General features: G+C 41.4%; 1 long non-coding RNA gene across 1 annotated transcript; it reads right to left on the bottom strand.

The window, feature by feature from the left end:
* Positions 1-35,551: 35,551 nt before the first annotated feature.
* Positions 35,552-88,815, bottom strand: LOC146007914 (uncharacterized). Its single transcript, XR_014444417.1, has 6 exons — positions 88,267-88,815; positions 87,512-87,555; positions 57,953-58,005; positions 54,306-54,400; positions 53,412-53,977; positions 35,552-48,677 (listed from the first exon to the last, which is right to left on the bottom strand). It is a non-coding gene; the product is annotated as an uncharacterized LOC146007914 (long non-coding RNA).
* Positions 88,816-144,179: the final 55,364 nt, after the last annotated feature.

The raw sequence follows: 144,179 nt of genomic DNA, 5'->3' as shown, positions 1-144,179 counted from the left end.
TGCATTGCAGGGGGGCAGATGTAAAATGTGCAGAGAGAGTTAGATTTGGGTGAGTTATTTTTTTTCTGTGCAGGGTAAATACTGACTGCTTTATTTTTACACTGCAATATAGATCTCACTTTGAAGTAAAACCCCAACCAAATCGAATTCTCTCTGCACAAGTAACATCTGCCCTGCAATGCACATGGTTTTGTCCATCTAGGAAATATTTTGTCAGAAAGAGTGAACTAGAATAAGGCCCTTAGTGCCTAAACCTAACACCCTTTTTAGTGCACAACCCTCCCTCCTTACAGCCAAACGGTAACTCTGCCAAATCCTAACCCTCTCCCCCAGTGCTTAAACCAAAACACCCCCATTTAGTCTCCCATCAAAGGTGGTAGAGGCTAAGACAGTAGAGCAATTTAAACATGCATGCAATATCATTGTAAATAAATAAGGATCAATTAAGGTTTGAATAACAATATGGTTAAAAAAGGTAGAAACTTTTTCATATTTGTCGTCAAATTCTGTGTTTCTATGCTCATACCCTGCAATCTTACGCTAACAGTCCTGGGCTTACTTATAATCAGGATGCCAGCTTTCGAGAGTTTTACTGCTTTTATTCCGACCATGACACTGTTTTTGAGCCGACATGTGCCGACAGGTGGTATTTCATGCCCTACCACCCACTAGGGCGTGGTAGGATAATAAAATAGTGTGGTGAGCATAGCAAGGCACCATGCCCGAAGCATGGTGAGCGCAGCGAGCCATGCAAGGGGACGTGGTGTTACATTTCAGTGTCCATGTTGATTGTGTCGACATTCAGTTAAAAAAAACTGTGAAAAACCGCTGTCAACCTTCTGACTATTGACCTTGTCCACGTTGACCTAATGCTTGTGTCGACATACACCCATGTTGACCTAGACCCATGTCAACTTTTCTGATCGTCAACCTAATGGTGTCGACCCAATCCATGTCGAACTAACTGCTGGAGACCTAATGATCCGTACCCATTGTAACTTATGTTCCATACTGTTGTACTCTTCAAGGAAATGCTGACATGATTATAGTAAAAAAAAACAGTAAGGCTGTGTACACACGGGGGAGATATATTGCTCAGTGTCTCCTTTTCATCAGCGACCAGAGATGGCCGCTGATGAAAAAGAACCTCTGCCGGGGGAGCCGCAGAGGTAATCAGCTGGTCGCAAGAGCAAGCTCCTGCGACCAGCGATTAGAATGGGGCTGAAAACGGGAGCGCGCACCCGGCGATTTATCACCGGGGCACACTCCCATCACTGGCAATATGGTCGCCAGCGACCATATTCCCAGCGATTATAGCCCATATTGCTGCGTTTGTACACGGCTTATCAATTGACTGTGTATAAAGAAGTTGTAGTCCTATGTTTAGTTAAAATGCCAATTCTTCATACCATAGGAAAAATGTATGCCTGGTAGTAGGGCAAGTAGATTCTCAATTATAATTATAGTCACAATTTGCAGTGTGAACATATCAAAACCATTCAGCAAATTGCAGCCCATAATGTATGTAACCAACTAATGCCACGTAAAACCCAATCGTTCCAAAGGCTAAAAAACAAATATTGATTCGTACAATGTATGAAATATAAGAACTAGATGTAATCATGAGATGAGATATAGATTAATATACAAACCAAGACACAATTAAAAATCAAATTCAAAGTAAGAAAAAAATGTAGAGTAACATTAAAAAAGTAACTAAATTGAATTGCTTGTGATCTATATACAGTACATGTGCACAGTATATAGCTTCTGTCAAATAAAGAGGTGTAAACTTAAAGTATTTCTAAAATCACATGAATAAAAGTGAAATGTTTGCTTTCATCCCATATTATTGGTGTTTACCTGTGCATATTAATGTCTCTTATGTCAGAAAAATCAATACAGAGTGGGGACACCCAGCTTTATAAATGCAACAATTATCCAACTGATACATTCCCAAGTTACCACATGCAAACAACACGCATATAATGACCTTTCAATGTCACTCAACTGGGAATTAACAAGCCAATATAATTAGTGATTAGTTGCACGTTTTGTGTATTCCAACATGAGCCACTTCATAAGGGAGATATTTATTTGGCTTGGGATTTCTCATCTTGTTTCTTACTGACTGAGGCTGGGCCCAGTTATTCAGTTTTTAATCAGTTGATAAAATGCTTGTTTGTTCCATCAATCGATCAACTAAAATTAATTTGGTAAACATAGTACGAATGGCTTACAGCCTTAGTGGCTTGACATGAAAGAAAAGTAATAGATCAATTTTGATGATCATTTGTCACTTTGGGCCTTATTCTGATCGGTGCGGATATTCCCGCATGCGGACGGACCGCCGATGTTGATCGTCTGCGCATGTGCAGAGGTCACTCTGCGCATGTGCAGGCGATTTCGCCGCACGGATTCTTTACACGCCGCACAGGGGGCGTAGAGGGGCGTGAGGGGCTACTTAGCCTCATTACCCTATGCATACGCCCCGCGTTTCACGGGCGTTCCCATGCAAACGCGGGGCGTATGCATGGTAATGAGGCCGTGACGCGTGGGTACGGGGCGGGCATCTGACATCTCCGGATGTCAGCCGCCCGCCCCCATACATGATTTCACACGGACAAGTGTCCGTGTGGTCTTGTGTTGCGGGACCTGGTGGAGCGTGCGGCCCTGCATTCGATGTTCGGCGACCATCGAATGCAGGGGCTGCTCCCAAGACGGAGGAGGCGTATCCCCGTCCAATTTCATGCGGATCGCCACATATCCGCGTACGGACGGCAGGTGGCGATCCGTATGGAAGGCGGGGATTCGCCTGCACGGTTGCGGCCGCATATTCTGATCGGGCCGCACCGATCAGAATAAGGCCATTTATATAGAGCTAACCTTGTTAGTGCTATGGAAGCATATCCGCAAAGTATAGCTGTGTTTATATTCTTGTGGCCATAAGGTGCGTACACACTGGGGCGATTTTGTATAATATCGCGGGAAAGCGACCATTTTGCCCACGATGGGAGTGTGCACCGGCGATATATCGCCGGGTGCGCGCTCCCGTTTTTACCCCTGTAGTGATCGCTGGTCGCAGGAACATGCTCCAGCTGATTACCACTGCCGGACTCCCCCGGCAGTTTCTTTGGTACTCTTTACCTAGAACGGCGCCCATCGCGACCATCGCGACCATCGTATGCACTAAAAAACGGGTGCGATGCGATGCCCACGATGGCCGCGATTTCCCATAGGGATCAATGTTAAAAGTCAGATTGGACGCGATTTTAGTGTTCAATGCCTCAATGCCCGCGATTTTTCCATAGGAAACAATGTTAAATGGGCCACAGAGCCCAAATAGTCACCCTAAAGTCTGAAATGGCCCCCACAATTGTTAACGCCACCCCACGATCAACGTCAATCCGAAGCGTGGCGAGCGCAGCGAGCCCGCGAGGGGCGGCGGTACGCGTCCTCCGACCTTTTCATACCCCCACTATCCACGTCGGCGTGGAGTTGAGAATAGAATAGTGTGGCGAGCGCAGCGAGCCACCGAGCCCGAAGCGTGGCGAGCGCAGCGAGCCCCGCGAGGGGACGCGGATACCTTCACAGGTAAACGTGTCCCTTTGCGGGCTTCACAGGTATCCGCGTCCCCTCGCTGCGCTTGCCACGCTTCGGGCTCGGTGGCTCGCTGCGCTCGCCACACTATTCTATTCTCAACTCCACGACGACGTGGATAGTGGGGGTATGAAAAGGTCGGAGGACGCGTACCGCCGCCCCTCGCGGGCTCGCTGCGCTCGCCACGCTTCGGGTTCACGTCGATCGTGGGGTGGCGTTAAAAATTGTGGGGGCCATTTAAGACTTCAGGGGGACTGTTAGGGCTCTGTGGCCCATTTAACATTGTTTCCTATGTAAAAATCGCGGCCATTGAGGCATTGAACACTAAAATCGCGTCCAATCTGACTTTTAACATTTGATCCCTATGGGAAAATCGCGGGCATCGCGTCGCACCCGTTTTTTTATGTGCATACGATGACCGCGATGCCCGCGATGCCCGCGATTTTTTACCCCCGACGCCAGCGATTTCAATCGCGGGCGCCGTTCTAGGTAAAGAGTACCGTTTCTTTTTTCATCAGCGACCATCTCTGGTCGCTGATGAAAAGGAGAAACTGAGCAATATATGGCTGAGCAATATATGGCTGAGCAATATATCTCCCCCGTGTGTACGGGGCTTTACTCTGTGTACTGTGAAAAGTTAATAGGATACATTTTTTGTAGCAGTTGCATTTCAGTGGACCAAGGTGTATTATTTAAAAAAAAAGTTTATTGATGAGACATTACAGTTTATGGAAAGAAATGATTTAAATGAACATATAGTAAAATTGGCTTTATGTTTTTTATCACAATTTATTTGCATATTTCTAGCGCAATTACTGAGTTTTTATGGGCCTACTTTTTACTAAATGTAGGATTGCAGAAGCCACATCTAGGCCCTTATTCTGATCGGTGCGGTCGGAGCCGATTCTGCGGCCAGGACCGTGCGTGCGAAACCCCGCCTTCCATACGGATCGCCAACTCCGTCCGTATGCGGTAAGAAGCTGTCCGAACGGACCGCACGTGTATTTTTCACGGAATACGCCTCCTCCATCTAAGGGAACCTCCCCCATCATTCGATGGTCGCAGACCATCGAATGCAGGACCGAGTGCTCCACCAGCACCCGCAACCTCAGACCACACGGACATTTTTCCGTGCAAAAGCAGAGATCTGGGCGGGCAGCTGACATCCGGCGATGTCATATGTCCGCCCCCTACACGTACGTCACGGCCGCATTACCATACGTACGCCCAGCGTTTTCATGGGAACTCCCATGAAACGCGGGGCGTATGCATATGGTAATGAGCCCAAATAGCCCTTCACGCCCCTCTCCACCCCCTGTTCGGAGTGTTCACATATCATGCGGAATTTCGCCGTACGCCCCGCTCGCACATGCGCAGAGACGCCTCTGCACATGCGCAGACACAAAACATCGGCGGGCCGAACGCACGCGGATATATCCGCACCGATCAGAATAAGGGCCCTAATTATGCAAGGTTAATCCGCTTTGTTCATCCACATTCAAATGGCTGTTCTGATTTCAATGTGTCACACTGTCCTGCTTTAATATTGTAGCAGAGCACCTTTGGCAGATGAGTCAGTGGGGCGAATCTCTCATCTCTGGGATTTTGGCCCTTATTCTGGTTCACTCGAAAAGGTAATTTCCTTCTCAAATTTACAAAACCATATGCACTGCAGGTGGGGCACAGAAACAAAATAACCCACCCAAATCAAATTCTCTCTGCACATGTCACATCTGCCCCACCTGTAGGTTGTGCCTGTGATTCTGGGGTATCTACAGTTGACAAAGCATGATCCACTGAACACAACTCAATACCTAAGTATTGCTGCCTGTCCTACCTCACCCATCACAGAATATTGCACTTACCACCATACTAAAGAGAGTGTATTACTGTGTCCACCATAAAATGCAGAGAGTCTTACAGTGACCATCATTTAACACAGATAGCACAGCAGTGACCACCATATAACACAGAGAGCATAGCAGTGACCACCATATAACATAGAGAATATTGCAGTGACTGTCATATAACACAGAGGGGGGTATTCAATGCTGCAGCGAGTGGCCGGCGAGGGGGTTAAACAGCGAGGATTGCAGAAAAGCAGCGATCCTCGCTGTTTAACCCCCGTGCCGGCCGCTCGCTCTATTCAATGTTCTGGGGAAATCCTCGCCGTCACAGGACGGCGAGAATTCCCCAAAACAGCGAGACCCGCGGCTACTGCAGAAAACTCGCAGTTTTTAGCCGCGGGTCTCGCTGCTTCTGGAGCCGCATCCGCCAATTCCCCCTCGCTCAAAAAACGGAGCGAGGGGGAATTGGCGGATGCGGAGGCTGTGTTGAATGCTGTCAGGGTGAGTGGTGACAGCGAGCAGGAAGACCTGCTCGCTGTCACCACTCGCAAACAGCATTGAATACCTGCCAGAGCGTTGCATTGACTGCCAAATAATGCAAACAACATTTCAGGAACCACCATAAAATACAGAGAACATTGTTGTAACTGACATATAATACAGAGAGCACCACAAGAAAATAGTTTTTGGAAATACATACTCAATGGCTTTTGTCCAGGGAGTTTAAAACTTTCCACAATTTAAGAGATTCATGAACATTCCAAATGACACCCACTGACCACACCAACATCTATTAGAATGCAAACACATTGGGCAGTATTCAATGAGCCTGATTCGCCATGTTTTTATGGCGAATTTGTGCTGTTTGGCGAATTTCTGACTAAAACGGTGAATCACCCTATTCAATGACCACATGGCGAATACATTTCAAGGTTTTTTTCGCCATGATTCACCGAGTAGCAATCGCTATCTTTTTATGGTGAAGTGGAATGTGAACTTTTAAAATAAAGTGTTTTGTTTTTTACATTTGGTGTAAAAAAATCAGGAATTTTATTCTGAGGAGGGGCATGCTATTTTTATTCATGTGCTGTAAGCACATGAATATATATTTAATTTAAATTTTTTTTTTATTTTTTTTTTACATAGCAGCCAGCAGGGGGCGCCGGAGCCGAGCCGCTCATTACATATTCATATATTCACTGCACCCGATCGTTACGATCGTGTGTAGTGAATATACGCTCCCCTGCTGGCATCCCCGGGGGGCAGCCTGTGCTGCCTGGCACCCGGGGAGCCCATCTACCCCCCACAAAGTTCTGGGGCAGGCAGAGAGACTACCATCTCTCTGCCTGGCACCGTCCTCAGGCTCCCTGCGGCAATCGCCGCAGGAGCTCATATTCGCCAGTCAGGGGCAGCGAGCCCCTGACACGTTGAATACCGGAGCCCGCCGGCTCCGGAACGTGGCGAATGTGCAGCGAATCCTAAAAAGGATTCGCTGCACCTCGCAGGTATTCTCATTGAATACCGCCCAATGCCCCACCAATAAAAATACTTCCATTTGTATCAGGGAACTATCATAGTGACTGTAAACTTACAATCAAAATCTGATTGTTCCAATGTCTTGAGAGTTCTTTCCATTGCTGACTTGTAGTGGAATCTAACTTGTGCTTTAGATTACCAGAAGGTATGGGTGAGTATGGGTGTGTGAATGGGAAATACCTTGAGTTGCAGATTAATGTGCTGGACTTCAAAATGCTGTTGGTAGCTACAGGAAAATCAACAATATCTGCACTACTCCACCCACCCCCATTATTAATCTTGCCCTATTATTTTTAGTTTAATATGATCAAAAATAAATAAGTAAAGGCCTGTTGCTCAGTGAACATACTGTACATTTTACGCTAACAAAGGTCATAACAAAGCTGCACAGAAAAATGACCTTCTCCATGGAAAGTATGAGTTATCAACTCCCTCATCAATATACCACAATAAGCCTGGCCCAGTGTTCTGAAAAGAGAATGCACCATACATATATTGGGCAGAGCAATAGCCACTGGACTGGTGTTCTTTAATGTCATGTTTTGAGACCGCCCTCAAGGCGCTGAGTCTGTTACCATACCCTGAAACCAAACCATCCAATACACTCAAGACACAACAAAAAACCTTCACAGTCAGGTGAACTTCATCCTATCTAAATAAATAAAACTACAAGACCACCTAAACCTATATTCATTCTGTAGATTAAATCATTTACTTTACTTTGAGACTTATCAATAATCACACCACACTACAGTACATTCTCATATACTGTAGATATCTCTATTATTGGCCGATTCTGGTTCACACATAGTGAACGGAATTCGGCCCCTGCCTGATAGTCGGGGTTTGTGCATATGCATTTCTGTGCATGTGCAAACCTTAACTACATATGGCTTTGGGATTTACACTGTCACCAGGCCGTTCGCAGCGGGAGGAACGGGGGCGGTGCTGGGACATGGGAACGCCCAGCATTTCAAGGGCGTCCCCATGAAAATGCTAGTCAATCCCATGGCTACAGAGGCAGGCCAATGCCTGCCAGGGTGGGTGGCTGACGTCAGATGACATAAACCGCCCACCCCGTCTTCATCCCTTCGGCCACAAATATAAGTCATTTGAGACTGAATTATAATTGCAAAGGCAGGAGAAATCATTTGATGGTCAGTGACCATCGAATGATTTCTCCTGCTGTGGGTGCATGCAACGGGATGTGTCTCCATCAAACATCACCTTGCATGGATGGGAGGGAAAACGGCAGTGGGGGAGTGGGTATTTGCGGGTCTGAGTCATATATACTTGGTAAGCTGCAAGCTTTGCAGCTTATCAAGTCAATTAGAATGCCTGGCTTGAGTGAGCATCCAGGTTCTGTGCAGCTCTCAGTAGCGCACGCAGGGGGGGTTTCTGAGTACCCAGAAACCCCCCTAGAAGTCTAAGGACCCTAGGCTGAAAGCTGAGGGTCCCCTCTTTCCATGGGTAGAAGAATTTTAAAAATCGGCCCTTGGGAACCGGAGATATCTGACTTCAAAGCAGCATTCCCCATCCAAGCCTGTTAATTGCTCTTCCCAGTCAGATATTTCAGGTTCTCTCTGACATAGAGTTTTTCTGAGAGTATATTCCAAAAGCTGGGACTCTCCCCCTTTAAAAAACACTAGGAGCTTGTATCTACTGTTCCCAGAACCAGAGATATCAGCCTTCCAGCAGCTGGTTACTGCTCCAGCTCCACACACCTGGTATGTCGTTTTATATTCTCGTTGGAAGATTGCTCTGCCTCCTGAACTTTTGGTAGGTGGGATTCTCTAGTTTTTAATTCCATTAAAATCTAAGAAATCTATTTCCGGGAACTGGAGATATCTGCAGTCCAGCAAGCTGTCCTCCCACCAGAAAATTATAATTACAAGCGCACTCCACTATACACCCCTCCTCTGCATATTAAACATCCTCTTCCACCCTGGAAGTTATGTATCAGGGCCCCTTCATTCAGCCCAATTCCCCTTCTCCCACCATCTGTACAGTAAAGGGGTAATTAGTGGAAATGACTGATCCAGGCCCTACATGCTGAGCGGTATATATAGTACCGCCTACCACCTGAGGGACATCAAAGCTTCCCCCATCCCTACCGCTGGAGGATCGGTAGGGGCCCCAATACATTGCGATGCCCAGGGCTCTACACTGCTGTTGAAGCCACTGTATGTAATATATATATATATATATATAGTAACGCAAGGACAGGTGTCACTCCGGGACTTTATGCAAAGCAAAGTGATATTTTATTGGAGCGTTATGTCAACGCGTTTCGAGTATAACTCGTCATCAGGACATTAATACATACAATAAAAACAGTGCATTAAATACATACCAGCGTGTGGGTGTTCCCCTCCGTCGGCGGTCCTCCGTTCCGGTCATCGCTCTGGCTTCCGGGTTGTAGCCCGGAAGTGACGCTACTCCGGCGGTGGAACGCAAACCGGCAGCCAGGGGGACACTGTGTGAATAGAAAAAACTTTATTAATACATGACAGCATCATACAACGCCTAACTGAAGATAGTCATAGATACTGTCATCCTAGGTGTATATTTTCTAAAAAGCTATACGTTAAATAAAACAGGTACAGAAACGTGTGATAATATATATCAAGTGGATAAGGGTGATCAGTTCATTTTGACCTCGTGGTTATGCAATGATATTAAAAAGAAAAGGGATAGTGGATTAAGAGGGCTTGTGTCCCCCTATATTTATTCCCACAATTTCAAAAAAAAGAACTGAGACCCAGATTAAACATGGGAATAGGTCTCCCCCATAGTGAATATATCTCTATTAACTAAAGTGAAAAAATGCATATTTAAATTTTTTTGGTTGCCATGTAGGGCACCAGATGGTCGTGGTACCCACTGGTTACATAAGAAATTAAGACGGGGCTACATCCATTTAACCTCAGCAAACTGGGGAAGGGAAAAGCTCCGCTGTGCAATATAATTATATAAGTGATACTCAACAACACATACATGTGTGCTGGTATCTAGCTAAAAAACATTTTTCTGGAGAGTTTTTACAAAACTATAAAAAAGAAAGAAGCCTATTGGCAAAAGGACATGAAAAAACAGTGTGAAAAAATTGAAAATGCAGATATCATGGCAACTAGCCGCCTATGCTAGAAATGGACCTAATCTCTCAATCATAAAAAGCAACTATAATTGATGGCTTCATTTAAACCCATCGGATTGATGGTTTGCAGCTTAAAAATCCATTCACATTCGCGTCTCAACAGTAATTTATCCCTATCCCCCCCTCTCACTAGAGGTGGGATATGGTCTATCATGTGGTATTTGAGACCAGCCAAGCTATGGCGTGCCTGGACAAACAACCACCAAAAACCATTATCACCACTCCAGCTATGTTACCTGAGAAAATAAAATCTACTAGTACTTTCGATCCACAAACGTTTAATTCATCCATTAAATCATTCTCTCGGATGATGGACAATCCGTGCACTAAGACCGATAGAAGGATTCATTCCAACCTTACCCATTCGGAAAGGTTGGCGTTGAAACAATTGGGGGCCAGAGATGACATCACAATTAGAGGAGCAGACAAAGGGGGATCTATTGTTGTCCAGGACATTACGGACTATCGTTCTGAATGTGACAGACAACTATTGGACACTAACACCTACCAGTCTCTCCCAAGAGATCCCACGTCGCAATACCTGGAAGAATTAAATATCATCCTGAAGAACGCTGTGGATACCCAAGTCATCACTAAAGAAATGAAGAATCGCCTATTGAAGACGACCCCCCAAGTTCCATTATTTTATACATTGCCAAAAATGCACAAGGACGCACAGAGACCTCCTGGTCGGCCTATCATCTCAGCCAGGGGGTCTCTGTGTGAGCCTTTGGCAGTCATGATAGACTTCCATTTACAGGCATGTATACAGAACACTGAGACATACCTTAAGGACACAACCAGCCTGTTGCAAAAACTTGAATCTTTTTCACAGGTAAAAGAGGGCCTCATCATGGCATGTATTGATGTTAACCGCTTATATACATGCATCCCGCATCAAGCAGGGCTGGAGGCGGTTACATGCTTGATCAGTGACAATGTTCACTATCAGGGTCCGGATATCAATTTTTTTATTGAGATCCTTAAATACACGTTGACCCATAATTACTTTATGCATGATAAAAAATTCTATAACCAAAGTAAAGGTTGTGCCATGGGTTCTGCGGCAGCTCCGGTCTATGCCAACTCTTTTATGTATAAAGTGGAGAAACAACTATTTTTTAGTGATCCAGAGATCCATCGATGTATTGATCTATACCTTCGATACATCGATGACATACTAATATTCTGGTCTGGCACTAAGGAGACTCTTACTGAGCTACTGGATGCACACAATGCATCACCTAGCCCAGTCAAGTTGACCTACACGCTGGACACTGAGGTGATCCACTTTCTTGATGTCCAAATACGGATCGAACAAAACAGAATCCTTACCCAGTTGTATTCCAAACCAACTGATAGGAATAATGTACTACATTACCAAAGTTTTCATCCCATCCATACTAAAGCAGGGCTCCCCTACTCTCAGTTCCTACGGGTCTGCCGAATTAATAACAACACCGACATTCGGGACAAACAACTAGAGGAGATGACCCGAAAATTTGAACAGAGAGGGTACCCGAAAAAAGATCTAGAACTAGCGAGGGCCAAGGCGTGTAGCAAGCCCCGGCAAGAACTATTAAAAACCAAAGTGCCTGATCCCAAAAAGAGTAAAACCGCCACATGGGTCACCCAATACTCCACCCAAACCCCTGAATTGGTTAACAAGGTTAAATCCCTATGGCCAATTGTTAACACTGACCCCGAATTGAAAAGCTTACATCTTTCTAGACTCATGCCTAGTTATAAGAGGGGTCCTAATATCCGGGATCTTGTGGTGAAGATGGATATAAGTGGGAAACCGAAGCAACAAACTGAGCACTTTTTAACCAGAAAGCCGGGGTGCTACCGGTGCACTGGATGTGCCACCTGCGGATATCTGATCCCAGGGGACCAATTTATCCACCCGCATAATGGCACCATTTTTAAAATTAAATTCCCGCTCACATGCAGCTCACGCTATGTTGTCTACCTGTTATCTTGCCCATGTGGGTTAAAGTACGTGGGCAAGACGGCTAGACAATTTAAAGAGAGGATGGCCCAACACAGGACGGCCATAAAAGCCGCTCTTGTGTCAGGTAACAGTGAACAGGCGGTGGCCAGGCATTTTGCCCAGGCACGCCATAGCTTGGCTGGTCTCAAATACCACATGATAGACCATATCCCACCTCTAGTGAGAGGGGGGGATAGGGATAAATTACTGTTGAGACGCGAATGTGAATGGATTTTTAAGCTGCAAACCATCAATCCGATGGGTTTAAATGAAGCCATCAATTATAGTTGCTTTTTATGATTGAGAGATTAGGTCCATTTCTAGCATAGGCGGCTAGTTGCCATGATATCTGCATTTTCAATTTTTTCACACTGTTTTTTCATGTCCTTTTGCCAATAGGCTTCTTTCTTTTTTATAGTTTTGTAAAAACTCTCCAGAAAAATGTTTTTTAGCTAGATACCAGCACACATGTATGTGTTGTTGAGTATCACTTATATAATTATATTGCACAGCGGAGCTTTTCCCTTCCCCAGTTTGCTGAGGTTAAATGGATGTAGCCCCGTCTTAATTTCTTATGTAACCAGTGGGTACCACGACCATCTGGTGCCCTACATGGCAACCAAAAAAATTTAAATATGCATTTTTTCACTTTAGTTAATAGAGATATATTCACTATGGGGGAGACCTATTCCCATGTTTAATCTGGGTCTCAGTTCTTTTTTTTGAAATTGTGGGAATAAATATAGGGGGACACAAGCCCTCTTAATCCACTATCCCTTTTCTTTTTAATATCATTGCATAACCACGAGGTCAAAATGAACTGATCACCCTTATCCACTTGATATATATTATCACACGTTTCTGTACCTGTTTTATTTAACGTATAGCTTTTTAGAAAATATACACCTAGGATGACAGTATCTATGACTATCTTCAGTTAGGCGTTGTATGATGCTGTCATGTATTAATAAAGTTTTTTCTATTCACACAGTGTCCCCCTGGCTGCCGGTTTGCGTTCCACCGCCGGAGTAGCGTCACTTCCGGGCTACAACCCGGAAGCCAGAGCGATGACCGGAACGGAGGACCGCCGACGGAGGGGAACACCCACACGCTGGTATGTATTTAATGCACTGTTTTTATTGTATGTATTAATGTCCTGATGACGAGTTATACTCGAAACGCGTTGACATAACGCTCCAATAAAATATCACTTTGCTTTGCATAAAGTCCCGGAGTGACACCCGTCCTTGCGTTACTATATTTGTGAGCCCCTCGGCTCTCTGAGTGGGCACCCGGGCAGGAACAATCAAGCCATTATCCCTGGTGGCAGAGGAGTGCCGGGCTGCGACACAGCTATATATATATATATATATATATATATATACAGTATATATATATATATATATATATATATATATAGTATATATATTATTTTTTATTATTATTTTATTATTTATATACATTTGGTCTATCTATAATACTTTAACTGACCCGGCATATACTGGGTCACCTAAGTGTCCATCTCCGTGCTTTGCTCCGCCCCTCTGGAAACCCCCTTCTGAAAATCCTGCATTTGCCCCTGGCTCTGCAAATGTTGGACTTTTTTTTTTTTTTGCAGAAAATGTATCTTGTATCTCTAGAGCAGGCATTCCCAATCACGGTCCTCAAGGAACACCAACAGTGCAGGTTTTAGTGATATCCAGGCTTCAGCACAGATAGTTTAATCAGAATCCCTCAGATACTAATTAAGTCCCCTGTGCTCAAGCCTGGATATCTACAAAACCTGCACTGTTGTGTGTCTTGAGGACCGTGGTTGGGAATGCCTGCTCTAGAGGACCAGTTAAATAAAAAGTTTAGATATCATGATCTTTTCCATGACTTAATACTCTTTATTACATTTGTAAAACAATATTACAAAGAAATCATTTTTTTTCTTTACACAAGAATTTAAAATATATTGATATAGAGGCTAGACTCTCTAAAGTGTTATATTAAGCATTAAGCCATATGGTTGGAATCCTTGTTGATTTTTGTTTCCCTTTTGACAATTGCAATAATTTGCAAATACTTCTCAAAGGAAGATTTCAGAACAAAATGGCCACCTCCATAATCCATTTGTTGGTGTGATCTTGTAGTTTAAAATGTATTGCAAAATAAAACAAACAAACAGAATCTTAAGTTAAATGTTCAAGAGTATGTTATAAACATTAAGAGCAAACCACTATCTCATTCTATTTCTAAACACTTCCTACTTCATCACAATAGCAATCCAAGCATTTTAACATGCAAAGCTATTAACATGTAACCTTAGGGTATACAGAAGATAATTTAGGCAATAAGCTTTCTAGAAACAGGAATTGTTAGTTATTTGCATATATTAACACTACAGAGCCTCAATTACTTTGGTTAAAATTGTTCTTTATATTTGATTACTAACATTTTCAGAAATATTTTATTTACAAGTTTATTCATTCCGATTGCAAGTATTTGATGACCTTGTATTTTATATGATATAATGTTAATTATACTATATGAATTATGGGGTCTTTAGTTTGGCTATAATTCTCTAAAACCGTCCTGGTCTATATATTTGACTAATCTCTAACCCAGATCTAAACCTTGTTTATATGATATTTGCTTCTGTCACAACTCTCACTGTGATGACATGGATGCTGGTCATACCTGTAAGATTAGTGAATAGAGGTTTAGTATCCCTTATCCAAAATGCTCAGGACCAGAATCATTTTGGATAATGGATTATTCCATATTTTGGAATATTTTTATATTTGAATGAGGTATCTTGAGGTATCTTGCATGTATGGTGTATAAACACATCAAACACATGAAATACACTCTTAATGGGGCAGGAGATAGAGTGAGGGGAGAGAGAGAGTGCTGGCCAGTGGCACTGCTACTGCTGGCACTGGTCTAATGGTGCTGCTGCTCACAATAGAGCACTGTAGCTGGGGGACACCATACTGTAGCTGCCAGCAGTTCCATGCTGCAAAAGGTGGGGGGCTTGGTGCTGCTACTGCTAGAGCACAACACGCTTGCCGGCCCCATGGTGGTGATAAAAAAATCTAATTAAAAACCATGGTACAGGCATTTTTCTTTGCTGTGCCCACAGGCTCCAAAAATGGTTGGGCCCCTTTATAAGCGCAACCCCTTCACCCTTTAATGTTATACCACTGCAGTTAAAACAGTGACAGCTTCAATTAGGTGATTCCCTTCTTTGGACTAATGGAAACGCAGCTAAAAAAAACTAAAGAAGGAGATGAAATTAATGTATTCCACTATATATGTTGTAATTGTAGACCAAGTTCGTTATTTGCTTCACCAAGGCCAAAAGGTTGTCAACATCTTTAATTCGAATCATTACATTTTAGCGATAAAATAAAACCTAGGTTTAAGTCATACAGTACATGATGTCTTTCTTTCCAACTGACACAGATATTAAAAGGTGCAGACATGAGTGACACAACATTTTAACATCTGGTCGGGTCTCAAAGAATTGTCCAACATTAGTGATACCTTACCTACCGTGACTCAATCTGATACAGTATCCATCTAAAACTGGTGCAGGATTATTTGAATGATATCATACAAAGACGCATGTCAGACTAACTCTTGGAGCAACTTGTACAAACTTGCTATGTTCTACTTAAGCAGTCCACTCTGCAGTGTATACTCAGAAATAGTTTTCAGCACAGCCATGAAGTTCGTGTGTTAAAATATGGAAAATTTCATTAAAATGATCTACAAATTTCACAACAAAGTCATTTCCCACCAATTACATCAAAGTACAAAGACTTCTGTCATTGTATATTCCAGCATGGTTTAGTTAGCATTGTGTTATGATTGAAGTTAATGCTGATGAGAGTGAGGATGAGAATGCTAATTGTGCTTTAAAGCAGAGATCATTAGCAAAACAATACTGTTAAATGCCATATTCACATTGGTAGCTTATGTTTCCCTGACCTTAATACTCTATAGAAGATTGGCTCCCTCAGTTAGGTTAAAAAGCCAAGTAGCAGAGTATTGCAGTGTAAAGTGGAGCGGAGGAGAGGAGTGTGTTGTCAGCGCCGGTTGAACTGGAGGTGATTTTTGGTGCTATCACCCGGGATGTCTGTCTGCAGTAGCCACCTTGAGGGGAAGAGGGGCCTAGTGCCTGGTGGGTAAGAAGGGGTCTGTGGTTGGGCCCCACAAAATCCGAATTCCCTGTGTGGCATTGCAGGTTCAGCAGATGCCGCCCCTTCCGCACTCGCTGTCTGTGCCACTCACAAGTACTGGAGCAGCAGGGAGGGACCAAAGGCACCAGGCCAGACCCAGCACATCAGCTAACAATAACAAACCGCCAGCTAGCACTATACAGAGTCCACACCAAATGCTGCAAGCCAGGTAAGCTATTGGTTTTTAGCAGGGGGTGTAATAATTACGGGTGTTAGAATGCCTGCTGCAATTGAAAAGTTACAAGTGTGTGCACACAATTTTAAGTGCCTTGTCTCCGGATCCTTCGCTGCTAGCCTGTTTCCAGTAGAGACACCTCCGTGACCAGCCCGTATCATTGTCACTCCCATACTCTTTTTGGCATCTGACCTCATCACCTTCCTGCTCATCTTCCAGCTATTATCCAGATCCAAGTCTCCAACCTCCTTCATGTTTCTGGACTCACTCGCTGCAAAGACGTATTTGCATGCGCAGTAAAGCTTTGTTTTGCAAAGACGTATTTGCAAAGTCAGCTGGACTCTTTGTTTTTTTCGCAAAGACGTATTTGCGAGTTAATCAGACTTTCAGCTTAATTGCATCAAGTCCTTTTTTGTGCAAGCATTATTGTTTCATGCAGAGGTCCTTCATTAAACCTGCCCGTTTCAAACCACCAATTTCCGAGTCTGCAACAGTTCCTGATCAGCACACGAGATCATCAAATCCCACACCTGTGACAGTTTGCACTGACCCGATGGACTTGGGTGCAACTCTGGGACTGTCGGCTGAGCTCCTACAGGGAATCCTGGGGCATCTGGAGCAGCTGGAGACTTTGCAACGACAGATGGGACAATGTCTCCAAGAATTAGTGCAACGTCAAACACCACCTGCAACTCCACCCGCAACCTCGGTTATGGCCTCAGGAAGCTCTTCTAACGATAATGTGGTATCTCCACCTCCACCAGTCAACCCGTATCATCTTCATCTACCAGCACCGATCAAATTTAACGGTTCACCCAAGGCTTGCAGAGGGTTCTTAAATCAGTGTGAGGTCCATTTCACCCTGCAGCCACACAATTTCCCGATCGCCAAGACCCGCACAGCATATATTGTCTCACTCCTTACTGGAGCAGCTTTAGATTGGGTCTCCCCTCTTGGGAATGCTCAGATCCGTTACTGTCCGATTTTCCGGCTTTTGTTGCTACCTTTCGTAGAATATTCGACGAGCCTGGCAGAGTATCTTCTGCCGCCACAGAGATTCTCATACTGTGGTAGGGCAATCGACCGGTGAGCCAATATGTTATCCAATTTCAAACATTGGCCTCTGAACTGAGTTGGAATAATGAGGCATTGATTTCTGCTTTTTGGAACGTTCTATCTGGTCGGTTGAAAGATGATTTAACTGTTCGGGATCTGCCCACCACTCTAGATGAGCTCATCTCTTTATGCAACAAGATGGATCTTTGGCACCAGGAACGACAACTAGAATGAAGCCAAAGTGACTGATCCAGATTTCTTACCTTTTCCAGTTCAACCCCAAGCCCTCCTCCTTCACCGTCATCTGAAGAGCCTATGCAGATCAATCATTTTCATCTTTCTCCAGAGGAACGCTCTCTACGATGAAAGAAAAATCTTTGTATGTATTGCAGAGCCTCCTCCCATATGATTTCAGCATGTCCCCAAAGGCCGGGAAATGCAAGCTCCTGATCGGCAAGGGGGAGGCCCGATTGTGAGTTTTGTCTACATCTCCTGCTCCTCCTGAGTCCACTCTTCTTTTTACCCTCATTACACCTCAAGGACATTTCCAACTCAGGGCTTTATTAGATTCAGGGGTAGCTGGGAATTTAATCTCAAAGGAGACCGCGGATCAACTTTCTCTACCTCTCATCCTGTTATAGCAGCCTTTATTCCTGATGGCTGTGGATGGCAGTAGAATTTGTGGTAGCCAAGTTCTGAGTAGGGATGGCCATCGTTGCCATTGCCATCGATGGTTGCCATCGATGGCAATTCTGCAACTGGCCATCGATAGTGCTTAACTATGCAATGGATGACCATAGATATTTTTACATATCAATGGTCATCCATTGTGTTTGATTGATTGGCCTTTGGGCCAATAAAAACACAGGGCGGGTCTTCGTGGGTGTCGGGGGATGGAGCTATGCTCCGTGTCCCGGCACTTTGAAGAAAAAAAAAAGCCAAACATCGTTTTGCTTTTCCATCGATGGAGGGAAATCATCTGGTTCCCCCCCATCAATGGCAAAAGTATTCAACATCGGCAATGATCCATCAATGATTTCGAATCATTGATGTCGATGGCCATCCCTAGTTCTGAGTCAAGCTCAAGGCCTCGATCTACAGGTGGGAGTCCTCCATCGAGAGACTATTAATTTCCTTGTAATTCCCAAGTCCTCACATGAGGTTGTCTTGGGCCTACCTTGGTTATCATGCCATAACCCCCAGATCAACTGGCCGACTATGGACATTAAATCCTGGGGTGCGGACTGCTTCACAACCTGTCTTCCTCAAATTACCCCTCTTCGACAAACCCTACCTTTTTTGCCTCAGTCCATTCCGTCCCCCTATAATGACTTTTCGGATGTCTTCAGTAAAGGTGGAGCTGATAAATTACCACCACATCGAGAGTGGGATTGCCCTATCGAGTTAATACCTGGGAAATTACGACCTAAAGGATGGACTTATCCCTTATCCATACCAGAGACGGAGGCATCGTTGTTCACGTCTACAAATTCTTGTAGAATGGACAGGCTATAGCCCTGAAGAAAATTCTTGGGTTGACTCTCTGCCAGTTCTTCTGAAGGAATCCAAGGAAGCTTCGAGTGTGCCCGGAGGTCACCCAGAAAGGGGAGGGTACCATCACAGCCTGCCGCCGCAGGGTGCGGCAGCTTCACTACTCACCCGGCGGCAACCTGAGGCAGCTCTCGTTGGGTCATCTGAGCCGGTGGGTAGGCTGGAGTCGAGCGGCCGCAGGTCTGTGAAGCAGGCACCGGGTCCAGGAGCAGCGATGACCGCTGGAGCAGGCGCAGTGCCGGGAGGCCGGCGGCACCATCTTGAAAAAGGGCAAAGTTAAAACTTTGCCAGGTTCTGCCCTTTCCAGGTTTCTGGCACCAGGGACCAATGGCAGTCGCCCTCCTGCTATAAGGGGGATCTGCCTTGGTTCACCTGTGTCAGTGCAAAAAGTCCTTTGACCAGTACACATTCTGGTGCTCTGCAGTCTCACAGCCTTCAGCGATCCTTACTACAGCACCTTGTATCCGGATCCTTCGCTTCTAGCCCGTTTCCAGCTGAAACACCTCCTCGAACAGCCCTTTTCGTTGTCACTCTCATACCCGTTTTGGCATCTGACCTCATCACCTTCCCGCTCATCTTCCAGCTGTTATCCGGATCCAAGTCTCCAACCTCCTTCGTGTTTCTGGACTCACTCGCCGCAAAGACGTATTTGCGTGCACAGTAAAGCTTTGTTTTGCAAAGACGTATTTGCAAAGTCAGCTGGACTTTTTTGTTTTTTTTCTGCAAAGATGTATTTGCGAGTTCATTAGACTTTCAGTTTAATTGCATCAAGTCACGAAAAGTGCAAGAATTATTGTTTCATGCAGAGGTCCTTGATTAAACCTATCCCAGCTGAGGAAGCCGCCGATAGGATAGGAGGTGGAGAAACACGTTCTTGGAGCCCCGTACAGCCCGGTAACACCAGCCACCGACACAGTTTTTCCAGATCGTAGTTTGCAAGTATGAACACTACCACCTGGAGCCCCTTCCCGTATATACCCTACAATGGAGAGGACCATTTCAATTGTGCTCTAAGAGGAGATTGTGCCCCTAATAACAACTACAAAGGAGATCCAAAAACGATTGTATGGGACTGGTAAATATTGCTTATTAATAGCCTCAGCAAAGTGTTATCTGCCTCTAGATTTGCATGTGCAGCCAAACAAGCCTCAATTGAGAAACATTGCTTCAGTGTTTATATGTTATATGTGTGTGTCTTGTATGTTTTATTGAAGTGCGCTAAGGAATTTTATGAACTATATATTTTTTATTGTGTTTAACATGCTTTTTATATTAAAAAATAAATTATTCTTTCCCTTTTTTAAATGGTTCAGAATATTTCTTGAAACCCATTTTCTGAGTGAAGCAGCACCATCTAGTGGTAATAGATTATATCTACCACCTCAACACATTTCTGCTTTTTCCAATTAGAGGTACACATTCCCTCTAAATAGGTGGCAGCAGCTTCCCCAGAAATAAAAAAAAAAACAAATTCTTTAAACCACCAGATAGACCAGCGCTCCTGTGTGACTAGGTCACTCCCTTTTGTGCTTCATTAACATACCTCCCAACTGTCACGCTATCCGCGGGAACGTCCCGATATTCGGGGACGTTCCCGCGTCCCGCCCGGGGCCGCCATTGTCCCGCGGTGGGGGGGACAGTTGGGAGCCCCCCCAGCTTGCCGAGAATAGACGCTGTGCGCATGCGCACAGCATCTACTCAGCGCCGACGAGCGGCGAAAACGGGGCGTGGCCGGAGTTCGCGTCACCCCGTGAGGCCACGCCCCCTTTTCCTTGAGGCCACGCCCCCTTTTCGGCACGAACGTCCCAACTTCAAAAGTTGGGAGGTATGCATTAAACCTGCCCGTTTCAAACTGCCCGAGTCTGCATCAGTTCCTGATGACCACACAACATCATCAAATCCCACACCTGTGACATTAGCAAGTGGATAAATGCTGCCCACCGCCCCGCCGAAAGCCCCCCACCAGCTGCCAGCTCCACCAGCATCCACTTGGTAACATGCAAGGGGATGTGTCTGAGAACAGATCCCCTCGCATGTGGCCAAAGGGAAGAGAAATCATTCGATGGACACCAACCATCGAATGATTTATCTTCCCTTCTCTCCCCTTCGGAAATAAAAGTCAGTCAAAACTGACTTTTATTTCTGCCACTGTTCGCCGAAACGCGGGAGGGTGCTGACATCATGTGACTTCAGCCGCTTAGGGCAGGCATCAGCCTGCCTGCGTTCCCAGGGGAATAGCCAGCGTTTTCAAGGGGATGCCAATAAAATGCTGGGCTCTACCCTGCACTGGCCCAGTGTCTGCCCCCCCCCCCCCCCCCCACATTTAGAGCAAACGGTGAGTGTGAAACTTGCCAAAAGAATTTGCTGTTTGGGTCTGCACAATGCATGTACAGTATGTGCAGACCACCCACCAGTGGAACAGGGACAAATTCATTACACACCTAAATATATGAACACTATTTATGAATTACTGTAAATATCTTTTTAAAGGTAGATTCAAAACATTTGTATAATGGAAAAATGTGATTACATCGTGTTTATGATTTTGTCCACATGGTGTCACTCTCAACTCACCTATAAGATCTATATATATTTTTTGGGTATGGATCATTAGATAGACAGCAAGTAGGTCGACAAGCATTAGGTCAACACCACTAGGTCGACATGCAGGACAGTTGACATGACAGAAAGTCGACATGCAGGAAGGTCAACTGGGTCATTAGGTTGACACAAGCATTCGATCAACATGGGAAAGGTCAACAGTCAAAAGGTTGACATGGGGTTTTTCATTTTTTTTACCCGAATGTCGACCCAGTCGACATGGATACTGAAACGTAGCAACGTGTTAACCTCGCATGGCACGCTGCGCACGCCATGCTTCGGGCATTTTGCTCTCCCACTATGCCCTAGTGGATGGTAGGGAATGAAATACCGCTTGTCGGCACATGCCTGCTCAAAAAAACAGTAAAAAAACCCATGTCGACCTTTTGACTGTCGACCTTTCCCATGTCAACCTAATGCTTCTGTCAACCTAATGACCCCGTTGACCTAACCCATGTTGACCTTCAGTCATGTTGACCTTCCTGCATGTCGACCTAGTGGTGTTGAACTAATGCTTGCCGACCTAATACCTGTCGACTTAGTGACCGTATCCTTATTTTTTGGCAACTTTTCTGGTCATGTTACATTGCCCAAGTTGTACAGTATGTGTGCAATGTCAAAACATCGGGATGCGATTTTTGACATTGTGAGATTTGGGAGTGCAGAAAATATGCAACTTTGCATGTTTCAGCACCTTGTTACATAGTTTGAGTTTGTAAAATGTGCAAATTTAGAGCCAAATTGACACATACTGTATGTACAATCTTGCATTCCATTACATCTAGCCAGTGGTTGGAGTTGCTAGCACTGTATGGTAATGCAGCAGGAGGCATCTATTATAAGTAGATGCCTCCTGCTGGAGGGGCGTTTTAAGAGAGGAAAAGGACTGTGTGCAGGCTCCTCCAGCCGGCCCCCTCCTCTCTGCCGGGAGCAGCGCTGTGTAGTAGGGTCTGTGCACTAGAGTACTCAGACCCTACTGCGCATGTGGGAATCTCCAGGAAAAATGGTGCAGCGACCATATTTTGGTGATTTTCATATCGCTATTGCTGCCGGTGAGGAGTCTAAGCACTAGAGTGCTCAGTCTGCACTGTGCTTGTGCAGATTGCCATAAAAAATGGCCACTGTGCCTTTTTTCCAGTGAGCACACTGCAACCTTTATAAATACGCCATTGCGCAAAGGCCAACACATCTCTGGGTACTTATGTAGTATCTGGGCTGCCGATTTTCTGATTGTATGCCTTACCTTTCAAGGTCCTGTTCATTTCCCCACTATCCAAGTCGGCATAGAGTTGATATTATAAAGCGTGGCGAGCACAGCGAGGCACCGAGCCCGAATCGTGGCGAGCGCAGCAAGGGGACGCGGAAAACATTTTACGTAATCCGCGGCCCCTCGCAGGGCGCGCTGCGCTCGCCACGCTTCGGGCTCGGTAGCTCGCTGCGCTCGCCGCTCTTTATAAAATCAACTCTATGCCCACTGGGATAGTGGGTAAATGAACAGGACTATGTTAACATTGAATCCTATGGAAAATCGCATCAGATCGCATGCGATATCGCATGCGATTCGATGCGATTTTTCCGACCCGATTTTAAAATCGGGGGCCCAGATACTACATAAGTACCCTTCTCTGTCCTACAAAGGATATTCCTCCCAAAATGGAGAGGAGTCTTGCTGAAAAGGAAGTAAAGTCTCATGGCACACCCGATGCCATCACCATGGTGGCATTCTGTAATTCTCTTTGACTGCACGATGTATAGATACCGAGGGCATCGCAAAGCATTGATTATGCTGCTGCTAGTGGTAAGAGGGCTTCCTTCCCAACTTTGAACTCCCCGTGGGACACTGTGGCCTGCAAAAGGAACACTGTGGCCTGCAAAAGGGACAGCAAGACAGTCCTATAAAAGCAGGACAGCTGGGGGGTATCCAACTGTGCAGCAGTCAATATAATATTAAATATACACTTTAACCAAATGCATTGCTTCTCTAGAATGTAATTTTACATATAGCTCTAATTACTATTAACAGGATATAATACAATGATTAACTACTTTTAATAAACAATTGTTTTAATCTAATTAGCATTACTTTATGTTCTATTCTATTTCTAGCATAGCCTACTATTAAACTGTATTCTATAAAATGATGAAGATATATCAGGTAGAGAAAATTCAATTCAACACTACCACCTAATGGCTTTCCGATATAATGCAGTCTTAGACACTAACTTGGCTCAAACAGCATTAAGGTTTCCATTAAAACAAAAATGTTTTTAACATGGAAACAAATTAACCACTTAATTGCCCACCCTAAAAAATGTTCTGTTGTTGTCACTAAGGCCCTTATTCTGGTTGGTGCGGTAATGTCCGCGTGCGGTCGGTCCGCCGATGTTTTGTGTCTGCGCATGTGCAGAGGCGTCTCCGCGCATGTGCGAACGGGACGCACGTCCAAATTCCGCATGAAATGTGTACACTACGAACAGGGGGTGGAGAGGGGCGTGAAGGGCTGTTTGGGCTCATTACCATATGTTTACACCCCGCGTTTCATGGGCGTTCCCATGAAAACGCTGGGCGTACGTATGGTAATGCGGTCGTGATGCATGTGTAGGGGGCGGACATATGACATTGCCGGATGTCAGCTGCCCGCCCAGATCCCTGCTTTTGCACGGAGAAATGCCCGTGTGGTCTGAGGTTGCGGGAGCTGCCTGACCACTCGGTCCTACATTCGATGGTCTGCGACCATCGAATGATGGGGGAGGTTCCCTGAGATGGAGGAGGTGTATTCATGAGAAATACACTTGCGGTCCGTTCGGACAGCTTCTTACCGCATTCGGACGGAGTGAGCGATCCGTACGAAAGGCGGGGTTTAGGACGCACGGTCCTGGCCGCATATTCGGCTCTGTCCGCACCGACCAGAATAAGGCCCTAAGTTATTATGAATAAATTAATAAGGTCAGCTATGAATTCTAACGGAATAAAAAAGGTTATTGAGGACATCATACTGTACATTGTCCTTTTTTAGCAGAAATTGCATCTGAACCCATAAGACTTTGGTGCAGCGCATAAATGATCACAAATATCATGTTTGCTCTATACATGGAATTGAGTCAGCATAGTATATAAAACATTATCATTATATAACTGGTAATATAATACACTGGCATACTTGCCTACTTTTGAAAACTAGTGTCAGGGAGATTATAGTTGGTAACAGAATTTTGCACAGCGCCCCACTGAGGGGGCTTGTCATGCTCCACCCAAAGGGCGTGTCTAGTTCCATATATGGAGAGATTGTGAAAAAAGTTTGTGAACGTGGCACCCAGAAGTGTAGGTGTGTACTGCTACATCTGAGAGGAATCTTGTATATGACTTATATCCAAATTTAGATGAGCCCCAAAGCAGTTAGTAAGAGCTACTATACTTGGTAAAGTGCTGGGAAATGGTACTGATGATTCAATGTAAATGTATCTATCTCTCATTCCTTTTTTCCCCAAAAATTTACCTATATACCATAATGTGGGCTAGGCGATATGAGGGAGATTGCTAGACTAATGAGGGAGAGAGGGAGATTGCTGTTATTTCAGGGAGTCTCCTGCAGAATGCAGTAGGGAAGGCAACTGTGTATACCGGTAGGCTAAATGGCTGACAAAAACGTGTGTGTGTGTGTCTGTGTGTGTTTGTGTACATGCTGTCAAACTTTATGTTTCTTTTCTCTTTATCTGAACCTATGTGAATTCTAGATTTATTTTAAGTAACATTATAACAGCTTTCTTTAAACAGCTATTTGTTTTTACAACTACCATATGGTCACTGTTGATCATTTTTATTTGGCTTATGTTTGTGGATTGAATTGTAAAAGTTATATAGCTTAGAACAACACTTTTCATAGCATTATAAAATAACTGCAACAAAGAATGACATTGCACTGTAGGTTATAACACATTTTAAATTCCATGACCTTATTCTAGTGAACAAGTACTGTATGTTTATTAAGGTCACAGGCTAAACAATTATATTAAAACAAATTGAAATGGATTGCTCAAAATGGTGAAAATTTTTAAGTATTGCATTTATTCTGTAATAAATATAAAACAGTATATCCATTTACTCATTAAAATTAAACCTTTGATGGCTCAGTCCCTTCTTAAAGAATATTGAGGTCATAGCCAAAAATACTATAGAGAGATTTATCAAAGGTTGGAGAGATAAAGGGGACATAGGTAAAGTAATGTCATTTTACAGGCTTTTTAAATTAATTCGCAAGCTGCTCACCATCAAATGATGTTTTCCAGTGTGTGCAGTCTGGCCCTTATTCTGTTTCACTTTCAAAGGAAAATTGGTACTTATGTATTATCTGGGCTCCCATGTTAAATGCACCCCATTTTTTTCATACCCCTACTGTCCAACTACGCATGGAGTTGATTTTATATAGTGTGGCGAGCGCAGCGAGACACCCTGCCCGAAGCGTGGCGAGCGCAGCGAGCCCCACGAGGGGACGCGGTCTCATTAGAAAAACGGGAGCCCAGATATTACATAAGTACCGGAAAATTCCTTCTCAAATGGGCAAAACCATATGCACTGCACAGGAGGCAGATGTAACATGTGCAGAGAGAATTAGATTTGGGTGGGGTTTTATTTCAAAGTGAGGTCTATATTGCAGTGTAAAAATAAAGCAGTCAGTATTTTCCCTGCACAGAAACAAAATAACTCACCCAAATCTAATTATCTCTGCACAAGTTACATCTGCCCCACCGGCAGTGCACATGGTTTTGTCCATTTGAGAAGGAATTTGCCTTTGCGAGTGACCCAGAATAATGGCCTCTGGGTGTAGCCCAGGACTTATTTGGTGGCTGTGATAGAAATAGGCTGATTGCGGCCGTAGCTGAGGTCACACGTCTTCCCCCCGGCACTCTTTCATTGTAGAGTTTAGGATTCCTCATACTGTATGTTTGTTTATTTTGTCTTCTAGTCATTCCTCTAGCATAGTTAATGTAATAACCCATATTCAACACCATAGTTTGTCATTGACTCACGACTACTGTACAGAAGCTCATTACAGATTATTTCCTTTTGTATCTACAGTAGTTTATTCTTTTTTGTTATCCTTAATCCAGCACACTCAATTTGACTAGACTCTGATCCTTACTTCATGGCTATGGTTACTTCATGATGTGCATTCACTGAGCTACACTAGCCAAGGACTGGTGACAAATAGCTGTCCAGTTTATTTATCTTCCTGCTTTCCAATTTATCTCAAGTATTTGACATGCCTTTGTTAAAAATGTGGTAAAAATTCTGCATCCATTTGTTTATTTAAAAAAAAACACACTCTACAGCTATTTGATGAAACTGACTCTACTACCTAAGCTCTTTCTTCTATTCCTGAGATGGAACCAGTGATTAAACTAGTTCTAGACAATCGTTTCAATGACATTAAGTTTAAATTCAAATTGTAATGGTAGTGGTGAATTTTATTCTGACTTCACTTCACAGGAATCTTGCAAAGACCCTTGGAAATCTAAAACAAATTAATTTTACTATTCTCATTGGGTGATGAGGTCTCTTGAGGTCCCATTTAAAAAAAATGAGAGATAAGCAAGAGTCCCATGAGAACAGTATTCAATTACAAAAGAAGCCACTGGAGAATGATCACCAGTGGCATTTGTTGACTACAACAGTGGTCTGCAACAGCATTATAATTTTGACTGACTACATGCTGATTTTTGGAAAGAAGCACATTCCTTATCCACTGCTTTAGAGTGGTTTGCAGAATATTGGCATGTGAGATGATCCTGGAAGATTAGGAGAGCTGTGGTTTTCCTGTGTCCACCATCACTGAGGACAACATTGCTGCCATGTAGGTCATGGTTGAGGCGGCCCCAGATTGACCATGGACCATTTAGAGAAGGAGAGAGACTTCTCATTAGGATCAATCTACTTGAAACTGCAAAAAAAGCTTGGCCTGAGAAAGTTTTCTTTATGTTGAGTGCCCTATCAGCTGAATCAAGATCATGCTGAAACATGTTGGCAAGGTTTTCACTAAAACTCTGCCTGGGGCATCAGTAGAAGGCAATCCTGATCAACAGTTTCAACCCTGAGACCAAACAACAATTGGCCAGTGGACCCCAGTTGAAGGTGTGCTGAAACCGTAGTTCCAATTTGAGTGCAATATGGGCAAGCAGATGTTGACTCTTTTTTTGTAGCCAAGACTGATCATGTAGATACCATACCACTCATGCAGCAGTGCACCATCACTGTGGAATATCATGCCAATTAATTCCTGCTGCAAGTGCCAGACACATTTCAAGGTGCCATTTAAGATCACGCTTGTGGTATCATTTATCATCATGAAAATGCAGTGGCCACAAGTCCAGGAAAGTATTGGATTTTTGAGCCCATGAATGCATCCAAAAGGTTGGTCAGCCACCATATAGTCCATACCTCCCCCTGCAATTCCTTTGTGTTCCCATAAAACAAGTGCAAGATTTGTGGGATTCAATTAATCACTGGATGCTGCTGTGTATACCTTTATCCAGCATGAAAATAATCTACAATTGTCCAGCTGCCTTATCAAGTGGTTTGTAACTTAGCATAGACCCCACTGGCAAATACTTAAGGATGGCTCCATTACACTGTAAAAAGAACAATCATACTGAGTATCCTCACAGATCCTTCACCTAATCCCACCATTGGCACCTCCCCAAAACTGCCAAGTCTTAGGGCTGTATTCAATGAGAAATATTCTCCGTGCATGGCGAGAGAGTTTTTCTCTCGCCATGCACTCGCCCTGTTCCGGAGGGCTCGCTGCCACTCCTGCTCCCACTATTCAATGTGATTAAGACTCACCGCCACTCGCGGCGAGTCTTAACCCCTGCCGCGGACGAGCGTCCGCGGCAGGGAGCAGGCAGGGAGCTGGCAGGGAGCCGGGGACGGTGGCAGCCAGGGAGATTAAAGTCTCCCTGGCTGTCCCAGAACATATGTGGAGGGGAGGAGGGCTCCCCGGGACCCAGGTAGCACAAGCTGCCCCCCCCCCTATAGCCAGCGGGGGACCCAGTATTCACTGCACCCGATCGTGCATATGTAATGATCGGGTGCAGTGAATATATGAATATATGAATATCTAATGAGCGGCTCGAGAGCTCCGGCCCCTTGCTGGCTGCTCTGTGTAAAAAAAAAAAAAATAATTAAAAATATAAGCACATGAATAAAAATAACATGGCCCTTCACAGAAAAAAATTCCTGATATTTTGACACCAAAATTAAAAAAAAAAACCTTTTAGTTTAAAAGTTCACATTCCAGTTCTCCATGAAAAGAATTGCTACACGGAGAGACACGGCAAAAATCACTTAGAAAGACGGCGAAAATATCACATTGAATAGGGTGGTTCACTTTTGGAGAGCAAAATGCTCCTTCCAAGGCAAAAATAGCACAAACTCGCCATAAAACACGGCAATTTTTTCTCATTGAATACTGCCTTTAAACTGCAACTGCTGAATGATCCAAAGAAACCATCCTGATCCTAATGATCTTTCTCTGTGAAAGCCAAAACAATATTACAGGTATTTCAATTTGTATTGTTTTTGTGCCACAGTATAGAATGTAACTTAATTCTGTAGTTACTTTTTGTGCCTCTATTTTGTCGTTTTACTCCTTCTCTATTTTTCACTCTCTGACTTTGTTTCCTTCACTAGTCCCATAGATAATTATTTACCATCTAGTTTTTTTCCCCAAGTCCTCACAAGCTCAGTATGCTTTGGCTTTCGGCACTGATACCCACCAAGCACCCTATAATTCCTCTGGAAATACTCCACTATTTGTGTTAATAATGTAGCTTATCAAGGTTCCCTATGGGTTTTTTGTCTCATCAGGCTTTCCTCTCCCCACCCCCTTTACTAGTAACATGTTCTTCCCTTTCCCTCCTACTACCCATCCCCTGGGCCCACACAAGAGGCGTTTTCTTTTATTTACTTTAATTCTGCCAAAGATCTTTGGTTTACATTTTATATATTGCAGGAATGGCCTGGAAAGTCTTATCCCTTAATATAAATGGACTTAGATCAACTGACCTCCTCACTGAACACTGGTGTTGGTAAATAGCAGGAGGTAGAGAGAAAATATAGAGTTTCTTCAGTAGACTCATTATATTGGAATGTTCAAAAAGGGAAAAAAAAGGATTTCCGTGTGGAACCAAAAAAACTCTTCATTGAAAATATACAGAAAAATTATACTGGAAACCACTCTCAGTTTGGTAAGCTATTTTCTCAAACCTTTTTGATTCAATAGACTGCAAAAAAGTGTGGCTATACGATTATGTGTCCACACAAAGGTTCCCTTTACTCCTTAAACAGCTGTTCAAGAAATGTAAAATTAATTACCTTATGGTAATTGGCACCCTTCACTTTGAAATGCTTACTTTGGCTATATTATATGCGCATAATCAAGGACGGGGACCATTTTTCAAGTTATTCAGCCACATTGGGTGAGTGATGCAGGGTCATCATATTCTATGGGGCAACCTTAATTCTAATATCCAAACATAGCTAAAATGACATATTCCCTCCCCTGAGATTTCGTTGTACTGTATGATTTTCTCAAGCAACTGGCATTGTGTGACTCTCGGAGTATACAACACTCCGATGCAATGAACTATACCCAATTATCCAGACCTTATCAGTTATACTCTAGAATAGACACTGTATGTTTTTTAAAAATAAATTTCACATACAATCAATTTCATTCATTCACTTTATCTTGGATGAGTGACGCAAGGGCTATGAATACCTTTGATTTTTTTTAAGATTGCTCCTCTCTGGCAAAGCTGCAGGCTAAATTACTCAATTATCGTATTTCATCCATTTTTAATGAGATCAAGAAACATTCATTAATAATTTTGAGCTTAATTAAAAATGTGCCCTTTCATCTGGTTCTGGAATGCTCATGAAAATGTACTGTATGCTTATCAGTAAGGCCTCACCCCTCAATTTTTTGGGGGGAAGAATATATATTATGCTGAAAATGGGACATGGGACAGATTGTAGAGGTCAACAAAATATTATCGTTGAGGCAATTTTAAACTGGAAGTGTATACATGCAAAATATAATTGAGGGAGCCACAGATCCATTCAATGGCAAAATGGAGAAGACAAGACAGGTTGTTTTATTTAATATCAGGTAAATTCACCTCACCCCCTCCCCTTTGCACATACTGTACTGCGACAACTTGTGTGGACTAATGTTGGGTTATCCCATGTAAATGTGGAAATATAGCTATTAAGCTGTGATTAGTCCAACCATATGAGTAGGAGAGTGTTTATGTAGAACACATAGAGAAGTTTAGGAAAGTCATCCATTTTAATCGGGTTGCAATACTCAAGTAGATTAAAGGTACTTTTTTTATCCATAGATTGAGCTCTTATTGAATATTTTGCATAACAAGGTATATATAGATATTAAAATATGATGGGTTAGACTGAACCATGATTCCACAATAGTTCATATGAGAATATGTCCACTGAAAAGGAAAGGATCCATTCCAGCCTGATCTAACCCTCCCAAATACTAACAAGGCATCAGACTTGTCAAAATGAATTGAAAATTGACAATAACCTGTTAAAGTGGATTCTGTATGAAAATATAATTAGCAAAACTTATTTTAAAAATTACCTCCTAGTAAATTAACTGGGTCAGAGTACATTTGGATAGTAAAAAAATGGTATGTTTTATTTTTCCAGCAGGGGTCCTAAATAGCTGGTACACAGAGGTGTCAAATTCTTATATACAATAAAAATAAAAATAGAATTAAAAATTAAAATGAAAAAAAATATTTTTATTTTTATTTTTATTTCTATTTGTATTTTTATCATTATTTTTATCTTTATTTTTATTTTAATTTTATTTTATTTTTACCTCTGTTCTTATTTCTTATTCTTATATGGTTTATTTTATTTTATTTTACTTTCATTCTATTCAATTCATTATTGTACGATATTGCATTGTATATTGATTATTGGTTAATATGGAATATTAACTAGACCTGCTCTCCCAGTGTTCACTATATTATCTCTCTATTACTATATAAATCTACATAAATCTATCTGAATAGTAGGGATTAAAATAGGATTGAAGATAAAGATAGAAATAAAAATATAAATGGAAATAAAAATAAAAACAACAATTATCCTGTGGTTTGGTCGACACGAGTAGAGATATCAACACCAAACAGTGTTGTCTACTGATGTGATGTCGACAGAGCGCAAGAGACGCATATCCCTTTAAGTTTGAACTTGTGCTCATGTGGCTATATGAGCCAATGTTGAAATCATGTGGTGAAATAGAATAAATCTAATTAAACCAAACTGAGTGACAGTCTGTCAGTGTAATGATTATATAGTTTTAAGGTTGTGTATTTGCTATATATCTTGAGACACACTGCATTAGATCAAATATAGCTGTCTTTAAATTTTTAAGAAAGGCAGGAACTGTAGCCATGAAATTGCCATAAAATGACCTGCAACGGTGGAACACACCTGTGTTCAATCAACCGATGGGTATAAGACCATCCCACAAACCCAACTCCCCTTTCCTAAAATTGACAAATCCGCCTGAGCGCGGCAAAACGCGTCTTTCTGTGAGGAGTACATTGAGGATTGACAGCTGAGGACCTGCGGGGCACACTACGGCACTTGACCAATACTCTCTGCCTGCCGCCTGACTGAATCATACTCCCGGCATTCCGGTCCTCACTGCACACACGTGTAGCCAGCTGTGAGCAAAACCCAGCCGCCGCTGCCTGTCAAAAAAGGTCTGCGCTGCATACGGCAACACATCCAAGTGTTGGGCTGTTCCTGGCTTATCAGAGCACTGTTTATCCCAGCCCAAAGTAGGGCAGCTGGCCAGGATAGAGTCTGGAGAAGTGCTTAAACAGCACAAGGGAGCCTATACACCAGGCAATCTTGTGCATGTCCGCATGAGTGAAGGAGACAGCGCCAATCACCAATAAGGAATTTACACCTTTACCATACCTACCGCTGTATATTTGTCCTGGAATACCTGATTCCATCTGGAAGGATTTACAAATAAATTTTGCCCACATTACTATTGTGCGAGACTGAAACATCTGTCCACACCCAGGGACCAACCCATCCAACCAGGAACTGGTAACTATTAGTTACATCACAAAGCAAATGCAGTGAAATGGCTTTTTTTATCTTTTATTGAGGTATTGCAAGCATGCAAATTATTGTTTTATGTTTAATATATTTTTCTTTTTGTGTGTTATTTGTGTAATAAATTGTTTTAGTGTACAGAAGGTGCCCACTGGTTTTTTCCTTTATGTTATGCCTTGCTTAGCTAGTATGTTTTCATTTACATTAATTAAAATAATGCATTATCATAATAAAGTGCAGATTTTATTATAAGAACCTACTTCCAAGCTTTTTGCTGATTTGTATAGGTAAATCAATGTCAAAACAAGAAACACAAAATATATATTTAATGGTGGGTAAAACAAAATCTAAACACTTTCATATAGATATATACAATGGTATACTCAGCACTCCATCCTAAATATGATAAAACTGCTTGGAGCTGACGTTACTGACAATGGTTGTAATTAACCAAAACATACAAATGTTTATCAGTTTGCTGATGTCTTCCCTTAAGTCTGTGAGTGCTGCTACCTCCTTCTACTATATAATATATATATGGAAAGAGAGATGGAGCACCTCTCAGCCAGCCCAGGGAATCGCCAGTCGGAACAGGGCACGTGAGCGTCTCAAGCACGCGCCCACTTCCGTCAGCTGGCGGCAGATAGCAGGCAGATGGAGATTCTATGGCCAGGAGCAGCTGTGACAGGAGTTGCTCCATCTGTATAGAATTTATTTGCTGTGCAAGGAGTTATAAATAAATCAAAGGTATTTTTTGAAATGGCAATTAAATCATGACATCAGTTAAATGATCATTAAATAACTGTTAACAATAAATAATAACATTGGTGTGATGTTGGAATGTAACTTGCCTGAAATGTGACAAAGTAGATATGTTAGCCAGATCTATCAATCAGCTATTATCTTCTAGAAGGTGTTTGATCAATGATACTTCAAATCTGATTGGTTGCTCTATACAACATATCCACTTCTATAAATCTGCACTTCAGTAGATATACCAACTGTCGCAAAGGGGATCAAAATAAATTGTTGTTATGTGCACAATTAAACAAAAATTGTAAATTCTGTGCAATGCCTATGGGCTGCAGTGTAAATATTTAAACTTGTTTCCTTTACTGCGTTGCTTCTCCTTTTTCTAAAAACGTCTTCATGTTACTTGTCATATGCTGCCCACTGTTTGAAAACTGATTATTGCCCAACTATCTGATGCATTCAGAATTTGTACCCAAAAGCAGCATGCCATATTTTATGATAATAGAAGATCAGGACAGATCAATAGCGTAAAAATATCTGCTCCGAGCTCATTTATATGCCTGTGAAGGTAGAGTATGCTTATCGCATATGGCCCTTTCACAAGGAAAAATGTTATTCGGAACGTAGAATTTATCTCTGCAATCATTGCTTTTTTTCTGCTGTGTTCTGTAATGTTCTTTTGAAAATATCTAAATAGCAACATGATACAGCTATAAAAGATCTGATAAGCTAAAGTAATACAGCTCTGGAAAGTTTTTACATATTTTTTGTTTTTATTTTTAAAGTGACTTCAGCTGCTGTGTTTGGATGGGGTTCTTTTCGGAAAACACAACGAAAAACAATTGAAGCATTGTCTAGCATTCAGATTCAATTAAATGTAAGTGGTTTTCCATTCTGTTTATAACTTTGTACGTAACATAATAATATAATGTATAAATGTCATTAAACTATAAATGAACTCTTGTTAATGTTATCCTTATATCCTTAGGAAGGGAATAATAATCTACAGTACAATGTCAGTTATAATATCTTTTGCTTGAGAATACAGAAATGATTATGTCAAATGTAATTATGGTTTTCCATTACAGTAATTGTCTATTTTCAGGCATCATGTTGACCCAGACAAATTTATAATACCTTTCACTATTCAATAGCCCCTGATCAAGACAATAATGTATATTTCATATTTTTTTTGCACTAAATATATATGATATACTTCATAAATGTGTTATTAGATGTATAAACATTGTAAATTGTGATACAAATAAAAACTAAAGACAGTGAATTTTAAACACACATTTTATTATATTTTAGTTGTAACCATTCAAAATAAAATCATATTTCATCAAATAGAAAAAACATATTTAAACGTATATAAGGTAGTATAGCATTGTTTATTTCACACAATTGTACAGAATACATATTTCATTTAATATACAAAAAAGTTAATAAAAATGTATATGGACTGTACATAAGTATATACTAGTATATATATGAGAAATGCCGATATTAATATAGCAGCTTTCTTAATGACAAATATCACATTTCCAGTTCTTAGGGGGTCTTACCATTCTTAGGGGGTCGTCTATTGTATAGGGTACTGCATGGTCAAAACTGGCCTTTTAGCCTGATTGTACCACTCAGACTATTCAATTACAGCCTGTTTTTACAGTGCATAACCCATTTTTGGGTGATAGCTCAGGGAATCCGGGATAACTTCCTAGACCCATGAGTTATTGGGGATTCTGCTTTACAGAGCTAATCGGATAGCCATACCAGAATCTATTAGCTGCTAATAGTATGGTACCAATTGTTTTTTTTTCATTACTAGACAATGAAAACAGTGTTGATCCCTTCAGAACCATACAACAAAGCAACACATCATTTTCCATATATATATATGAATGATTTTATTGAATAAGAAGCAGAAATACAGATTATGGTAATTTTACACATTTTATTTTGCACCTGCTATTTTTTACAATTCTTTATGTTCTCCCTAGAGCCAGTCCCATGAATTTCCATCAAGAATTAAATTTCACCAACATACACATACAAAACACATTAATGACATCATACGCTATTGATAAAAAAACATATATATTTATTTAAAACAATATTAAACATATAAAGTGTTCATTCATTATTTAAATACAACTAATATTTGCGAATCTGGTAACAGTTGTGACAAATAACAGCTACAATTCTCTTCCAGATGAAAAACATAACATATGCATACATGACATAAGAAATTATTTAATTTTAATACATTTATAGAAGGGTTGACAATGTCCATTCTTATTAACTATAATAGAAAGTGTTACTTTTTTCAGATTGCATCTGAGCCCCCATTCCACTTTCTGCTGACTATTAGGGAATCAGCAAAAAAAATCCAGCATGTAAAAAATCTGACTTGCCTATCCGGATAATGTTTTATGGGCACTTTTATTCCTATTATTTCAACAGTAAAAAAAAAAATAGATACAATTTAAATTAAAAGCAGACATCTTTCAATTGTATTTTTTTAATGTCTTTGTTAAGTTCTAAGTGCTGCACAATCAGCAGACTAATAGTAATCTAAATCTACATTATTGCTAAAGACAAGATGACATATTAGTGAACCTACATTTCTTATATAATTTTCATAAAAAAATAAACCTATCTTAATAATATGTATTTATGTACGCAATTGGGTAAATAATAATTGTAATTGCTATACACTAAGAAGTATTTAGATATTTGTTGTTACCAAGACAGCTTTTTCCAGGGTGCTGAGAGACATGCGAATCCCAGGTTACTTGTTAGTATGTTAGTGATTTCCCATGCTCTGAAACACAAATTCTGAAGACAATCATAGCTCATTGCCTGCACCTTTCTGCAGACCAGCACAGCAGTATAAGCACTCATTTCAGATATTCCACAAGAACCCAACTATTTCCACCAATAAGGATGAAAATGGTTTATAGTCTTAGAAACAACATTAAACAGCGGGGAAGACAGGTATATTGTCAACAAGGGGTTATCCAATGCTGATTTTGCAGTAATCCAGGATAAGAAGGGCCAGCATGCAATGTACTTGGCCTTCTGCTAGGGAAAGCATCATATTCCCAAAGTGTTAGTAAAACTTGTTAGACCAGAGGTTAGCAACATGTGACTCTCCAGCTGCTGTTAGCCACAACTCCAAGAACTATCTCCCAAAAGTCAGCATACTGGGAGCTGTACAAGTCTGAGAGTTCATGCTGGGAATTGTGGCTTAAAAACAGCTGTTTAGTTACAGAGGATGCCAAGTCCTGACATGAGACTGCACAATCCTGTGCAAAGTATTTTGTTAGTTGAGGGAAAAGAAGACAAATTAAGTTCAGTTATGTCACTTCATTTTGCTTTGTGTTTTTTACCATGTGTGTGAATGTGTGTGTAATAGGCAAGTCAATCAAAAGAGTGATAGATTTTTAATACTAATATAAAATATATGTGATGGTACAAAATCAGACCGTGAATCAGCATTTTAGTAAATACTCAAAACAATATTTTGCGTTTAAACACCAGATAACCAAAAATAAAGAGCTACAGTACAGTTCCCCACAATGTGGACTTTTCTTATAGAATTATATGGTCTATAGAATATAAATAATTCAGTCTTAATAACATAGCTGGTGATAACTAATACATTCAGCCAGTACTTTCCATAGTAGGGGAATTTAATCCTTATATCCATACTTTTGTAGTGTCCACATCTTGAAACACAATTAGTTATGTGTTGAATGATAAAAGTCTGAGTTTGTTGAGATAAATAGAATTAATTCCTATATTTCTAACTCTCTGACTGCTACATTTTCTTTTTGAAAATAGGATATATATAATTATAGGATGGTTGTCCAACACAACCCATTTACATTTGTGTAAACCTAATGTAAAGTCTAAACAATGCATATGTACTGCACCTCTAAGGATCATGGTACATTACAAAGCAAACTAGTCATTTTAAATACATGCCCACTGCAACACAAAGGAATAATGATATGCATATTGCCTTCTTTCCCCCCATCTTTGATTTAGTAAGGTTAAAGGCAAAGTAAACCTTGAATACAAGGACTTTTATATGAAGAGGCCAATAGTTAACATCACTTTATATTTAATCATTCTATAACCTAATGGTAAGGAATATGATAAACTGTAACACTTACACTGGGGATATCATATAATATCATATAATATAATGTAACACTTATACCGAGTGATTGGATTTTTCTATTAACAGCAGGCTTCATGTGGAAACACTTTTGCAGTAAACTGCACTGGGGCCTCTTAACGTTTAAGATAATGGCTTGGGCCCTATTCTTCTAGTGCTCATCTTAGGCTTACGTACTGTTTATACTTTTGAATTCTACAATATTATTTAACATGAAATAATCTTGTATTTAAGGTTTAGTAGGCCTTTAACATTTAAACGATTTCAGTATTTGAGCTTGCTGAACAGGAGATGATCACATGTCATTGGAGCAACCAATAGGTGAGCAATTCAACATAGTAAATAAATTGAGGGTAGCAGATAAATATGTTTTTTTAATTGTGGCCATTGAAGAGTCACTGGTGTATAATTTATGTGTGGAAAAGAAATGGTGTATTTTATTTTCACTTTTAGAAAACTAATCTGACTGCATTTCAGAAATTTTAGAGGTAGGAACATCATGTCATCATTAAGTAAGCAAAGAAGCAAATATCCACATGGAACACTTAGTTACACTTATTCTGCACATGTTTAGTCTTTTTAAGCAGCTGAGCTTTATCTTAAACACATATCAAGAAGGTCCTATAAATTATGATAAAGAGGACCCTAACCCCTTAACATGTTTGACATGTTTTTTGGGATACTGAAATGTACTTTTCCTAAACCTTCAGAAGTTGCTCACTTTAAGCTGCCATATACTTTTGTAAATAAATCTCTTATGTAATAATGAACAAATTACTTTCAATGTGGGTTGTTCATTTACTTAATCCAATATTTTAATATTCAGGAAATCAACTGATAAATCACTGAAATTGATTTGTAAAGATATTGTATAAAAGTCCAGTAAATTGTCATTTTAATATTTAATCATGCAATTCAGCCATGATTACTTAATGCCAATATGAGACTAATTTTTGTATTTTGATTCTTAAGCCAGTGTGTGACAAATCTCGAAACATACTAAATGAATAAAAAATAAATATACTGCCTCCCATTTTCATAAGAACAGAGGTATACAATATCTATTAATCAAGTTCATGTATATGAATAGATGCTGCTTACAGAGAGTAATATACCTATTCATTGTTTGGGTTTAGTTCCACTTTAAAAGTTGCATTTTGCTTAATTCTAGATCCTGATGGAGCAGAGATCCTTAAGATAAGTCTCTATCTCCATTGTTCCAAAAAGAGAGACAATGAGTGGGTGGCATATATGCAGTATGGCATTAAGAAATTTACTGGATTATGGTGCATGTCTATAATATATTGAACCATCTATAAGATGCAGTTTCTGTCTATTGATTCCAGATCAGATAACAATCTAACTGATATTTCAATATGTAACCTAAACCTCTTTCGTCACCTTTGTCACCTCACTGTATCTCACTGGTTGCACCAATGACAGAGCAGACTGGACTAGCACACTGTTAGTAAGTTAATAAAAAATGTTAGATTTTTAGAGAGTTAATAAAGATTTGTTAGATTTTAGTTACATTAGTTCTTTATTGGTCAGCAATATTAATAAGATACATTCATAACTGTGTTAGGACAGTACATAGTTTGAGTTGTTAGTCATGCTTACAGACACAATTCTGTCATGGAATCTGGAGTCGAATAAGCCAATTCCCATTGGCAAAAGAAAAACCTATAGCAAAACAAATATGTAAGAACATTGGTAGACTCCCAGCTCTGATTGTTATATAAATATGTATATATATTGTGCTGCATGCTCTACCAACCAGGCTGGAATAACAAATCCATATGTACATAAGCATTTATGATACAGAAACTTGTTTCTTACCTTAAAATAGTGACTTCCATGACAGAGATGCATCTTAAAACCATACCAATAACCGTAAAGTTATCAGCCAATAGTTACCAACATGTTAGTATGAGAGCATATCAGTAGTTAAAACATACATATTAGTTTTCTCATATTAGTAAACACATGTCCAAGATTTGAAAATAAGCTTGTTTCAGATCGAGTCATTTTAATTAGTCCTCTGATAACTACAAGCACATAATGTGTAAAATAATAATAATAAAAAACAAAGAAAAAAAATCGGTAGAACAATACGATGTCTATCAATGTCTTAGCTGTTTTATAAAGCACCTGCTCCTGCATATTGGATCCAATGTACAAACTATGGAAAAACTTATCCCAACAAATACCCTGTATGGTAAGTAAACTAACAGAAATTCTATCTGTACCATATGTCTTAAGGCTACCACATCCTATGAGCATGCAGGGATTAACTGGATCTAAAAGAGCACATATATATACACACTACAAGCAATACTTGTGCGTAGACAGGGAGCAGATGTTATGGAGATCTTATAGTTTGCTGGAGTACCTATGGTATTATGAATTTAACTGGAGATTTCTTTCAAGCCCTACTGTATGTTGATATCTGGGATATTAGATGGCAACATCTTGATCACCTTGAACATCTTGATTACTTAAAAAATCATAAACTGCAGGTGTCCTAATTCAATCTTCAAAAAGAACTGTACTATCAGCTATTAGTGATTAGTAATATGCTGCATCCCACTTACTGCCTTCTATTGCTTAGTGCAGCCATACTGTATGTACATATCATTTTTGTAACACGGAAAATTGGGTTCTGTTTACCTGCTGCTTGTTTACCGTACTTAGACAGATAAAAATAGAGCTTGGCATGATCACGCAGTCTATAGTGCTTTGCATGTTTTTGAGTGTAACATCTGTTGAACTCTTTTTACCTTTACCTAAATACAGCTCAGTTCTTATGCTATAATGTGTGTAAGCTGAGTGCCAGACTTACAGAGTAATATCATGTAACCATGGTCGGATTTGAATTCAGCTCCTAATGTTATCTTTTATAGCCATGCAACATTAGTGATTTCTTTAATGCTGCAGTGCTAATGACTATTTTTGTTTCATACATTTGCAAAAGTTCTATTGTGATTTAGGAAATGCATCCATTACATTGGTGGTAGTTGTATATTAACAAGATACAAAGGTGAAAAGCTACAGTAACCCAGAGCAAACATTTAGCACCAATGTTTCATCAGTCTACAGTAATATGCACTGTAGACTGATCAAAGCAGATGTCTAATTAGTTATTTAGAATTTCTGCACTTGCACACATATCTACAGTATGTTAACAGATAACGAGAAATCATATCAACAAAGCTGAATTTTGTATTACCCCCAGAAGGGTTCATGACCTGGAACTAGAGCATGGTCAAGGATGCTGGGACGCATGATGATTGGGCACCCTGGGCCGATGTTCTACCACAGCAACCCCCTCCCCCCCTCACCTCTTAGTGCCATTGGTCACATGGCCAGATGTATCAAGCTTCAAAAAGTGATAAAGTGGAGAGTGAGAAACAACCAGCCAATCAGCTCCTACCTGTCATTTTTCAAACCCAGCCTGTAACATGACAGGTAGGAGCTGATTGGCTAGCTGTTTATCACTCTCCATATTATCACTTTTTAAGCTTGATACATCTGGCCCTGAGTGAGCAAGTTCTTTCAGGGTGATTGGTATCAGCAAAAATTGTGAGGTGATGCAAAATAAGTAAAATAATATTTCTACTTTAAAGATTCATTAATTCTCAATATAATCATCATTGTTAAATACAAACTAGTACTACAGCAACTGAATAAAATATTATTTTCCATTAAATACATGACACTGGTTTACAATAGAACAGGTATTTGATAACTGTAACAGTTGTAGCGAAACGCTTACAAGTTAGAAAAGTTGTGTTTAGTATGAATAGAGTGCATTAACTTGGATTGCTTATTTTTCTAGAAAGTATACTTTTCCCACACAGTTAGTGGCATAGTTAATGAGAACAGGATCTTATTTTGCAAGATAGCATGTATGCTATGTCCTGTGTCAGAAATATAGTCGCTGTGAATAGGACTTAAAATAAAAAATATATATATTTATTATAAGTAATAGCGTTATTAGAAGAATTAACAGTTATTAATATAAAAGTTTGGCTTTTCTAGAAAAATAATCCATGCTAGCAAATACGGTTTTCACTTTACAAAGATCACAACTGCTATTAATTAATTAATACGAAAAGGTTAATGGAAAAAGTGCTGAACCTAACACCTCTTTAGGTGTTGTAACTAGTGTACAAATAAAGGCTTTACTTGTAGCAGTTACACAAAGTACTGCTGAGACTAAAAGCTGTCCCAATTACAGGCTAATAAAGCTAATCTAAGATTTCTGAGCCGTGCACGCTTCCATCGTGTACTACAATATTACTGTATACTTAAGTTATTAACATGCTTTCCATTAATCTTTGCAGATGCATTGTAGTTTATAGACAATGCCTTTTATCCAGATACTGCACCACATGACAGGATTATGTCTGCTATATATAATGTTCATGCATTTTGAAGGAATTACTTTATAATGTGGGTCAGTTAAGATACGTTAAATAGGTATGCAAAAAAGTCAAATGTTTATTAGGAAAGACTTCTATTAAAATAGTTCAGTCACATAATTGGTTTACTATGCTGCTTCGAAACAGAGAGCAACTTGAAAAAACTACCGGAGAAAAGTAATTAAGAGATCCAACGACTTTTATGCGGCACCACCTCTGCTACCCTAATGGGAACACTATGGATATAAGAAGCTCGAAGGCTACAGTAACTACTGGTGCAAGTTCTATGGGTGCTTAGGGTGTTTGAGAACCCTCAATATTTGTGTTGCTACTACTTAATATGTCATATGTAGGGAGGGGATACTGGAAACATCTCCAATCATGTAATAAAGTTACTTACTATGGCAACAAGAACAGATGCTCACGTTTTCTACAAATCACCTACATCAGAAGCAGTGCAGCATAGAGAGCAATGGATCTCTTTGTTATTATTTTCCACTTCTCCCGGTAAGTCCTAACTATATATCTATTGATTACAAAGAAAGGTCAAGCTGGAGATAGTATGATAACGGATTCTTGGATTAACATATTAAAGGCATCATTAGAAATGTCCTTTATATTAACAAATATAAATGACATAACTTATAATTTACTATTCCACTGTTACTAAGAGGTAAATTGTGTATTATTGAAAGTATGAATATTTGTGTCTGATTGTAGTTTTATATTAGGGCTAATGAATTAATTTCAACATTATACTGCAACACTAAAATTACATATCCTGTCATGCCTGGAAATATCTGATACTTTCCTTACAGGTAGCAAATAACAGATTGGTCCGTTGAGTAATATCAAACTATATATATACTTTCTTTGTTTATAAAACCAAAAACTATACAAGAAAATGAATGCCAATGTATGCAGAAGCATGCACAATATATTGCATTGTACATATATCCTGCATGATGTGTTAGGGGGTATTTAAAGTTTATATGGCTCTGCCGCAGATATTTCCAAGGGATCTAAAACCATACATAACCTTAAATAGCAAGGGTTTGATACACAATTATTGATTATTAACAAGAGAGAGACCAAATAATCTCTTGCAAAGATGTTTTTAAGAAAAAAAAACAATTCCAAGTGATCTTGAGATTTGAGCAGTCAATCACATTGAAAAAGACAACCTGTTATTCCAGCATAAGATTTTACACTGATCATTAGCAAAGCAATTTATGGTTAGAGTCAGACAGGGTAATACACTGATGGTATATCAAGTGTGTCATGCTTTAGATTAGTATAAGATCAATTGATAGGTTAATTGCACAGATGCTCTATGCAGAGCCTTCAGCATGCATCAGGAGTTAGTAAGGATTAGTTAATTTCTGTACGAGAATTTAAAGCATTGCCTTTTACATTATGAAGCGTTATGCGTGCATTTTGCATTAGTATTATTGTCACAAAGAGTTGGTACTTTTTATTAGCATAAAATATTGGCGTTTACATGCATAGATATTTTATCTAAAAAAAAAAAAACATGCAATGCTTATATTGGGAAGAAAATAAACTTTGTTCCACAAAGAATTAAAAGCACAACTTGAAATTTAGCTTCTTAAATGCACTAAAGCAAAATACTTTTTCACAAGACAGTTAAACATCATAGCAACTTAGTCTAATCATTAAACATTTGTTTTTCTTAATTATATTTTTTACAGTCAGAGGAAAGACTTGATATCTGGGAATTCATTTAAATTAGCTGGACACAAATATTTGTGGTTTCAACAAAATGCAGGTGAAAAATTGTATTGGTATATTGAATAGTTCACCATATAGAATTTTCAATAAGATATATTTCATTGTTCTGCCAAATATTTTTAAGGGTAGTTGCACATAAGCACTTTGAGCAGCCATCTTTTTTAGCCCTAGAAGATTACAATTCTATTTTCCAAAATAATGTAGGACGTTTAAGCACCAAGTACCTATCATGTTGATAGATTCTATGAGCACTGCCTACAGGGCTAAATAAGTGGAAGAATAAAGCACCGTATGTCAATACCCTATGGTAGATAGCAAGTTAGGGGCTATGTATGAAGACGAGCATGTAAGTGTTCTACTGAACAGCTTTAATTCTCCTCAAATAGTGAATATTTTGGGGTTACTGTACAAAAATATTAATGAAATATAGATCGTAGAAATGGTCCACGCATAACATAGGGAAAATATAAAAGTGTTTATATGACTATAAAAATAGACATATTTATAGTGAATATTAATTTGTATACATACAAAAAAATGTTCCTTTTAACAGTGTAAATTCATATAAACCAGTACTGTACTAATATGTACATCCAAATATTTTTCAATATAGGCTAAGTATTGATTGGGACACCTAACTTGCTTTCCAACAGTAAGTACACTAAGGGGTAAATTTACAAAAGGTCAGTTTTTATTTAAAATTATCGCTTTCAAATTAATATTGACTTTCCAAGGCTAAACACACACATTTAATAACTTTTAAAAATGAATATCTGTTAGCAAATGTGTGTTATAGCTCAGGAAAGACAATTGCTTGATAATGATTTTCATCGATTTAAAATCGATAAAGATCAATAAAAAATTGACCTTTAGTAAATACAACTCTCTTATTATATATGGACAGCAAAACAGTATGAGGTTCTATGTAACAATGTAATAAGACTAACTTTTATTTTGTACCTAATTACTGAATTGATATTAGTGGTATCCCATTATGTTATGATAAAATACTGTACCTAAATATAGATGTACAATATTAAATAAAAGTATAACAATTCCACACAAGACAACTAACGGTCATTGAGCCACAAAAAAAAAAGCCATAATTCATACATAGCCCCAAACTCATAGTAAACATATCCTTATTGTCTAAAAGATTAGGATGGTGGTAGTTTACCACTGGGAAAAGCTGAATCCATGTTAATTTGTCATTGTGAATAGCATTGGGTTATTTAGTTACTATACATTAGTATGTTTAATATTGTTAGTACAGTTAGTAGTATAAATGTTAGTAAACCAGCATTGCAGACTCTAGATCGTTTCCTCTGAGTTTTCACACTCCGTAGAATCACACCACCAGACAATTGAGAAGACAGGACAGGCAGTTAATGTTAGTGATTTTTTTTTTACAAGTTAGTAGTAAGAAGAAAAAAGACAGGCAGAGTCAGTAACTTGAACAGTTTGCTGTGTCTCTGCATGGTTAGTAGAAAGTGAGGTTAGTACAGCATGCTTTAGTTCCTGGTTAGTTTGGTTAGTTATTTGTAAGTGATGTTAGTCAATTTTATTAAAGGCTGTAGACTCAGTGATTTTCATTTACTGTGTGTCTGCAGTTGTTAGTATGTTAATAAACATGCAGTTGCTCACCAATAATACAACTGGGATGCACACATAGACTGGTTAGAAAAGTCAGTTGATTGACATTTGATTTTTACTGACATTATGTCAATAAAACTTGCAACTTTTTCATTTACAGTACATAACATTGAAATCGTAACATTAGTCTTCCAATAATTTACAAAATCGGCCTGCCTTTCCCCAGATATCATAAATGCTTAAACAAGAAAGATGATCTCTTAGTATTTCATATTCACATGTCAATAAAAACAAAATAACCACTGCAATAGAAAACAGTGTAATACTACAATCAACATAAATCATTTTCAGCTAATTCATATTTTAAAGATGGTGATGCATCTTAAATCAGCTTTGTCAGTCTTAATTTAAACAACACTATGCATTATAGTTGAACGTTATGAGAATTGTTGCACAAATGTGTGTTGCATTGGCCTTGTTATATATTTTTGCATAAGGACTGAACAGTACTTAGATGGATTAAGGTAAAAAGAGTTCCTGGCACGGAGGAAGAAACATGCGAGCATTGTCAGCCTATTAATGCACACATAGTACTTTTATTCTCCATATCATTACTATTAACTCCGGTAAATGCAGTGTAAAATGGATAGGAGTTGTTAATCTTGGTAATATTTCATGCTGCATATGTATAGTCTTACAATATCTAATTTTCTATCCATGTTATAATCACTGCATTGCTTCTGATCATTGTACTGTGTATAATATGCATTAATGCCTCCTCAGTATATTCCCACACCCATTTCATTATGATTCTTGTTTTTCAAAAACTACATTATTATAAAAAAAATCTTAAAATTCTAATGACTAAGACAAGAAATCTTGAAGGAATGAATAGCAATTCTCAATAGATTAGTAGAGTCATAAGTGACAATTATTTCTAAAAAATGTACAGTAATTCAGACTGCTTTTACTTCCAGAAGTGATTATAGCGTTGAGAAATGTGTATATCTCCTAATGATATTCTTATACAGTATAATGAAGGGTCTAAGTGCTGAAGAGCAAACCCTTTGGTAATGATTTCTCTTTATTACTGGATTTTAATTGTCATCTTATAGCACGTAATCGCAGATGAGGTAAAGAGTTGAAAGTGTAAAATAATATTGCCCTGAGAAGACTCATACGCACAACCTGACCTGTAATTGCTATACTCACACCATAACCATTGACACTTTTTTGTATTACTTCTGGGTGACAGGAAGTAATTAATAGCAGCAGAAGCAGAACGATGGTTATATCATATGAAAGGAAACCTATAATGGATGTATTGTATCTTATATTCCATTTAATGACCTAACCACCTGATCCGACATGAACTCTAATAAAGCTGTCATCACAAACTGTATGCACTACAATGGTTTTTCAGAATGAACATGCTCCACAGTCATGGCCTCAAAATCCATATAGCTGGGAACAGATCAAGCGGGGAAAAAACCCAGGACAATAATGTTAAGATATATTTCCCTCTATAACAAGGGTCACAAAGGTCATAGATATGTTTCTATCTTCCTGAGTACATTAGATCATTGTCTGTGTCTTTCTCCCTTTACTTGTACAGCCGACTTCCCACCTAATGAATGTATACAGTCTCCTGCTATTAAATACTATTAAGATACAAGTATTAAAAATAAGATTTGACCACATACTGTATAAACGAAACATAAACCATAGCTATGGATCAAGAAGATTGTTTGTCCAGGTCAAACTGGCTCTTTAACAAATTGATATGAGTCAGTGTACAACAACATCATAGGGAATTCAAACAATAACAAACCTAATGAACCCTATTTGCAGTTCTCTCACTCTCGCTACACTGTATAAAATAGCTCGATATAAAAGGGACATTAAAAGCTAGATTATAATCAGCTCATCAAATTTGCCTGAAACTTCCATTAGATGTTGCTTGATATATTTTCTAAGCGCTTTAGCGTTAAATATACATTGGCCAAGGACCTTCATGTAATCATCACTATGAATAAACCCTCCATAGCAAGCTAAGGTTAGCTAACTGCTTTATTGTAGGCAGCAGATGAGTAATCTACTAATTCAAACATAATAAAAAAATAAACAATCAAATAAGAGCAGATGACATTGGAGAGGTAATTAGCTTAATTGTCTTTAAGCATCAGAGGAGTGTGAAAGCTTATTTCAGAATGGGATATGCATTCCGACTTCTAGTCGCTAATTATTCCCACAAAGAACACTGCATTTTCCAAGATAATCTGCTCAAACAAAACATCTGCAGATCATTTGGAAACACACAAAGGTTCTGAAACACACAAAGCACCTTGCAGAATAAAGGAAAAATATGTATGAAGGAAAAATACTTCTCTTTTATATTGTGTTACAAGATAGAATGAAATACTAAAGCAAGTTTTGTGAAGATTAAGTGTTACACTGTTAGTGCTTTATACCTTATTTAGAAGACTCTTTTAGGAAGGAAAGCTATTAAAATGATAAAAATACCCTGATTTTAATAGATCTAAGACACTCTCGTTCTACTTGCTGGGAAAATATTTTTAAATAAAATTATAAAGCACCTACATTTACTATATATATATATATATATATATATATATATATATATATATATATATATATATATATATATATATATATATATATATATGCTCAACCTTAAATTTGTTTTTGCTGTTTTGTAGCTAAAGTTATTTATTTTATTTGCAAACTCCATGTCTGATGCTTATTTTCAGTTCTAGCTGTGCACCATTTTAGTATTACTACTGTCCTTTTTTCCTGTTTTGCTTGTTTATGGTTCTCTATATTCTAATGTGATGAATCACTTGTTTTTTGTTTTGCTCTTTAGAGTTGAAACTAATATATACATTTTTAAACATGTACAAGGAACCATCTGTTAAAGTAAAATATAGCTCTGGAGATCACACTGGCGAGGTGTAGTGATGAGTAATGGATCGTAGCGTCTTCCTCACATGCAGCAACGCATTGATTTCTGGAAATAGTACTCCACAGACAAAGCACTTATCTGAAAAGAATTGAAATAAATACACCATCAAATACCATTCAGTGGTGCCTGTAATGTTGTGTATCAGTAATTCAATTCTAATGCCTCCTAATTACATCTGTCCCCAACATTCTTTTTATATTCATGCTGATTGGCAAAGTAGGTGGCAGATTATTGTCAAAAATTGTATACACTTGGGTCTTTAAGACCTAAAGGATGGTATTGATTAGCGCTTGTTGACATTCAGACAGAAGGAAAAAAAATAATTGGTTCACCGGATTATCGTACCTTTGATTCCTTTCCTTGACACGAAGAACGTGTGACTTATGATGGCAGGTTTAAATTTAGCTTTTCTTCATAATGAACTGACACTTTCTAACTTATCATTAACACATGCTATCTCCTGCCATTTAAAAAACTGACAAGCAAATGATTGTTAGCTGATTAGTGAAATGAAGACACTGGGCTAAAGCTGTCCCACTTACCATCATAAATTATAGCTGCATATTTTGTTATGATTTCTATGTGTCATCACAATTTACCAGCCATTTACTGTATCTGCATGTTGCATTTTTAATTACAGCTTGACCATCCGCACACTTCCTGTCTGGTAGCATTTGGTCATCTTAGTTATTAGACACAGACAGAGGAGCTTATTCTGATTGACTCGATAGGCTGCGAATTTCGCAGCCTTTCAAGACCATCAGACGGCGCCCTCCGCCCGCAGTGCTGCCCCCTTTCACGCAGTACCCCCTGCACAGCTGCGAATGGATGATTTACATAATCATCCATTCGCAGGTGGTGAGAAATCATTCGAAGGTTGGTGACCATCGAATGATTTCTACCGCGCACGCAGTTCAGAAAAACCTATATAGTCACTCTAAACTGCGGGCGCCCTGTGCTTGGACAGGGCGGGCAGCTGACATCCAGTGATGTCAGCTGCCCGCCCCCCACAAGTCCATCATGGCCTCATTAGAACATTCTCATGGGAACGCCCATGAAACTATGGGCGTTCCCATATGCTGATGGAGCTGCCTGGCAGCCCCACCCTTCTTCTCCTCCTGCTCAGCACGTAGGGTGCATGGACCCTGCATCTGCACATGCGCAGAAATGCGCAGATGCTCAACATCGGTCCTCTGTGCGAACGTATGGAGGACCGAATGGATCTGAATAAGGTCCAGAGTGTCTGTGTGTGAAGGTCCAAAATGATGTGTGACCAAACAGTACACAGACCTTTGATTCATCAGCACTAAGCAATCAGATTGGCCATATATATAGGCAGCTTTAGCAAGCCTTCCCTAACACTAATTAATAAAACAAAATATAAGTGAGCTCAATTTTCTTACTCTGTTACACATCTAAAGATTTTAGTATTGTGCAGTAAATAACATATTACAACAGAGATTTCAGGCCAACAGCAAAAGCTTCGTAACCATTTTTATATCTGTCTCTGAATTATTTAACAGGTTTTTACCATACTCAATTAGTGTTTCCTTACTCATCTCTTATTTGCTATGAGATTTATATATAGTAGCATGCAAGTCCTAAATCTAAATTATGAATTAAAATGTTATGAATAAAAGTACCTTCCGGATGAGCAGTTCTATTGTTTTCATTATGTAAGCTGTTCATCAGAATCCTTAGATGTGGGGGGAGGTTATCAGTATTCTAGATCATACTTATCAAATTTGCTGCCCCTCCTCTAGGATGGGGCAGGCCTGTCAGCACATAGGGGACAAGGCAAGCACAAAGGTGGGTTGTAAGAGGGCTTGGAGGCATGCTCGTGTCATCTTGGCTATTCCTCCCACCATTGCTAAAACCACAGGCACTCTAGTTGGGGCAGGACTACAATGACACAATTCAACACAAATCGTGTGTCATTGGGTGGCCTCGGTCTACCCACTTTTGCTCTATTGTGGGTGCTGAGGGAGAGAGAAAGTAGGTATTGAGGGGGATGTGGGAGACTTGCCAGGTAGGCAGGAGTGCTTCCCACTTTATCTGGAGCCTCCCGGCCATGGCCCTTATTCTGATCTGTGCGGATATTCCCGCATTCTTACGGAGCGGTCCGCACGCCACGGTGTTTTGCCGCATGCGGCCATCGTCCGTAGAAACGCCCACGTGTCCTCCGCATTCGGACGGACTCACTCTTTAAGAACAGGGCGTGTTTACGGACGACATACAAACCATGCGTGTGCGGGAGAAACACTCCGATTCGGCACGGTATTACAGAGTATTACAGAGTATGCTCGGGAATACCGCATCCGAACGGGAGCCAAGCGGTGCTACCGCACGTAAGCGGAGGATTTACGCCAAACAACCCACTATGAAGTATCTTCTGCAAGACATCACATGACCCACTTATTCAATTACCTATCCTCATAAAAAACTGCTTATTTGGAATTGGAATCAATTAGATTCCAATATATCCTTACAAGCATGCCTAACACATGCATAGCACACATTAACCCTTACAGCAATTGAAGTGCAATGGTTTCAATTAAAGCACTGACAAGCGTCCTATTAGTGAGTAATGAGTAAAGGAGTAGATTGTTATTGGGTTCAGGTGTTAATGGTTGTAGTCATTAGGCGTACGTTCGCCTACCGCATGAACGAGTGGTGTCCGCAAAGCAATAGTACACTTGTGGACACCGCACATTTCAGCCCTTTTTGCTCGCGTGCATTCGGAGTGGTTTCCGAATGTACGCCCCCCAACATAAGTGTACTCCCCCGTGTCCGCCCATGTTTCTGCCCCGTTTTGCCCACTTTGAAACTACGCCCATGTGTCATTCCGCATGACGCCCATAATACGCCCCTATTTCCCGACTGATTGCGGTGACCAGTTTTGGACGGGCTTTGTCCGAACTGGTACCGAGTCAAGGCGTGGCACATGCGCGTAGCGTTCTCCACGCATGCGCAGACGCCGTAAAGACGCGATCCGTAAGAACGCGGTAAAGTCCGCATCAATCAGAATAAGGGCCCATCCCGGGAGGTGTAAGCAAGTATGGGTGTTGTGGGTTTTTGGATAAGTTAAATAATAAATATACAATGTAGTGTTTTTTTTTTTTTAAACAAGGCTGATAACTTGAAATGTTTGTCACATCTCCAGGAAATAGCATGTACTGTAACGATTGGCTTTAATGTTGTTATTGGATTATTAGGTTACATTTTACAATATTTGCTGCAGTAAATTTCCAGCTGGTGACCTTCTCAGGAATTGGAACCAGTTGTAAAGAACTGAAGCTTGTTTGTTAAACATTGTTACATATAATTGAAAAAAGGTAGTTTTTTAGAAAAAAAGAAAAAAAAAACACTTTAGATGTCAAACACAAAGATTTCTATAACAATTTTGCAGAGTGCGTCAGCATTGTTTAGTCTGAAACAAACTACACTAGTTCTACTGCTGGTTATGTTTTTGGGGATTATCTACATTTTCCTCCCATTAATTTACATACCATAATTACTTATGTGAAGACAGACATTTATGTTGATTTAACAACTGACTCTTTATTACACCTGGTGAAATCTTTGTTAAAAAAAAATGGAGAAAAAAAATTGTAGTGCCAGGACATTGGGGTACTGTGAGCCCTCAGCCATTGGCAAATCCAGGGGGTGTGATCAATGCAACCGTTCCCCTCAGACCTGCACAGGCAGAAATTGCTGCAACTGCTCATCAGCAGCAGCCTCTCCAGCCTCACTACAGCCCAACACACAGCATCTGGGCTTAAAAAAGATGCTGCTATGGCTATCAGGTTAGAGGAAGGTGTGTGTGTGTGTGTGTGTGTGTGAAGGGGGGGGGGGGGGTCGATTTGGTTCTCTACTAGGTAACTCTAACCAGCCATTTTGGGGTAATTAGGGGTAATTAGTACCCACTCCCTCCTCCCTCAGGCAGCCTTGCTGAAGGGGCCTACACACAGAAATATTTACTAGATCATTCAGAGTGCTCAACAAGTTCGCTCAGCACACAGCGATGTGTCAGCGCTGTGTGCTGAGCAATCTGTCAGGGCCAGTGTTCTCCGAAGAGAACACTGGCCCCTGACTGGCGATATGACCAGATTTATCCAGCATGCTGGATATTAATCGCCAGGCGATGGCAACACTCAGGGCCACGCATCACTATCGCTATGCACATACACCGGGAGCGATGTAGGGGCATTTTCAAAGCGATCTAGTTAGATTGTTTAAAAAATGCCCCAAAATCACTACATGTGTAGAGGACTCGGTCATTAGGTCTACAACAACTAGGTCGACAAGCATTGGGTCGACACCACTAGGTCGACATGCAGCAAGGTTGACATGGGTTAAGGTCGACATGGGTCAAGGTCGACATGGGTCAATGTCGACATGTATCTAGGTCGACATGTGTCTAGGTCGACATGACATTAGGTCGACACAATCATTAGGTCGACATGGGCTAGGTCAACGGTCAAAAGGTTGACATGGGGTTTTTCACTGTTATTTAAGCCAACATGTGCCAACAGGCAGTATTTCATGCCTTACCATCCACTAAGGCATGGTGGGAGAAAAAAATAGTGTGCCGAGCAGTGTTGTGCAGTGAGTAAGTAAGTGTAGTGTCACTTTAAGGGGAGTTGAGGTCTCAGATAATTTTTTTAGAAGCAGTGAGGGGTAGGTGGGAATCACAAACCCCCACCCCCCCCCCCGCAGGACACTGTCCGACACAAGAGGGATGTGGGGAAGTCCCAATAAAAACGATACTGTCATGTAAAAATCGGGACAGTTGGGAGATGTATTGCTTACCTTGCAATAAGAAGTGATGACGATATTAATTCTCCATGGAGTTCATTGATGTGTAACAGCAGAAAGAGCAACAACCTCAGGTCACCATTCACTGGATACTGGAAGAGAAAGAGAAAAAGCAACCAACGCAGCAAAAAGAAACGGCATCGAGAAATTCAAATAAAAAAAAGTGTAAACAGTATAGATGTCTGCCCATATGGATGATCAATGTATGAAGAGGATACTCTAATTTGCCTCAGATATTGTAGTCATAATCCACTTTAATGAAGGAATATGAACTTAAAATATGTGAAAACCAGCTACAGTATTGACTTTCATTTTCTGTACTGCTATTACTTGGCTCTCAAACTAAAGCAGCATTTAGTCTTAATGCCAGTAGTAGTTGTAATTAAATATATTTAGGACAATTATGACATTTTAACAATCAAATAAAACCAAAAACCAGGCTCCAAAAAAGACCACTGACATCATGAGAATAAATCTGTATGTCCTAATAGCAGTCAGTTTATAAATGCATATGTAACCTGGAATGATGAGTGTAGGCCCGCGCTCCTTTATGCTGCTTCCTGTAAAATTGATTCAAATATTGACGGTTATTTATTAACATAGATAACAGGAGTAAAGCTAAACACTAAGGAGTTGGAAGCCAAGTAAAAAAAAAAGTTGCACAAAAATATATTGTAATGCAAGGTATGCAAATACATTAATTAATTAATTAATTAATTAATTAATTAGAGTTCAGCTCGAAAACCCTTGTTAGAACTGTGAATCTGCCCTAACTTTAGTGCAACATGGAAATAACAAAAGGTAAATGTTCTCCTTATTTTTACTTTGCTCCTAACTCTTAATAATACATTCATCTAAATATGGAAACTGAAAATATTAGCTTCATACCTTCTGGATTGTTTCTTTCAATAAAATGAAATTGTCCATCAGCCGTTCTGTGTCTCAGCCATTTTGGAGACAGCTAAAACTGTCCTCTTCCTATTCTGTCAAATAGTAGACAGAGAAAAAAAGAGAGAGAATGGCTGCTGTCGCTTTTGTCTTTTATAATGTCCATATTTGTTCTAGGCACCTTGGAATATTTATTACAATCCTCAAAGAGTGATAGTTTATAAATAAGTTGTTAGAAATTCATACATGTAATATATACATTTGAAAAGCACATGGTAAATATGCTGTACATGAAGTACCACCAACTAAAGACATTGGGTCAGATGCACTAAGCTTCAAAAGTGATAAAATGGAGAGTGATAAACAACCAACCAATCAGCTCCTGCCTGCCATTTTTTAAACACTGTCTGTGACATGGCAGGTTGGAGCTGATTGGCCGGTTGCTAATCACTCTCCATTTTATCGTTTTTGAAGCTTAGTGCATCTGGCGCATTGACAATCTACTGTCAGTAACTCATCATGGTGTTTGGCCAATTTGTGTGCTCAGTATTGGCATTATTCTAGTTCACTCTTAGAGGCAAATTCCTTCTCAAATGGACAAAATCATGTGCACTACAGGTGGGGCAGATGTAACATGTGCAGATAGAAATAGATTTAGGTGCGGTTTTTCTTCAAAGTGAGATCTATATTGCATTGTAGAAATAAAGCAGTCAGTATCCCTTTACAGAAACAAAATAACTCACCCAAATCTAATTCTATCTGCGCCTGTTACATCTGCCCCCCTGCAGTGCACATGGTTTTGTCCTTCTGAGAAGGATTTTGCCTCTAAGAGTGAGCTAGAATAAGGCCCTATGTTTCCAATAGGAAGACACTCAACTGGTTGATGGTGCTGTCCAAGGCATCATTCCAAAAATACCATCATTGTTTGCTTGTTTGCATATAAAGTGATTGAGGTAAAAAGTTATGATAAAATAACTGAAAACCTTCTCAAGTGAACAAATAGAGACATCCAATCAGATTATAGCTGTGATTTATTAAGTATATTCCATAAAATGATAGCAAGAAACCTGTGCTCTTTAGAACCTTTGACAAACCTTCCACTAAGTAATCCTTCATGGTCACCGCCGCCGGTCCCCTGCACAGGGCCAGCGCATGCCCAGTAACTTTATACATGCTGTACATGCGCTGGCCCAAGCCTCCATGGGCTGCCTTTACTGCAGCCCCCCCCCCCCCCCCCCCCCCCAGAGGCTTAATAAAGTTCCCGGGTCTGGCACATGCGCAGTATCGTCCAGCACATGCGCATTTGTGCACAGAGAGGCATCCCCGAGGGAGGGAACACCTCCCAATGGGAATGCTTTGAGTGACTGGCAGGTCGGACTTCCAATAGGAAGTCACTGCTAGTCACATTGAAGCCAGAGCAGTCTCACAGACTGCATCTGGCTTCACTTTAGGCAGAGACAGTGGCAGATTTTACCAGGGGGGCTGCAGCCCTGCAGCCCTGCAGCCCATAGGTAAAAACTGCCACTGACTACTGGACATCTGTGAGATCTTGCAAGCCTCAAGAGATCTCACATGCAGCTTGGCAGCTTCCATAGACAGGGCCGAGCCTGTCCCTGCTGTGATGATGGAACAATGTCAGCTGCAGCTATCAAAGTAGCTACAGATGTCAGAACAGTTAAAGCCACTGACCATGCATTCATTGCCCAGCACACCAGTGCACCATTGTGTAGATGGCAGTACCGATAGTGACAGAAATGCATAACGTCCCTGTTATTTGCCTTGGCATTCATATATAAGGGAGAAGCTTTATCAGCACACATTATGGCCCTGATTCTGGTTGGTTTTCAGAATAAAACTCCTTCTTTAATGGAAAAAAAACATGTGCATTGCAAGTGGGACAGATGTAACATGTGCGGAGAGAGTTAGATGTTTGTGTTATTTTGTTTCCATGCAGAGTAAATACTGGCTGCTATATTTTTACACTGCACTATAGATATCAGTTTGAACACATCCCACCCAAATATATCTCTCTCTCTGCACATGGGACATCTGCCCCACCTGCAGTGCACATGATTTTATCCATTAAAAAAGGAGTTTGCTTTTGTAAGCCAATCAGAATCGGGCCTATATTCGCTAGTACCACTTCCACTTTCATGTTGTCATGCTTTTATAAATTGATCACAATGAATCAATTCATCATCCGTCGTTCTCTGTTAACAACATTTGCAATATTCCATTGTACTTGCTTCCAGGCTTCAGTGGGTTAAGACTAATAGAGTTGTGGTGATTGCAATCTGCAAACCACTTCATGCAGCTACGCCATTCCATATCAGTTCCTTAGTCTCCAGATACAGAGAATGGCACACTCCGATCTACCAATGACATATGACTGTCACTCTCCCTTATAATGACTTTCCACTACAATCTTTACAATTTCTGTACTTCTGTAGTCTTATCCTAGAATTGCATCACCCCATGCTGTTTGTGTAACCTATCCTGCAATCATTTAAACATTGCTGTAACACACTGATCAAATCATATCATCACCTTATATCATTAGGGATTAAAGATTTGAAAATTGAACACATAAAGAGAAAATACACTACAAATAATTAGTGAATATATAATTTACTCATAAATATATATATATATATATATATATATATTTCATTAAATAGTTTCTGTAAAACCTCTGACATTGAAATGACCTTCATCATAAAATGGTTTATAATACCAACATTAAGCTGACTATGAAAAGTTTATTTCTGTGTTTGGAAATGGAGCACGATTTCCAGATTGGTTGTTAATAATTCATATTCTTAATTCTTAGTATTATATGACCTGAATCAGCGAAACCAGGTTTTTTAGAGTTTTTCCATAAACAAATTCGTCACTAAAATCATTTGCATTATGGCCCTTATTCTGATAGAGTCGGGTGGCTGCGTGTTCGGTCGGACGGCCAATGTTTTATGTTTGCGCATGTGCAGAGGCGTTTCTGCGCATGTGCGAATGCTGTGCACGTCCACATACGGCGTGAATTCCGTACAGAGAACGATCGGTCGGAACAATCCGAACAGGGGGTGGAGAGGGGCGTGAAGGGCTATTTGGGCTCATTACCATATGCGAAAGCCCTGTATTTCATGGGTGTTCCCATGAAAACACTGTGCTTACGTATGGTAATCCGGCCGTAACGCACGTGTGGGGGGCGGACAGCTGACATAGCCGGATGCTAGATGCCCGCCCATATCCCTGCTTTCGCACGGAGAAATGTCCGAGTGGTCTGGAGCACTCAGAGCTGTCTAACCGCTCGGTCCATCATTCGATGTTCGGTGACCATCGGAGGATGAGGGAGGTTTCCACAGATGGGGGAGTTGTTTACATGAAACATCCACTCGCGGCCTATTCGCTCGGTGTCTTACCGCATTCGGAAGCGATCCATACGGAAGGTGGAGCTAAGAGCACTCGGTGGCCGTCCGAAAATACGCATCCGACCGATTCAACTAGAATAAGGGCCTACTGTATATCAGAATACATTTTATTAAATTGTTTGTATATAGCATTTTCTAAAACTGCTCCATCATATTGCTTACTGGCTTTGAAAATATACATAAAAAAATCTGAAATCGTTTTAGTTTCATTCTTCTTACCATGTCGCCCAAGGCATCTACACCTTTTAATGTCTTCATTTTTTATATAGTTCCTGTTAATGAGAGGAGGAATATTTAGAATTTATATTGACTAAATAATCTTTAAGCAAGCTGTAATAATAAATCAATTCCAACACATAAATTTCATAAAAGCTGTGCCTTACTGTATACGTGGGTAAAAAAACCTAGAGGTACGTATGAACACTGCAGTCATAGCATACATAAATATGGCTATGGTTTAACTGAAAGCAACAAAACATAGACAATTTCATAGTCAAGGTCATAAAGCAAATTTTATATTTGTTTCCTAAAAAGCGCTTTGTAATCTATTAGATTATTGAAATTATAGAGTTTTAACAGTTTAACTTCCATTCTAAAAACCTCACTATAAGGATACAGTGTGACCTGAGTTATTCTGAAGCTGGGTACGCACTAGACAACTTATTGTTAACGATATGCATGATAACAATATTTATTTATTTATTTATTTGCAGTTTCTTATATAGCGCAGCAGATTCCGTTGCGCTTTACAATTAATGCATATAATCTAGTGTGTATGCACTATGGCCCTTATTCAGGTCTGTTCGCATGGCCGCGTGCGTTTGCATGGTTTCTCTTTGCGCCTTTTTGCGCATGTGCATGCGCTGGGTGTGTGCGGCCACGGGGTACAAACTGTTGAGGCCGGTGGGCGGGGGAAGCAGCAAGGTGGCTATGGGCGTTCCCATGAGACCACTGGATTTTCTCATACTAATGGGCCTATGTGTCAGCTGCCCACCCACTTCCCTCAGAGTGCACATGCACATCTAAGGTTGACTATCGCTGACCATTGCCGACCATCGAATGATGTAGGTGTTCCCCCGCAGGCTGCGAATGAATGTTTATGTAAAATATCTATTTGCATGCTGTATGAACATACACGCCGTGTGAATGGTGGGCCGGTATACCACCATTCACAAGGCGGGATCTGGTTGACTCGCAAATTCACACTCCTGCAGGTCGTTAATGTTTTCCTAGGTCATCTGTACATGCAGCTACCTGCTGAATATATTGTCAACAACCGCATGCTCTGAGCGTGGGCTGGGTGGTGTCACTGCATGATTTAGTCAATGATATCATTCAGTGTGTACACACTATATTTTTTTCCAGGGAGTATACCGGAATGCGTTAATGGTATAGCTTGTGGAGCGTATCATCTCGTGTGTACCCAGCATTAATTCGTGGCATTTTCCCACCTGCCTAAAATGCTGGCTCAGCACTGTATATATATGACCCCAATAGCCTACGACATATTGTGCACCAGTATAGGTAATACCATAGACAGATAATACACCAGGGAAGAGGCACGCTGGGATAGAAAAAAAAATAAACCTCAGGAACAAATTTAAATGATTTCCCATTTTTATCAAGACAAAAATATCCAGATTAAAATGTAAAAACAGATAGATAGATAGATAGATAGATGGTAATCTCTAATGGAATGCCACTCCTAATGGAGACATTCTATACTAGATAGTGCACCACCTGCTGAGAAATGCTTTTTACGGATATTAGAATATCAGCTTTGCTTTCCATGACCATATGAAAAAAGTTGTCATGTCAAATGCTTTAATCCAGATGTGATCTTTAAATTGACATTGAATTTCAGTATATTTTAAAACTATATGTGCTTTATGCCTTATAATACATACATTCAATAAGCATTTTTATTGTAGTTTCATTACTTCACATAATGATAGCAACTTTCACATCACTAGTCACAAATAATAATGATAGATGTCACAGTTGTTTATACAAGAATTCACATCACTCATATAAAGAATAATAGAGGATAGTTTTGCTTGTCTCTACTAACATTTCAACAAAACATCTCTTCAATAGCTGATTTATGTCATTTGCATTTGCCTGATGTGCTTTAGACAGATCAAGTTTAGCATCTGAATGATTGTTGTAGCTGCATCAAATGTGTGCTATTTGGTATCTATCAGTATCCAGAAAACTATTGTTTCCACCAGGCAGACTAGCAATAGAAAATCTGTATTTTCCAAAGTAAAACAGATATGGCCCTTCTCCATGCCAAACTAATGCATCAAAAATGGTTCCCTCTACCTCTGTAGGTAAAATGGGAGATTCCTTGACTTTCACAATATCCCCTAAAAAGCCTGACATCACTACATTGCTGATTATTACCATCACCAATACATAATAAGCAGTTTCACCCATTCCTCTTTGCAGCACCTCTCAAGCTCCAGGTTGGGTGGAAAGCATCAGTGCACAGCCATTTTCAGATCTCTCCAAAGATGTTCAATCAAATTGAAGTCTGGGCTCTGTCTGGGCCACTCAAAGACATTCAAAGAGATGTCCTGACGCCTTTTTTTTATATCTTGTCTGTGTGCTTAAGGTCCTTGTCCTGCTGAAAGGTGATCCGCCACCCCGGTCTGAGGTCAAGAGTGCTCTGGAACAGATTTTCATCCAGGGCGTCTATGTACATTGCTGAATTCATATTTCCATCTATCCTGACTAGTCTCCCAGTTCCTGTCACTGCCACCACCATGCCTCACTGTAGGGATGGTATTGGCCTGGTTTCCTCCAAACTTGACGCCTGGCATTCATGCCAAATACTGTAGTTCATTCTTTGTCTCATCAGACCAGAGAATTTTGTTTCTCATGATCTGAGAGTTCTTCTGGTGCATTTTGGCAAACTCCAGGTGGACTACATGTGCTTTTTTACTACGGAGCTAAGGAGTGGCTTCTATCTGGCTATTCTACCATACAGACCTGATTGGTGTATTGCTATAGAGAAGGTATTCCTTTTGGAAGGTTCTCCTAGCTCCACAGAGGAATGATGTAGCTCTGGCAGAGTGACCATCAGGTTCTTGGTCAACTCCCTGACTAGGGCCCTTTTCCCCGATCGCTCAGTTTAGATGGCCGGACAGCTCTAGGTAGAGTCCTGGTGGTTCTGAGCCTCTTCCATTTACAGATGATGGAGGCCCCTGTGCTCATTGGGACCTGCAAAGCAGCAGATATTTTCTGTACCCTTCCTGTGAGTACATGATCTGCTGACTGCCGGCTTTTTGCTAGTATTCTGCCGTATTTCACCACCTGTTAAAAGGTTTAATTAAATTGACAAAATAACAACTTAGTTGTGCGTACAATATTTAAAAGTCATAAAAGCTTATCTGGTGGATGCTCCAAGTTGCATATCTGAGCACAATCACCGGTCGGCCGACCAGTGATTGTGCTCAGATATGCAACTTGGAGCATCCACCAGATAAGCTTTTATGACTTTTAAATATTGTACGCACAACTAAGTTGTTATTTTGTCAATTTAATTAAACCTTTTAACAGTATTCAACTATTCTCTGCTTCCTGTATATTCTTGTCTTACATGGGTATAACAAATGAGACATAAGGAATAAGGATCTTGTGGATGACTCCCACCAGCAGGAGGACTAACACTTCAGGCTATAAATACAGTGGTTGGATAACACTGTCTATGATACTCCTTAAATTTTGGGGGTGCTATCTATCTTTCAGGTGGAGGGTTACTTCACAAAATTATATATACATACTGCACTAGGAGGCGCCCTTCTCACTCTCTTTTTCAGAGATATATATACATATATATATATATATATATAAATATATATAAAAGAGCTTTGTATCAATCAGCGGCACTCCACGGATTTAGTGAAAAAGTATTTATTAAAGGTGTCCTTTTAATAAATACTTTTTCACTAAATCCGTGGAGTGCCGCTGATTGATACAAAGCTCTTCTATACACACATACCGGAAGGCACCCATGGTGGATGCAAAGGTCTGCAGGAGTGACACCTTGACAAAGGGAGACCACCCCCGAAACGTTGCTCGTTTGCTTTGAATACAGCACGTTTTTCAAGACCGAGAGAGCCAGCCTTTTTTTTTTTGTTCTCTCTCTATCTATCTATATATATATATATATATATATATATATATATATATATATATATACATATATATATATATATATATATATATATATATATATATAAAATTGATTCTTATTACCGGTGTACGTGTTGTTCCTTTAAGACCGTATGAGCTGCCTTAACAAAAAAAAAAAATATATATATATATATATATATATATATATATGCAAATAGTCAAATATATATATATATATATATATATATATATATATATATATATATATATATATATATGACCTGCCAATTTGCGTCTCTGTAACTAGATTAATACTATTTTAGACAGATCCATGCAATATCTAATTGTTGTGACTTCAGGTTATTGATGCCCTTGCAATCTGCATACCATGGTTATTTTGCAATTTTAAATCATTCTATTTATTTGTAGCACTCTGTACCATTGCCTGGTCCAGCCAATCATTAGTAATGTGTCACCAATATTTGTTTCACCTCCAGTCAATACCTTTTCCGGTTTATATAACATTCTTATTTTTTAATCAATCATTTGTATAGAAGTACTGCATTAAGGTGAGACGAGGACACATTACAGAGTTTCCTAGTTTAGATAACTTCACTTTAATCCCCCAAGAACACCCCTATACCCATTACTGTACCTTAATAATTTATGTGTAGTACAGAGTACTTAGCTTAAAAGCAGGAACCTCTCACTGCTTTGTCTGTCTGCTATTACCTAGATTTGCTTTATTACTGTTTTGTTCTCATCTATATAAGTAATTGTAAATAAATAAATCCAATTTATTTAACTGATTCAGTGGCCATGCACTTTGTGCTTTCCACTGTATTGTGCTTCTCACAGCCTTTGATTAGCTACATGTGACCAGTTCCACACCTCCTAACATTAAGAACTGGTGGATCAGGATGCTTGCATGCCAGAATAAAGGCAACCTATGCCAAAGGGTGTTACAGGCCACGCCCCATTTTCCATCAATACGGGGGCATGGCCAGTACTGTGTAATCTGCTGGCCATGCCCCCAGCCCCTCTGCCCAGCAGTAGTAGACCCCCCAGTGGCAGGCAGGGGAGACTCCAAACTGCCCCCCTGCTGCAGCACACTACCAGACCCAGGCAGGACACGGTACAGTCCCAAAACTGTGCTGTGCTGTGAAAGGCAGACAGTTGGGATGTACAGTATGCAGTTTTAAAATGTGTCCAAATGTGTATAATCACTTTAAAAGTATGCAGGCTGGATACTGAGACATACCATTGTGAGTTACTGAATTACTGAAACATGGTTCGAAAAGCAATATTGGCAGTTATCTTCACAAGTTCAAATTAATGGGCAATGTATTGCAAATTGTGGTTTAAAGTAAGTTTTCCTACTGTATCTGCAAAAACCACAAAGTGCTGCAGAATAAATAGCCAAGTGTACTGTATATAATTACTGAGATATAATGCCATACACGAGAAATAGTAAATTACAGTTTGCTGCTTTTTTATATTATACTTGACCCATAATGACTTTAAGCTATTTTAATTTTATGTTGTCTTGGTTAACAAATTTCATTTGGAGACGCTTTGATTCCAAAAAGTAATTACAAATTGTGCCAACATCAGATGATTTTGCTCATCATCTTTTCTTGTTTTATCCTTGGTGATGACCTGGTTAGAAAGTACATATAAGAGATCAGCAAGACTCATATAAAATGTATTGGATATTTGACACTAGTGCAAACTGACAAGGGGAAATGCCACAATTTAAAAGGTCATTTTGAAACCTTTACTTTGTTCTACATCAGTATTATAATGACTTTCCGTGACCCTGCTACCTATGACACATTATTATTGCAGCTCTATATCTGACTCTCCATCTTGTTACCCACTGGAGATGTAAGTAATGTGGGGGGCGGTGTATGTAATGTGGAGGGCTGTGGCGTCGGTGTAAGTTATGTGCGGGGGTGGTGCTGGTGTATGTGATGCATGGGCTCACCTGCTATTTGCTGCTTTCTGTTGGCAGATGCTGGGTGGAGGGGGAAAGGGAGCTGGGAGACCGCTTCAAGGCCCATGGGAGGTGCTGTGTGCTGTCGAGCATGCACAGCAGCCCTCCGACGGCCATCTTGAATTTGGGCAAAGTGCTGCAGTCACTACCCGCGGCCCAGGCAGCCCAGGGGGAGCACGGCTGGCCCGTTTTTAGTGAGTTTATTGGCCCGGTTTCCCGGCGAACCAATCCGCCCCTGCTGAGAGGGGTAGCCATACCACCTCCTTTGAGACCATGCCCCTTCACTACAGGCCCAGCAAAGCCTTATCCTTGTTCCACAAATCCACACCCACCCCATGAAACCACACCACCTTTATAGCGGCTGCCGCCCTGGGTGTCCAAGCAGTAAGTGACTCCACTGAGCTTAAAACTGATATTATTATCATGTTTGCAACAAGCCTCACAAATTACTTTCACATGTTTATTTTAGAAACACATCAGATATAACTCATTAGACCCATTTAACATCACTGCCATGGGTTCATTTTGCTCAGCAGATTTGATAGAAGCCTCTGGAAATGAAACTAACGAGGAGATTTTTGCTGGCAAATAACTGACTTGTGTTTGACTGAATCAAGTCATCTTAGAAAATAAATACTTTTCCATTGTGCAATCATAAAAAAGTATACACATTAAATAGATGTGATAGAACCAAATGAAAGCCCTGAGTGTAGAACTCAAACATTATATTTCTTTAGCGAGGCATTTTAGTTTCACTTTGCAAAAACAGTTGAGCTATTCCACATTCATATACTGAGAAGCTTGGTAAAAGCACAGTGGAATTATGTAAAATGAGGTGGCTTTGAAAATCAGCTCTATTTGCATACTTCATTTGTCTGCATTTATGGAAAAGATATGAGATCATTTTCACTGGGTTTATAACACACAAAAACCAGATCAATCGTGTTCTCCATTCATTCCCAGTGAACAAAAACTACAAATGTAAGAATTTGGACAGAGGAAATTATAATACAAATAGCACCTGACGTTCATAACAGAAATTAAACATGTCGTTTAAGTGAAAAATGTACTCAAATATGTAGGTGCCTATTTATCCTTAATAGAGATATCGGCTAAAAACAGAGGAGGAGGGGCTACCTGAAAATGTTTAGTACAGTATCACTCAGATGTACAATGAAGGCATAAAGGGCAGATATATTTAATCTCTGCTGCAGTCCATCCATGACAACAGCTGCATTCCCCTGTCATATGCTCAGCATTCCGGAGCATGGCAACGATAGGATAACGCCATCTCCAAATGGCATACTCTTAAAGGTTGCCTTTGAACTCCTCATTTGAAAATATTCACATCACCCCACAATGGTGCATGCGCTGGATGACGGATGGCATGGGAAGTGTGCCCTGGGGACCTAAACCAGGAATCAGTGTGATGTTATTATACTGTAACAATGCATGAAGCTCTTTCCCATACATTTTTTGAAGAAAGTGGGAAAATAAACGTTGATTACCACCAGTATAAAAACAAGAACCGGTTCATTTTTATTCAAGGAATACCTTTTTAGTTCAGTACTTGGACCCAGTGGATCAGATGCCTAGTTGATAGCATACTGGATGTATATTAACTCAAATAAAATAAAATAAAAGAAGCGCAGTCTAGTTTGGAACATATGAAAAGTCATAAACAATTTGAGATCTAATAAAAGTCTTAATGGCTAATGACAGTTTCTTTTTCAAATAGATAATGAATAAACATTAGACTTAAACATTATATAAAAATGTTATATATATTATTAAAATAAAATAATATGGTGGCCGAGGCAGCTAATCAGTGAAATATCCTGACTTAACACAAGCGATTTTCAACCAACATCTGCATTAGCCAATTGCAGTAACAACATTGCCAGAGAGGTAAGAGGTCTCAGACTCCATGCTAATAACACAATGCTAACCAAGTAGGAGCAAATCAATCAATCAACCCACCCAATATACAGAATGGGAGATAAACTAACCAGTGCAGCAATATAGTTACTGGACAGCCATTCTTATCTACCACGCATCATTCTCAGCTAAGAACGGAGTCTCACCATGCATAACCTAAAGCAAACTCCCCTAAACACAAACACTCCGAGCACAGAGAAACACACCACCAAGCTCCAAAACTACAATCTTTCCAAGCACAGTTTTTCTGAAGGGAAGAACAGTTAGCTATTATATGAGTTCTTGCCTTTTGAAAAGTTAGCTACAATGACTTGCTAAAGGACAACTTTTCCTTTCTTAATGGCCTACCCAGTGTATTTGATCATACAGTAGATGATCATTACAATACTATGTTTTCCAATATTCCAACTAAATCATATGAAGGAAGCATAAGTGTGGATAACTGCTGCAGAAACTGACTCGGTGGGACCAAGGTAGAAAAAGGAGGGCCAATCAGGTAATAAAAATGATCACTCAACAATGGCTTGCTACTGACAATGATAAGTGGTGCCCTGTTCCCAATAGGATAAAATCAGCTAACCTGTGCATTGAGGCTCAAAAAAAAACCCAGCAACTTAACCACTGGACTCCTGTTCCTTTAATACTCCAACGTGACTTGAGGATGGCCAAAATATCGGAAAAACAAGTGCAACAAAATACCTCCACAAGGACTGAGGGACCAACTGCCCAAATAATAATAGCAAAAAAGTGATATGTTTTCTATTCCTAAATAGGGCAGTTGACCCAAAATTGCAGCAGAAACCGCAGATCTGATGTAATAAAGAGGTACCACCTTGGTAATAGGCATCAACATGGACCCATTAAAATGGCACCTACACCTAAGAAACCAATAATTTGTTAACTAAATAGCAGAATGCATAAATGGAAGCCGCCTACATGATACTTATGTAAGAGCCCTTCATCCCAAAAAATAATTTTGTACCTCCTGTTAAACTCCAAACAAGAGGCCAAAAAAAATAGCAAATATATGTACAAACAATCCAAACATTGCCAGTGGAAATACTAAACTAGGCTAAACTAATTAAGCTAATTCCATAAAAAATGAATTATGACTTAGGAAAGTGTGTTCCATGCTGCAAAACTCCTAAAGCCAGAAAGCAGACCAAACTGAAATAGTGGTAAATTTACTGATATGGAAGTTCGATTGAAGATGGATTGTTGCCCATATCAACCAATCAGATTCTACTTCTTATTTATTTAGCACCTTTTAGGAGATAATATATAAAATCTGATTGGTTGCCATGAGCAACATCTCAATAGAATTCCCATTTTAGTAAATAAACCATATACTCTCAGCACATCCCTGAATCAAAAATAACACTCTATAATAATAATAATAATAATAATAACAACCATAGAGGACAAGCCGAAGGGTAAAGCTGGCCATACATCAGAAAGATCGATCTTAAGATCGTTCGCGCTAATGCTTGTGTACAATTTCCCTTTGGCAGTCCTTGGTGGTTTTTGGACACACAATCTACTCACAATCCATCATACAGTCAGTCATATAAATCCATCTGCTGCATGATTGTATGATTGTGTACACAAGATGTGCACACAATCTGCATACAATCCATCTTACAATCAATTGAGATTGTATGATTGGGTACAATATCTTTCTGATGTATGGCCACCTTAACATACTGTATAGTGCTTAACAGATACAAATATATATATATAAAAAAATTTGGTACTTATAAGTTAGTTGGGCGCCCACTATAGTTAGTACGCTCATACCACTATCCATGTCAGCATGGAGATGACTTTATATAGTGTGGCGAGCGCAGCGAGCCTCCATGCCCGAAGCCTGGCGAGCGTAGCGAGCCCCGCGAGGGGACGTGGAAAACTAAGCAAATAGCTTAGTGGGCACCCAACTAACATATATGTACCGAAAATTCTACTACATAAACATAGCCTGAATCATATAATACATTTAAATGTAAACTTGTGATAAATAGACAAATAATAAACTTGCAATAAGAGGTCTTCCAATGAAAATATCACAGACTCATAGATCCCAAACAAAGTCCGTTACATCCCTGCTTACACAGACAATGGGTGACATTTATTAGAGATCGATGTTGGGTTTTTGGCGATTTATATCGCAAAAACGGCCGTTTTTTTTTTCCCCCAAATCGACTACTTAATGGGTGCCGATTTGCGGCATAAATCGCACTTTTTGACGCGAAATCGCGCTTTTTGCTGCGAAATCGCACTTTCTGAAAGTGCGATTTTTTTTAACTCCGGAATTCGCATCCAGATGTTTTCCCCATTGAAAAAGATTAAATTCGCATTTTTAATGAGATGCGAATTTGGAAATCGCCCAAAAAAATGGTCTAAAGTTCCAAAAAAAATAGACCTGATCCTGACTGGCGATTTTGTCAGAAACATGGCGATTTTGTCAGAACCATGCACAGATCATTGTGATCTGTGTATGGTTCTTTGGTTAAATATGTGTAAAAGTATTTTAAAAAAATGGCGTGAGGTCCCCCCTCCTGTACATAACCAGCCCCGGGCTCATTGAGCCGGACCTGGTTCCAAAAATACGGGGGACAAAAAGCGTAGGGGTCCCCCGTATTTCTGAAACCAGCCCCGGACTCTTGGACCGGTCCTGGTTCCAAAAATACAGGGAACAAAAAATCTGGGGGTCCCCCGTATTTTGAAACCAGCACCGGGCTCCAACAGCCCCCAGTGTCATGCCACAGCCGGGGGACACTTTTTACACAAGGTCCCCCGGCCGCAACATGAGCACCGTGGCTGGTCAGCCTTGGACGGGGTACCTGGAGGAGTGGGGACCCCCCCAATAAAGGGCTTCACCCGTCCAGGGCTGAAGCCCGGGGCTGTCACCGGCGTCCCTGGCCATTGGACGCCGGCCTGATATGGTTAAATTCACATTCCTAACATTGCTTAATACAGGAGAACTGCAAGTGCCAGCAGACCTCCCCCGCAGGCTGGGACTTGGAGAACCACAAGTCCCAGCATGCGGGGCATTAATGGGCCCGCTGGGACTAGTAGTCCACCTGTAAAAAGAATGTTAAAAGAAAACACACACACAGAAAAGTAAAACTTTATTACACACACACACACACACACCTGCCTCACTTTTACACCGCTATACATACCGATCCAGGATCCAGCGCTGGTCTCTCTGCAGCAGAGCCGGACAGCCCGCACTGACAGCGGGCTGAACCGGCTTCCTCCGATGCAGCTAACAGCTTCTGTCACGCTGTCCCAGCGCAACAGAGGCTGAGAGCGTCTCCGGCTTATGTGTCTCCATGGAGACGCATAGCTCAGCCAATCAGGGCTGAGCTATGCGTCTCCATGGAGAAGCATCGCCCAATCACGCTCTCAGCCTGTGTCGTGCTGGGACAGCGTGACAGAAGCTGTTAGCTGCATCGGAGGAAGCCGGTTCAGCCCGCTGTCAGTGCGGGCTGTCCGGCTCTGCTGCAGAGAGACCAGCGCTGGATCCTGGATCGGTATGTATAGCGGTGTAAAAGTGAGGTGTGTGTGTGTGTAATAAAGTTTTACTTTTCTGTGTGTGTGTTTTCTTTTAACATTCTTTTTACAGGTGGACTACTAGTCCCAGCGAGCCCATTAATGCCCCTCATGCTGGGACTTGTGGTTCTCCAAGTCCCAGCCTGCGGGGGAGGTCTGCTGGCACTTGCAGTTCTCCTGTATTAAGCAATGTTAGGAATGTGAATTTAACCATATGAGGCCGGCGTCCAATGGCCAGGGACGCCGGTGACAGCCCCGGGCTTCAGCCCTGGACAGATTTTTTGTCCCCCGTATTTTTGGAACCAGGACCGGTCCAAGAGCCCGGTGCTGGTTTCAGAAATACGGGGGACCCCTACGCTTTTTGTCCCCCGTATTTTTGGAACCAGGTCCGGCTCAATGAGCCCGGGGCTGGTTATGTACAGGAGGGGGGACCTCACGCCAATTTTTTTTTTTTTTTTTTATCACAAAATCGCACATTTTAACAAAATCGCACCTTTTCATGACTAAAAAAATCGCACTTTTCATCCCAAAAATCGCCCTACATCGCACTTTCTCGCATTTTTCATGCCGGAATACACACCTCATTAAAAATGCGAATTCTGGAAAAAAATGCGATTTTAAAAAACGGCGATATATGGCGATTTGAGTTTAAATCGCATTTTCGGAAAAACGGTCACCACAATAAATCTCGCCCACTATGTTTGGAAATATATCTCAAATGAGAGCTGATCAAGTAAATAACCTCAGCAGTGTGTGGGAGTAATATTAACAATGATATCACTAGTCCACCACTAGAACGGAAGCGTGAAGAGGGGGGGAGGGTGTCGGGGGTTCTCTGTTATGCAGATCCTAATAAGTTTAGAGAGCAGACCAAACAGGAATGACATACTTGTATACTCAGCATGACATTGCAACAATTATTTCTGCTATATAAGTAAGTAACATTAATAGCATGTGCCAGAGGCAAATGTACTGTTAAGTGCTGTTAAATTTAACTACACAAAAAAATAACGCAAAGCTTATTTGAAAGGTGACTTTGTATAGTATAGAATAAGTCTAAAATGATGACATACCAATGCTCTCCAGCTACAGTATTTCCAGAAAAAAACTAAAAAGCCCAAAGCAAATGAAAATAGAGTATTAATAACAGGTGGCAATTAGCAAAAAAGAGGGGCTGAACAGGGCCGCAGGAGGCTAAAAATGAAAAGGGACCTTCTATGAGAAGTGGAGGAGCTGACCCCTGTGCTGTATGGGTGTGGCCAGTGGTAGGTTGGTGTTTACCAACTAGACTATCAGCCCCAATGTAAAAGTAGAAAAACTGCAGAGGAAGATAGAAATACAATAGTTATGGTTTATGGATGACTATGTAGGAATGATGATGGGCCTATTTATACGTGGAGGCCTGGGTCTGTAGTCCCATATTTCTTATTGGTAATCTGGCCCTTTATCAGACTCCCAAACAAAGGACGTGTAATAAAAAAAAATTATCTTTTCTCGGTTAACATAATCTATAATAGTTTTAAATACAACCCAGCTTAACGTTCACTTTTATAATAATGTTTTTCCTACAGTATATAATAGAAGGCTAACGACAAAACTCACCCTATTGGGGAATTCAAGTATTTTGCATGCCCGCGGACACTACATGGCGCTCTACAGAGCAAGTCAAGTTTTATTTTGTTTGGGCATGGACAGCCGCCAGCTCTGACATTATTGTTATGTTGTTCCATATAATATAATTAGTTAATTTGGAATAAGAAATGAACTCCTTTCCCATAGGTAGGCTGTAAATGCACAGTCACTTGTGCACAGGTAATACACATCAGTATATAGAAAAAGCAGTTGTGCCAAATACACAAAATACATAAAAGGAGAAGTAATAAGCTCTGGAGAGAGAGAGATAATGTTATGTCTCTCCTTGATACATATCCCCCATAAACCATTGTAAATATCAACCTTTGTTAAAATGACAAAAATACCAGAGGTACTTTCTGCCTACAGAATACTCCAGTCACCATATATTAAACCGGAGACTAGTGCTCACAATTCACTTGTCACTGCAGGTTAAGTTTAAAGACACAATATAATTCACAGACATACAATAACTGATCTTTAGTTTGGATTTTAAAGAAGCAGTAGAGAACCATGATTCGTGGTGCCTGTTCTGTGTCAGCTTCTATATATCTAGAATAGCATCAGGACAATTACATTAACTTTATATTCTAAGACAATAAATGGAGATGGCAGTGTATGGGTAAAATTTAATAGGATGAGAGATTCAGAAAGCGAGAGATTTGGTAAGAAATCTCCAGTTTTTTTAAAACGGCAATCATTTACACTGCAAAATCAAACTGGTTTTTGCAGTGTATATGATTGCCACTTTAAAAAAAAACTGGAGATTTCATACCATACAGTATCTCTCACTTTCTGAATCTCTTGTCCTATTAAATTTCCCCCTATACAGTATGTTAATCATTTTAAGTTCAAGTAATAAAACATGCTCTTAACTGAAAAAAATAGGAATTAAAGAAGAAAAAGAAACATACAGTAGCAAGGATGGAGGGCAAAAAACAAGAATTATTAGGCGAACAACAGGTGACAATGATGACATCATGCTCAAGGCCCCTGATAATCATGTATCCAAATTCCCGCGAATTGCAGCAAACAAAACTTAATTACCAGAGCAATTCAGCTTTACTCAAGTGTAGGGATATATGCTCCGAAAAGCAGCTATGACCCTGATCAGTAAGACTGCTGCTTCATTAACAGCAATACTTTCCACCCATGTGACAGCGTTTTGTGCCTTCTGCACATGTGTAACCTGAACTAATGCATACCTCCCAACTATTGGAACTCCTTAGGTGCGACGTTCGTGTGCGCTGAAGGCGCGCGTCCGTAATTTGGGTGAGTGGCCTGGCGACAAGAGGGTGTGGCTTACAAATTCAATAATTCTCACGAGGCCATGCCTCATTTTGCCGCCATGTGGGGGATGACCAGCAGCTCTGTGAGCTACTGGACATGCCCCTGTCCCTCTGCCTGTGGAAATAGATGCTGGCAGACTCCAAACAGTCTCCAAACTGCCGTCCCCCCAACGCAGGACACTGCTGGCCCCCAGGCCGGACACTGGAACATCCCCAAAAAACAGGATGTTCCCGGAGAAAGCGGGACAGTTGGGAGGTATGTAATGGAGATGATGGATAGGCCCCTTAAACTTACACCAGTGTCCAATCCACTCAATCCACTCAGGATACTAGAGCCAGCATACTCCAACATCCACAGTAATAGTAATGTAGACAACATTTCTAAGCAAAATTCTGCGAATCATATTTACAGTATTAGAGATTCCCTTGTACCTACTAACCTTATGGCCCATACACTCTAGGCAGTTTGAGCTGAAAGTAGCTCTCTTTTGGTGTTTTGAGCTACTTTCAGCTCAAAATCTCCCAGTGTGTATGGTCGGACGATGAGTGGTGAGCGCTGATGGGCTCTCCCGCATCATCACCGTCCACTATCATGCATTGGGCTGGTTTACCAGCTGAGTGAACCCCTTTCCACAGTCTCCTACTGAGGAAAGTGGTTGGACACCCCCGCTACTGTGTGGGCCCTGAGCGATTTTCGGCTAGCGATTTTCAAGTAATCTCTCTTCATACACACATGTGTATGCACCTTAAGTGACATAACCATAACACGCTTGGGCAACAGAAGTGACAACTGACAGAAAATGTAACAGAATACATTCCTGTTACACTATAATAATAACTATAGAGGGAAAGAAAAATAGCTCAGGCTACAATTAATACATGTGTCTGCCATACTAACATGTGCTTTATGGTAATCCCTCCAGAGTAAAACATGCTTTCAAGCAATAAGACTTTGTTATGTGACAAATGAAGGTAAATTGAGTTTGAATTAAGGGAATATTTTCAAGCATCTGATTATGTTTTATTCTAAAGATTAAAAAAAAAAGCTATGGACAATTTTTTTTTTTGTAATATAAAATAATGAGACATTTAAGAACCCTTTCAAATGTTAATGGGAACTACTTTCAGTTTTTGATAAATAGGCCAATAAAAGATGAAGAAACGTCCATATACTGTGTATTTCAAATAATATGTGTTCATCCAGAATGTGCATTAGAAAAGGGGATGTGATAATACTTGTGTTCCACACAGTTACCTCTAATTATGCCACAATGCTGAGTCAAACCCCTAAGGTTCCATTGAACTGAAAAAGCATTTAAAGCAGTGTGCATTTGTGCATTAATAATATTTTCTGTAGTTATCATGATACCATGAATTGCACGTCAGCATTTTACCGGACTGTGTGTTCTCACCAAAAATACTAACATTCTATTGTTTGTGCTTTTAGGAGATATTGCTCACACAGAGTTTAGATGGGCATCGCACGAGGCTGTAATTGTTGTTGGCTAAGCTGCAATTAAAATCTTGATAGCAAACCATTCTTGGGATCATTTCCAATCTTGCTTATAATATTTGGAAGCAAGATAGGTTTATGGGATGGATAATTCTTTCTGTGTCAAGTCAGTGTGAAAATCTCATCACTAAGACACTAACATCAATAAATACTGTATTGAGGGGTATATTTACTAAGGTGGGAGTTCTACTGAATATGGGATGTTGCCCATAGTAACCAATAAGATGCTATCATTTATCTTCTAGAAGGTGCTAAATAAATAAGTAAAATCTGATTGGTTGCTATCTTAGTAAATGTATCCATGAGTGGCAGAGATACAATGGCAATTCACATCAGCACCCTCTTTACCCTTGATGGTTACTGAGTGGTGGTGCTTGTTGATGTAATGCCCTATCTACTTAAAGGCCCCCATACACCACACGATTTGGCCCCGATTTCACCTGATTCTAGAGGATTGGGTCAAGAAATCGGGTGAAATTGGCCAAATTGCGTAGGGTATGACATCTGATCTGATCCGATGCATGGTCCCGTGCGCATCGGATCAGATCCGGATGTCGGACGGTCTGCACATAAGATAAATCATGTGCAGCCATCTGGGGGGGCGGCAGGAGCAGGCTGGGAGTGGAGACCGGTCCGGGGGAGCGGCACGAGATGTAGCAGCATGCAGGGAGCGGGGACCGTGGCGCAGATGCAGAGCAGAGACCGGGTGGGCGCCTTTAGAAAAGGTTAAAGTGCTTCATAAGAATTCACTGCTTTCTCACTAATCCGGGAAATCTCCTTCTACTTCAGGTACTGTCATGGATATACATTTATGGCCAGGGGCGGATTTAGGGAGGAGGGCGCCCCTAGGCACAACAATAATGTTTACTAAGTAGGACAGTTTATAGGGGCAGTATCTGCATGTCCTATCCATTTACACTCTATTTAAGATGGAATATAGTACAGTACAGTGGATATTTTGCAGTTATTGGTACATTTTGGGCTGAAAGTACTATCACAGGCATCCAAGTGCCGCCCCCAAACATGTGCCGCCCCTAGGCCGGTGCCTCACGTGCCTAATGGGAAATTCGGCTCTGTTTATGGCTTCAAGCTACAGTATGTAAAACATTTTCTGACTGTAGACTTGTTTTAGTTCTAAGAAAAATGAATGCATGCATATCGGCAAAATGTTCAGTAACATCACACTGAATTGATATTTGAGACTACATGTTGAGTATCCCGTATCTGGAGATCTATTTTTCAAATTTTTCCAAAGACCGTGGTTTATTGGAATAATTAAATTTTTTTAGTTTTTTGTGCCCTCCCCCCTTCCCCCGATGCCGAGGGACCATCGGGGCACCACCAGGGGGGCAGTTAAGTATGTTTAAAAAATGTATTCCAAAAACTGGAAAAATCCCTTATCCAAAATGCTCGTGGTCCTGAGCATTTTGGATAAGGGACACTCAACCTGTATATGTACTATAAATCATGACAACCATCAGGGGGGGGGGCTGCAAGGACTCCAATTACTGGGCCCAGGACTGGAGATTATAAAATATAATTTGTCAAAAACAAAGTTCCCCTTTCCCTTGAAGCAATGTAGAGGTTGAGTAGTGAGGCCAGTGTTGCAGACCAGGCATTCCAGGTGTTCCAGAAAGAGAAGGGGGGCCCTGCCTATTTTGTCAGTCCTAGGCCCCACAATTTCTGATGGCAGCTCTGCTGTAAATTGTTGATAGACTGTCAACAACACATGACAAGCTAAAAATTCACCCTATTTTTAACTTTAAAAACTCCACATTTAAATTAGGATGAAATTGGTAGTCATATCCTATATAATAAAAGGTGTTCCTCACCTCTATGGGGGGGGGGGGGGGGCAGTTCAAGTGTGCTGATTGCCAGTGGCAACTATATGGCTCCTGACAGGGCAATTCAAGTGTTGCTCCGTTCAAAGGCGTTGACGTTACTGTTATTTGTTCTGTCATTTTGGCAGGCTGGTAACTAGATAAATTATACTTCTCTTACAGAAGGAGTCATACTATTAAAACATATGATTAATTATAAATGAACATTGATTTTGTAAACACCTTTGACTTGTGAATATTCACAGGTACTGTAAAGTAACAGTAAGCTCAGTAGCTTACCTTTCACAGTCTGATAGCAATTCCTGGGGTCTTGTGTTAGAAACTATAGTTCTGGTCGGCATAGGCATGATTATAAATGCGAAGCTATATGTAAATGAGCATAAGTAAAATGGATCTTAAATAAAACCAAACTAAATACTTTCATCAGACCATTAATAGGGAACAAAATTATAGATAAAGCTTTAAAATACCTTACTGCATAAGACATTTACCTTAATCTGGAATCCTAAAACTAAAATGGGAGTTCTATTGAAGATGGGATATTCCCGATAGCAACCAATCAGATTCTTCTTATTATTTGTTTAGCACCTTCAAAGGATATAATCTGATAGGTTGCTATGGGAAACACCTCATATTCAATAGAACTCCCATCTCAGTAAACTCACACCAATTAGAGGACCAACCCATAATTTGTATACATTTCAGTGGCGTAACAATATCTTTACTATATCTTGACTACAAGGGCGGCGGCAAGCAGCACCAGCGGGACAAGGCAGGGTTGGGGGAGGGTGGGCTTTATTTTACCAGGGGGGGGGGGGGGGGGCTGTTTTTATAATTACCACACCGATATATCTGTGGTAGAAAAATGGCTGGTTCTTTACTGTATTATATGACATATTTCAATAGCTGTCAATGTATTTTTACTACAAAGGTGATAGATTACAATCTCTGGAGCAGGATGTTGAGTGTGATAGAATATACAAATTGGGAAAAGTCACGTCGATACAACGATACGGTTTAAAAGAGAAGCCGTTGATGTGTTTGAACCCATTAAATTCCTGACTGGCCTCTATTTCAGCTTTTTAAGTCTTTCCAATCTGCCACTAATAGACCAAACCACCGATCGCATCATCTGAAGACGGTTAGACAGTTCAGTAATGTGAAAGGACACTTTCCGAATTACAGTACAGCATTTTCACTAGAGAGGAACAATTGTCAAAGGTCAACGGGGCCTTTATAGTCATTCTACAAGGTGGAATAAAAAGAAAGGCTATCTTATTTTTATTACACAGAAATGTATGCTCTCCCACATTAGAAATAGTCAAAGAGTAACACACAAGACTTAAATAAACGTGTTTGTGTATAATGATAGCAGCACTTGGCATACAAATTCACATTGTTCAAACTTACTATACATAGTGAAAACAACATCGGCTTAAAATGGACATTAGCCAAAGCTATTCAATGAAGTTGATGCTTTAGGGGGGTATTTATCAAAGCTTGGAGTGAGAAAATTGTGAGAGGTGAAGCACCAGTCAATCATATTACAGGCTAAGTTTAAAAAATTACAGTAGCTGATTGGTTAGTACTTTATCCCTCACAATTTTATCTCACACTCGGGCTGCAGCTGGGAGATTTTGACAAAGCGATTTTGCCGTCGGCCATCCCCAGCAGCAGCCTGTGCGTACAGCTGAATAGACACTGCAGAGTCTAGCAAGAATATTCTTGCCTGCGGTGTCTATTCGGCTTGGCGAAAGGGATGCTGCGGTGCCGCCGTGCATCGCTATCACCCGCTGTGTACACACATGGAAATTCAGGGACACATTCTAAGACATTTTGATGATGTAGTCAAAACCGTTTCGATGAATCGCCCTGTGTGTACACGGCTTAAATTTTAGGTATCTCTTGGACTTTTTTACTGTTTAAAAGCAAAATACATGTAGGAAGGCTTCAGGTCTGACATGATTTCCATTTTAAGTAAGTTATCAATAAAGTGGCTATGAACAATGTAACGTTATATTGTTTGTGACTGAACATCTACTAATGAAAGACAAATTGTTCTAATTGCATGTCTGAAATACTTAGAATGGAGCCCTCAGTCTAAACGCAGCACTAAAGAAGCCTCATTTGTAGACACATTAATATGAAATTGAAGTTACCACAATGTATTCAAATATAATAAACTAGTAAGCCCACTCGAAGCAAATGCTTTGAAAGCTAGTCTGCTACCTTGTGATTGCCTCTGTGTTTGGGCATGTGTGAGAGAAAAAGATATGTAATTTCTCTCACCAACAGATGACAGTGTTGCGGATAAACAAAAATGGACACTAGACATATATATGAGACTAGTAAGCCCGCTCATACTAAAAACAAAAAAATGCCCCCCCCCCACACACACACACACATGATACTGTAATTATTTGTATTAATTTACATCTGGCCTTTATTATAATTGTGCTTATTTGTAATGGGGTTAAAGCACATTGAAAAAAAATATTTATATTGTCTGTGTCAGTGTATCCATTTCTCTATCATTGTTATGCTACATTTATTAGGTCTAAGTTTGCGATAAAGGTATAATGTATGCACCTAGGTATGCAATACTAACATTTCAATATCAACATTTAATAGGGCCTAGAACAAAATCCAGTCCATTTAAGTGTTTGAAAGTCTATGTAAACTATTGTATAAAATGGGCACTTTGCATAGCCACCTTTAATTTGTGAAATACAATTAACATAAAATTTGGCATTTCAGTTTTAAACTTTGCACTGTGTCAGTTGCTCCCATGTACCTATGCCATACTTGCCTAATTTTGAAAAAACATTTCAGGGACTCTGTAAAGGCGACACCTAGAAAAGCTACATCAGAGAGATGCATCATAAAATGACTTACATCTACTGTACTTGTTGAAGCAAAGACAGTGATACGTGTCAGGGTTTGTGCGTGTATTGTGTTTTAAAAATGGTTTCATATAAGTAATATCAACAGGAAACTCTGAACCAGTGGCTTCCCTTTTGGCACGGTGTATGTGATATAGTGCCATCACCATTGATAAAATGGAAAAGAGACGCTAAGGAACACAGGTGGCGATCTGCTGAAGTGAAAAATACAAGGATGTGTATAAGCGAGACTACTGTCGGCATTATGTGTATATGGGGCACTACTACTGTGGACATTATTTGTATAAGGGGCACTATTATTGTGGGAATTTTATGTAAGATGTACTATTGCTTTAGGCATTATGTGTTTAAGCAAAATTAGTACTGTGGCCATTATACATATGGAGTACTACTACTAAGGGACACTTTATTGTGTTATAACAGGTATAAGCGGAACTAGTGTGAAGCAAAAGTGAATAAAGGGCACTGCTAAGTGACATAACATGAATAAGGTGTACTACTGAGTGATGAATAAGGGGAATAACATGAATAAGGGACAATACTGTGTGTGTGTGTCATAATGTGAATAAGGGGCACTACTATGTGGTGTAATCTGAAACAGGGGCATTACATACAGTGTAAAGTGAATAAGATTGTGTTGAATAAGATTGTGTTTCTGTGTGGTGTCATTTGAATTTGGGTTACTATTATGCAACCGCACCCTTTACTTCTGAGACCAGTGTTGGAAAGTAGGGCACAAATGTATAGTTTGTAGGAGGGTGCCATAAACCCTAGCCCTGTCCATGGCTCCACCTAATGGAGGAAGGGGGTGAGTTTCACCACCTCTCCTCACTTTATGCCCTGACTACAACATTATAAAACTCTATTTTACAGTATATTCTGTTTGTCTATATCTCATATAGTAAAGCCATATATTAAGATGCATTTTATGTGGTTGGGAAATAGCCAAACAATTCCTCTTTCTGTCCTAAACTTGTCATGCTAATGATATTGCCCATTACCATTAATATCTGAACCAGGTAATGTGACTAATCATTAACTTTGAAAATTTATTATGGATGAATTTAATAGGATTACCATTTTGTAAGCTAATTATTGCCTTATATGTGAAAGTAACAGATACTGTATGTTGCTAAGCTCAGCTGTTTCATCTCTTATCTGGTAGTGTTCATTGCTCATCTTATTTAATGAAGTTACCGTAGTTTAAATTTAAAGTAGTATGAGTTTAATGTGATGAATATACCTTTGATCACTTCATCTTCTGGCTCCCACAAATAAGCCCAATTTGTACTTGCACACTCTGAATCACACTAATTTCTCTTGATGGGTGCAAACAATGAGTTGGTTACAACGTGTGCACAATTGGTTACAACTGGGCGGGATCTCTCTTTCTCCAAAACACAGTACTGTGTTTTGTGGTGTGCACTGAACAGTGGCAACACAACTGCACAGAACCACCCTTACTTTGATAGTGTCATCATGAGAGTATTACGAATGTGTGAATGTCATCTCACAGGGTGGGATGCCCTGGGGCAGGGTCTTCACTTAACCCTATGACACCTGGTAAGGCACTCAGAGAGCCACAGAATTGAAATTAGGGTGTGGTGTTGCAGGAATGGCATTGTTTCACAGAGGGGGCACTTAGCCACTGAGCAGGAGCTGTCACTTTAGTATCGCCCTTTGGTTGACACCCATGTGTGGCCCTCACCCTGTTGTGATGCCACTGTGCTTGGGGTGGTACGAGCCATACTTAGCCTCCACTGTGGCCCATGCCCTTCTCGTATGCTGGACTTAGGAGTCAGGTGCAGTGGTGCCCTGTTACAGGGCTATGTGTTACTGATGGGTCTCTTGCACTAATCATGGGTCTTGCACACATACTCACACTCAGCACTGTAAGGAGAGGTGTGCAGAAATTGTGGCTGAACTAGACAGGGGAGCCTGTGGATGGTATCATCAATGCCTGCCCTCAGCTGTATGCCACCCATTCTTCTTGCTCATGGCTCTCGTTAATAAACGAGGTGAAATCATTCATATATGCAAATATTAACCGTTTGTATTAATAAATTTTACATCAGGACTCAACTCAATTTTTTTTCCTATGCTGGCAAATGTTCTTTTACATTCAGATTACTCATTACTTGTCTTTAAAAAAAAAAAAAAAAACTGTGTAAAACAAAAATGACAGCAGCCATTTTGATTTGCAGACATTCATTGTTAAAGCATGCCAACAGGCAATATTCACCAGCACCTCCTTACAGTACAGACCAGACTCCAAACATAGATTTACATATTCCATGCATGTAGGCACTGATTGCATAAATGTACCTCACATAACATGGCACGCTCACACCATTTTGTGTTACTCAGGAGTAGATGTATGAAGCAATGATTATGGAAGAGAAGTAGTGATAAAATGCCTTGTACTTTATCACCGGCAATCAGCTCCTAACTGTCCCTTTTTAAACCCAGTCTGTAAATTAACAGGAGTTGATTGGCCAGTGATAAAGTACCAGGCACTTTATTACTTCTCCTCCGTTATCACTACTTCATAAATCTATTTATTTATTAACAGTTTCTTATATAGCGCACACAAATTACGCAGTGCTTTACAGAGAATATTTGAACATTCACATCAGTGGAGCTTACAATCTATTTTCCCTACCACATGTACACGCACACACAGACATTCTACTAGGGTTAATTTTTGATGGAAGCCTGTATATTTTTGGATTGTGGGAGTAAACCGGAGTACCCGGAGTAAACCCACGCAAGCACGGGGAGAATATACAAACTCTGCACAGTTAGGGCCATGTTGGGAATCGAAACCATGACCTCAGCGCTGTGAGGCAGTAATGCTAACCATTACTCCATCCGTGCTGCCCCAAAAGTTGAGTCTTGATGTAAATCTATCCCTCTACACCAACATTTAATTAGGACACTGTAGATAAAAAATATACACAAAATAATAACTTGCAGGTGCCCACAGTGCATAAAGCAAATATCTACTCAGTAAAACATATGTAGGGGGGGGAAACAGAAAATTGTATTATTAAGATAACGATTAAAGATTATGGCAGCATATGCACGTATATATAACAAAATCTTCCTTCAGGGTGGATTTCTGAGTATAAAAGAGGAAGAATGGGAGGCACACACACACACACACACACAAGGCTGCTTATACTGACCCCTAGGCTGCACCATGGTAACAATATACGGTACTTGTGTAGTTTCACAAACAATACTACAAGTCACTAGAACCCTAGGGAGAGGTGCTATATAATAAATAGAATACAGGATATACAGTAAAGTATAGTAACAGAAGTCTGAAAATACCAAGGAATTAAATAAAAAGGCTAATAACCAAATAAATTAAATCAAAGTAACCATGAATGCATAACAATGGGCAGATTCATACTTGATCATATGGCTGCAAATACACACACATGCCGATTATCGATAGAATGCACATACATATGGGCTGCAATGTGTATGCGCGATGCGTTCTGGCGGCCACAAATTCACATGCCAGCCGATTATCGTTAGACTGCGCATACATACATATGGGCTGCAATGTATGTGCGCAATGACTTCCAGCAATGAAACCCTGCTACTTTTTCTATTTGTAAGCCATTCACAAGGAGATTGACAGGAAGTTGGCGCCTGTGGGTGGTACCGGAAGTTTCATGGGAGTGACAAGAAAAATGCTAATTTCATTCCATAAAAAATGCTGGGAGTGACAGGGAAAATGAAGACGTGCCCACACGATTAAGGGGAGGCTGTGTGATGTCAGCATCAGGCCGGATAAGCCTGTTTTCATCACAGCCGCCAAGTATGTCTCTGGCTACTCTGAGCCTGGGGTGACGGATGCCCAGTGGAAAAATCATTCAATGGTGAGCCTAAAACGATGGGTTTTGAACATATTCACTCAGCTGCAATGTGTTCACAAAGCGCACACATCCATTCACATCTGCGGCCGTGTGATCAGGTCTGAATTACCCCCATTGAAAGAAGCAGAAAACTAGAAAACATAATATTGTTAAGACAATATGCAAGAGGCATAGACATACTGTATATTAAGAAATCACAAACAGTTGAATAAATTGAAACCCTCCATAAAATCAATAGGGGCAAAGATATCAAAGATATCTACTTGACTACAAGTTTAAATAATAGTCTGGCCTAGTTAATGCCTGTTTTCAAAGTGGCACCTGATCAATGGGTATAGATCCAGTGTGTGTCACCAAATGATGCTCCTAAAAATGTCTAGAAGCCCGAGATATAGAAGCATCAGCGCAGTCACTACTGTAGATACTTTGGTTTCTTCATTTGCATTTGGGGCTTGTTTTCAATTAAATTGCCCACTAATTTTATCAGATACTCTCTACTGTATGTTTTTTATTTCTTATCTAATATCTACCTCCATGTGTTCCAGTCACATAAACCTAGCCTGGTTGCTACTTGCTGCTAAAGAAAAATTGAGACTCGGCCGTATGCAAGATGATTGACAGAAAAACTGTGTTTGGAAGTGGTAACCAGCCATTTTCTGGGTGTACCAAGGCATTAGGAGGGAGGGTATGTGACGTCAGCTCCGGCCCTGATCCGACTGCTTCTATCACAGCCACCGAGTAAGTCCTGGGCTACGCACAGACTGCACACACTGGAAATCATTCAATGGTAAGGGGCTTGGATTTGCCACTAATCCCCAATCCAGATAATTTTCCCAAGCCGTACTAAGAAAATTTGCAGACTTGCACGGTGCGAGATTTCATTCTGGCTGGGTGGCGCATACCTGATCACAGTGCTCTGCAATTTAGAAGCTATACAATCAGGTCTAAATAACGCCCATGTTTATACCTCTTTAGTACAAACCGATTTTCTTATTTTATGTTTTGAATTTAATAATAATGTTTCACTTTTTTCTTATTTCTACATGATTGCTGTTTAATGCTTGTATTATAAAAATTTTTACCCACATTGCCCTACACATGATTGCTGAGTAGAGTTTTGCAAAATGCAACTATTACGCTTATTTTTGTGTATTCAAATTTATAATAATCATTTTTGGGAACGGTTTTCCTCAATGACCCCCATGGGACCGAATCCAAAGGCAACTTCTATTGTCTTATACATCTTGATCTAATGGTGGCAATTGTTGGGTCACTTCTCTGCCTTTTGGCTAAGAACAAATGCAGGTGTCTATGTACTCTTTGGGGCTCCCAGTAGGAGATAGGCTGTCACCTGGTCCTCTGGCCAAGAGGCATGCTGTCTGTATATTTTCTTTGCCCAATCCTTCTGGCAAAGATTATTTTTCTATATCCGTGCCTAAATATCTGGGGACTATTCATTTATATTGCACATTTTGCACCATTTGTTAGCGCCTTATCCTGATAATACCCATATCTATATCTCTCCCATGCTGGCTTCTATCTGTTAGATACATTTAAAAAATTAATTAAACTAAATATTTAAAAACTGGTGTCATCATACTTCCTCCCTTATAATTCCATCTTCAATGTCTTGGTGTCATCCATCACTCTGCCTTTACTTTCAACCTCCATGAGCAGTCCCTTTCCTGCCATGTCCACCTCCAAAAGCCCTTATCAACTTAAAAAGCTACTTAAAATTCTCATTCATGCCCTCATCTTTTCCCACCACAAATACTGTCATCTGTCCATCTCCGGTATTCCCAACTACTATTTCACCCCTCCCCAATCTACTTTAGTTCTGCTGCTTACTTAATTTTCCTCTCTCATTGTTCATATGCTGTTGTCCTTTCTGTCATTCACACTCCTGGTGTCCTATAACACTCAAAATTAATTTCAAAATCCTCTGTTGTCCCCTACAAAGCTCTGAACCTCAATGATCCTCCCTACATATCTAGCCTTATTTTCTCACATACTGCCTCCTGCCCTCTTTGCTTTGCTAATGACTGATTCCTCACCTGCTTCATCATCATCATATTCTGGATTTCTCTTGGGCAATCTCTAACTAAAACGCCTCTTCATTCTCGACTGATGCCTCACAGCCTTCAAACATGACTTTAAAATGAATTTATTCATTTTAAGTTACCAACCTTCCTCTTTATTGAAGTCTTCTTTCCACAGTGTATAACTATATCCCCTATAGGCTGTAAACTCCTATGAACAGGGGTTCTCTCTTAATCTTCTCTACGTATTCCTGAAACTTCACACTTTAATTATGTGTGAAATTGTATTTATATACCGTATATAGTCTCTACTTTTCCTTTTGCCAATTTTATTATATTGTTTGGTACTACAGAACCCTTCCAGTGTTTTATAAATAAGATATAATAATAACAACAAATTTATGACCAGCCAGATTCATTCATACGACCTCATGTCAAGAGTCTTAGAACTTCCATCATTCATGGTAAACATTTATATCATTTTTCTTTCACGGTAGAGACTGTAAAATTCATTTGTGCTCATATTTAAACAAGGCAACAGTCAAGAATCACTTTTAAGCATAGACCACAATGCTTGTATATATTACATATGTGTCAGGAATCATATCTAGCTTTACTTAAAAATATTTATTACCTAATTTGACTGAAACTAACTCATTATATTTGTAATATGCAATGAAAAAAAAACATTACAGTATTACGTTAAATTTACACTTTCAAAAATGCTAAGTTTATTATTAACATTACAATTATTTAATAGTTTCTTAGAAAAGTATTATGGATCTACAGTATTTATGTATTTTTAATTGAAAATGGTTATTTTCAACTAGATTTGCATCATAATACAAACTTATCCAATAGACTAGAAAATAAAAATTTTTGATTGGCACTTTGGCTGGAATTCTGCAATTTAATAAGATGAGCAAGTGTTGGATGCAATAGCTATACATCAGTAAATGGATAAATTATATTTCATTGAAATATCACCAGATCAGAGCTTTGAAAAACACTTGTAAAATCTCACAAAGGTAAAATATAATCTAATAGGGTGTCTACACTTGTAATCTTTCTGATATGTATGCAAATTCTATAACACAGAACCTTCAAAAATACTATATGAAGTATGATGAAAGGAAAAAAAAAGAACTTATGGCTTGCAAAAATTACCCAATACTCTAGCAACATTTTTTTTACACAATATGCTATATACTTTTTAAATAACATATAATATTGTGGTTCTTATATTTAATATAATAGTTTAGAATACATGCAGTGCTAGAGCATAGTTTTAACATTCGCATACATTATTATATGTTGTTTGAATGTGTTTATAGACTATTGCTAGTATATCACAAATTTCATCAAATAGCTATTTTACCACACCCAACATCTGGTAGTAAATATAGACAATTATAATTTTTTCATCGACATGATAGTGGTTTTTTTACATAATGACTCAAAAAATAAAACACAAATATTTGTCAAGTTAATTGTAATGGCTGGAGATATCTGTCAATGATAAATTTTCAATTTAGCAAACACTTTTTTAATTTGTTCTACGGTCAGTCTGTTTTGAACACCAATCTTTATCTTGGTGATAAATCATAATATAATTTGCTTATAAAACTATATATTGCCTTTTTTAGTCAACATTAAAGCATTTGAACCTATGTTGACGCAACATCTCTAGTTTTATGGAGTACCGTGTAATTGCTTTGTGTGGCTATTACAATCTGTTCAAACAGAGAAATAAAATGCTGTATAGCACTGGCTCCATACAGCAGCTGTCGAATATCCAGAGCAGATAGCTCTGCAAATCTTGTACTCCCAAGAGATTGTGGGACAATTAAATTCACATTTCTGCCAAATCAAAATGGGGACAGATGAATAAGCTAAAGCAGGAAATGTAATAAAATATGAGAAGTGCAAAATACAAACCTAATTATTTGCACACATAAAAATTAAACCTTTCCTTGATGGACTGAGAACTCATTAACCATTAAACTACCTCGAAAGTCAGTAACAAACACAGTAGCCTCCAATGGAGGACTTAATGAAAGGGTTTACAAATTGTATTTCCATTGTCACCATCTCATATTAAACTATCAAAAAGGCTTATTTTTGCATGTCTTTCAATACCAAAGGGCTGTTTATGTTGAGTAACATTTAATTATAGGTAGTTACCAACCCCCAATATCCTTCTGCAGAATTGGACAAATGTATAGTCAGAAACGCCTCCAAGCTAGAAGGATAAATGGCAGAAAAAAAAACCTTTCATTTTAAAATCCCCTCTCAGAGACGGTGCTAATTGCACAGATGTGGCTGCATTAAGAGGACATCACTGGTATAATGGTCATTATAAACAACCATAAAATGGCAAGAAATATAAGAACAGCCAACCGTAGCCTGCACATTGTAATTAGTTTGGCTCTGAGAAATAATTGTGTTATTATTATCAGATGTGTTAATTTACATATAGATTTCTTGGCGTATATACAGTAAGTGTATGTATATATATATGTGTGTTTGTGTCTATTGATCTGATACTAGCTACATTCTTATTGTAAAGCTCTACCGTATTAATATACATCAATCTATTAATAAAATATACATTATAGCACATTACTTATATATTAATATAAACATTACTCATATGCAGAAACATGCTACAAATGTATTAAGTATTATACCAATACTTTTGTCATAAATGACTTCTATGCTAAAAATAGACAGATATGTGAATATCTTTTTACATTTCTCTTTGTCTGCTAATTCAAACAAACAGACACACACACAGACACAGACACACACATACATATATATAAAACAAATATGTGACTTGGTTCTAGATCATTCTATGCAATGCAATCTGATCTGTGTAGATTTCGTATGCTACTCACTGCACTGCCCTTAGCAATTGCTTTCTCCCCAATTGTAAGAGAAAATGGTGGTATACCTTTACACAAAGCTACTTGGAGACAATTGGGCTGAAATAACTTTAATGTCTCATCTATTACTCTGCTTAAGTTATTAGATATTTACCTGGCCATCAACAGAATCTTCATTTAGTGAGTACAGTGGAGTTTCTGAAATGGAAAATAAAAAAAGAAAATGTTTTACTATTGAAAGATGCTAGTAAAAGCACAAGATACAACAAAACATGTATATATGTATTTAGCATCAATGTTTATGTCACCATATACAGGGCATGCCTTTTAAGGATGTATATATAGTAAATATACTATTTAATCTGAAATCAAAAGTTAAAGCAAAAAAAAAAAAAAACAGAGCATACTGTATAACTCCAATAAAATACCAAAAATGTATGAATATGAATGTAAGTATATTATAAATAGCTATGCACAAATGTCTAGCTAAGATAAGTTGCTGACAGTCATTAAAAATAATAATTATATGGCCATTTTAAGCTCTATTTGTTTTTATGTAGTCCTTCATCGAACACTGCGGAGATACCTACAGTACTTGCAAACATATTCCTGTTCCCTATTGTGAACTAATGATTTTGTAATGCAGGGTGACTGAACCCAGTGTAATATATTTAAAACATACACAAAATGCATTTCTTAGCAGCTTATATGTAAAGAGAAGTAATAACAATTGATTCTGTAACCATGAAATAACACCAAACCACTAAAGATAAAACCTGCAGATTCTCCCACAAATGTATGAGAAATAAATGTGATAACATCTAATGCCAGTCTGCAATGATTTCCATCAGTTACAGTGAATTACAGAGGTAGAGAGGGAGAGAGAGAGAGAGATTCTGCGGTGTGTACCTGATCTTGGCAGATCTCCCCATACTGACAGGTTGTACAGCGGCAGCCAAGCGTGCGATGTCTGCGGGAATACACGGAGCTCTCCTTTGTGCTGAAGCTTAGCTCTTAAGGAAAGGAAATACAGGGGAGATTTTGTCTGTCAATCTCCTCCCCCTTTTCAGTAAACGGATCTCCTTATAAGCACAGCCCATAGAGAAAGCGGAGGAAGGGTGGGGGGAAAGAAATCTGCTGCAGATACTATTAAATTTTAATTCCAAAATATATCCAAGTCACCTTCGCCAGGGCCCGATCTATAAAATCGTTTGTACTTAGCTTGCCTGTTTTGCCCAAGCAGCTAGAAGCAGTTCTTCTGCGGCGTGTGTCGAATACAGTGGGCTGTTTTTCCTCGGCGTGAATGCAGGTCATTGCATGACAATCCAAAGTAATTAGTGTCTACGTGAATAAAGGGGGACCACTGAAAAGCTTCGAATAATCAACCCATCTGTACTTTGTTGAATGGGCTGTGTCGAAAACCAGCTGCTTGCTTATTCAACAAAGAATGCATGTCTATTATTCACCTTCTGCTGGAGCCTAGAGTTAAGTACCATCTGTGCTACCATAGCAACATGGCGTTTACATCGAGGGGATAGTAGAGATGTATTTTTAAAGGAGGGGGGAGCCTTACAGATATGACTCTGTTTTAGTCTTTTTACACTGTTCTCCTAAACCATTTGTTTTATCTGTCTATTAAAATCTATTGTAGATGCCTTATAAAGTTAACCACCTTTATTAGTAATGCAAATAAGTCCTGTTTAACTTCCAAGCATTACAGCCACAGTTGTGTTTTTTCCCCACATTGTACCTAAACAATGCAGCAAATATTGCACAATTTTACTCAGTTATCACCCAAAAATGGGAGGATGAAGTTTACATATGTATGTATATATATATATATATATATATATATATATATATATATATATATATATATATATATATATATATATATATATATATATATGTATATATATATGTATATATATATATATATATGTATGTATATATATATATATATATATATATATATATATATATATATATATATATATATATATATATATATAGTGAACACAGTGCAAAATTGCTGGTGAATTTTCTGGTGATTTGCAAACTGTTCCTGGTTCCTGTACTGAGGATGGAAGAAAGGGATAAAGGAATATGAATGGATAAACATTTGTTTATTTTAAATGTAATTATGCAAATTTTTTATTTACTGTTACTACTGTAAATGTGTATTTAGCTTACATCAACAGCAATACCAATAATTGTATACATTATTAATGCTAGTCATTAGAACAGTCACTTAGACTTAACACTTTAATGCAGTTTTGCAATAAGGAAAATACATATATGATATCTGTTTGTTCACATTATTACAATACATTAATACTGCACATTATACATTAAACGTATAATTCTTACTATAAAGTAGCATATATCCTCGCAAGGGCTACATTGTTCTGTATCAAAATATGTGAAAATTTAGCTATACCCTATAAAGATCTATAATAGACCCAAAATAATAAGCACTGGATTGCCTTATTGATACTGTATGTGTATAATAGGAATATATGTGAGTGTTATGTACATATTTTTTCATGATTTGTTATACTAACCACAGAAAGGCCCCTAAGGCCCCTTTCACGCTCTTCAGCTCATCCCGGGCGGCGAAAACCCCGCACGGCCAAAAGCCGTGCCGCACACAGTAGTTAATAATGGACACGATTGTGTCCATTCACACGGGACAGCCACGGCCCGACCGCCCGGTTGCAGCCGGATCCCACCACTGCAAAGGACGGCTGCCAGGATGTGGCCATCCCCATCATTGTAAACTTCTCAGTGCGGCATGGCTTCTTGCCCGTGCGGGGTTTCGCCAGTAGGCAGGAGCTGGAGCGTGTGAAAGGGGCATTAAGCAATCCATATCAAACAAAATATTTAATATATACTTAAAAAAAAAATACATTGAGACATCCCAGTCTAACACTTTGGCCCAAAGGTACCCCTCTCAATAATTCAGTAGGAGAGTGTACAGCAGCTGCTGCCTACAATCAGATAATGCCAGAGTCTCACTTCTGTGTCTATAGAAAAAGCTAATACAGTGTGCTGGGAATTGTTCAACCACAATTCTCCCAAATATATAAAAAGCCCTGAAAAGAGGAGAAGCTTTGGGGGTTTGGTTGGTCGACAAGTTTTGGGTCGACAGTCATTAGGTTGACCACTATCGGTCGACAGGAAGTAGGTCCTCATATGAAAAAAGTTGACAAGCATAAAGTCAATGTGTCCAAAATGTTGAGACAAGCAAAAGGTCGACATGCAAAAGGTCAACATGAAAAAAGGTCAATGTCGACGTAGGTTGACATGGACACCATATTAGTGTACTGCGTCCTCTCACATTGCAAGCTGCGTTTGAGCGCAGACCAATATTATATTCCTACCCCACGCCCACTGGGATGGTAAAGTATAAACAAGTCCCTTTTTTTTTTAAAAGTCATATCAACCGTTTTTGTGTCTACCATTTGCTTGTCTACCTTTTTGACCATGTCGACATAATGCATGTCAACCTTTTTCATGTGTCAACCTAGACACTCTGGCTCTAACAACGCATACCAAACTTTGGTAATTGATTCTTTGAAAATCTAGTAAGGTTTGTTCCTGCCATGTTGATGGAGCCCACCATTGTTCTCATTGCTAAACATTGGTAGCTGACCTCAACCAAATTTAGCCAGCACACGTACAACTGGCAGCCGCACCAGAAACATGCATGCATTTACAAACATGGGCAGCTACTAAGAGTGGTGATGGTACAGTGTCACAGTGGTTGATATTGCTGTGACATCAAACTGGGGCTATCAGCTCTATTCTGACTAGGGCCCTGTTTGCCTTGTGGTTATGTGGGCATGCTCCAATTCCCTCCCACAATCCAATCACAAACTGTAAGCTCCATTGCGCACTGATGCTAATTAATAAACATTCTCTTTAAACAGCTATACAGTATTGTGGCACTACATAAATTAGCATACTTTAATAATGATTAGTGAATTTGGTGTATAATGTAAATTGATACTGTACATGTGATATCACATCCATTATGCATTATCCCCAGGTTATCCTAGCCTTTCATCATGCTGGCTGAGTACAATGTAAAGGGATAGAGTTTCCGGAGACTGAGAGGCCCATTTATTGACATTATTTTTAGTAAAGTAATGTGAAAAGATGTTTTCACACCTTTTCCCATTAGTTTAGTTTCACCTGAATGTATGTAGGTTTTTTGATGAAAAACTGCTTCAAAACTTTAATTCGCATTTTTTTAGTAAGCCGATTGCATTTTCCACACTTATAATGGGAAGTGCGATCTAGCCGAATATACTAATAAAAATAAAATGTGGAAAAACAATCGCATTGAGCCCTGTGATAAGAACACCAGCTCCAGCTAGTATAAAATAACAAGGCTCAGATAAAAGTTGGGGCTTTTACACAGGTTTTTTTTGCCCCTAGGCAGAGAAAGCTGTAAAGGGACCTGGACAGTGTGATTACAGTAGTTGTGTGTGTCCGATGGACACACAAGCTGATCACAGTGTAAATTTTATTTTTAAAAAATCACACTCACCTCCCGAGGATCTGTGGTTCGGTGGTTCGATGAGTGCTGCCAGTCTCCGTGGCTTCCCGTTGTGCTGTGTCCCTGGAGCAGTAAAGAGACAGAGAGAGGCAGAGGGTGACAGGGAGAGGGAGGGGGAGGCAGATTGTGACAAGGAAAAACAGTGGGTGACAAGAAGAGGGTGAAAGGGCCAATAGTCTTTCCACCCCCGTGAGCCCTTCATGCCCCAGTCTAACGGGTTGGGATTGTTTGGACTACAGCATGTTGGTCGACAAGCATTAGGTCGACACCATTAGGTCAACATGGGGAAAGGTCGACATGGTTCTAGGTCAACGTGGGACAATGTCGACATGGGTCTAGTTCGACATGGGTTTAGGTCCACGGGTCAATAGGTCGACACAAGCATTTGGTCGACAGTGTCTAGGTCAACAGTCAAAAGGTCGACATGGGGTTTTTTACCCGAATGTCGACACAGTCACCGTCAAAGTACACCGCATCCCCTCGCATTGCTCAATTCACTCACAATGCTTAGGGCATGGTGCCTTGCTGTGCCCTGCACACAATTTATACTCCCACCATGCCCTAGTGGATAGTAGGGCATGAAATACCGCCTGTTGGCACATGTCAGCTCCAAAACCAGTGAAAAACCCCATGTTGACCTTTTGACTGTCAGCCTAGACACTGTTGACCTAATGCTTGTGTCAACCTAATGACTTGTCGACCTAAACCCATGTTGACCTAGACACATGTCGACCTTGACCCATGTCGACCTAGAACCATGTCAACCTATCCCCATATCGAGCTAACGGTGTCGACCCAATGCTTGTCGACCAACATGCTGTAGACCCAATGACCATATCCCCATCTAACACTCAGTGGTGTAGCTAGGTGCCACGGCGCCCGGAGCAAAGGCATGTTTCGCGCCCCCCCTCCCCCCCAATTTGTAGTAGGTGAGGCTCCTGCACAGTGAAAAGTGGGCAGGGACCAACATTATACCACACACCGTAATGCCCATTGGACATTTTAGTGAACTCTGTAATTCCAATTACACATAAGCCCACACATGATGCCTATTGCATACTATATAACACTCCACAATGCCCATGACATACTATATAACACTCCACAATGCCCATGACATACTATATAACACTCCACAATGCCCATGACATACTATATAACACTCCGCAATGTCCATGACATACTATATAACACCGTAATCCCCATAACATACTATATAACACACTGTAATGCCCATTACATACTATATAACACTCCGCAATGCCCATTACATACTATATAACACACCGTAATGCCCATGACATACTATATAACACTCCGCAATGCCCATGACATACTATATAACACACCATAATCCCCATTACATACTATATAACACACCATAATGCCCATGACATACTATATAACACTCCGCAATGCCCATGACATACTATATAACACTCCGCAATGCCCATTACATACAACACACCATAATGCCGATTACACATTTGACACATAAGTGCCACTTACCTCAATGCCAGGGGCTTCATGCTCAATGCCAAGGGGCTTCATGCTCGATGCCAAGGGGCTTCATGCTCGATGCCAAGGGTGCAGTAGGGTGCAGCAGGGTGGGCGGGTGCAATAGGATGCAGCAGGGTGGGTGGGTGAGTGCAGTAGGATGCAACAGGGTGGGTGGCTGCAGTAGGATGCAGCAGGGTGGGTGGCTGCAGTAGGATGCAGTAGGATGCAGCAGGGTGGGTGGCTGCAGTAGGGTGGGTTTGTGGGTGCAGCAGGGTGGGTGGGTGGCTGCAGTAGGATGCAGCAGGGTGGGTGGCTGCAGTAGGGTGGGTTTGTGGGTGCAGCAGGGTGGGTGGGTTATGTGGTTAGGAGGGTGAGTGCAGCAGGGTGGGTGGGAGTACACCATAGTTACAGCCAGGCGCGCCCCCCCCCCCCTGCCTGTGCTGACAGAGACAATGTGTGTGTGCACCCCTCCCCTCTCCTCCCCCCTGCCAGTGTGCACACCGCCGCCCGCTCACGGCTCTATGCGCTGTGTCCAGGGGAGAGATGCGGCTACGTAAAATTCATATCTCCCGCTGGACCGCTAGCCAATAGGCGCTCGCGGTCCAGCAGCCATCAGTTGATTGGCTGCTGGACCGCAAGCGCCCATTGGCTAGCGGTCCAGCGGGACCGGTGAATTTTATAGCAGCAGCGCGCATGGAGTGGGGAAGCTAGCGGGCGGGCGGGGGAGCTAGCTGGCGAGCGAGCTGGCGGTGCCACAGCACAGCTCCGGCGCCATGCAATCATCCTGCGCCCGGAGCGTGTGCTCCGCCGGCACCGCCCTCGCTACGCCTCTGCTAACACTACACATAAACCATAACCTATACTTAGCCACATTCAGGCCACCCTTACAGGAGATCTGGGAGTTGGTGTACAGTATAGCTGGGTACACATTAGACGAAGTGCAAATGACGCAATGGTTGTCCCGATTTCCCTAGAACACCTGGACAAACTACATAATGTGGACAGACTCTGGGGGTTATTCTAGTTCACTCCTTCTGGCAAATTCATTCTTAGATGGACAAAACCATGTGCACTGCAGGTGGGGTAGATGTTACTTGTGCAGAGAGAGTTAGATTTGGGTGGTGTTTTGCATAAAAGTGAGATCTATATTGCAGTGTAAAAATAAAGCAGCCAGTATTTTCCCTGCAGAGAAACAAAATAACTCACCCAAATCTAATTCTCTCTGCACATTTTACATCTGCTCCCCTGCAGTGCACATGGTTTTGTCCATCTAAGAAGGAATTTGCCAGAAGGAGTAAACCAGAATAACCCCCTCTATTGCAAACAACCTAACAATATACATTATTAGGTTGATTGTTCAATAAATATATGTGTGTGTGAGTGTGTGTAAATATATAAGGTAGTGCATACACATCATTAATGATCCTCAGATTGACCAGCATGCATTACCATCTGGTGATGCAACAACATACCCTCCAACTGTACCGATTTAGCCTGTACAGTACCATTTTTTTACAGTCTGTACCGGCTAAATAAAAGTGTACCAAATGTAACGTTTTATTTTTTATTTTTAGGCAGCTCCTCAGTGCTCCTTCTCGGCACTGTGATGCGTGGTCCCGGGGGGTACTTGGAATCTATTATCCGGCCCAATGATGTCTTCTGCACCCCTTCCCAGAGGTGCATTGCTAGCCGGGACCAGCATGCGTTGCGTCAGGACGCCTCCTTGTGACCTGACGTATGTGCACTCTGTATTTATGCCGCTGGCGCCGTGACTGTCTCTGGCAGGAGTTGGACTGTCTCTGACAGGAGTTGGACCTGTTGATGCTGTGTGTCCCCCCCCGCAGCTCCTTCTGCCTCCTGAGGGGTTAGTGTGCGGGCAGCTGTGCCTGTGTTCTGGCCATCGGGGGTCACCAGGGTTTACCTCCTCTGGGTGCCCGGCTCCCTCCTCTGCCTCCTCTACCATTTGGTGGTTACTCTGCTTTGAGCACTGGGGGAGACTGTTTGAGTCTGGAGCTGTAGCTAGCTGGGGCTCAGCCTTTGTAGTTATCTGCCTCCCTCCCACCCTTGTATATACCTGCCAAATACATAATACAGTATATATTATTAGTACTTACTGTTCATTTTATTTTAAATGCCCAGTACAACATTAGAAAATGGTGACCATGACCCCTTTTACCCGTGACCACACACCCTTTACATATGGCCACACCCCCTTTCTGGATGCGTACCGATTTCTGCCCTTCAAATGTTGGAGGGTATGCAACAAATGACAGTAGTGGGCATTAATGTGCACGCACTTGATGATATGTTTTTGTTGTTCCTATTCGTTGAAAATCATCCAATCATATAAAAAAATCATGTGGTGCAGATGCACACTCCATATTATTAAGTAAATTCAATCAATAATAGAGGTTCTTGGTATATTCATTGGCCAAGAAATATTTGCCCACCAACCAGCTTCACGGTAACCTCATTTCTGGTGGGTCCCTAATACTAAGAATCTGGGGCGCGGAACCCCAAAAAGGCCAGCATAAGCCAGTCACCCCAGGGCAGCACACAAGTGAAAAACTAAGCTATAAATGTGTGTTAATAAGAAAGAAGCAGGAGCTAGAGGTTAAAAAGTGTAGTTCTAGGAAGTATAATATTAGTGAAAATAAATAGTGCTAAATAAATGTTAGGGTGTGCCACCCCGAAAGCAACCCGGTTACACCAACCCAAGGGGAGCCGCGCCCCAAATCCATCTCCAAGACTAGCAATTAGTGTAAATTTTTAGGTCTTACCTTCATTGTGCCCTCAGTTTGCAGTCTGTGGCTACCAGGGACCAAACTGGTGAACTAATGTTCAGATCAGGTGGGCGGGGTGCTACTCTAAGTTGAAGGAGTCCCAACCTTCAGGTGTACAGGTGTACACAATGTTAGCTTAGGGGGGGGGGGGGGGATCTTAGAATGCACACCCGATTTACATAAGGTGCTATCATGCTGGGACTTGTAGTTCTGCAAAGAAAGACATGTGGTGCAAATTCCTCAAATTCAATCAATAATAGAGGTTCTTGGTATATTCATTGACCAAGAAATATTTGCTCACCAACCAGCTTCACGGTAACCTCATTTCTGGTGGGTCCCTAATACTAAGAATCTGGGGCGCGGAACCCCAAAAAGGCCAGCATAAGCCAGTCACCCCAGGGCAGCACACAAGTGAAAAACCAAGCTATAAATGTGTGTTAATAAGAAAGAAGCAGGAGCTAGAGGTTAAAAAGTGTAGTGCTAGGAAGTATAATATTAGTGAAAATAAATAGTGCTAAATAAATGTTAGGGTGTGCCACCCCGAAAGCAACTCGGTTACACCAACCCAAGGGGAGCCGCGCCCCAAATCCATCTCCAAGACTAGCAATTAGTGTAAATTTTTAGGTCTTACCTTCATTGTGCCCTCAGTTTGCAGTCTGTGGCTACCAGGGACCAAACTGGTGAACTAATGTTCAGATCAGGTGGGCGGGGTGCTACTCTAAGTTGAAGGAGTCCCAACCTTCAGGTGTACAGGTGTACACAATGTTAGCTTAGGGGGGGGGATCTTAGAATGCACACCCGATTTACATGAGGTGCTATCATGCTGGGACTTGTAGTTCTGCAAAGAAAGACATGTGGTGCAGATGCACACTCCATATTATTAATCAAATTCAATCAATAACAGAGGTTCTTGGTATATTCATTGGCCAAGAAATATTTGCCCACCAATCAGCTTCACGGTAACCTCATTTCTGGTGGGTCCCTAATACTAAGAATCTGGGGCGCGGAACCCCAAAAAGGCCAGCATAAGCCAGTCACCCCAGGGCAGCACACAAGTGAAAAACTAAGCTATAAATGTGTGTTAATAAGAAAGAAGCAGGAGCTAGAGGTTAAAAAATGTAGAGCTAGGAAGTATAATATTAGTGAAAATAAATAGTGCTAAATAAATGTTAGGGTGTGCCACCCCGAAAGCAACTCGGTTACACCAACCCAAGGGGAGCCGCGCCCCAAATCCATCTGCTCCCCTGCAGTGCACATGTTTTTGTCCATCTAAGAAGGAATTTGCCAGCAGGAGTAAACCAGAATAACCCCCTCTATTGCAAACAACCTAACAATATACATCATTAGGTTGATTGCTCAATAAATATGTGTGTGTGAGTGTGTGTAAATATATAAGGTAGTGCATACACATCATTAATGATCCTCAGATGCATTACCATCTGGTGATGCAACAACATACCCTCCAACTGTACCGATTTAGCCTGTAAATTACCATTTTTTAACAGTCTGTACCGGCTAAATAAAAGTGTACCAAATGTAACGTTTTATTTTTTATTTTTTTATTTTTAGGCAGCTCCTCAGTGCTCCTTCTCGGCACTGTGATGCGTGGTCCCGGCGGGTACTTGGAATCTATTATCCGGCCCAATGATGTCTTCTGCACCCCTTCCCAGAGGTGCATTGCTAGCCGGGACCAGCATGCATTGCGTCAGGACGCCTCCTTGTGACCTGACGTATGCGCACTCTGTATTTATGCCGCCGGGGCCGTGATTGTCTCTGGCAGGAGTTGGACCTGTTGATGCTGTGTGTCCCCCCCGCAGCTCCTTCTGCCTCCTGAGGGGTGAGTGTGCGGGCAGCTGTGCCTGTGTTCCGGCCATCGGGGGTCACCAGGGTTTACCTCCTCTGGGTGCCCGGCTCCCTCCTCTGCCTCCTCTACCATTTGGTGGTTACTCTGCTTTGAGCACTGGGGGAGACTGTTTGAGTCTGGAGCTGTAGCTAGCTGGGGCTCAGCCTTTGTAGTTATCTGCCTCCCTCCCACCCTTGTATATACCTGCCAAATACATAATACAGTATATATTATTAGTACTTACTGTTCATTTTATTTTAAATGCCCAGTACAACATTAGAAAATGGTGACCATGACCCCTTTTACCCGTGACCACACACCCTTTACATATGGCCACACCCCCTTTCTGGATGCGTACCGATTTCTGCCCTTCAAATGTTGGAGGGTATGCAACAAATGACAGTAGTGGGCATTAATGTGCACGCACTTGATGATATGTTTTTGTTGTTCCTATTCGTTGAAAATCATCCAATCATATAAAAAAATCATCTAGTGTGTACTTAGCTCAAGTGTTATGTGCAGGTACCAGAGTGGTAACACAATTTGTGTCATTATGGGGCCACTCCATACATGGTAATGCTACAGTATGATCAATGACCTCATGCAGTGGACGCCCACCTTAGCTGGGAGTCTGGGAGAACTTCTTCAAATCCAGAAGTCTTGTAAATTGCAGGATTCTAGAGTAGGCATGTACTGTATGCCTTTACCAGGCAGTATATCCTCAGTTAGGTGCAATTGTTTTTAACAATTAATTTTAAGCAGCTATAAAAAGCCAGAGGGGTAGGGAGGAGGAGCCACCGGAGCAGCGGCGGGCGGCGATTGGTCAAATGGCGACGCCGGCCCGCCCCCCTCCACAAATGATCCCACTGCAGTCTGCTAACGGGCAGCATGTGCAGCGCCGGCGGCTGTCCTGCCCGGCGCCTGCCTCCTGCCCTGCGCGCCCGGTCCCTGCCGCCAAGCATCACGGACGGTGGGGCCGATATATTAGTTATGACAGCGGCCGCCAGATTACATACCCAGGGCCCGGGAGCCCCCCCTCCCCCCCAGCACCAGCAGCCCGGCACCGCGACCCTCAGCAGCGGCGGCGGGCACATTTCCTGCCACAGCAGTAATGACAGGGAACCGGGATATGGAGCAGCTCATCCCGCTGGTGAACCGGCTGCAGGACGCCTGGAGCTGCCGCAGATAGCCGTGGTGGGCGGGCAGAGTGCGGGGAAGAGCTCGGTGCTGGAGAACTTTGTGGGCAGGTAACAGGCGGGAACCATGGCTGCTAGATCCCAGGAGCAGCACATCTCCATGATATGGCACTGGGCAGGGGCCATGCCCACAATAGCTTTTTTTTTAAAACTGTGTGCACAGTAGGTAAATTCATGGCCTGTGACTCTAGCCTGCATACCCTTTTCACTGATATATAATGGGCATCATGTGTGTGGGGCATATGTATAATGGGCATCATGTGTGGGGCATATGTATAATGGAGCATCACTCTGTGGGGCATTTGTATAATGGAGCTTCGCGTTGTGGGGCATATGTATAATGGGCATCATGTATGTGGCATATGTTTAATGAGCATCAAGGTGTGGGGCATATGTATAATGGAGCTTCACGTTGTGGGTCATAGGTATAATGAGCATCACGGTGTGTGGCATATGTATAATGGAGCATCATTCTGAGGGGCATTTGTAATTATACAAGGATTATATAATTATTAGGAGCTTTTATTTATTATTAATTATATAATTATTAGGAGCTTCACGTTATGGGGCATACAGTATGTATAATGGGCATCATGTGTGTAGCATATGTATAATGGAGCATCACGCTGTGGGGCATTTGTATAATGGAGCATCACATTGAGGGGCATATGTGTAATGGAGCATCACTGTGTGTGGCATATGAGTAATGGAGCATCACTGTGGCCCTTATTCTGCATCGTGCGGTACGGCCCGCGTGCGGCCGTACCGCCGATGTTTTTAGTCTGCACATGCGCAGAGGTCAATCTGCGCATGTGCAGCCCCATTCGCCGCAGACGTATTTCGTCCGCCGCAAAGGGGGCGTATAGGGGCGTGAGGGGCTTCATACCCTCATTTCCCTATGTATACGCCCCGCGTTTCATGGGGGTTCCCATGCAAACGCGGGGCGTATGCATGCTAATGAGGGTATGACGCCACTGCTGGGGGCGGAAAGCTGACGTCGCCGGATGTCAGCTCTCAGCCCCCATACAAGCTAACACACGGACGATTGTCCGTGTGGTCTCAGCTTGCGGGAGCTGCTGTGGCGTGCGGCCCTGCCTTCGATGGTCGACGACCATCGAATGCAGGGGGCAGCTCCCACCATGGTGGAGGCGTACGCCCCACCATTTTTATGCGGATCGCCAGCCGTCCGTGTACGGACGGCCGTGGCGATCCGTCTCGTGGGCGGGGATTGGTTTGTGCGGCCAGAGCACCGTGTGCGGCTCTGGCCGCACCAACCAGAATAAGGGCCTTTGTGTGGCATATGTGTAATGGAGCATCACGGTATGTGGCATATGTATAATGGGCATCATGTGTGTGGCATATGTGTAATGGAGCATCACTGTGTGTGGCATATGTGTAATGGAGCATCACGGTGTGGGGCATATGTATAATGGGCATCATGTGTGGGGCATATGTGTAATGGAGCAACACGGTGTGGGGCATATGTATAATGGAGCATCACGGTGTCTTATATAGCGCAGCAGAATCTGTTACAGTGTCTTATATAGCGCAGCAGATTCCGTTACAGCGTCTTATATAGCGCAGCAGATTCCGTTACAGCGCCTTGTATAGCGCAGCAGATTCTGTTACAGTATCTTATATAGCGCAGCAGATTCCGTTACAGTATCTTATATAGCTCAGCAGATTCAGTTACAGGTTCTTGTATAAAGCAGCAGATTCCGTTAGCCACGCCCCCAATTCATTACCGGGTGGGGGGGGCGCGAACTATGCCCTTCCTCCGGGCACCATGGCACCTAGCTACACCGCTGTAAAAAGCACAATATAAAGGAATATTGGTCAAATGCACAGTACTATGACTATTTAATGCTGTTTGATGCTCTTATCTTATGCAGTTACTGTATAAACAAAAACTATATTTCTAGTGTATATCAGGATTTTTGTTAAAGTGTCCCGACACAGCTCAAAAAAAGGTAAGCACCAAAATTACTGACGTCAGTTCTTAACTATTATTAACTACATCATACCTCCCAACTGTACCAATTTTTTGGTGGAACAGTCCTGATTTTTAGTGACTGTCTCGCAACCCACCTGTGGCCACCAGTGTGCCACAGTTGGGAGTCCCACTGTCACTAGCATGGGCACAGCATCTGTTCACAGAGACTGAGGGGGTGTGGCCAGCAGCTCAATGATTTCTGGCCATGTTTCCCACAGTGAATTATTACGGGCCTTCTGGCAAAGCCACGCTTCCTTTTTTGGAATGTCTAGGGTCGTGCAGGAGTCCAGAATGTTGGAAGATATGCTATATGTATATGCCTAGAACCATCTCTATTGTTCTGTATGTCTGTAAACTGTTCACCATGTGTTCTATTACCTGGACAAAAGCATAATAGAACGCTAGATGTTATACTCAGTAATGCATCACATGTTTTGATTGCTGGATACAATCACCATTATTTCCTCTGATTTCATAAATTACAGGTTCCAGTGAGAAATGTATTTTGTAATTTGAAATGAAAAGTTAAACAGAACAGTTCATTGGAAATCTTATCATGTAAAATACATTATTAGAAAATATATTGTTGGTGAAATCAGCATCTAGAAACACCTTTGTACAAAGGCAGCTCATGCTGATGTACTGTAAGAATGTTTCTTAATTGATAACTATTATATGAAGTCCTATCAATAATGTGTACTGCAAGGCAATAATAAAGAGATCACTAGTATGACAAAGCTATCTTTGTGTTATGTCTCCCAGTGTCTCCAGTGTCTGTATAAATCTGGACATTTGGTTGGTTTCCAAAGCTTAGGACAGTACATAGGCCCTTTTGTTTGGTATCTGGATGGTAGATGGTAGACATTGGTAGACATTGGTAGGCTGACAATGAAAAGGTTGACATGAGATTTGTGTTTTGGACTTTTTCATGCTCTACCATCTGCATGGACTTTAAATGGCAAAGTGCAGTGGCAGTGGAGGGAGGCACATAGACAGAGGGTAAGAAGTACACTATTTGAGGGTCCACGTGGTCAGGTGTCAACATTAACATCCAAAAAAAAGGGAAAAACTCATGTCGATATTTCCATGTGTTGACATTTTGCTTGTGACAACATTTTGTTACTGTTGATCTCGTGCATGTTGACCTTTTGTCATTTTGTCAGTGTCGATCTTGAGTGTCATCCTAGACATTGGGGGTTATTCTTATTCATTCAGCCTTCCCTGCATTTGCACGGAGGGCCGATGTTGTGTGTCTGCGCATTCGCGTTTCTGCGCATGTGCAGACAAAGGGTCTGTTGCACCCACTGCGAAAAATCTGCTCGCCGGGTGCACGCACCCTACAAGGTGAGCGAGGGGCAGGGGGCGCTGAGCAGCCCCATTACCATATGGGAACGCCCAGCGTTCCATGGGTGTTCCCTTGAGAATGCTGGGTGTTCTCATGGTAATGAGGCGGTGAGGTGGGTGCAGGGGGCTGGCAGCTGACATCACCGGATGTCAGCTGCCCGCCCATATCCGTCCCAGCATGCACGCATACACTGGCGGATTTAGGGGGGGTACCCGTGCACGTGCCCCCCCTGTCATTTCTGACACAATTTTTTTTTTTTTACTTTAAATGCCGCCGCAAAGAATTAACAGCCGGGCAGATCGTCCTGCTGCCCGGCTGTATACAGTGTCAGGCTCAGCTGTGCAGCAGCCCCTAGGTCCCAGGCGGCTCCCGAGTCCCGGCTATTTTAAAGCGTATCTTGTGCTGCCGCGGTCGCTTGCCGGGACCGCGAGCCAATCAGAGCTCGGTCGCGGTCCAGCAGCCAATAAGGAGCCACCACTCCTGATTGGCTGCTGGACCACGAGCAAGCTCTGATTGGCTCGCGGTCCCGACAGGCGGCCCGGCAGCGCGAGCTAAGCTTCAAAATAGCCGGAGGTCCCGGGGCTGCTGCAGAGCTGACCTGAGCCTGACGCACATTGTATACAGCCGGGCAGCAGGACGATCTGCCTGGCTGTTAATTCTTTCAGGCGGCGGGGGGCGGCATTTAAATAAAAAATAAATAAATAATAGGTCATAGTTAACGATGGACATCCCCTCCCCTGAGATTGAGAAAAAGCCTGCAAGCAAGAAGGAGGAAACTGTGCAGGTAATGTTTCACTACACAATGATATACAAACCATGTGACCCATGAACTCATTGTATCACCTTTTTTTATCCAAATGAATGCATAGAGAAGGAGCTGACATCTTGTTATATAAAAACAAATCTCATAGTTTAATAATAAATACAGAGGTGATGACAGAGCATTCGTGTTTGTAAGCTCTTGTGACTGAGCTGTTCTACTTTACAGTTGTGATGGGGCTGATGCAGATTGCACGTAATGGCTGCAGTTGCACCTGCATTGCATAAAACACGGATAAAAATGGCAGAATAGTCTCCCATATGCTTCTATGCACGGCTGTAATTGGGAGTGGTGTCTTTTGTGAATTTTGGCGCAATCCATGTGAATTTTGGCTCACTTAGTTTGGCATAATGTGTAAGGGGCAAGTATAATGGGGGTCTACTATTTTGTTGCATAATGTGTAGATGTGGTATATGGTGTGGTACACAACACTCAAGGCCACACACCCTTTTCCGCCTTCGGCGTGCGCACAACTGCATCCATCAGTTTTGACGCCAAGGTGGGCCTGTGTACTTTCAATGCCAGGGCCTAATTTTTAATCCCATTCCCGCCCTCTCTCTGTCCTACTTCCCTTCCTCCTCAGCGAGCACACTGGCACCACTAACACCCCCCCCCCCTCCCCTATCTTGGTGCCCCCCTGTCATTTTCTCCTGGATCCGCCCCTGCACGCATATTGAAGTGACTTTAAAGTCACTTTTATATGCGTGTACCTTCTACATCTATCGATGGTCGGCAACCATCAGAAGATGTGGGAGGTTACACGCGGCATACGAATGGATGTTTATGCTAAACATCCATTCGCTGCTGGCCAGACATTCGACGGGTGGGGTTTGATGGACTCACAAGGCTGCGAATTCGCAGCCTTGCGAATCAACCAGAATAACCCCCATTGTCTGTGAGCTGATACACACCCCTTTAGTTTTAATTACATTTCTGATGGCAACAATTGAAATATATTCTGTATTCTTGTATTGAAATATAAATTGGCAGGAACAGATGTTCTAACATAAAATGTTTAGAATAACATCTACCAGAAAGGATCATGAAGTAGTGTAAATGAACAGGAGTGTATTTCTCCAACTAATGGCCCGTAGTATGCAAACGGATATAAATGTTATATCAGACATAATATAATGGGAATTTTAAAAGTAAGAACTTTTAGACTTTGTTTATTAATTTGCATGTTAACAGTAGAACTTATTATTTAATATTTAACAATGTGAGCCACCCTGGATATCACACAAATATCTATTTGTGCAATTTTGTTTTTGGAACACCATGAAGCTGGCTGATTTTTTCACATACTATCTCTTGCCAAATTTTCACAGTACGTAGGCAAGCCCTGAACATGAGCAATAACTTGCACTTCCAGCAACCAGCTGCTGGATATAACCACGCTTTGTGGAGATTAGTACTGTTGACATGTTCTTTTCAAATCCTAGAGGCGGACAATAAACCTGTTTATTGTGGGGCATTTGCCATTTACATGACTTGAGCTGTCTATAATTAGACACATAGACTAAGATTTAAAGGTAAGTTAACCCTTTTGGTCTCAGTGAGAGCTACTGTATAAAGCTATTTTGCATGCCCTGAGGTTTGCAGTAGAACGACACTCCTGCATTAGGTGCATACCTCCCAACTGTCCCGCTTATCACGGGAACGTCCCAGTTTTTTGGGATGTTCCCGTGTCCCTCCCGGGGCCGGCAGTGTACCGCAGCACGGGGGGGGGGGGGGGCAGTTGGGAGTCCCCCCCTTTCACACATGAATAGACGCTGTGTACATGCGCACAGATTCTATTCCTGTGGCCGGAGGGGCTGGGGGCATAGCCAGCAGCTCATGGCAGCGAAAACAGGGCGTGGCCTCGCGGCAGCATTGCTAGTACAGGCCACGCCCCTTTCTCACTAGACCACGCACCAAAATCTTTGCCACTGTCCCTCTTTGGGACATTCAGAAGTTGGGCGGTATGCTATGGGCCTGATTCTGACCTTCTGGCTGCTAATTTTAGAGCCCCTTCAGAGTGAAACCCCAGCCCTGCAAATTGCTTAGCATGGCTTGCAAAAATATTGTGGGCCTGCAAATCTCTGCAATTCCATTCACAAGCTGCTCGCCATAGAATGATTTTTCCACTGTAAGCAGACAGTGCACAGTCCAGGCCTTACACACGGCTGCGATACAAACAGGCTGATCGGGGCAGGAGCTGACATGGCACAACCTCCCTCCAAACGCCTGAGCACATCTCAAAACGGCCATATACCACACCAAATGCCAACTTCCTTTCAATCACCTTGCGAATGGCCAGTGATATGTGTTTTTTTTTTTTTTTTTCATTTAATTAATTTATTAGAATTCACACATTTCATTTCCATTCTCCTACAAAGGGCTGAATTTGTTGTATTGTTAAACCTTTAATCAAATGAACTTCCATTCTCAATGGTAAGGTAAACAAACTACTGTATATAATCTCATATCTATTTTTAGACATTAATTGACTACACATATTATAATGACATTTCTTTCTATCTTTTTTCTTTCTTTCTCTCTCTTTCTTCTCTCATCACAAAATACTTGAGTATTGGACATAGCGTAATAAGCAAACAGATATTGGAAGATATTGAAATGAAATGATTGCATTTCTAAGCCAAATAGGTTCTAAGACGATCAAATATTTTATTGCTCTGGTATAAAATCCGGGTGCTGGATGACGCTCCGACAGTTAGGATCCCAACAGTATCCCAGTCAGTATTCCGACAGCCAGTGCTCCGACTTGGGGATCCCAACTTACAGGGGCTATTCTCCCTTGTGGGGGTCCACAACCCCCATAGTAGGAGAATAGAACCTTTGGCGAGCGTAGCGAGCCACCGGCTCGCAGCGTGGTGAGCGCAGCGCGGCGACCGCAGCGAGCCCACAAGAGGCTATTTTGCACTCATCCCCCTGTCGGACCACCGGGAGTCGGGATCCTGGCATTGGGATACTGGCTGTCGGGATCCCCACTGTCGGAGCCCCATACCACACCCTGAAATCCCAGGTATACCATAATATAGTCTATTTTTACATCATGATGGAAAAGGAAACAGCACTTTTCCCAACTAGATCTACTGCAGGAGTTTATTTTCTAGACTAGATTATTATATTTTATTTAAAAGGTGCCACAAATGGTTGGCAGGGTTTTACATATGGCACACAGTAGAACAATACAGGGTACACACAATAACTGAAAAACTACAACAGAGCAAGGGTAACAATTAGTCCACAATTCTCAGTGCACAATACAACTGAGATATAAGGAGCCAAAGGAGTTGTCTGCATACTCCTAGAGGTGGGCTGCCATTGGAGTGAAAAGAGATGCGGGTATAGAGATGGCCTATATATAGGAGAGAGCTGTAATTGAAGTGCGAGAGAAAAGGGCTTTGAGAACAGCAGGGAAGAGGGCTCTGATCCCAGAAGTTAATATAACAAAGATTGGAAGTGTACACATTTCATATTAGATAAAATAATTATTTTTATTCATGATCTTTGATAATAAATCATATTCTTAAATTAAGTGTAAATAGTAATAAAGATTGTTGTTGCACCATGCTAGGAACAACATCAAATCTTTTGTCCTAGCATCCGAACAGTTTATGCTCCTATATTTAGACATAGTACTGTAGTTAGCCAAACTAGAAAAATATCCAAAATATAAAGAAAATAAACTAGTATGTAAATGTAGAGGAGTTGTAAAACTGTCACAATAAAATATGTTTCCATGGAATCAAATGGAATCAGTTTTCTTAAATACAATTTGTATTAAAATAACCAAGACAACAATCTGCATTATTTGCTAAAGTACAAGCTAATCTGTCATGCTATGTCCTACCATCTACCGCCTACTAGCAATTTATAGCATAAGTGGCAGGTAGCATCAAGTTAAAATTAGGCAGATGCTTAAATGTCATTAATTAGGTATGTGTGTGTCCATGTAAACAGCAGGTACTGTACAGTTCTGTTTTAAAATACTACTGAATATGCGCATTGTGGGATGCTCTAAAGCTTCTTCCGCAACCCACCGTCACCCCGAACGGACTCCCACGACCCCCCTCTTCTGTGTCCGAGCAGCACAGCGCTGTGCTGCCGGGACCAGTGACCTCCTCTTCCCTGCACTGTAAATCCTCTTCCGGGTGCAGGGAGGAGGAGAGCCTGCCCACCCGCAGCAGCAGCACATTAGCCAGGTAAGGGACGGAGCCGCCTGGACCCACTGCACATCGCTGGCTTACCACAAAGGACAGCTCTTAACGCAAGAGCTGACATTGTCCATAATTATTGCATATGTTACTGCATATGCGATAATTATGTCTGCGAAAGCCGACGATGTGCGGTGGATGGGGGGCGCGGATATTAGAGAATCCCGCCCATAGTGATGTTACTAAATCTCTACACCAACATGGCTACAAGTACAAGTGGTGCTTCCTGTTTTGTCCATTTCCTTTATTCACAGAATCCAAACCTCTCCTCAATAAAATGTTGGATGGGTTTGCCATGCTTCTGGAGAAAGTTGTCATTGCTAATACACTGCCCTCTTCACCTTGCTACTCAGGTGAAATTTCTGATTAGCCCAGGTGTGTTCCTTCTCCCGATTTGAAGAATGCTTGATATGGTTGTAGTAGGTCTTGCCAGCTTGAGACTCTTCCCAGCAACATTTTACAACACTTTTCTAGTCGTCCTCCCTGCTCCTGCAGGAAAATGTAAAATTTTCCATTGTAATTGTTGTTGCTATTTGTGCCTTTTTTTAAATAGTTAATCAGTTTGTTTGTTTCTAGTTTGATGTTCTTTTTGTTGCTAGCTTATCCTACTGACATATGTATATGTATGTCATTAGATGCAAGCTGCCTTATAGTGCACAGTGTTTTTTGTATAGTTATGTTCTTCTAGTAAGCCCACTCGAAGCATACCTTCTGTGTTTGTTCATGTGTGAGAAAGAGGTGTAGTTTCACTCTCTGCCAGCATTGTTTTGGAGACTCACGGATACTAGACATGTATATAGATGATAACACTGTTTCTTTTCATTACTTTTTATGTACTGTTGCTTTTGTCTTACTGTAGCTACCTGCGCAGGAAGTATGCATGGCAGGAAGTTAGTGCACACATTGTATACCTTGGGGATGGGCTGGGGGTGCTGGCCGGTGCCTGTGTGTCCATCTCTGGGCTATGTATATATTCTGTGCTGGATTTGTGGTTTGATGCCATGATGTTGCTCAGTGCCTGTGGTCTGATTTTGCAGTATATCTGTGCACTTTAGAAACATTCAGTAATACCATTTATAGCATTACAATAACTCAACTTCTGCTTGTGTGGTTATTTTGCTGACTCTCTATGGTGTTTTGTACCAACCATGCAAATAAGCTTGCCAATCATAAATTCAGTGCAACCAACTGTCTTCTGGCGAGTGCTCATAAATATCATATCCCTTTCTAACTCTACCATCTATAAATATTTTTTGTTAAATAAATATGGTAGATCAATGAAATGAAGCACGTTAATACTCCAATGACCTTCCATACGGTCTGTAATTGCTGGATGCTTTGTTATGTTGCCTATTTCCTCTTCTTTAGGCCCCAGCTCCAATGGGCGAGAGATGTTGACACTATGGGCCTGATTTCGGTTCACTCGCAAAAGCAATTTCTCTCTCTAATGCTCAAAACCATGTGCACTGCAGGGGGGCAGATGCAGGGCCGGCAACAGAAATCTTGGTGCCCCATAAATTGATATTTCTGGGGCCCCCCCACCCCCTGCAGTCAGCCGCCTGCCACTCGATTGCTGTGGGCGGCTGACACATAAAACCCACCCCCTACCCCCCCCCCCCCCCCCCCAACAAGAATACTTGCGCTGCAGACTCAGGAGGGGAAGCTTCCTAGAAATGCCTGCCAGAACACGCAGCTTCAGGCCACCGCGCGCTTACACACACTGACATGAGCCCATGCTGCTGCGGCGCTCATGTCAGTGTGTGTAAGTGGCGGCCGGTTGCTGCGTGTTCTGACAGGCATCCCCAGGAAGCTTCCCCTCCCGAGTCTGCAGCGCCGCGGCTGCATATATTCTTGTTAGGGGGGTGGTTATGTGTCAGCCGTCCACAGCAATCGGGTACCGGGCAGCTGATTGCACGGATGTGTGGCTGATTCTGGGGCCCCTCCGATAGTCGGGCCCAGGTCAGCTGTCCCGTTTGAGCCCCTGTCGCGGGGCCTGGGCAGATGTAACATGTGCAGAGGGAGATAAATTTGGGTGTTATTTTGCTTCTGTGCAGAGTAAGTACTGGCTGATTTATTTTTACACTGCAAAATAGGTATCAGTTTGAAGTACAACCCCACCCAAATCTAACGCTCCCTGAACATGCTACATCTGCCCCACCTGCAGTGAACATGGTTTTGTCCATTAAAGAGAGAATTTGCGAGTGAACCAGAATCAGGCCCTATATGAGAGGCCAAATGTAATAGCATGAGAATCGTAAAATTAGGGATTATGGGAGAGTTTTCCAATATTTTGAAGCGGCAATCAATTACATGGCCAAATCCACCTGTTTTGTTTTTTTCAGTTTTGATAATTGGCGCTTTAAAAAAAAAAAGGGAAATCTCTACATAATTCTCTCACTTTCTGATTCACACACCCCATTACATTTGGCCCTATATAGGATGTGTTCCCTCCACTGTTCTGTTTGTTCCCTCCACTGTGTGTCTTTTATTATTTTATTTTAAGCATCCTAGTCTTACCTGCACTATGGAACAGATGTATCAAGCTTCAAAAAAGTGATACAATGTAGAGGAATAAACAGCCAGCCAATCAGCTCCTAACTGCCATGTTTCAGGATGGGTTTGAAAATAAGCGGTAGGAACTGATTGGCTGGTTGTTTATCACTGTCCACTTTATCTCTTTTAAAGCTTAATACATCTAGCCCTATGTCTTTCAATAGCATGAGGGTAGAGTTTGACTTGACTCTTTTGCCCTCCTCCATCAAAATTAATTTTATACTGTTCCTAGGAATTTGTCTGTATTTTTGCTCCTCTGGAGGAGTGTTGTACATTTTGACCCTTATTCAGATCTGATCGCAGTACAAATTTGTTCTCAAAAGGGGCAAAACCAGGTGCACTGCAGGTGGGGCAGATGTAACATATGCAGAGAGAGTTAAATTTGGGTGGGGTGTGTTGAAACTGAAATCTAAATTGCAGTGTAAAAAAGAATGCAGCCTGTATTTACCCTGCACAGAAACAAAATAACTCACACAAATCTAACTCTCTATACATGTTACAAATGCCCCACCTGCAGTGCACATGGTTTTGCCCATATTGAGAACAAATTTGTACTGCTCTACAGATCTGAATAAGGGCCTTTGTGTCTCATTTTGGCTATGCCTTGTATCTTGCCTGATGCCCTTACTAAAATTTATTTGAAAAAAATAAATAAAATAAAATTGACTAGGCACCTGCTAACTGTATTCTGCACAAACCATCAATTCCCCAAATGACACAGAATCAATTGTCTTCAAAGGCATCATTTCTCGCTGTAGCTATCATTTTTGCCAAATGTGTGTTTAGGGAGAGTGCTCCAACTGCACTTTTCCCTTCTAACATTTCCTGCTGTGTTATGTGATGCATGCCAAATGGTCACATTTTAGGCTTGCAAGATAGACTGGAGTTTTAGATATTAAATAGCTTTGACAAATTGAACTGAAAACTTTCTTGCCACTTGTCAGGTAGTTGTGTATTTATGAAAATCAGCTATGACTGGTACTGTATACCATTATTTGGTTTGCTGATATGTGACACTTTTCCTCACAGTATAATAGTGATTTTTTTTGTTTGTTTGTTTGATGGGTTGGATTGTTGATTGATTGATCACAGGCTAGCCGGCAACTTTTAGCCTGGGGGAAAACACACACAGTGTCCCCGGAGTGATAGAGGCTGCAGGGGAAAAGGGGACACAGGTAGAAACTGCGAGGAAAGGGAGATAGTGAGAGAGACAGCAAGGGAAAAAGATTGATGGCACGTTTATCATTTAATATTTGCAGCTTAGACGGCAAATACTGTGATCCCTCCATTTACGCTGTGAGCCACGTCCTTAATAGGTTTCTGTGGGGGGATGTGATGCTACCAGATTACCCAATTTCTGGAAATTGTTTCCCTTAGTTATGGGCTGCACATTGGGCCTTATTCTGGTTGAGTGGGATGGCTCAAAATGCGGACAGATTGCCAATGGTTGGTGCATGTGCGAACGCCTCACAGGTACGAACATGGCGTGAGTTCCGTGCAGAAAATGATCATACGGAACCATCCGATCAGGGGGTGGAGAGGGGCGTGATGGGCTGTTTAGGCTCATTACCATATGCTGGTGAAACTGGGGTGAAGGTTAACGTGGCGCTAAATGATCTGAAGTTCGCCCTTCCGAATATATTGGGGTCTTACCCTAAAGTACCCCCACAAAGGAACACAATATATACAGATTGTATTCGGATGTTAGGCGCTCTTCATATGGGCATAATTTCACAGATCATAGGTAAATATATATAAAAGGTTTTTACTTCCCTTTGTGTTGTAATGGACACCTCTTTCTGGCGATGTTATTTATTGAAATAATAAGGAGGAGAAGACTCTAAGATAAATGGAACTGAGGATCACTGAACCCGTTTCCGGGGACATTTAAAAATGATGGACACAATAGAAGGCTGGAATGTGAACCCGTCTGAATGGAATGCCTAACACGAGTGAGGGAGAAGTGACGTCACACGCCGCCAGCAGTAAGCACGGCGGACACACAAGAGACTGGAAGCCGGAAGAGGACGCTAAACACGTGCGGGAGACCGGATGTGACGTCACCCGCTACCGGAAGTCGTTTTCCGTGGCGACCAGAAGAAAAAATAAGAAAAATAGTAAAGGAGATTAGCGGCAGCAGCAGGAGTGAACACTACAACATTATGGGGGAAATATGTTAATACCATAATACTATACATGCATGTTTAGCTGATTTTAATAACGCTGCCTTTTTACCCTGGATGGGAAAACCGGAAGTGGGAGGGGCTTTAGTTATAAATAAGAAAATATGCACACACTGGTCTGAGCCCTGATGAAGAGACATGCAGTCTCGAAACATGTTGCCTCAGACCTAAGTGTGAAAAAACTGGAGGACTGCAATCAGGATCGGGTGAGTGTTTAGGTGTTTGTTCACCTCCATTAGGATCCGGAATACCTTGTGGGGGAGTTGACTGCACGTTATCACCACCTAATTCGGTACTGTGGTTCAATACAGTTAGAGATCTGTTTGGATATATATTTTTAAAACCTTTTGTTTTTATACTGTTTACTTCAATAAAAACCTTTTTTTGGAATCCGAAAAGAGAAAGAAACCTTGATGAGTTTGACATCACAGATCTAATCTTGTTCTGAATTTTCAAAAAAAAGTGTGAAATGATATAACACATTATGGGCCTTATTTTGGTTCACTCTTTCTGACAAAATCCTTCTTAGATGGACAAAACCATGTGCACTGCAGGGAAGCATATGCAAAATGTGCAGAGAGAGTTAGATTTGGGTGGGGTTTTACTTCAAAGTGAGATTTATATTGAAGTGTAAAAATAAAGCAGCCAGTATTTTCCCTGCACAGAAACAAAATTACTCACCCAACTCTAATTCTCTCTGCACATGTTACATCTGCCCCCCTGCAGTGCACATGGTTTTGTCCATCTAAGAAGTATTTTGTCAGAAAGAGTGAACCAAAATAAGGCCCTATATGTATATGTATCTTTCACATATTCCAAAATTCGTCTGGGAGGACACAAGAAAGAAATAAAGAATATCGCCAGAAAGAGGTGTCCATTACAACACAAAGGGAAGTAAAAACCTTTTATATATATTTACCTATGATCTGTGAAATTATGCCCATATGAAGAGCGCCTAACATCCGAATACAATCTGTATATATTGTGTCATTACCATATGCGTACGCCTCGCATTTCATGGGCGTTCCCATGAAAACGCTGGGCGTACGCATGGTAATGCGGCCATGACGCACGTGTGGGGGGCGGACAACTGACATAGCCGGATGTCAGCTGCCCACCCATATCTCTGCTTTCATTCAGAAAAATGTCCGTGTGGTCGCGACCATCGGAGGATGGGGGAGGTTTCCACAGATAGGGGAGCTGTTGGCATGAAACATCCGCTCACGGTAGGTTCGCTCTGCGTTTTACCGCATTTGGACGGTGTGACCGATCCAAATGGTAGGCGGGGCTAAGAACACTCGGTGGCCGTCCACAAATTCGCATTCATCCGATTCAACTAGAATAAGGGCCATTGTGCAGTTAGCCTGCAGAGCGTTCCTACAGAACCCTATTCGCCAATGGCCGCTATGTATGTGCAGTCAGTGCTGCCGTGCATGTGCAGTAGCCCCAGCAGCACTTGAGCACATCACAGGGATGGACATCCTGCCAATAGAATCGCATATTGAAATGCATTACTGGGTGCTAATATCACACCCAGATCGCATTGCATATACAATACTTGATAAATGGGCCCAATAGTGAGACTGCAGAGGACAGGGAAATAGTGAGAAAGACCAAAGGGGATAGGGAGATAGTGAGAGACTACAGGGGAGAGGAAGATAGGGAGAGAGACTGCAGGGGAAATAGTGAGAGAGATTACAGGGGAGATGGAGATAGTCAGAGAGGATGCAAAGTAGAGGGAGATAGTGAGAGAGGCCACAGGGGAGATAGTAAGAGAGACTGCAGGAGATATCATGAGAGAGATTACAGGTTAGACGGATACAGCAAGAGAGACTGCAGGGGAGATAATGAGAGACCACATGGGAGTTACTGAGGGAAACCGCAGGAGAGATAGTGAGAAAGACTGCAATGGGCAGGGAGTACCGTTGTGTTGTAATCCGCAGCTGACTGCTACAGAGTTGAGCCTTGAATTTGGCTGGGAGTGAAGTGGAGTTTGGAGAACTTAGAGAGTGTGGCACAGTCCTTTTTTTGGAAAGCATAAGCAGTTTAGGCCCATGCTCAGGACCAGGGACAGCATGAGGAGCTTGTGGTGGAGATCTGGACTTACATTTGTTTGAATTTTAACTTATGTAAGGTTTTTGCTGTTTTTTTATAATTGTTTTCCTAACATGCTCTCATTTGGTTGTATTGGGGTTTTTTGCCATTTTTATTGTTGTCTTTCGGAGCTGATGTGTGTACTTCGTTTTTTGCTAGTAGTAATGTTGCTGCACTACTTCAATTGTAAGCATATATTAGCCATGGCATGGTGGCCTACGGAGTAATGTATTTTTGCCCATAATGCATAAGATATTTCATGTACATTATAATGTGTGTAAAGAGTTTACTGTCATTACTGCATTTTGTTTGCTTGAAAGCTTGTTGCAATGCTGTCCACAGTCATGTCATGGAAACAAGAAAGATCAGGATGCATACAGTAGGAGACGCATAAATACTTGATATAAGAACATGAACATCAAAATTTATTGTTACAGTACCCTTGTCACGACAATCCAAACTATCTAGATTAAATGGATGTAAAAGTGTTTGGGCCAGATGCACTAAGGGGTTTATTCTGGTTCACTCGGAAAGGCACAATCACTCTCTAATGGACAAAACCATGTGCACTGCAGGTGTCGCAGATGTAACATTTGCAGAGATAATTAGATTTGGGTGGGGTTTGTACTTCAAACTGATATCTATATTGCAGTTTAAAAGTAAAGCAGCCAGTATTTACACTCCACAGAAACAATAAAACACCCAAATCTATCTATCTGTACACATGTTACATCAGGCCCACCTGCAGTGCACATGGTTTTGTCCATTAGAGAGTGATTATGCCTTTGCGTGTGAACTAGAATAACCCCCTAAGCTTCAAAAGTGATAAAATGGAGAGTGATAAACAGACAACCAATCAGCTCCTACCTGTCATGTCACATGACTGTGTTTGAAAAATGTCAGGCAGGAGCTGATTGGCTGGCTGTTTATCCCACTCCATTTCATCACTTTTGAAGCTTAGTGCATCTGGCCCTTTGTGAGCTGTCATAAACATCTTGAATAGTGAACATAGAATATATTTGTGAAGATATATCGACAGTTTGAGCACAAATCAGCTCGGTTAGTAGCAAAAACAACATTTCGACGTGCAAGAGAAATGAAAAAAAAAACCTGTCAATGTGTTAACGACAGTGGCAAAAACATTACATTGAACACGCAAAAGCAAAACTACAACATTTACAGGCGAAACAACTAAACATATCGCCAAATAAGACTTTAACAGGGATTGCATACCCCCCTGTGTCTGCATTACAAATAATGGAAGACTGCCTGTGAAACAATGCTGTATCAGAACATTTTATTTATGCAGATAAAATCACAATTATGTACAGTATACAGGCATGTTCATAAGCGAATCTAAGGGGTGATCCGGGGGTGCACCGGACCACCCATTAGACTGCCAGCCGCATAAAATTTAAATAAATGACAGCCGGGCAGAGAGAACTGTGCGCTGCCCGGCTGTTTAGTCTAAGGACATTGCTAGTTGCCAAGGGAGATGTCTCACGCCACTGGACGCACCTAATTGAAAGAAATGACAGCCGGGCAGAGAGTGCTGTGTGCTGCCCAGCTTTAGTCTAAGCAGGATATTTTCAGTTCTCCCGCTGGGCCGCCCGCAGCCAATCAGGAGCAGCATTGGTGGTATGGTATTGGTAGTCGTTCCTGATTGGCTGCCGGACCCCAGCGGGAGAACTGAAAATATTGATGCTCCTGCTTAGAGTACAGCCGGGCAGCACACAGCGCTCTCTGCCCAGCTGTCAATTCTTTGAATTAGGTGCGTCCAGCGGCATTAGACATTCCCCTTGGCAACAAGCAATTCCCTCCCCCCCTTGGCAATGAGCTATTCCCTCCCCCCTTGGCAACGAGCTACCCCCCCTCTTGACGACATGCAATTCCCTCCCCCCCTTGGCAACGAGCAATTCCCTCCCCCAACCCTTGGCAATGAGCAATTCCCTTACCCCCCTTGGCAACCAGCAATTTCACTACCCCTTTGCAATAAGCATTTAGTTTCCTCTTGGCAACAAGCATGTATTCCCCCTTGGCAATGAGCATGAAGCCCCCTTGGCATCGAGCATAAAGCCCCTGGCATCAAGCAAGAACCCCCTAGCAATGAGCACATAGGTAAGCGGCACTTACTGTATGTGTCAAATATGTAATGGGCATTACAGTTTGTTATGTAGTATCTAATGGACATTATGGTGTGTGGCCTTATGTGTAATTGGCATTATGGTGTGTGACTTTATGTGTAATGGGTATTACGGAGTTTGCTAAAATTTGTAATGGGCATTACGGAGTGTGGTCTAAAGTGTAATACCATGCCCTTTTTTGTGATTCCACGCCTCCTTCCCATGACGCCATGCCTCCTTGTCAGCTTTACCTCACAAAGGTCCGCCCTGCTTGTGTATTTGGATTTGGGACCATCCATTACCATAATTCTAGATTAGCCTATGGGCATGCTGTATATCATTTTAATCAGCAAATGATGCTTATGCATCTAGTTAGCATCACAATATGCATAACATGCTTTAAATGGAAAAACTGAAAAATTACATGTATGACAAATGTATATTTAGCATCTTTAAGGCTAGAAATAATTTTTTTTATTGTTTTCGTTTAATACAAATGTTCTCTAATTTTGCACTTGAAAGTTACTTTAAACATTGCTGGTTCTAACTTGCCCAAATAAACCTGCTCTAAATATGTCTGACTATCAACTTACTTAGAGCCGAAACCTTCTGAATTTGAGTGAACTTGAACGCTATTGCATTTTTGATTTTGAGAAATCAGACATTTCTCAAAATTAGACCAAAATAGTTTCCCATTACATCCAACCCTTTGTTTCATTAAAGTATGCCCATCCGCAATCTGTAGTCACTATCATTTAACTGTAATTTCATTTGTACATTGTTTTCGCAACAGCAAGAACCAGACACAGTCCGCAAAGATGTGAGTATGTAAATAAACCTCAATATTTTGCTTTGATTATAGTGATCTTGAACTGAAAACAAGGGAAATTACCTCCTTATGTTTTATGGTGTTCAACGTCTTTGCATGTTTTCATGTTCTATAAAGTAACTATTAGTCGATTTTGTGCCTTCCTATTGATTTTGACGAGTGGTATTAATGATGTAGAGAACTAATTTTAATGTTAAACTTTGGGGATATTTAGCATAGCTTGGAAAGAGATAAAGTGGAAACGTTGTATCAACCAATGTCATTTTCAAACATAGACTATAAAATGACAGTCATAAACTGATTGGTTGGTATCTATGGGCCAGATGTATCAAGGTTCAATAAGTGATTAAGTGGAGAGTGATAAACAACCAGCCAGTCAGCTCCTACCTGTCATTTTTCAAACCCAGCCTGTAACATGGCAGTTAGGAGCTGGCTGGCTGTTTATCACTCTCCATTTTATCAATTTTTGATGCTTAATACATCTGGCCCTATGACTTTTGATGAATCTCCTCAATTGTTGTAAAACATATATCAATTAAGATGTATTTTTCTGTGCTAGTCCACTGTTAAACCAGTTGGAATACTAATATACTGCCTGAGCATTTATACTAAGGTAGCTAATAGCACTAATGAGAAGTGGAGAGAACATTGGATTTTTGCGCTGAAAATCAGTACCACCGTGAGGTTATTTAAATTAGTACAGATTCATCATGCAAGTTCCAGAACATTAGAGGGGACACACTGGTACTTAGAGCTCCATTGTGTGGTACATCTGGACTCAGTAATGAATTCTTACAATCCAAACATTTTTTTCATTTTTAATAACATATCAATCTTTGTCTCACTAATGTAATGAGATCATATTCATTTGTAAAATTGTTATCAATAATCATATGTCATAAAACTAAGTACTGTATTTAAACATTGTAAAGAAAAAAAATAAATGTGATTAAAGGTGATTCTTATAATTATGGACCGAGGGTATCCCTAAAGGAAACTTATGTTTCCTTGCAACTGTCCCCTCCCCCCCCCCCCCTCCCCCAACACCAACTGCTTTCCCGGAAGCCTGACCCAAACCTTCCCAGCTAATCCATTAACCCTTTGAATGCCAACATCTCTGTTATAGATATGCAAATTATCCACTAGAAATGCCAGCATCACTCACATTTGTTATAAAAATTCAAATAAAAAATGTTGTTTATAAAGATTATATTTCCTATATAAGGAAATGTAACAGGTCATTATGATCATGGGACCTTAAAGGTATAAGTGCTTGAGATGCTGCTGCTGATTCCAGGTAAATAAAAATGGGCCATGAGGGACATTATATCAACATACTATTATGATGACATTGGCCCTTATTCTGGTTGGTGCGGTCGAGCCGCATATGCGGCTCCGACCGCACCAGACGAATCCCCGCCTACAAGACGGATCGGCACGGCCGTCCGTACACGGACGGCTGCCGATCCGCATGAAAATGGCGGGGCGTACGCCTCCACCATGTTGGGAGCTGCCCCCTGCATTCGATGGTCGATGACCATCGAAGGCAGGGCCGCACGCTCCCCCCGCTCACGCAAGCTTAGAGCACACGGACAATCGTCCGTGTGAAAGCTTGTATTGGGGCGGGCAGCTGACATCCGGCGATGTCAGCTTTCCGCCCCCATCACTGGCGTCATAGCCTCATTACCATGCATACGCCCCGCGTTTGCATGGGAACGCCCATGAAACGCTGGGCGTATACATAGGGTAATGAGGCTATTAAGCCCCTCACACCCCTATACGCCCCCTTTGCGGCGTCTAAATTTTTTACTCGGCGAATTCCCCTGCACATGCGCAGAGTGACCTCTGCGCATGTGCAGAGTGTAAACATCGGCGGTACGGCCGCACGCGGTCCGTACCGCTCAGATCAAAATAAGGGCCATTATGATGACATGCCATCTGTGTAGACATAACATCATCATAGACTTGTGACATTTGTTGATCATTATTTATTTACCTTCCATGCATTGGAATAGGCTCGATTATCCAGTTGGCTTAAATTTTTGAATTCATTTCCAGACAATTTGAGAGTAATTGATAAAATAATTTTGGAAGTTTAACCATATTTTATCATCTGTCGTTATGATTTTCCCATCATTATTAAAAAACAGTATTAAGTAAACCTTAAACATGTTTTTTTTTCTGGATTTGATATTGCAGTTGTGTAATATTGTGCTCCGGACCCTCATCAAGAGATTATAACTAAACAATTTGCTGCACTTTCTACACTACATGGCGCAGCTGGAGACTAGGAACACAACACATTTATTTATTTATTATTTATTTATTTACAGTTTCTTATATAGCGCAGCAGATTCTGTTGCGCTTTACAATAGTAGACAGTGATAAGACAAACTGGGTAGCAACAGACAGACTTGGAGGTAGGAGGGCCCTGCTGCAAGCTTACAATCTATAGGGATATAGGGGGGAAACATAAGGACAGGCACCAGTAATAGCATAGCAGTTACAAGTCCAGAAGGGAAGCTATATAATACATAAGTGCCTCGGAGGGTTATGCATGTAGAACTTAAATATGATAGGCTTGCCTGAAGAGGTGAGTTTTCAGGGAACGCTTGAAAGTTTGGAGACTGGTGGAGAGTCTTAATGTGCGTGGAAGGGCATTCCATAGGATGGGAGCAGCCCAATAAAAGTCCTGTAATAATGAATGGGAGCTAGTGATCCGTGCAGAAGAGAGACGCAGATCTTGTGTAGAGCGTAGTGGTCGAGATGGGAGATATTTTGTGATAAGTGCAGAGATATATGCTGGTGCAGTATGGTTAATAGCTTTATGTATGGTGAGAGAATTGCAGTTGTGTAATATTGTGCCCCGGACCCTCATCAAGAGAGTATAACAAAACAAAGTATAACAAAACAAATTGATGCACTTTCTACACTACATGGCGCAGCTGGAGCCTAGGAACACAACACATGTATGGTGAGAGAATTAGCCTTGGGATTATGCTTTGTGCATTTACCCCTTATGATGGCTTTCCTGAGCTGTATGTTGAAAAGTAGATATGATACATGACAATGACGGCCTACCACAGAGCGTATTGGATTTTGCCCAGGTGACATTTTATGAAAATGATTCTTCTAGACACTTAATCAATATGATGTGTCGCTGGGTAGCTCACAGATAACACAATATATTCACTTTATGTCTTAGAGATCCATGGTTTACTATACACATTAAAGGATATTGAGATTTTTTTTATGGAATAAATTCATGTTTAGTGAAATTTTGGTGTAGAGATTTTAGACTTAAATAAGATATTTAGGAACAAAATTATCTGGTTGTGATTTTTATTTAAATTCGCCTTTTAACTTGTCTTTGCACATTGGTAAACTAAGGGAGAGATTTAAGTGTGGTTGCCAGTTTTTGTAAACAGTGAGATGTACTAAAGGGCAAAACCAAACATCACAATGCATTATTTAATACTTCAAGAATTACATTTGCTGTTACCATTTTTTACACATAGAATAAATGCAAACTATGGAATACATCAAGCATTTGTCAGTTGGTTCTGATAGGTAAGATTGATGAAATTGCATATCATTGGACTATGATGTCTAGAAAGAAGTTCATACAGGGTCAGATTAGCAAATATTGGTGATGGCTACTTTGGTTGGCTTAATGGTATTGCCATATTTGAAGGAAGAAGTAGAAAAGGTCATACAGAGGCATTGGCAGCAGCATTGACAGCATGTGCTAAGGAATTTCTGCAGAATTTACCTGATATTAGGCTTAAATCAGCATGGATCCCGAATTAGAGAATTCGCAATACAGTCTCATAGAAGTCACAGTTTGATTGACAGGAAGTCAGCTTTTAGAGGCAAAAACATGGCATTTTCTGGGTGTATTTGTGAAAGCACAGGCATGCCCAGGCGTTTTTTAGGTTGGTCTCTGATGTCAGCGATGACCAGCGCCGGACTGGGACCATAAATCAGCCCTGGCATTTTTGGCACACAGGCATATCTGCAGCAGGCAGGACCCTTGCGCGGTGAAAACAGAGCGTGGTCTCATGGAAAGGAGGCGTGGCATCAGAAAAAGGAGGCATTACACATTATGGAACACATCGTGGGCTGCCCCCCCTGCACAGTAACAGAACACCACAGGCTGTCCTCCCTGCACAATAACAGAATACCACAGGCTGCTCCCCCTGCACAATAATTGGGCACCACAGGCTGCTCCCCCGGCACAATAACAGGACTTAGGAGTCAGGAGACCACAGGCTTCTCTCAGAGAAGTTCTCTGGGAGAAGCCTGTGGTGTCCTCACTCCTCAGCCCTGTTCTCCCTGTTCTCCCCCTGTACATGTGCTATTTACCTGAGGCTGTGAGGCTGTGAAGCTGATTTAGCCGCCGGATGGACACCGAGGCTGCAGGCTTGCAGCACTAGCAGGGGGAAATGTGTACACAAGCCGGTCAGAAGTAGGAAGTATGGTGCTGTGAGGATCAACACAGGCAGGCTGCGCTGCTTCCTTCCTGCCCCTCGTCCCGCCCGATGCCCCGCCCTCTGTAGCAGCCTCCTGCACTGTCTAGACAGTTCCTCAGTGCAGGAGGCCAGCGGCCATGTTCCCGAAGCCGCAACCATTTTGTTAGAGCCGTGGCCAGCGCCACCGAACACAGGAGAGTACCAGCCGGCGCCAGCAGCCAGCGGGACTCAAATTCGGCCCACCTGGCCATCGGCCCTTCTGGCATTTGCCAGAAGAGCTAGATGGCCAGTCCGGCCCTGGCGATGACCACTTCCTGCCTGGTTCTTTAGCAGATTAGTGAAAGCCCTAGACTAGTGCAGATGGAAAAAAAAAATGTTTTTATGAATGGATCTGTGAATGTATCACTATCTGAGATCCATTCTAAATTTTGCAAGGGGCATTTATTCTTTTTTTGGGGGCTGCAACTTTTTGATTGCAGGCAACTGATTTTTCTCTAACTAGCGATCCATGCTGAATTAGGCTCATTATTACACAAAGAACAACACAGCCTATTCATATATTAGGAGGTTTATGACACTGGCGTAACTAAGCCACCGCAGCCCCCGCCGTGGCGGGGAGGCGCAGAGTAACTATGGGCGCCGGGGGGGCTGCGATGCTATAGTTACCCGCTGCGCTGCTGCCCGGCTGCATCTTCGGTCACTGTCCAGTCACTCGCTCCCGGCGCCGGCTCCTGCTGATAATGAAAATTTACACTTAGAAAATGGCTGCCCCCGTATTGCAGACAGTTTTGGCAGCCATTTTCTAAGAGTCACTTTTCATTATCAGCAGGAGCCGGCGCCGGGAGCGAGTGACCACAGACAGTGACCACAGACAGATGCGGCCGGGCAGCAGCGCAGCGGAGACTGGAACAGCGGGAGACTGGACGGGACAGTGACCGCAGATGCGGCTCTGTCAGGTATGGAGGCGGGGGCGCAGAAATTTTTTTGGCGGGGGGGCGCAAATTATATAGTTACGCCACTGGTTTATGATGAGTAAATCGGGCAGCTGCTATCATGTGTATGATAAACAGGTGCAAGTTAGTCATTGATCAATACTTTTAAAATACTTTTTTCTCATCACCAGCGTTATGAAGCAATATGTATTTTGTTTCATTACTTCTGTTAGAATGTGGTTGACTTTAGATGTCTCTTCTTAGTCTATCCTGTGGCAGAGCTTTGGCTTTGAAGACCAGCTGGCACCATGGCTTCTGAGCTTCTCTTGGTAGGAGGCACTACACGAAGGTGTGCTGACAAATCATGATATTGTTGTGAAACAAAAGCAATATAATTTGCCTAAAGTTCCATAACAGGGGATGCGGTCAGCATGCCAGCATTCAATATACTGATGCCAGCATCCTCAACTGCTATCAGAATAATGGTGGCAGAACCTCAAAAGGATCAGGATGCGGCCGGGGTAGGGAGAAGCTAGGTTTAGGCATTGGTCTCTGGACTTAGGGTTATGCTGCTGGGAGGGCGTGGTAAGTTTAGGAACTAGCTGGTTGGTCAGACTGCTGGGGAGGGTTAAGGTTAGACTACAGGAAGGTATAGTTAGGGGGGTAGATAGAGCCCCTGTCAGGATTCTACATATTGTGATGCCAGGGTCGGTCTTTTGACCACTGGCATCCTATAACTACCATCAAATCATTTGTATCCCCCCTAACATACCCTATTACACTCTGAAAAGCCCCAACCATTAGTACAAAATTGACATTCATTCAATATGATTTCATGTATTAGCTTCTATGATATTGTATTTTACCTCCAGGGTTTAAGTAGGCATTAAATTGACACATATGTGTATTTATGGTATGAATTGAGGTCAGTGGCGTAACAATAGCGCCGCAGACCCCATGGTGGCAGGGAGATGCCGAGTAACTGTGGGAACCGGGGTCTGCGGGAGGTATTGTTATACTGCCAATACCTGCATTACCCCGCTGCCGCGTTCATACTTTATGGCCGGGACCGCAGATCTTCTTGTCTGCATCCCGGCGCTTCTTCTGGCTCCTTAGGACAAAATGTACATCTCAAAATTGCCGCCCCCTTAGAGCAGACAGTTTTTAAGATGCTAGAGGAGGCAGCAGCTGCCTCCTCTAGCATCCTTAAAAATGGTCTGCTCTATGGGGGCGGCATTTTGGGATGGACACTTTGTCCTAAGGATAGAAGGTTATACAGCGCTGGGTTTATACTGAAAAAAGGTTCTAACACATATTAATCATGTATAAACATTTATTCGACATCAATTAAAACATTAAAAAATGAACATTTTTAAGAGAATTCTCTGAATCACCAATGGGAATTGGGTATGGGCAATTGGAGAGATAATGCTCCAGAGGGTGAAAAATTTAATCAGCACAGATGCACCTGTAGTGGCGGATAGTTACCAAATTGTGTTCTGCAGTCTCTCTCCTATATACTGGGGAGGGAGGAAGGAAACAGTCCCGGCAGAATATCCAGCGAGTAGCGGATCCAGATTCACTCAGAAAGACCACAAAGAGTTGTTTTCGGGTTTTTGGGATAACCCAGATGTGTCTTTGTATTGAAGAAATAGCTGAGACTGTGGATACCTTGAATCATTTAGCTGGTCCGGGTAGATGAATAAAGTGCAGATGCAGACTTGGATAAGTAAAGTGCAGATGCAGGTGATGCTGATGTCAGCTCAACGCGTTTCGACGTGTTGGCACGTCTTCTTCAGGAGCAATGATTAAATTTTTCACCCTCTGGAGCATTATCTCTCCAATTGCCCATACCCAATTCCCATTGGTGATTCAGAGAATTCTCTTAAAAATGTTCATTTTTTAATGTTTTAATTGATGTCGAATAAATGTTTATACATGATTAATATGTGTTAGAACCTTTTTTCAGTATAAACCCAGCGCTGTATAACCTTCTATCCATTTTTTATCCAATACAGGGAGCTTTACACACTCCCATATACAGCTGCTTTAACTACACTTGAGGTCCTCATTTCTTTGTTTTATATCACTTTGTCCTAAGGAGCCAGGAGGAGCGCCGGGATCCAAACTGGTAGATCTGTGGCTCACGGCCAGCGGCCACAGAGTGAGGGAAAAGGTAAGACAGGGCAGGGGAGGCGGGGTTACATTTACGGGGTGGGGGGTGCAATAATTTTCCCGTCAGGTGGGGAGGTGCAAAACTTGGCGCTACACTACTGATTGAGGTCCCTTTTTATACATGTGAAATCATTGACAGCAGCAGTCATATCAGTAACTTTGTTCTGTGGTGGAGTGACTTCATGATGAGACTGAGGAATTGGCTCCCCATTCAGTAGCAGCAGGTGGTGGAGAATCCATGTTATTGATCTGGAGGGCAATGATGGTGCCCCATCTCACTTTATCTATTTGGTGACAGATTTTTCTAAATGAAGCTGCTTTTTTGTTTATGTCCTGTAAATAGAAACCATATCTAGATATTTTTTTATTATTATTAAATATGAAATGAATTTCATATTTTTAATAGTTGTACTCACCAGCTGGCTTTATGTTTAAGGTTGTACTAGGGTTTCTGCAAGAGGGTTATGTTTCAATGAACCATAAGACAGTCAGAATTGTATAAATATAAGATTGTTTTTCAGTAAATGTATGTAATGTGAAATAAAATAACAGTATGCCACGCACATAGCATATTGCTGTGTATATTTGTGTCATCTTGTTTGCATTGATTTAGACAGATTTAACATGTTTTATTATTTAAAGAAATATATATTCAGATTTGGCAGATGCCTCTACATTGGTATGTGCATAGCGGATGTGAGCATGGAGGTAAGTTATCATGTTAACTCCAAACCAGAGTAGGTTTTATTGAAAAAAAAAATAGGATACAGGCAGTGTTCCCTCTAAGCTGTGCGCACGTGCGCGCGCACACAACTTGACGAGCGTGCGCACAGACATTACAACAGAGCGCACAAAGCAGCAGTGGTCCGTTTTTGCAGTTGTGGACTCAATTAATGTGTGTTTCACCCATTAACTACATTGTGTGCTGCGTTTTGAATGTTTAAATGTTTAATATCATTTTGAAGTAAAGTTAACACAAATGCTGAATGTCATTTTCCAGTTATATATAAGTGAGGCACAAATTTTTTTAATTTCCTTCCAAAGTTGCACAGCCATAAACTTTTTCCGCACTCAGCCTTCGGAAAATTAGAGGGAACATTGGATACAGGTGATAGCAGATAACAGCAGTCAATATTAAAAGGTATAATATTATCATGGGATAAGTACTGTACAGTCATACAGCACTGTAACATAAAAAGACAGTTACAGACTGGAGCATATGTTACAGAGGCAAGTAAACAACATGCACCTGCAGTCTAGCCAGACTGACCTTTTAATTTGGTGACTCGGACATGTGATGTTTTTGAGTCGTACAATAATACTCCATTAAGAGACAGTATGTAATATTTAACCAATTCCTACATGTTAAATTAAGCACAAACATATAACAATGGCAGACAGCATGCCACCAGTAGATCCCCTTGTTACCTCTTGAGTGATGAGAAGGTCAAAACAGCCAGCGGTGTAGCTAGGTACCTTGGTGCCTGGAGCAAGGACATATTTCGCACCCCCCCTCCCGGTAATGAATTGGGGGCGTGGCTAACGTGTTGGCGTAAAAAATAAGACACTTTATAAGACACTGTAATGGAATCTTCAGCGCTATATAAGACGCTGTTACGGAATCTGCTGCGCTATATAAGACGCTGTAACGGAATCTGCTGCGCTATATAAGACCCTGTAACGGAATCTGCTGCGCTATATAAGACACTGCAACGGAATCTGCTGCGCTTTACAACAACCTGTAACGGAATCTGCTGCGCTATATAAGACACTGGAACGGAATCTGCTGCGCTATATAAGACTCTGGAACGGAATCTGCTGCGCTATATAAGACACTTTAAAGGAAGCTGCTGCGCTATATAACATGTTGACAGCTGTAAATAAAGATAAATAAATAAAGATAGATATATACAGCATAAATAAAGATATATACAGCACAGCAGGCCAGGGCAGCAGGAGAAGCCAGAGATTTACTCTCCCACCCCCCCCCCCACCCCCCCCCCCCGACCCCCCCCCCCACCCCCCCTCAGGCTCCACGAATCCAACAAAAAACAAGCTTATTACTATGTTTATTTTAAGAACATTCTTTAACTGTTAAAAAAAAAAAAATCAATCCACCTTGAATAACGGGATAAGGCACGGGCGGTAGCCAGCAAGACACCTTCTCCTCCTCCAGGCTACAGCCAGCGCTTGGGAAGGCTGATGAGTGACGCTGCTGTAGCCAGGGAGGGGGTCAGAGACAGGTGACTCTGGCTGCCGCTGGGACTGGGAGGGGTCTGTACAGTGTGTCACTGTCAGTGCTGCTACGCTGCCCGGAAGCCAGACCGAGCAGCAGCAGCAATTCAGAGGCAGGAGGAGGACGTGTCAGCCCGCCGCCCGGCCTCACCGCCCGTGACGCTTGGCGGCAGGGACCGGGCGAGCAGGGCAGGAGGCAGGCGCCGGGCAGTGCAGCCGGCGCTGCGCATGCTGCCCGGGCCGTAAGTATGCAGACGTCACTCACACCACACTTGCAGGGATCATTTGTGGAGGGGGGCGGGCCGGCGGCGCCAGTCAACCAATCGGCGCCTGGAGCAGGAGCTCCGGTGGCTCCGCCCTCCCTACGCCTCTGAATACAGCTCATAAAATCAGTGGTAGTAGCTCACAGAGATCTTGGAGGAAGGGAAGAGTGTGCAGTAGATGATATCTGTTTCACAGAACCACACATTTTGGTAGAAAATACATGATTTAAATAAAAATCATATATATACACAAAAGTTCCACTAATTGCGCAAAAGGATTCCAATTTAAAATGATCCGTCCATATTATCAAGTCCACATGTAGTGCAGCTGTACTCTATTGCGGGTATCACCAAAACCCGCGGGTAGAGAACATGTAGGAAAAAAACGGAAAAGCACACCAATGAGCAGATATGAAAGTAACACTTTACTATAATAAAAAGCTCACATACATGTAAGTTAAGAACAGCGAGTATGCAGTAAAAACTGTGTATAGTAACCCAGGTGGCAGCAGTCCGTCATCAGCACTGTGATACAAGCATCAGGCGGGTAGCTGGACTTAGCGGCCGGAACAAAGGGATCAGATGATGTCAGCAGCGTCAGGAAAAGCAGCTTCAGCGTCAACCAAGGAACGACCCAACGCATTTCGTCAGCTTGTGACTTTGTCAGGAGGCGTGACTCCTGACGCAAAGTCCAGTTACCTGCCTGGTGCTTGTATCACAGTGCTGATGACGGACTGCTGCCGTCTGGGTTACTATACACAGTTTTTACTGCATACTCGCTGTTCTTAACTTACATGTATGTGAGCAATTTTATTATAGTAAAGTGTTACTTCCTCCTTCAAGCGCTCCCTCAAAACCCACTTTTTTCGACTAGCCTATCCCTCCTCCTAACCTCTTTTGATCCTCCTATCCTGCCTCCTTTCCCCTCCGTTCCTACTTATCCTATTGTATTTCGTTCGTCCACCCACCTATTTTAAGTATGTTAACTCTTATGAGTAGGGTCCTCCTTCCTCACGTACTTACCCTACCTCATTACCTCACCTGTGCTCCTGTCCTGTTCTTCCCTTTCTCTACTTCATCTTCAGTCTCCTCGACAATTTTGACACCTACTTCTGAACTGATGCTGATTTTAGTTCTACCAGCTATACCCCTATTTATACTGTATTTTTCAACACACCCTGTACGTTACCTTGTCATTTGTTTTTTTTGTTTGCTATGTACGGCGCTGCGGACACTTTGCGGCGCCTTATAAATAAAAGTACTACTACTACTACTTTCATATCTGCTCATTGGTGCGCTTTTCTTTTTCTTTTATTCCTATATATATATATATATATATATATATATATATATATATATATATATATATATATATATATATATATATATATATAGTGAACAGACCCTTGCATCGCACCACAGGTAATTAAAGTACTAGTGTGGGTGCAGCCTTACTCACAAATCCCCTGTTGGATGGGGGATAGGGGGGGAAAGTATGGAGTACAATTGTGAGTTGGCGCCCATATTTTTTTTTTTGATCACCACAATTAGATCAATCAAGCCCTAGGTAATTTCACTCTAGCATACAGTAAAAAGTCTATATAATTTCAAATGTTTATTAAAAAGTATTTTCCCACACAGTGGTAGAAGTTATTGCAGATCTTTATAAATTTCATTGAGACATCTCAGACACTTGGAAACAGTGGAAGATACCCAACGCGTTTCGCCCCTTAACGGGACTTCATCGGGGGTTAACGGATCACAAGAATAGGTTAAAGGTACTCTTCGCAAGAAGAAACAATTCATAACAGGATGTTTAATGGGTCGGGTCCTTGCATACATGAAGCACCTATTCTTTATTATCTAGGTTAGTAGATCGGCTGAACGGAGAATGATCTTCCTCCAGACAATGTATTGTATTCTCTATATCCTGTTTTTAATCGTAATAATGTGATGTATAGTGTATTCTCATTGTATCCACAAGTTTCATGTGTGCTAGATTCCTATATATGGTTACTGTGGCTGGTTAAGGTCTTGTTTAGCTAAGGGATCTTAGTTTACTAGTATGTCAAGTGTCATGTTATCCTTTATTTGAGGGGGACTGTAAGAGTAGGAAGATTGATATTTAGTTTATTTCTGTAAGACCCTCGTGACTGTTTTACTCCCATCCTTGTATAATCCTTTCTATATGCTATCTAATAACCTAGATGGAAATATACTCCTGTATACATGATACATGTTATTTTACACTGAGGGTTCTATATACATTTGTCTATTGTTGGAGAGCTGGGCTCCACCCAGCTTAGGTCATTAGTCTTTTGCCCCTTATTGTTACGGGGGGTGGGTGGGTCTGGTTGGGATAGGGTTAGAGGGATAGGGGTAAAATGTTTAGGGAACTAAGTATACCAAAGTTGGGACTAGGCTATACCGGGTTGGGGGGGGGGGGGGGTTTCAGGGAGGTTTAATTTGGGCATTTGTTCCTGGTAGGTGGGTTGGCTTGTTATTTAAAAATGCTGGTCTGTCTTATGGTGCTATACATCTTATATTATCAGGATGTACATTTAAATGAATCCTGCCCAAAACAGAGGTACATCTTATGCTTCACCCTAGACTACTTAAGTTTCAGCTTGCCTGAATGGCACCTTCAGGCATGTGTGTTGGTACACCTCGATCTTAGGGTTATGTTCTTAACTATCTTGTCTCCATTCTAAAATATCTTGTCGTGTCTGTTCCTAAGCAAGGATATGTTACTAATGTTTTTAACCATATTTGTAATGCCTGCCAAATTATGGCTAAACCACCTGCAACTTCTTTTCCTTTATGTTTAGTTGTTTTATTGTTAGTGTTTATACAAAAATCAATAAAAATGATGGTGCAAGGGGTGCAGCTGCTATGGGGCCCAGAGCTGAAGGGGGTCCATCTTTACTGTCTAAGTAATATGATTTACATACATTTGTCAGTTGCTAAATAGGGAGCCCTTACAAACTTTTGCTATGGGGCTTACGGATATCTAGTTATGCCACTGAGAATCACCCATGAGTGTGAACACGCCGATCCCCGTCTCCGCCTCCAGCCACCATTACAAGGGGGCGGGGCTTCACTCCGGGAGTCGGCGCTGATGTCATGACATCATTGCATAGTCAGCATTAGAGATCATAGTGTATAGGAGACCATCACCATAGAATAGAATAGAAAAGGTGAACACTAGAGGGGAGAACAAGATAGAAACATTGTCTATAGATATAGGTATATATAGGTGTGTGTATATATATATATATATGTATATATATATATATATATATATATATATATATATATATATATATATAGTTCCATGTGCAGCCTGGCACTCTGATTATAAGTAGTAAACCCCAGTACCCTCTGGACCGTTTAGGAGTTTTTCACTGTATATCCTTGACAAAGGGGTGTACCAGCCCCGAAACGTTGGAGCTATATTTGCAAATTATATTGAAAATTTACCTACTAGTGCCTCAGTTTGGAGTTATTTCTATTTCTTGGAGAAAAAAACTAAATATGACATGTAACAAACCTCTGAGCAGAATAATAAATTATAGAATTGGCAGAACAAATCTTATCTTTATTTCCACCAATAAATCAACAAATTATGCTTAATGGTAAGGATCACAACCAATAGTTATGGATGTAAACAAAATAATGGACCACAGAAATTTTTTCCACTCAGTTGTGCTAAATTCCAAAAAATAATTGGGAGAAGATAACAAATATACAGTTGTGGGACAAATAGCCCAGCGGCCATTTTAATGGGTTGTTTCACAATCATTACTCTTCTTTGATAGATAGCTTTGGCCAATATTTTCGCTACTATATGGATTAGGAACCAAATTCACATTGTTATGTTTTGAGGTCAGTGAAACCTAAAATAGGATTCAGTATGTTCTTTATTTATACTGTATGGGAAATGACTGCATCTAACTCTGACATTGCATGATGTATCTTCCAGAGGAAAGGGATTTATAGGAACATTAATATGGTAACAGGTTTAAATATATTTATGTTCTTCCTTGTATTTATTTTTAGCTGCATCATAGAACTTACTCTGTTAAGATAATCTTAAAACTATGATAACATATTTCTTATCGGTAAAAAAGCCTGTCATTGCAGTTTGAGAAGCCTGCTTCAATTTAATATATTGTAAAATAAATTGTAACCTAATTTAGGGCCATCTGAACAGCATTACAGGCTATGAGCAAGCAATGCAGTGGGGACTCTAACCACCATCCACAGGAACCAACTAAAAGAAATGATAACATTCCCTTCCTGCACTTACACAGCTTCACTCATGCTTTCATACAGTGAATGGCTGTCGGCTCTCTGATTTGTGGATAGCTCCAGCAAACTACCAATGAGAATGCTGGCAGCCAACAGCCACTGTTTGGCTGTGAAAAACAATTATATACTCTACTAGAGAGTATATATGAGGGCCTCTGTTATATGAGTGATTCCTCTAGGCTGCTGCTTGATAACAGGGGTAGTCAATCCCTGTTGGGGCTGACGCTGGAATAGTTGGTACAAAAAAGAAAAAAGAGGAAGCAGCGCTGTTACTACAATGAAAAAATACAGTCTCAATTGGTTTATATTATATGAATATTTTTATGTAATAAAAAGGTTAAAACATTAACATATGCAAACACATTTGAATATAATAAAAAATAAAAATGAAAGGGAAATGCAACTGTTTGGCTGTAGGCTTGGAGAACGTTGCCTTGCCGCTCTCACTGTTTGGCTACCACCCACCCCTGCATGGAAGCCCCTAGAATTGAGTTACCTAGTGTGCATATACATATGGCTAGCTCAACCCAAACCCCATGATCATTTATATTGATTTTTTGACAAATAACACAATCAAATTCAAGTGTGTTGACCAGTTTATTTCCACATAAAAGGAACAAGACTGTTAGCAATTAAAAATGGAACATGACAGATGTATTCTGCACAGTTCACCAAATGCACCACAGACATTTGCTCTCACTCTATAACTCATATTTAGGGTACAGTGACATGTGCATTTTTTAATCAGGAAACTAATGTGTTCTAAATCGAGAATTTGCTGGATGTGATCACTCAGCTTAGTGCGAAGGTTAATTATGAACGCTGTTACCATGGCAGGCCATAACAATACAAATCGGTATAAGATGACATGCGGATGGCACTTTTCGGTACTTATGTAGTATCTGGGCGCCCGATTTTTTGATTGTATGCCTTAAGTTAAGGCATACAATCAGATGCGATGCGATATCGCATCGCATACGACCATATCGCATGCGATGCGATGCGATGCCCCGATTTTTCCATAGGAGTCAATGTTAAAATGGACTGAGTCCATTTTAACATGGAATTCAATGGGAAAAAGGGGTCCTTTTCATACCCCTACTATCCAAGTGGGCATGGAGATGGATATAAACCTGTGGCGAGCGTAGCGAGCCACCGAGCCCGAAGCGTGGCGAGCCCCGCGAGGGGACACAGAATACCGTTCGCTCGCCACGCTTCGGGCTCGGTGGCTCGCTACGCTCGCCACAGGTTTATATCCAACTCCATGCCCACTTGGATAGTAGGGGTATGAAAAGGACCCCTTTTTCCCATTGAATTCTATGTTAAAATGGACTCAGACCATTTTAACATTGAATCCTATGGAAAAATCGGGTCCATCGCATCGCATCGCATCCGATTTGGTCGCATGCGATGCGATGCGATGTGCCCGATCCGACCCGATTTCTATTAAACGGGCGCCCAGATACTACATAAATACCCACTTTTCATATTCATAGTTGGTTGAACCTAAGCAGCCTTCATATTTATCATGAAGGCAGCACATCATTTGAAATAGATATCACTAATGTCTATGAGTCCACAATGATAGCATACTGTACTTACATACTCTATCGGAAGTTGCAGAACACGCACACTTTTTTGGTAGTCTCCTGCAACCCCTGAAGAGTGGCAACTCTTCATGGATACCAAGGATGGCTACACAGATAAAACAAGGAATCTTGGGTCCAGGTGGAGGGGTGGGACTAAAATTATTCAAATTGTGCCATCGTTGTAGCTCCCGCCCCTAAAGCCATTATTCGTGGCATCATGGGGGCAGGGCCTAATGACGTGGAAATTTGGCTCTGTCCTCGAAGACCCCAACTGCTTCACCTCCCCATGCTTTTCCTGTAGAGGTGTTATGAAATGTAGGCATTTATAATAAATCGTAACTCAAAGCATTGATTACTTTCTGTATTCTTCTAAATGTATGTTACATTTTAGGTTTCACTAGAATGTTGCGTTTACTGTGGACAGATTCTCCAGAGAAATCAATGATCCCTATTTTAAATTATGTTGATGTTGCATTCTGCGTACCACTGAAGAAGGCTCACAGACCGTGAACAATCTAGAAAACATTCTGTGTAGCAGCATAACACATGCAGAAGCAAATGTTAATTGTCATTAGCAAGGCTTTGATTAACAAGCTAATTTGCATAACATCACCAATTATTAGTTATGGTGAGAACACCTATAACATATTCAAATGATTTACTTCTGCCTAGTCCAAATAAAGCCTAAATTAAAAAAAGCATAAAAATATGTTAGCAGGAACATTACTTATAGCACAGCACTGCCCAATCAGTAAATGACCAACTTGGTGGAGCTCTATTTAACAAACACTGATATCAGTGAAAGGGGATACGGTCATGAGGTGGACAAGCATTGGGTCGACATGCAATGGGTCAACACCATTATGTCAACATGCAGAAAGGTCGACATGGGTCTAGGTCAGCATGGGTGTAGGTCGACATGTCACTAGGTCGACAAGGGCAAGGTCGACAGTCAAAAGGTTGACATGGGGTTTTTCATTTTTTTTTACCCAAATGTCATTTTTTGAGCCAACATGTGCCGTCAAGCGGTATTTCATGCCCATTAGGGTGTGGTGGGATAATAAAATAGGGTGTGGTGGGATAATAAAATAGTGTGGCGAGCATAGCAAGGCACCATGCCCGAAGCATGGCAAGCGCATCAAGCTATGCGAGGGGACTCGGTGCTAAGTTTCAGTGTCCATGTTGACTGTGTCGACATTCGGGCAATTTTTTTTATGAAAAACCCCATGTGGACCTTTTGACTGTCGCCCTTGCCCATGTCGACCTAATGCTTGTGGGGAGTCTGCACATGCACAGGCACGTATACGAGCATGTGCAGACCCCTTGTTTGGATGCCTTCGGCGAGTATCACACTTGGGCCCAGAGCAGGGGAACACCCAGCGTTTTTTGGGCGTCTCGCTAAAAATGGTGGGCGTTCCCCTGGGAATGCAGGTGGGCCGATGTCTGTCGGAGGCATGCGGCCGACGGAAATAAAAGTCAGTTTAGACGGTGACCATCAAATGATGTCTCTCCCCTTCGGCTGCATGTGAGGAGATGTGTTCGCATACTTCCTCTCACATGGGCCCTTATTCTGGTTGGTGCGGTCAGAGCCGCACACGGGGCTCCGACCGCACAAACCAAGGGCCGCCCACCCGACGGATCGCCACTGCCGTCCGTACACGGACGGCTGGCGATCCGCATCAAAATGGTGGAGGCGTACGCCTCCACCATGGTGGGAGCTGCCCCCTGCCTTCGATGGTCGTCGACCATCGAAGGCAGGGCCGCACGCCGCGGCAGCCCCGCAAGCTGAGACCACACGGACAATCGTCCGTGTGGTAGCTTGTATGGGGGCTGAAAGCTGACATCCGGCGACGTCAGCTTTCCGCCCCCATGTCATGGTAATGAGGGCGTCATGCCCTCATTACCATGCATACGCCCCGCGTTTGCATGGGAACGCCCATGAAACGCGGGGCGTACACATAGGGAAATGAGGGGATGAAGCCCCTCACGCCCCTATACGCCCCCTTTGCGGCGGACGAAATCCGTCTGCGGCGAAGGGGGCTGCACATGCGCAGAATGACCTCTGCGCATGTGCAGTGGCAAAACATCGGCGGTACGGCCGCACGCGGGCCGTACCGTGCCGATTAGAATAAGGGCCATGGTACAGAGGGAATTCGGTGGCGGGGGGGCGACCATTTGGATGGGCAGCAGGTGGCATTTATGGGCTCACTAAGCAGCGTATGTATGCTGCTTAGCAAACCTTGCTGAATTTGTTTCCTTGGATTTCTTATTGCTGTATCAGGAAAACCTGGTCTGCATGCCAGTAGCCCAGCCTCAATCTGTTCCTATTAATAGAATGTTTGGTTTGCCGTAAAAATAGATTCTATAACTAATGGATGTCTTGCCCTAAAGCTGCCATTCCCGGTGCAATATGTACGCACAGAAGGGGAGTTATGAATAGCTTAAATGAACACGTGAAGATTAGTTATATCATTTCATTATGTACACAGTTATAAACATATAAGGAATAAGATTACCATGCCTTACTGGGAGCGGTAGAGCAGCATTATACTAAATGCTATTGTAAATGAATTATTACGTTAACCAAATCAAATACTTACATTGCTTCATCCCTTTCTTAGACACATATGTTTCTCATTAAGCCAATTTGTTAAACATATTAGTGTTTTTGTTTTTTTTCAGAAACAATTGTATGGCTTCATTAATTGTTATACCGCACGCTTTAGGAAGACACTCCTATAACGTCATTTAGAAATCATTTCTAGGGACACATTTCTGTTGAGAAGGGGATTTAAATCTCATTACCATGGTATAATCTAGGTTATCCAAGTGGAACTACAATTCACATCAACATGCACTAACTGAACTTGGTTATCTAATTTTAGCTACTTCAAATTAAAACAAAGTAGACCGTATCCTGTTGGGTATCTAATACCGTAGGTAGATTGACTGTGTCTAAGTTGAGAGTCGGCAGATTGACAACATATGGTTGATACACACAAGGTCAACATAGGCAAAAGGTCGACACAAGAAAACTGTTGACATGACAATGATCGAGACATGAAGTACTTTTGTACTTTTTCACACTTCACCAACCACGTGTGCTCTGATTGAAAACGATGAAACTCATTCCACATGTTTGTCCACATGCTCAGGTGTCCACATTGACACCAAAAAAGGGCAAAAAACACATGCCATCCTTTTTATGTGTTACATTTCCATATCGAGCTTTGTCTATGTCAAACGTGACCATGTTGACCATTTGGTGTGGACCTATTGGCTGACCCTTTATACTGCACCATAATCATCCTGATGCCTTCAAACCACACATATTGGGCCTTATTCTAGCTCACTCTTTCTGACAAAATCCTTCTTAGATGGACAAAACCACATGCACTGCAGGGGGCAGATGTAAAATGTGCAGAGAGAATTTGATTTGGGTGAGTTATTTTGTTTCTGTGCAGGGTAAATACTGACTGCTTTATTTTTACACTGCAATATAGATCTCACTTTGAAGTAAAACCCCACCCAAATCGAATTCTCTCTGCACAAGTAACATCTACCCCACCTGAAGTGCACATGGTTTTGTCCATCTAAGAAGGAATTTGTTAGAAAGAATGAACCAAAATAACCCATTGTTCCTGTAGCTCATGCCCATGATGTTTATGGAAAATCAGGACATTTGCTCTAAAATTTGGGGCATTGCTAATCCTTTTCCATCCTTTTCAGCCCTGTATTTCATACAATTATTATATCATCAGAGCAAACAACAGTAAAGCATAAAACCATGTACATTATATAGTGTACACCATAGAAATACTATTGTCTCTTTTAAAAAAGAAAACAGACAAAAGTACTTTAATAAGTGAATATTATACTAGCCAATTGTATATTTTATTAAATAAGTTGTTTCTTAAGGACAAATCAAAATAGGGCTATGAAAATAACCGAGATCACTGTAAAATGTATTATAAGATTGTCACATTTATTGGGTACACTGGTGCTATAACTAAAAATTTACGGAAAGATGTTCAGTAAGCCTTTACGAAGAGTTTTTATTATATTATAACCATACATGAGCTGATATATAGTTAGACAAATTAGTAATTATTGACAAAATTTGGTTCTCATTGTGTACATATACATATAAATCACTGTGTACGGACACCAAATTGCATCTCAGGTTTTAAGGAACATATATCCAGTGGCGTAAGTTCATCCCAGATGCCCAGAGGCAAGATAAATATTGGTTCCCCCCCCCCCCCAAACACACAGACACCACCATATATAAATATACAGTATGCTAGTATGCATGTGTGTGTGTATGTATGTGTGTATGTTATGGATATTATGTTTAAAATAAAGAGAGTGTGACACCTATAATCCTGCTAGGAGGGGGGAGTCAGCCATAGAAGTGATATTGATGACTTTCAATTAACTGATTCAAACTCGCAGGGGAGGAGAGGTGCCCCCTTGGGAGCAGGAGCCCGGCAGCAAATGACTCCATTGCCTCACAGAGTTACGCCTCTGTACATATATATATATATATATATATATATATATATATATATATATATATATGGGGGGGGGATCCAGGCATCTGTGCACACTCCTATCCAAGGGGATGGGTGCTAAAAAACCATATAAAATGTATTCAAGGTGGACAATTAGAGGCAAGCACACCAATTAAAGTTGAAAGCATGAAAAGTCTTTATCAAAAAGGTGAGGGCAAAAATCCAACTTGCAGTACAATCATGACAAAAGGTTTGTTACCGATGCAGGAGAACGTCATCCATTATGCAAAAAGCAGGGGTACAGGACTGCAGGGATGCCATATTCTAGCTCAACAGCTGTTTCGATGGAAGTACCACCGTCATCAGGAGCATGCTGAATAGGCTCACAGAGCGCGTTTTTATAGAGGCCAACAATTAGAACCAATTATCATAAACACAGGTGTACCTGAAAACAATGACGAATCACACGCCATCTTACTAAAGGTAACAAGTCTATTGGCTCACCTGACCGCTGGTTCAGGAAGTATAGACGCATGACACAGGTAACTCACCTAGCGCCAGCGTCTGTTACTGTGGAAACCACGTAGCGTCACCGGAAGTGACGCGACGCAGGTCTCAGCCGAAGCCGGACACTGCGAGCGTCACTATGGTAACGCGAGACGGCGTCCTCAGCGCCATACAGCGCGAATCCCGATTGGCTATCAGGAGAAGCGCTGGCGACACATGATTCTGCCGTCTTGTACACAGAGATGTGGCGGCGCTGTGACTGGACCCTGTCACCAAGGGACAATCACAGAAGCCGTGTGACAAATCTGGTACAGAGCGGGGGAGCATCAAAAAAGACTATACCAATGAACGGTACAATGTGAGTTAATGGGACTAATGCAATAAGTTCCATGTTGGCCCATAGTTAGAACGCGCTGAGTGACACAAAATATAGTGATACAAAAAAGGTGCAAACATAAATATTAACTGGAAAAATTATCATGAATGGAAACATAATTATCGAGGAGGAGATTACAAAAAACAATGGAATGATAGATTTTCATTTAAGCCAGTAGGTGCAATACAGTTTAAACGGTGTATCCAGTAACTCTCTTTCTGTAGTAATAGTTTACCACGGTCGCCGCCTCTACGAAGAGGTGGTACATGGTCGATGGGAATAAAATTAAAGTCTCTTGGTAGATGTTTAAACAAGGCGAAATGCTTGGCAACAGGTGGAGTTGACGGTTCTATTTGTACATATGCTTTTTTTATGGACGATCGGTGCATGGCAACTCTCTCCTTTAAAGTACGTACAGTTTTCCCAATATATATTAAAGAACAGGGACAGATGATTGCGTACACGATGTAACGACTATCACAGTCTAGATGATATTTGATCTCATGTTGTTGAGAAGTGGCAGGATATATATATATAAATCGATGTGTGTATGTGTGTATGTTCCCTATGGACTCCAAAACGGTGTGACCAATTTTGATGAAATTATCAGGCAATCTTCAGATTAGCCCAGCGGTTGATCCTGTGTAGTTTGGTAGCGATTGGCTCAACAGAATTTGTTTTTTTTGGGGGGGGTGGGGGCAATTTTCACCAAAGTTGTGCAACGGAACCAGATTGACCATCAAAAAATTGTCACCAAATTTAATTGAGGCAACAATCATCAGTGGCAAATTCAAAGGCGAAGACGTACTGATTCCACGCATACCGATGATTTCCAACAATTTAGCATTCCAATTCAAGCGGTTCCAGTTCCCTTTGCGTCTTGTCTTTGCTATTACCATCAAAAAAGCACAAGGCCAATCGTTGACTGTTATTGGCTTAAATTTGGAAAATTCATGTTTTTCACACAGCCACTTGTATGTGGCTTGCTCCCGAGTTAGCACATCGAAAAATGTATACGTTTTTACTCCAAATAAAAAAACAAAAAACATTGTCTATCCGCTGGACTTAAGATGAATTAATAAAATAAATATAATGGTACTCTTTACCTAGCACGGCGCCCACGATTTTGATCGTGGTCATCGCAGGTAAAAAAATCGCGGCCATCGCGGGCATTGAATGCACTAAAAAATCGGGTGCGATGCGACCGACGCGATGCCAACGATTTCCCATAGGGAACAATGTTAAATGTCTCAATTGACCCGATTTTCCTGTTCAATGCCTCAATTGACCCAATTTTTCCATAGGAAACAATGTTTAATGGCCCACAGAGGCCAAATAGCCACCCTGAAGTGTGAAATGGCCCCCACAATTGTTAACGCCACCCCACGATCAACGTGAACCCAAAGCGTGGCGAGCGCAGCGGTACGCGTCCTACGACCTTTTCATACCCCCACTATCCACGTCGGCGTGGAGTTGAGAATAGAATAGTGTGGCGAGCGCAGCGAGCCACCGAGCCCGAAGCGTGGCGAGCGGACGCGGATACCTTCACAGGTACTGTAAACGCGTCCCTTTGCGGGCTTCACAGGTATCCGCATCCCCACACTATTCTATTCTCAACTCCACGCCGACGTGGATAGTGGGGGTATGAAAAGGTGGTAGGACGCGTACCGCCGCCCCTCGCGGGCTCGCTGCGCTCGCATCACACCCGATTTTTTAGTGCATTCAATGGCCGCGATGGGCGCCCTTCTAGGTAAAGAGTACCAATATAATTTCCCATTTGCCTTAAATACATGTGTTTTCTTGGGCGTAGCAAGGCACTGTACCTATAGATATCTGCTAAAACTTTGTCACATGACCGCCCCCATCCATCCACCAAAAGTCACCTGGTTATAGATAATTAGTGCTTCCTGTGCGAAGCCGGGGCGGGTTGCTACTCTTCTATATGCATGTACAGTATGCTTCAGCAATCTCTTATATGATTTAGATGGTTGCAGTCAACACAGTGGAGCTTTACATAATTTAGTAACTCAGTCTCTACACTTCAACCGTATTACATTTTTTCGAACGTGTTATTATGGTTGTTATGGTGTGTACCATGTGTACCACGTTCGTGGATAGTGCCTTAAGATCCTATCCACGATCTGATCAGATAGGATCGTGGATAGGATCTTAAGGCACATCCGATTTGCATCCAATCTTGGCTATATAGTGCAGATCTGCACTATATAGACAAGGCAGCCAAGACTTTCTGGCTTCCGATACGTGAACGCGCATCGGGATCGGGATCGCAAGGGTTAAAACCCTTGCGATCTGCATCCGATGCCCATCCGATGCCCATCCGATGTTGACTATATCATCAACATCGGAAAGGAAATCGGACCGTGTGTACACAGCATTAGTCCACATATTCAACCCTCCTGCTGGTAGGAACATTCTGTGACATGCAGTTCCCTAAAGCTTTTATTATATAAACCTATTCAAAATGAATACTTGCCTTACAAGGATCTATTTGTGCTTAGCTGTCTTCCTCCATGGAAGCCTAGCTAGCGCTGCAATAATCTTGGTAGAAAGATTCAATGTGTAAATTTAGAACAGCAAGCTACTCTTACTAATGGCTACATTTCCTAACAGGCAGGAGATAAAGGAACATTTTGTCCGAAAATCACTTGGATACTTTAGGAACATCTACTGACGTCAAAGGGAGAGCCATAAATCACACAAAATATCTCTAGAGCTGGTAAGAGATTTTAGAAAGATAAAGGAGGTGTTTTGAAATGTTCTCTTATCTAGTTTGATGGCAAATCCCAGATCAGGTTAGGTGAGGTATTGCCTACTGTTTCAAGTAAACAATCAACTGAAATAAAAGGCTGAGTGCAGCTTCATATTGTGGGATTTTGTGACCTTCTGTGCTGCTGTTTTTAATTGCATAAAGAAGTCATTACATTTAATAATAGTACATTCCAAGCAAGTCATGATCACTACTGGCTAGATGTAGAGTTGGAAGCGTATTGTGGGGCTGATTCAGGGATGGATGCAAATTCCATCACAGCTGCAACCCCACATAAAGCAACTGAGTTAAAATATGCAAAAGGAATTTAAGTGTAATAGACTATGAGTGCGCAGTGAGCTGCAATGCCAGTGACTTCTATGTGTGTGGAGTTCTCCCAAACCTCCACCAAAAAGTGTACATGCAAAGGAAAGTTACAAAGGTATCACTTAGCTTGCGCTGATTCAAGCATACATAAATCCAGAGGTATATATGTCTCCGGGATGAAAAATGAAGAAAAAGATATATAGTGAAGTATTTAATCACAACATCTAAAAACATCCATTAAAAACATCGATACAAATAAAAAATTTCATCACATCAAATATGACAGTGGCTAGGATGGCTTTCTAGTGAAATTACCAGAGAGGGTGTGAACTGGTATAAAAACACAGTTCATGTAGAGCATATGATCTGCAGAATACCCCGGGTGATAGCTGCTTCTCCTTGCTCCTGGTGTAAAGTGCCCGTGCTCTGTGCAAAATCAGCTGGATCTGCCGTCCGTCCACTGCCTCATCAACCAACGCATTTCAACCCGTTACAGGGGTCTTTTTTAAGGTCCTGATGCTCTGTGCAAAATCAGCTGGATCTGCCATCCGTCCACTGCTGAGGAACAGCATCAGGACCTTGAAAAAGACCCCTGTAACGGGTTGAAACGCATTGGTTGATGAGGCAGTGGACGGACGGCAGATCCAGCTGATTTTGCACAGAGCACGGGCACTTTACACCAGGAGCAAGGAGAAGCAGCTATCACCCGGGGTATTCTGCAGATCATGGCCCTTATTCTGATCGGTGCGGAAATTCCCGCATGCGGACGGACCGCCGATGTTGATCGTCTGCGCATGTGCAGAGGTCACTCTGCGCATGTGCAGGCGATTTCGCCGCACGGATTCTTTATACGCGGCACAGGGGGCGTAGAGGGGCGTGAGGGGCTACTTAGCCTCATTACCCTATGCATACGCCCCCCGTTTCATGGGCGTTCCCATGCAAACGCGGGGCGTATGCATGGTAATGAGGCCGTGACGCGTGGGTAAGGGGCGGGCATCTGACATCGCCGGATGTCAGCTGCCCGCCCCTATACATGATTTCACACGGACAAGTGTCCGTGTGGTCTTGTGTTGCGGGACCTGGTGGAGCGTGCGGCCCTGCATTCGATGTTCGGCGACCATCGAATGCAGGGGCTGCTCCCACCATGGAGGAGGCGTATCCCCGTACAATTTCATGCGGATCGCCTCATATCCGCATACGGACGGCAGGTGGCGATCCGTATGGAAGGCGGGGATTCGCCTGCACGGTTGCGGCCGCATATTCTGATCGGGCCGCACCGATCAGAATAAGGGCCCATATGCTCTACATGAACTGTGTTTTTATACCAGTTCACACCCTCTCTCACTAAAAAGCCATCCTAGCCACTGTCATATTTGATGTGATGAAATTTTTTATTTGTATCGATGTTTTTAATGGATGTTTTTAGATGTTGTGATTAAATACTTCACTATATATCTTTTTCTTCATTTTTCATCCCGGAGACATATATACCTCTGGATTGATGTATGCTTGAATCAGTGCAAGCTAAGTGATACCTTTGTAACTTTCCTTTGCATGAGTTAAAATATGGGATGTCACAGCCCCTAGAAACTGTATTAAGACGTCAGATGGAGGCTTCCCAGATCCACCGCTTGTGCAAGAAGATGCAACCACCAGATTTTTCAGTATCCCTAAGGCAGTGCAGACTGGCAGACCGAAGTCACAGGCAGTGACACACCCAGAACATGGGGGGTTATTCTAGTCCATTCTTTCTGCCAAAATCCTTCTTAGATGGACAAAACCATGTGCACTGCGGGTGGGGCAGATGTAACTTGTGCAGAGAGAATTAGATTTGGGTGGGGTTTTTCTTCAAAGTGAGATCTATATTGAAGTGTAAAATAAAGCAGTCAGTATTTACCCTGCACAGAAACAAAATAACTCACCCAAATCTAATTCTCTCTGCACATGTTACATCTGCCCCCCTGCAGTGCACATGGTTTTGTCCATCTAAGAAGGATTTTGTCAGAAAGAATGAACTAGAATAAACCCCATGGTCACAAGCAACATGTCTACATTTTAATAGCCACCACCCTAGTTACCATCCTCAGTTGGTCCCTTGCTATAAATTACTTTGCAAATAAATCCTCTCAGTCGCAAAACCGTTATGGCAAATGTGCAGTGTGACTCCAGTACATGCGAAGTAGCAAAAAAATTGCTCCACTGCATACATCATATAAATAAATACATAAACTTTTGTTACAAATAGATGTGATTTCAGGTTTTGTAAACAAAACATACCAGAATCTATTGCAAGCCTATCCACGTCACA

Source organism: Crinia signifera, chromosome 1, assembly GCF_055691185.1.
Source record: "Crinia signifera chromosome 1, ASM5569118v1, whole genome shotgun sequence".
Classification (NCBI taxonomy): domain Eukaryota; kingdom Metazoa; phylum Chordata; class Amphibia; order Anura; family Myobatrachidae; genus Crinia; species Crinia signifera.
Note: the sequence above shows the minus strand (reverse complement) of the source record. Positions and strands in the feature narration are given on the sequence as shown.